Below are 142015 nucleotides of genomic sequence, written 5' to 3' on the forward strand. Positions count from 1 at the left end.
TAACGGTCAGACCGCATAACAACATACGTTGTTCCCTTTGTCATCGGTATGTTACTTGCCCGAGATTCGATCGTCGGTATCTCAATACCTAGTTCAATCTCGTTACCGGCAAGTCTCTTTACTCGTTCCGTAATACATCATCTCGCAACTAACTCATTAGTTACAATGCTTGCAAGGCTTATATGATGTGCATTACCGAGAGGGCCCAGAGATACCTCTTCGACAATCGGAGTGACAAATCCTAATCTCGAAATACGCCAACCCAACATGTACCTTTGGAGACACCTGTAGAGCTCCTTTATAATCACCCAGTTACGTTGTGACGTTTGGTAGCACACAAAGTGTTCCTCCGGCAAACAGGAGTTACATAATCTCATAGTCATAGGAACATGTATAAGTCATGAAGAAAGCAATAGCAACATACTAAACGATCGGGTGCTAAGCTAATGGAATGGGTCATGTCAATCAAATCATTCATCTAATGATGTGATCCCGTTAATCAAATAACAACTCTTTGTCCATGGTTAGGAAACTTAACCATCTTTGATTAACAAGCTAGTCAAGTAGAGGCATACTAGTGACACTCTGTTTGTCTATGTATTCACACATGTATTATGTTTCCGGTTAATACAATTCTAGCATGAATAATAAACATTTATCATGAAATAAGGAAATAAATAATAACTTTATTATTGCCTCTAGGGCATATTTCCTTTAGTCTCCCACTTGCACTACAGTCAATAATCTAGATTACACAGTAATGATTCTAACACCCATGGAGTCTTGGTGCTGATCATGTTTTGCTCGTGGAAGAGGCTTAGTCAACGGGTCTGCTACATTCAGATCCGTATGTATCTTGCAAATTTCTATGTCTCCCACCTGGACTAGATCCCGGATGGAATTAAAGCGTCTCTTGATGTGCTTGGTTCTCTTGTGAAATCTGGATTCCTTTGCCAAGGCAATTGCACCAGTATTGTCACAAAAGATTTTCATTGGACCCGATGCACTAGGTATGACACCTAGATCGGATATGAACTCCTTCATCCAGACTCCTTCGTTTGCTGCTTCCGAAGCAGCTATGTACTCCGCTTCACATGTAGATCCCGCCACAACGCTTTGTTTAGAACTGCACCAACTGACAGCTCCACCGTTTAAAGTAAACACGTATCCGGTTTGCGATTTAGAATCATCCGGATCAATGTCAAAGCTTGCATCAACGTAACCATTTACGATGAGCTCTTTGTCACCTCCATACACGAGAAACATATCCTTAGTCCTTTTCAGGTATTTCAGGATGTTCTTGACCGCTGTCCAGTGATCCACTCCTAGATTACTTTGGTACCTCCCTGCTAGACTTATAGCAAGACACACATCAGGTCTGGTACACAGCATTGCATACATGATAGAGCCTATGGCTGAAGCATAGGGAACATCTTTCATTTTCTCTCTATCTTCTGCAGTGGTCGTGTTGGAAATATGCCCTAGAGGCAATAATAAATTAGTTATTATGTTTCCTTGTTCATGATAATCGTTTATTATCCATGCTAGAATTGTATTGATAGAAAACTCAGATACATGTGTGGATACATAGACAACACCATGTCCCTAGTAAGCCTCTAGTTGACTAGCTCGTTGATCAATAGATGGTTACGGTTTCCTAACCATGGACATTGGATGTCATTGATAATGGGATCACATCATTAGGAGAATGATGTGATGGACAAGACCCAATCCTAAGCCTAGCACAAGATCATGTAGTTCCTATGCTAAAGCTTTTCTAATGTCAAGTATCATTTCCTTAGACCATGAGATTGTGCAACTCCCGGATACCGTAGGAGTGCTTTGGGTGTGCCAAACGTCACAACGTAACTGGGTGGCTATAAAGGTACACTACAGGTATCTCCGAAAGTGTCTGTTGGGTTGGCGCGAATCGAGACTGGGATTTGTCACTCCGTGTAAACGGAGAGGTATATCTGGGCCCACTCGGTAGGACATCATCATAATGTGCACAATGTGATCAAGGAGTTGATCACGGGATGATGTGTTACGAAACGAGTAAAGAGACTTGCCGGTAACAAGATTGAACAAGGTATCGGGATACCGACGATCGAATCTCGGGCAAGTATCGTACCGCTAGACAAAGGGAATTGTATACGGGATTGATTAAGTCCTTGACATCGTGGTTCATTCGATGAGATCATCGTGGAACATGTGGTAGCCAACATGGGTATCCAGATCCCGCTGTTGGTTATTGACCGGAGAGTCATCTCGGTCATGTCTGCATGTCTCCCGAACCCGTAGGGTCTACACACTTAAGGTTCGGTGACGCTAGGGTTATAGAGATATTAGTATGCGGTAACCTGAAAGTTGTTCGGAGGCCCGGATGAGATCCCGGACATCACGAGGTGTTCTGGAATGGTCCGGAGGTAAAGAATTATATATAGGAAGTGCCATTTCGGCCATCGGGACAAGTTTCGGGGTCACTGGTATTGTACCGGGACCACCGGAAGGGTCCCGGGGGTCCACCGGGTGGGGCCACCTGCCCCGGGGGGCACATGGGCTGTAGGGGGTGCGCCTTGGCCTATATGGGCCAAGGGCACCAGCCCCAAGAGGCCCATGCACCAAGAGATAAGGAAAGGAAGAGTCCTAAAGGGGGAAGGCACCTCCTAGGTGCCTTGGGGAGGATGGACTCCTCCCTGGCCGCACCCTTCCTTGGAGGAAGGGCCAAGGCTGCACCCCTCCCTCTCCCTTGGCCCTATATATAGTGGGGGGAAGGGAGGGCAACCATACCTAAGCCCTGGCGCCTCCCTCTCCCTCCCATGACACATCTCCCTCCTCCCGCAGCGCTTGGCGAAGCCCTGTTGGAATCCCGCTACTTCCACCACCACGCTGCCGTGCTGCTGAATCTCCATCAACCTCTCCTCCCCCTTGCTGGATCAAGAAGGAGGAGACGTCGCTGCTCCGTACGTGTGTTGAACGCGGAGGTGCCGTCCGTTCGGCGCTAGGATCATCGGTGATTTGGATCACGACGAGTACGACTCCATCAACCCCGTTCTCTTGAACGCTTCCGCGCGCGATCTACAAGGGTATGTAGATCCACTCCTCCCTCGTTGCTAGATGACTCCATAGATAGATCTTGGTGACACGTAGGAAAATTTTGAATTTATGCTACGTTCCCCAACAGTGGCATCATGAGCTAGGTCTATGCGTAGTTTCTATGCACGAGTAGAACACAAAGTAGTTGTGGGCGTTGATTTTGTTCAATATGCTTACCGTTACTAGTCCAATCTTGATTCAGTGGCATTGTGGGATGAAGCGGCCCGGACCGACCTTACACGTACTCTTACGTGAGACCGGTTCCACCGACAAATATGCACTAGTTGCATAAGGTGGCTGGCGGGTGTCTGTCTCTCCCACTTTAGTCGGATCGGATTCGATGAAAAGGGTCCTTATGAAGGGTAAATAGCAATTGGCATATCACGTTGTGGTTCTTGCGTAGGTAAGAAACGTTCTTGCTAGAAACCCATAGCAGCCACGTAAAACATGCAAACAACAATTAGAGGACGTCTAACTTGTTTTTGCAGGGTATGCTATGTGATGTGATATGGACAAGAAGAATGTGATGAATGATATATGTGATGTATGAGATTGATCATGTTCTTGTAATAGGAATCGCGGCTTGCATGTCGATGAGTATGACAACCGGCAGGAGCCATAGGAGTTGTCTTTATTTATTTATGACCTGCGTGTCAACATAAACGTCATGTAATTACTTTACTTTATTGCTAACCGTTAGCTGTAGTAGTAGAAGTAATAGTTGGCGAGGCAACTTCATGGAGACACGATGATGGAGATCATGATGATGGAGATCATGGTGTCATGCCGGTGACGATGATGATCATGGAGCCCCGAAGATGAAGATCAAAAGGAGCAATATGATATTGGCCATATCATGTCACTATTTGATTGCATGTGATGTTTATCATGTTTATACATCTTATTTGCTTAGAACGACGGTAGTGAATAAGATGATCCCTCACTAAAATTTCAAGAAGGTGTTCCCCCTAACTGTGCACCGTTGCGAAAGTTCGTCGTTTCGAAGCACCACGTGATGATCGGGTGTGATATATTCTTACGTTCACATACAACGGGTGTAAGACAGATTTACACACGCGAAACACTTAGGTTGACTTGACGATCCTAGCATGTACAGACATGGCCTCGGAACACAAGAGACCGAAAGGTCGAGCATGAGTCGTATAGAAGATACGATCAACATGAAGATGTTCACCGATGTTGACTAGTCCGTCTCACGTGATGATCGGACACGGCCTAGTTGACTCGGATCATGTAATCACTTAGATGACTAGAGGGATGTCTATCTGAGTGGGAGTTCATAAGATGAACTTAATTATCCTGAACATAGTCAAAAGGTTTTCGCAAATTACGTCGTATCTCGCGCTTCAGTTCTACTATTTAGATATGTTCCTAGAGAAAATTTAGTTGAAAGTTGATAGTAGTAATTATGCGGACTAGGTCCATAAACTGAGGTTTGTCCTCATTGCTTCATAGAAGGCTTATGTCCTTAATGCACCGCTCAGTGTGCTGAACCTCGAACGTTGTCTATGGATGTTGTGAACATCTGACATACACATTTTGATAACTACGTGATAGTTCAGTTAAACGGCTTAGAGTTGACGCACCGAAGACGTTTTGAAATGTCGCGAAACATATGAGATGTTTCGAGGGCTGAAATTGGGATTTCAGGCTCGTGCCCACGTCAAGAGGTATGAGACCTCCGACGATTTTCTTAGCCTGCAAACTAAGGGAGAAAAGCTCAATTGTTGAACTTGTGCTCAGATTGTCTGAGTACAACAATCGCTTGAATCGAGTGGGAGTTGATCTTCCAGATGAAATAGTGATGGTTCTCCGAAGTCATTACCACCAAGCTGCTTGAGCTTCGTGATGAACTATAATATATCAGGGACATATATGATGATCCTTGAGATATTCGTGATGTTTGACACCACAAAAGTAGAGATAAAGAAGGAGCATCAATTGTTGATGGTTGGTGAAACGACTAGTTTCAAGAAGGGCAAGGGCAAAAAAGGGATGCTTCATGAAACGGCAAATCAGCTGCTGATCTAGTGAAGAAACCCAAGGTTGAACCCAAACCCGAGACTAAGTGCTTCTGTAATAAGGGGAACAGCCACTGGAGCAGAATTACCCTAGATACTTGGTAGATGAGAAGGCTGGCAAGGTCGATAGAAGTATATTGGATATACATTGTGTTGATGTGTACTTTACTAGTACTCCTAGTAGCACCAGGGTATTAGATACCGGTTCGGTTTCTAAGTGTTAGTAACTCGAAATAAAAGCTACGGAATAAACGGAGACTAGCTAAAGGTGAGACGACGATATGTGTTGGAAGTATTTCCAAGGTTGATCAAATATCGTACGCTCCCTCTACCATCGAGATTGGTGTTTGCGTTGAGCATAGACATGATTGGATTATGTCTATCGCAATACGGTTATTCATTTAAAGAGAATAATGGTTACTCTGTTTATTTGAATAATACCTTCAATGGTCTTACACCTGAAATGAATGGTTTATTGAATCTCGATCATAGTGATACACATGTTCATGCCAAAAGATATAAGATAGTAATGATAGTACCACCTACTTGTGGCACTGCCACTTAAGTCATATCGGTATAAAACGCATGAAGAAGCTCCATGTTGATGGATCTTTGGACTCACTCATTTTTTGAAAGGATTGAGACATGCGAACCATGTTTGTTGGTAGATATGCATGAAGAAACTCTATACAGATGGATCGTTTGGACTCACTTGATTTTGAATCACTTGAGACATGCAAATCATACCACATGGGCAAGATGACTGAAAGCCTCGTTTTCAGTAAAATGGAACTAGAAAGCAACTTGTTGGCAGTAATACATTTTGATGTGTGCAGTCCAATGAGTGCTGAGGCGTGTAGTGGATATCGTTATGTTCTTACTTCACAGATGATTTGAGTAGATGTTGAGTACATTTACTTGATGAATCACGAGTCTGAATTATTGAAAGGTTCAAGTAATTTCAGGGTGAAGTTGAAAGATCGTCGTGACAAGAGGATAAAAGATCTATGATATGATCATAGAGATGAATATCTGAATTACGAGTTTGGCATAGAATTAAGACATTGTGGAAGTTGTTTCACAACTAATACAGCCTAGAACACCATAGTGTGATGGTGTGTCCGAACATCATAACTGCACCCTATTGGATATGATGCATACCATGATGTCTCTTATCGAATTACCACGATAGTTTATGGGTTAGGCATTAGAGACAACCACATTCACTTTAAATAGGGCACCACGTAATTCCGATGAGATGACACCATATGAACTATGGTTTAGAGAAACCTAAGCTGTCATTTCTTAAAAGTTTGGGGCTGCGACGCTTATGTGAAAAGGTTTTAGGCTTATAAGCTCGAACCGAAGCGGATAAATGCATCTTCATAGGACACCCAAAATAGTTGGGTATACCTCTTGTCTCAGTATCGAAAGCAATAAGGGGTTGTTTCTAGAATCGGGTCCTTTCTCGAGGAAAAGTTTCTCTCGAAAGAATTGAGTGGGAGGATGGTGGAGACTTGATGAGGTTATTGAACCGTCTCTTCAACTAGTGTGTGGCAGGGCACAGGAAGTTGTTCCTGTGGCACCTACACCAATTGAAGTGGAAGCTTATGATAGTAATCATGAAACTTCAGATCAAGTCACTACCAAACCTCGTAGGATGACAAGGATGCGTACTACTTCAGAGTGGTACGTAATCCTGTCTTGAAAGTCATGTTGCTAGACAACAATGAACCTACGAGCTATGGAGAAGCGATGGTGGGCCCGGATTCTGATAAATGGCTCGAGGCCATAAAATCCGAGAGAGGATCCATGTATGAAAACAAAGTGTAGACTTTGGCAGAACAGCTCGATGGTTGTAATGCTATTGAGTACAGATGGATTTTAAAAGGAAGACGGACAATGATGGTAAATGTCACCATTAAGAAAGCTCGACTTGTCGTTAAGATGTTTTCCAACAAGTTCAAGGAGTTGACTACGATGAGACTTTCTCACTCGTAGCGATGCTAAGAGTCTGTTGGAATTATATTAGCGATTACTGCATTATTTATGAAATCTTGCAGATAGGATGTCAAAACATTGTTTCCTCGACGTTTTTTTGAGGAAAGGTTGTATGTGATACAAACCGGAAGGTTTTGTCAATCCTGAAAGATGCTAATAAGTATGCAAAGCTCCAGCAATCCTTCTAGGGACTGGAGTAAGCATCTCGGAGTAGGAATGTATGCTTTGATGATGATCAAAGATTTTGGGTTTATACAAAGTTTATGAGAAACTTGTATTTCCAAAGAAGTGAGTGGGAGCACTATAGAATTTCTGATAAATGTATGTTGACATATTGTTGATCGGAAATGATGTAGAATTTCTAGAAAGCATGCAGAGTTATTTGAAAAGTGTTTTTTAATGGAAAGCCTGGATTAAGCTACTTGAACGTTGAGCATCAAGATCTATAAGGATAGATCAAAACGCTTAATGGTACTTTCAAATGAGCACATACCTTGATGTGATCTTGAAGGTGTTCAAGATGGATCAGTCAAAGAAGGAGTTCTTGCCTGAGTTGTAAGGTATGAAGTTAAGACATAAAGCTCGACCACGGCAGAATAGAGAGAAAGGATGAAGGTCGTCCCCTATGCTTAAGACATAGGCCCTACAGTATGCTATGTTGTGTACCGCACCTGAAATGTGCCTTGCCATGAGTCAGTCAAGGGGTACAAGAGTGATCTAAGAATGGATCACAGGACAGCGGTCAAAGTTATCCTTAGTAACTAGTGGACTAAGGAATTTTCTCGATTATGGAGGTGGTAAAAGAGTTCGTCGTAAAGGGTTACGCCGATGCAAACTTTGACACTAATCCAGATTATTCTGAGTAGTAAAATGGATTTGTATAGTAGAACAGTTATTTGGAATAGCTCCAAATATAGCGTAGTAATTGCATCTACAAGATGACATAGAAATTTGCGAAGTACATACGGATCTGAAAGATTCGGACCCGTTGACTATAACATCTCTCACAAGCATAACATGATCAAACCCAGAACTCATCGAGTGTTAATCACATGGTAATGTGAACTAGATTATTGACTCTAGTAAACTCTTTGGGTGTTAGTCACATGGGGATGTGACCTTGAGTGTTAATCACATATCGATGTGAACTGGATTATTGACTCTAGTGCAAGTGGGAGACTGTTGGAAATATGCCCTAGAGGCAATAATAAATTAGTTATTATATTTCCTTGTTCATGATAATCGTTTATTATCCATGCTAGAATTGTATTGATAGAAAACTCAGATACATGTGTGGATACATAGACAACACCATGTCCCTAGTAAGCCTCTAGTTGACTAGCTCGTTGATCAATAGATGGTTACGGTTTCCTAACCATGGACATTGGATGTCATTGATAATGGGATCACATCATTAGGAGAATGATGTGATGGACAAGACCCAATCCTAAGCCTAGCACAAGATCATGTAGTTCGTATGCTAAAGCTTTTATAATGTCAAGTATCATTTCCTTAGACCATGAGATTGTGCAACTCCCGGATACCGTAGGAGTGCTTTGGGTGTGCCAAACTTCACAACGTAACTGGGTGGCTATAAAGGTACACTACAGGTATCTCCGAAAGTGTCTGTTGGGTTGGCGCGAATCGAGACTGGGATTTGTCACTCCGTGTAAACGGAGAGGTATCTCTGGGCCCACTCGGTAGGACATCATCATAATGTGCACAATGTGATCAATGAGTTGATCACGGTATGATGTGTTACGAAACGAGTAAAGAGACTTGCCGGTAACGAGATTGAACAAGGTATCGGGATACCGACGATCGAATCTCGGGCAAGTATCGTACCGCTAGACAAAGGGAATTGTATACGGGATTGATTAAGTCCTTGACATCGTGGTTCATCCGATGAGATCATCGTGGAACATGTGGGAGCCAACATGGGTATCCATATCCCGCTGTTGGTTATTGACCGGAGAGTCATCTCGGTCATGTCTGCATGTCTCCCGAACCTGTAGGGTCTACACACTTAAGGTTCGGTGACGCTAGGGTTATAGAGATATTAGTATGAGGTAACCCGAAAGTTGTTCGGAGTCCCGGATGAGATCCCGGACGTCACGAGGAGTTCCGGAATGGTCCGGAGGTAAAGAATTATATATAGGAAGTGCCATTTCGGCCATCGGGACAAGTTTCGGGGTCACCGGTATTGTACTGGGACCACCGGAAGGGTCCCGGGGGTCCACCGGGTGGGGCCACCTGCCCTGGGGGGCCACATGGGCTGTAGGGGGTGCGCCTTGGCCTATATGGGCCAAGGGCACCAGCCCCAAGAGGCCCATGCGCCAAGAGATAAGGAAAGGAAGAGTCCTAAAGGGGGAAGGCACCTCCTAGGTGCCTTGGGGAGGATGGACTCCTCCCTGGCCGCACCCTTCCTTGGAGGAAGGGCCAAGGCTGCGCCCCTCCCTCTCCCTTGGCCCTATATATAGTGGGGGGAAGGGAGGGCAACCATACCTAAGCCCTGGCGCCTCCCTCTCCCTCCCATGACACATCTCCCTCCTCCCGCAGCGCTTGGCGAAGCCCTGTTGGAATCCCGCTACTTCCACCACCACGCCGTCGTGCTGCTGAATCTCCATCAACCTCTCCTCCCCCTTGCTGGATCAAGAAGGAGGAGACGTCGCTGCTCCGTACGTGTGTTGAACGCGGAGGTGCCGTCCATTCGGCGCTAGGATCATCGGTGATTTGGATCACGACGAGTACGACTCCATCAACCCCGTTCTCTTGAACGCTTCCGCGCGCGATCTACAAGGGTATGTAGATCCACTCCTCCCTCGTTGCTAGATGACTCCATAGATAGATCTTGGTGACACGTAGGAAAATTTTGAATTTATGCTACGTTCCCCAACAGGTCGGACATTGAGTCTTACTCAACTTCACACCTTGTAACACAGGCAAGAATCCTTTCTTAGCCTGATCCATTTTGAACTTCTTCAAAACTTTGTCAAGGTAAGTGCTTTGTGAAAGTCCAATTAAGCGTTTTGATCTATCTCTATAGATCTTAATGCCCAATATGTAAGCAGCTTCACCGAGGTCTTTCATTGAAAAACTCTTATTCAAGTATCCCTTTATGCTATCCAGAAATTCTATATCATTTCCGATTAGTAATATGTCATCCACATATAATATCAGAAATGCTACAGAGCTCCCACTCACTTTCTTGTAAATACAGGCTTCTCCAAAAGTCCGTACAAACCCAAATGCTTTGATCACACTATCAAAGCGTTTATTCCAACTCCGAGAGGCTTGCACCAGTCCATAAATGGATCGCTGGAGCTTGCACACTTTGTTAGCTCCCTTTGGATCGACAAAACCTTATGGTTGCATCATATACAACTCTTCTTCCAGAAATCCATTCAGGAATGCAGTTTTGACATCCATCTGCCAAATTTCATAATCATAAAATGCGGCAATTGCTAACATGATTCGGACAGACTTAAGCATCGCTACGGGTGAGAAGGTCTCATCGTAGTCAATCCCTTGAACTTGTCGAAAACCTTTTGCGACAGGTCGAGCTTTGTAGACAGTAACATTACCGTCAGCGTCAGTCTTCTTCTTGAAAATCCATTTATTCTCAATTGCTTGCCGATCATCGGGCAAGTCAACCAAAGTCCACACTTTGTTCTCATACATGGATCCCATCTCAGATTTCATGGCTTCAAGCCATTTTGCGGAATCTGGGCTCACCATCGCTTCTTCGTAGTTTGTAGGTTCATCATGATCTAGTAGCATGACTTCCAGAACAGGATTGCCGTACCACTCTGGTGCGGATCTTACTCTGGTTGATCTACGAGGCTCAGTAGTAACTTGATCTGAAGTTTCATGATCATCATCATCAACTTCCTCACTAATTGGTGTAGGTGTCGCAGAAACCGGTTTCTGTGATGAACTACTTTCCAATAAGGGAGCAGGTACAGTTACCTCATCAAGTTCTACTTTCCTCCCACTCACTTCTTTCGAGAGAAACTCCTTCTCTAGAAAGATTCCGAATTTAGCAACAAAAGTCTTGCCTTCGGATCTGTGATAGAAGGTGTATCCAACAGTCTCCTTTGGATATCCTATGAAGACACATTTCTCCGATTTGGGTTCGAGCTTATCAGGTTGAAGGTTTTTCACATAAGCATCACAGCCCCAAACTTTAAGAAACGACAACTTTAGTTTCTTGCCAAACCATAGTTCATAAGGCGTCGTCTCAGCGGTTTTCGATGGTGTCCTATTTAACGTGAATGCGGACGTCTCCAAAGCATAACCCCAAAACGATAGCGGTAAATCTGTAAGAGACATCATAGATCGCACCATATCAAGTAAAGTACGATTACGACGTTCGGACACACCATTACGTTGTGGTGTTCCGGGTGGCGTGAGTTGCGAAACTATTCCGCATTGTTTCAAATGTACACCAAACTCGTAACTCAAATATTTTCCTCCATCATTAGATCGCAGAAACTTTATTTTCTTGTTACGATGATTTTCAAATTCACTCTGAAATTCTTTGAACTTTTCAAATGTTTCAGACTGATGTTTCATTAAGTAGATATACCCATATCTGCTTAAGTCATCTGTGAAGGTGAGAAAATAACGATATCCGCCACGAGCCTCAACATTCATCGGACCACATACATCTGTATGTATGATTTCCAACAAATCTGTTGCTCTCTCCATAGTACCGGAGAACGGCGTTTTATTCATCTTGCCCATGAGGCACGGTTTGCAAGTACCAAGTGATTCATAATCAAGTGGTTCCAAAAGTCCATCAGTATGGAGTTTCTTCATGCGCTTTACACCGATATGACCTAAACGGCAGTGCCACAAATAAGTTGCACTATCATTATCAACTCTGCATCTTTTGGCTTCAACATTATGAATATGTGTGTCACTACTATCGAGATTCAATAAGAATAGACCACTCTTCAAGGGTGCATGACCATAAAAGATATTACTCATATAAATAGAACAACCATTATTCTCTGATTTAAATGAATAATTGTCTCGCATTAAACAAGATCCAGATATAATGTTCATGCTCAACGCTGGCACCAAATAACAATTATTTAGGTCTAATACTAATCCCGAAGGTAGATGTAGAGGTAGCGTGCCGACCGCGATCACATCAACTTTGGAACCATTTCCCACGCGCATCGTCACCTCGTCCTTAGCCAATCTTCGCTTAATCCGTAGTCCCTGTTTCGAGTTGCAAATATTAGCAACAGAACCAGTATCAAATACCCAGGTGCTACTGCGAGCATTAGTAAGGTACACATCAATAACATGTATATCACATATACCTTTGTTCACCTTGCCATCCTTCTTATCCGCCAAATACTTGGGGCAGTTCCGCTTCCAGTGACCAGTCTGCTTGCAGTAGAAGCACTCAGTTTCAGGCTTAGGTCCAGATTTGGGTTTCTTCTCCTGAGCAGCAACTTGCTTGATGTTCTTCTTGAAGTTCCCTTTCTTCTTCCCTTTGCCCCTTTTCTTGAAACCAGTGGTCTTATTGACCATCAACACTTGATGCTCCTTCTTGATTTCTACCTCCGCAGCTTTTAGCATTGCGAAGAGCTCGGGAATTGTCTTATCCATCCCTTGCATGTTATAGTTCATCACGAAGCTCTTGTAGCTAGGTGGAAGTGATTGGAGAATTCTGTCAATGACGCAATCATCCGGAAGATTAACTCCCAATTGAATCAAGTGATTATTATACCCAGACATTTTGAGTATATGCTCATTGACAGAACTGTTCTCCTCCATCTTGCAGCTATAGAACTTATTGGAGACTTCATATCTCTCAATTCGGGCATTTGCTTGAAATATTAACTCCAACTCCTGGAACATCTCATATGCTCCATGACGTTCAAAACGTCGTTGAAGAACCGATTCTAAGCCGTAAAGCATGGCACATTGAACTATCGAGTAGTCATCAGCTTTGCTCTGCCAGACGTTCTTAACGTCGTCAGTTGCATCAGCAGCAGGCCTGGCACCTAGCGGTGCTTCTAGGACGTAATTCTTCTGTGCAGCAATGAGGATAATCCTCAAGTTACGGACCCAGTCCGTGTAATTGCTACCATCATCTTTCAACTTTGCTTTCTCAAGGAACGCATTAAAATTCAACGGAACAACAGCACGGGCCATCTATCTACAATCAAACATAAACAAGCAAGATACTATCAGGGACTAAGTTCATGATAAATTTAAGTTCAATTAATCATATTACTAAAGAACTCCCACTTAGATAGACATCCCTCTAATCCTCTAAGTGATCACGTGATCCATATCAACTAAACCATGTCCGATCATCACGTGAGATGGAGTAGTTTCAATGGTGAACATCATTATGTTGATCATATCTACTATATGATTCACGCTCGACCTTTCGGTCTCCGTGTTCCGAGGCCATATCTATTATATGCTAGGCTCGTCAAGTTAAACCTGAGTATTCCGCGTGTGCAACTGTTTTGCACCCGTTGTATTTGAACGTAGAGCCTATCACACCCGATCATCACGTGGTGTCTCAGCACGAAGAACTTTCGCAACGGTGCATACTCAGGGAGAACACTTTTACTATGATAATTTAGTGAGGGATCATCTTATAATGCTACTGTCAATCAAAGCAAGATAAGATGCATAAAAGATAAACATCACATGCAATCAATATAAGTGATATGATATGGCCATCATCATCTTGTGCTTGTGATCTCCATCTTCGAAGCACCGTCATGATCACCATCGTCACCGGCGTGACACCTTGATCACCATCGTAGCATCGTTGTCGTCTCGCCAAACTTATGCTTCTACGACTATCGCTACCGCTTAGTGATAAAGTAAAGCATTACAGGGCGATTTCATTGCATACAATAAAGCGACAACCATATGGCTCCTGCCAGTTGCCGATAACTCGGTTACAAAACATGATCATCTCATACAATAAAATTTAGCATCATGTCTTGACCATATCACATCACAACATGCCCTGCAAAAACAAGTTAGACGTCCTCTACTTTGTTGTTGCAAATTTTACGTGGCTGCTACAGGCTTAGCAAGAACCAATCTTACCTACGCATCAAAACCACAATGATAGTTTGTCAAGTTGGTGTTGTTTTAAACTTCGCAAGGACCGGGCGTAGCCACACTTGGTTCAACTAAAGTTGGAGAAACTGACACCCGCCAGCCACCTGTGTGCAAAGCACGGCAGTAGAACCAGTCTTGCGTAAGCGTACGCGTAATGTCGGTCCGGGCCGCTTCATCCAACAATACCGCCGAACCAAAGTATGACATGCTGGTAAGCAGTATGACTTATATCGCCCACAACTCACTTGTGTTCTACTCGTGCATATAACATCAACACATAAAACCTAGGCTCGGATGCCACTGTTGGGGAACGTAGTAATTTCAAAAAAATTCCTACGCACACGCAAGATCATGGTGATTCATAGCAACGAGAGGGCAGAGTGTTGTCCACGTACCCTCGTAGACCGAAAGCGGAAGTGTTATATCAACGCGGTTAATGTAGTCATACGTCTTCACGATCCGACCGATCCAAGCACCGTTACTCGGGCACCTCCGAGTTCTTGGCACACGTTCAGCTCGATGACGATCCCCGGGCTCTGATCCAGCAAAGCGTCGGGGAGGAGTTCCGTCAGCACGACGGCGTGGTGACGATCTTGATGTTCTACTGTCGCAGGGCTTCGCCTAAGCACCGCTACAATATGACCGAGGTGGAATATGGTGGAGGGGGCACCGCACACGGCTAAGGAACGATCACGAAGATCAACTTGTGTGTCTCGAGGTGCCCCCCTGCCCCCGTATATAAAGGAGCAAGGGGGGGTGCGGCCGGCCAGGAGGAGGGCGCGCCAGGAGGAGTCCTACTCCCACCAGGAGTAGGATTCCCCCCCCCCTTTCCTAGTTGGAATAGGATTCGGGAGGGGGAAAGAGGAGAGAGAGAAGGAAGGGGGGCGTCGCCCCCCTCTCCTTGTCCTATTCGGATTAGGGGGGAGGGGCGCGTGGCCCAGCCCTGGCCACCTCTCGTCTCTTCCACTAAAGCCCACTAAGGCCCATATACCTCCCGGGGGGTTCCGGTAACCTCCCGGTACTCCGGTAAAATCCTGATTTCACCCGGAACACTTCCGATATCCAAATATAGACTTCCAATATATCAATCTTTATGTCTCGACCATTTCGAGGCTCCTCGTCATGTCCGTGATCACATCCGGGACTCCGAACAAACTTCGGTACATCAAAATGCATAAACTCATAATGAAACTGTCATCGTAACGTTAAGCGTGCGGACCCTACGGTTCGAGAACAATGTAGACATGACCGAGACACATCTCCGGTCAATAACCAATAGAGGAACCTGGATGCTCATATTGGCTCCTACATATTCTACGAAGATCTTTATCGGTCAGACCGCATAACAACATACGTTGTTCCCTTTGTCATCGGTATGTTACTTGCCCGAGATTCGATCGTCGGTATCTCAATACCTAGTTCAATCTCGTTACCGGCAAGTCTCTTTACTCATTCCGTAATACATCATCTCGCAACTAACTCATTAGTTACAATGCTTGCAAGGCTTATATGATGTGCATTACCGAGAGGGCCCAGAGATACCTCTCCGACAATCGGAGTGACAAATCCTAATCTCGAAATACGCCAACCCAACATGTACCTTTGGAGACACCTGTAGAGCTCCTTTATAATCACCCAGTTACGTTGTGAAATTTGGTAGCACACAAAGTGTTCCTCCGGCAAACGGGAGTTACATAATCTCATAGTCATAGGAACATGTATAAGTCATGAAGAAAGCAATAGCAACATACTAAACGATCGGGTGCTAAGCTAATGGAATGGGTCATGTCAATCAGATCATTCATCTAATGATGTGATCCCGTTAATCAAATAACAACTCTTTGTCCATGGTTAGGAAACTTAACCATCTTTGATTAACGAGCTAGTCAAGTAGAGGCATACTAGTGACACTCTGTTTGTCTATGTATTCACACATGTATTATGTTTCCGGTTAATACAATTCTAGCATGAATAATAAACATTTATCATGAAATAAGGAAATAAATAATAACTTTATTATTGCCTCTAGGGCATATTTCCTTCAGAAACAGCAGCAGTTTGTTGCACAGAAGATCCGGGGTCTGCAGCAGAAGGATCCACAGCAGCATCCCTCGGTGATCCCGAGGCAGATACCCCGTGATCTGACGAGGAGGCAGGATTTTCTGCGGCCTCAGCGTGTGGTGAAGAGGCGCCTACCACCACAGAAGATTCGGCCGCAGCAGGAGACCCGCTCCCACCAGGAGTGTCATCATGGGAATCCATCCGGGATCCAGTGCCGGTCAGGTGGTCCACCTGGACTAGATCCCGGATGGAATTAAAGCGTCTCTTGATGTGCTTGGTTCTCTTGTGAAATCTGGATTCCTTTGCCAAGGCAATTGCACCAGTATTGTCACAAAAGATTTTCATTGGACCCGATGCACTAGGTATGACACCTAGATCGGATATGAACTCCTTCATCCAGACTCCTTCGTTTGCTGCTTCCGAAGCAGCTATGTACTCCGCTTCACATGTAGATCCCGCCACAACGCTTTGTTTAGAACTGCACCAACTGACAGCTCCACCGTTTAAAGTAAACACGTATCCGGTTTGCGATTTAGAATCATCCGGATCAGTGTCAAAGCTTGCATCAACGTAACCATTTACGATGAGCTCTTTGTCACCTCCATACACGAGAAACATATCCTTAGTCCTTTTCAGGTATTTCAGGATGTTCTTGACCGCTGTCCAGTGATCCACTCCTAGATTACTTTGGTACCTCCCTGCTAGACTTATAGCAAGACACACATCAGGTCTGGTACACAGCATTGCATACATGATAGAGCCTATGGCTGAAGCATAGGGAACATCTTTCATTTTCTCTCTATCTTCTGCAGTGGTCGTGTTGGAAATATGCCCTAGAGGCAATAATAAATTAGTTATTATGTTTCCTTGTTCATGATAATCGTTTATTATCCATGCTAGAATTGTATTGATAGAAAACTCAGATACATGTGTGGATACATAGACAACACCATGTCCCTAGTAAGCCTCTAGTTGACTAGCTCGTTGATCAATAGATGGTTACGGTTTCCTAACCATGGACATTGGATGTCATTGATAATGGGATCACATCATTAGGAGAATGATGTGATGGACAAGACCCAATCCTAAGCCTAGCACAAGATCATGTAGTTCCTATGCTAAAGCTTTTCTAATGTCAAGTATCATTTCCTTAGACCATGAGATTGTGCAACTCCCGGATACCGTAGGAGTGCTTTGGGTGTGCCAAACGTCACAACGTAACTGGGTGGCTATAAAGGTACACTACAGGTATCTCCGAAAGTCTCTATTGGGTTGGCGCGAATCGAGACTGGGATTTGTCACTCCGTGTAAACGGAGAGGTATATCTGGGCCCACTCGGTAGGACATCATCATAATGTGCACAATGTGATCAAGGAGTTGATCACGGGATGATGTGTTACGAAACGAGTAAAGAGACTTGCCGGTAACAAGATTGAACAAGGTATCGGGATACCGACGATCGAATCTCGGGCAAGTATCGTACCGCTAGACAAAGGGAATTGTATACGGGATTGATTAAGTCCTTGACATCGTGGTTCATCCGATGAGATCATCGTGGAACATGTGGTAGCCAACATGGGTATCCAGATCCCGCTGTTGGTTATTGACCGGAGAGTCATCTCGGTCATGTCTGCATGTCTCCCGAACCCGTAGGGTCTACACACTTAAGGTTCGGTGACGCTAGGGTTATAGAGATATTAGTATGCGGTAACCTGAAAGTTGTTCGGAGTCCCGGATGAGATCCCGGACGTCACGAGGAGTTCTGGAATGGTCCGGAGGTAAAGAATTATATATAGGAAGTGCCATTTCGGCCATCGGGACAAGTTTCGGGGTCACTGGTATTGTACCGGGACCACCGGAAGGGTCCCGGGGGTCCACCGGGTGGGGCCACCTGCCCCGGGGGGCACATGGGCTGTAGGGGGTGCGCCTTGGCCTATATGGGCCAAGGGCACCAGCCCCAAGAGGCCCATGCACCAAGAGATAAGGAAAGGAAGAGTCCTAAAGGGGGAAGGCACCTCCTAGGTGCCTTGGGGAGGATGGACTCCTCCCTGGCCGCACCCTTCCTTGGAGGAAGGGCCAAGGCTGCACCCCTCCCTCTCCCTTGGCCCTATATATAGTGGGGGGAAGGGAGGGCAACCATACCTAAGCCCTGGCGCCTCCCTCTCCCTCCCATGACACATCTCCCTCCTCCCGCAGCGCTTGGCGAAGCCCTGTTGGAATCCCGCTACTTCCACCACCACGCTGCCGTGCTGCTGAATCTCCATCAACCTCTCCTCCCCCTTGCTGGATCAAGAAGGAGGAGACGTCGCTGCTCCGTACGTGTGTTGAACGCGGAGGTGCCGTCCGTTCGGCGCTAGGATCATCGGTGATTTGGATCACGACGAGTACGACTCCATCAACCCCGTTCTCTTGAACGCTTCCGCGCGCGATCTACAAGGGTATGTAGATCCACTCCTCCCTCGTTGCTAGATGACTCCATAGATAGATCTTGGTGACACGTAGGAAAATTTTGAATTTATGCTACGTTCCCCAACAGTGGCATCATGAGCTAGGTCTATGCGTAGTTTCTATGCACGAGTAGAACACAAAGTAGTTGTGGGCGTTGATTTTGTTCAATATGCTTACCGTTACTAGTCCAATCTTGATTCAGTGGCATTGTGGGATGAAGCGGCCCGGACCGACCTTACACGTACTCTTACGTGAGACCGGTTCCACCGACAAATATGCACTAGTTGCATAAGGTGGCTGGCGGGTGTCTGTCTCTCCCACTTTAGTCGGATCGGATTCGATGAAAAGGGTCCTTATGAAGGGTAAATAGCAATTGGCATATCACGTTGTGGTTCTTGCGTAGGTAAGAAACGTTCTTGCTAGAAACCCATAGCAGCCACGTAAAACATGCAAACAACAATTAGAGGACGTCTAACTTGTTTTTGCAGGGTATGCTATGTGATGTGATATGGACAAGAAGAATGTGATGAATGATATATGTGATGTATGAGATTGATCATGTTCTTGTAATAGGAATCGCGGCTTGCATGTCGATGAGTATGACAACCGGCAGGAGCCATAGGAGTTGTCTTTATTTATTTATGACCTGCGTGTCAACATAAACGTCATGTAATTACTTTACTTTATTGCTAACCGTTAGCTGTAGTAGTAGAAGTAATAGTTGGCGAGGCAACTTCATGGAGACACGATGATGGAGATCATGATGATGGAGATCATGGTGTCATGCCGGTGACGATGATGATCATGGAGCCCCGAAGATGAAGATCAAAAGGAGCAATATGATATTGGCCATATCATGTCACTATTTGATTGCATGTGATGTTTATCATGTTTATACATCTTATTTGCTTAGAACGACGGTAGTGAATAAGATGATCCCTCACTAAAATTTCAAGAAGGTGTTCCCCCTAACTGTGCACCGTTGCGAAAGTTCGTCGTTTCGAAGCACCACGTGATGATCGGGTGTGATATATTCTTACGTTCACATACAACGGGTGTAAGACAGATTTACACACGCGAAACACTTAGGTTGACTTGACGATCCTAGCATGTACAGACATGGCCTCGGAACACAAGAGACCGAAAGGTCGAGCATGAGTCGTATAGAAGATACGATCAACATGAAGATGTTCACCGATGTTGACTAGTCCGTCTCACGTGATGATCGGACATGGCCTAGTTGACTCGGATCATGTAATCACTTAGATGACTAGAGGGATGTCTATCTGAGTGGGAGTTCATAAGATGAACTTAATTATCCTGAACATAGTCAAAAGGTTTTCGCAAATTACGTCGTATCTCGCGCTTCAGTTCTACTATTTAGATATGTTCCTAGAGAAAATTTAGTTGAAAGTTGATAGTAGTAATTATGCGGACTAGGTCCATAAACTGAGGTTTGTCCTCATTGCTTCATAGAAGGCTTATGTCCTTAATGCACCGCTCAGTGTGCTGAACCTCGAACGTTGTCTATGGATGTTGTGAACATCTGACATACACATTTTGATAACTACGTGATAGTTCAGTTAAACGGCTTAGAGTTGACGCACCGAAGACGTTTTGAAATGTCGCGAAACATATGAGATGTTTCGAGGGCTGAAATTGGGATTTCAGGCTCGTGCCCACGTCAAGAGGTATGAGACCTCCGACGATTTTCTTAGCCTGCAAACTAAGGGAGAAAAGCTCAATTGTTGAACTTGTGCTCAGATTGTCTGAGTACAACAATCGCTTGAATCGAGTGGGAGTTGATCTTCCAGATGAAATAGTGATGGTTCTCCGAAGTCATTACCACCAAGCTGCTTGAGCTTCGTGATGAACTATAATATATCAGGGACATATATGATGATCCTTGAGATATTCGTGATGTTTGACACCACAAAAGTAGAGATAAAGAAGGAGCATCAATTGTTGATGGTTGGTGAAACGACTAGTTTCAAGAAGGGCAAGGGCAAAAAAGGGATGCTTCATGAAACGGCAAATCAGCTGCTGATCTAGTGAAGAAACCCAAGGTTGAACCCAAACCCGAGACTAAGTGCTTCTGTAATAAGGGGAACAGCCACTGGAGCAGAATTACCCTAGATACTTGGTAGATGAGAAGGCTGGCAAGGTCGATAGAAGTATATTGGATATACATTGTGTTGATGTGTACTTTACTAGTACTCCTAGTAGCACCAGGGTATTAGATACCGGTTCGGTTTCTAAGTGTTAGTAACTCGAAATAAAAGCTACGGAATAAACGGAGACTAGCTAAAGGTGAGACGACGATATGTGTTGGAAGTATTTCCAAGGTTGATCAAATATCGTACGCTCCCTCTACCATCGAGATTGGTGTTTGCGTTGAGCATAGACATGATTGGATTATGTCTATCGCAATACGGTTATTCATTTAAAGAGAATAATGGTTACTCTGTTTATTTGAATAATACCTTCAATGGTCTTACACCTGAAATGAATGGTTTATTGAATCTCGATCATAGTGATACACATGTTCATGCCAAAAGATATAAGATAGTAATGATAGTACCACCTACTTGTGGCACTGCCACTTAAGTCATATCGGTATAAAACGCATGAAGAAGCTCCATGTTGATGGATCTTTGGACTCACTCATTTTTTGAAAGGATTGAGACATGCGAACCATGTTTGTTGGTAGATATGCATGAAGAAACTCTATACAGATGGATCGTTTGGACTCACTTGATTTTGAATCACTTGAGACATGCAAATCATACCACATGGGCAAGATGACTGAAAGCCTCGTTTTCAGTAAAATGGAACTAGAAAGCAACTTGTTGGCAGTAATACATTTTGATGTGTGCAGTCCAATGAGTGCTGAGGCGTGTAGTGGATATCGTTATGTTCTTACTTCACAGATGATTTGAGTAGATGTTGAGTACATTTACTTGATGAATCACGAGTCTGAATTATTGAAAGGTTCAAGTAATTTCAGGGTGAAGTTGAAAGATCGTCGTGACAAGAGGATAAAAGATCTATGATATGATCATAGAGATGAATATCTGAATTACGAGTTTGGCATAGAATTAAGACATTGTGGAAGTTGTTTCACAACTAATACAGCCTAGAACACCATAGTGTGATGGTGTGTCCGAACATCATAACTGCACCCTATTGGATATGATGCATACCATGATGTCTCTTATCGAATTACCACGATAGTTTATGGGTTAGGCATTAGAGACAACCACATTCACTTTAAATAGGGCACCACGTAATTCCGATGAGATGACACCATATGAACTATGGTTTAGAGAAACCTAAGCTGTCATTTCTTAAAAGTTTGGGGCTGCGACGCTTATGTGAAAAGGTTTTAGGCTTATAAGCTCGAACCGAAGCGGATAAATGCATCTTCATAGGACACCCAAAATAGTTGGGTATACCTCTTGTCTCAGTATCGAAAGCAATAAGGGGTTGTTTCTAGAATCGGGTCCTTTCTCGAGGAAAAGTTTCTCTCGAAAGAATTGAGTGGGAGGATGGTGGAGACTTGATGAGGTTATTGAACCGTCTCTTCAACTAGTGTGTGGCAGGGCACAGGAAGTTGTTCCTGTGGCACCTACACCAATTGAAGTGGAAGCTTATGATAGTAATCATGAAACTTCAGATCAAGTCACTACCAAACCTCGTAGGATGACAAGGATGCGTACTACTTCAGAGTGGTACGTAATCCTGTCTTGAAAGTCATGTTGCTAGACAACAATGAACCTACGAGCTATGGAGAAGCGATGGTGGGCCCGGATTCTGATAAATGGCTCGAGGCCATAAAATCCGAGAGAGGATCCATGTATGAAAACAAAGTGTAGACTTTGGCAGAACAGCTCGATGGTTGTAATGCTATTGAGTACAGATGGATTTTAAAAGGAAGACGGACAATGATGGTAAATGTCACCATTAAGAAAGCTCGACTTGTCGTTAAGATGTTTTCCAACAAGTTCAAGGAGTTGACTACGATGAGACTTTCTCACTCGTAGCGATGCTAAGAGTCTGTTGGAATTATATTAGCGATTACTGCATTATTTATGAAATCTTGCAGATAGGATGTCAAAACATTGTTTCCTCGACGTTTTTTTGAGGAAAGGTTGTATGTGATACAAACCGGAAGGTTTTGTCAATCCTGAAAGATGCTAATAAGTATGCAAAGCTCCAGCAATCCTTCTAGGGACTGGAGTAAGCATCTCGGAGTAGGAATGTATGCTTTGATGATGATCAAAGATTTTGGGTTTATACAAAGTTTATGAGAAACTTGTATTTCCAAAGAAGTGAGTGGGAGCACTATAGAATTTCTGATAAATGTATGTTGACATATTGTTGATCGGAAATGATGTAGAATTTCTAGAAAGCATGCAGAGTTATTTGAAAAGTGTTTTTTAATGGAAAGCCTGGATTAAGCTACTTGAACGTTGAGCATCAAGATCTATAAGGATAGATCAAAACGCTTAATGGTACTTTCAAATGAGCACATACCTTGATGTGATCTTGAAGGTGTTCAAGATGGATCAGTCAAAGAAGGAGTTCTTGCCTGAGTTGTAAGGTATGAAGTTAAGACATAAAGCTCGACCACGGCAGAATAGAGAGAAAGGATGAAGGTCGTCCCCTATGCTTAAGACATAGGCCCTACAGTATGCTATGTTGTGTACCGCACCTGAAATGTGCCTTGCCATGAGTCAGTCAAGGGGTACAAGAGTGATCTAAGAATGGATCACAGGACAGCGGTCAAAGTTATCCTTAGTAACTAGTGGACTAAGGAATTTTCTCGATTATGGAGGTGGTAAAAGAGTTCGTCGTAAAGGGTTACGCCGATGCAAACTTTGACACTAATCCAGATTATTCTGAGTAGTAAAATGGATTTGTATAGTAGAACAGTTATTTGGAATAGCTCCAAATATAGCGTAGTAATTGCATCTACAAGATGACATAGAAATTTGCGAAGTACATACGGATCTGAAAGATTCGGACCCGTTGACTATAACATCTCTCACAAGCATAACATGATCAAACCCAGAACTCATCGAGTGTTAATCACATGGTAATGTGAACTAGATTATTGACTCTAGTAAACTCTTTGGGTGTTAGTCACATGGGGATGTGACCTTGAGTGTTAATCACATATCGATGTGAACTGGATTATTGACTCTAGTGCAAGTGGGAGACTGTTGGAAATATGCCCTAGAGGCAATAATAAATTAGTTATTATATTTCCTTGTTCATGATAATCGTTTATTATCCATGCTAGAATTGTATTGATAGAAAACTCAAATACATGTGTGGATACATAGACAACACCATGTCCCTAGTAAGCCTCTAGTTGACTAGCTCGTTGATCAATAGATGGTTACGGTTTCCTAACCATGGACATTGGATGTCATTGATAATGGGATCACATCATTAGGAGAATGATGTGATGGACAAGACCCAATCCTAAGCCTAGCACAAGATCATGTAGTTCGTATGCTAAAGCTTTTATAATGTCAAGTATCATTTCCTTAGACCATGAGATTGTGCAACTCCCGGATACCGTAGGAGTGCTTTGGGTGTGCCAAACTTCACAACGTAACTGGGTGGCTATAAAGGTACACTACAGGTATCTCCGAAAGTGTCTGTTGGGTTGGCGCGAATCGAGACTGGGATTTGTCACTCCGTGTAAACGGAGAGGTATCTTTGGGCCCACTCGGTAGGACATCATCATAATGTGCACAATGTGATCAATGAGTTGATCACGGTATGATGTGTTACGAAACGAGTAAAGAGACTTGCCGGTAACGAGATTGAACAAGGTATCGGGATACCGACGATCGAATCTCGGGCAAGTATCGTACCGCTAGACAAAGGGAATTGTATACGGGATTGATTAAGTCCTTGACATCGTGGTTCATCCGATGAGATCATCGTGGAACATGTGGGAGCCAACATGGGTATCCATATCCCGCTGTTGGTTATTGACCGGAGAGTCATCTCGGTCATGTCTGCATGTCTCCCGAACCTGTAGGGTCTACACACTTAAGGTTCGGTGACGCTAGGGTTATAGAGATATTAGTATGAGGTAACCCGAAAGTTGTTCGGAGTCCCGGATGAGATCCCGGACGTCACGAGGAGTTCCGGAATGGTCCGGAGGTAAAGAATTATATATAGGAAGTGCCATTTCGGCCATCGGGACAAGTTTCGGGGTCACCGGTATTGTACTGGGACCACCGGAAGGGTCCCGGGGGTCCACCGGGTGGGGCCACCTGCCCTGGGGGGCCACATGGGCTGTAGGGGGTGCGCCTTGGCCTATATGGGCCAAGGGCACCAGCCCCAAGAGGCCCATGCGCCAAGAGATAAGGAAAGGAAGAGTCCTAAAGGGGGAAGGCACCTCCTAGGTGCCTTGGGGAGGATGGACTCCTCCCTGGCCGCACCCTTCCTTGGAGGAAGGGCCAAGGCTGCGCCCCTCCCTCTCCCTTGGCCCTATATATAGTGGGGGGAAGGGAGGGCAACCATACCTAAGCCCTGGCGCCTCCCTCTCCCTCCCATGACACATCTCCCTCCTCCCGCAGCGCTTGGCGAAGCCCTGTTGGAATCCCGCTACTTCCACCACCACGCCGTCGTGCTGCTGAATCTCCATCAACCTCTCCTCCCCCTTGCTGGATCAAGAAGGAGGAGACGTCGCTGCTCCGTACGTGTGTTGAACGCGGAGGTGCCGTCCATTCGGCGCTAGGATCATCGGTGATTTGGATCACGACGAGTACGACTCCATCAACCCCGTTCTCTTGAACGCTTCCGCGCGCGATCTACAAGGGTATGTAGATCCACTCCTCCCTCGTTGCTAGATGACTCCATAGATAGATCTTGGTGACACGTAGGAAAATTTTGAATTTATGCTACGTTCCCCAACAGGTCGGACATTGAGTCTTACTCAACTTCACACCTTGTAACACAGGCAAGAATCCTTTCTTAGCCTGATCCATTTTGAACTTCTTCAAAACTTTGTCAAGGTAAGTGCTTTGTGAAAGTCCAATTAAGCGTTTTGATCTATCTCTATAGATCTTAATGCCCAATATGTAAGCAGCTTCACCGAGGTCTTTCATTGAAAAACTCTTATTCAAGTATCCCTTTATGCTATCCAGAAATTCTATATCATTTCCGATTAGTAATATGTCATCCACATATAATATCAGAAATGCTACAGAGCTCCCACTCACTTTCTTGTAAATACAGGCTTCTCCAAAAGTCCGTACAAACCCAAATGCTTTGATCACACTATCAAAGCGTTTATTCCAACTCCGAGAGGCTTGCACCAGTCCATAAATGGATCGCTGGAGCTTGCACACTTTGTTAGCTCCCTTTGGATCGACAAAACCTTATGGTTGCATCATATACAACTCTTCTTCCAGAAATCCATTCAGGAATGCAGTTTTGACATCCATCTGCCAAATTTCATAATCATAAAATGCGGCAATTGCTAACATGATTCGGACAGACTTAAGCATCGCTACGGGTGAGAAGGTCTCATCGTAGTCAATCCCTTGAACTTGTCGAAAACCTTTTGCGACAGGTCGAGCTTTGTAGACAGTAACATTACCGTCAGCGTCAGTCTTCTTCTTGAAAATCCATTTATTCTCAATTGCTTGCCGATCATCGGGCAAGTCAACCAAAGTCCACACTTTGTTCTCATACATGGATCCCATCTCAGATTTCATGGCTTCAAGCCATTTTGCGGAATCTGGGCTCACCATCGCTTCTTCGTAGTTTGTAGGTTCATCATGATCTAGTAGCATGACTTCCAGAACAGGATTGCCGTACCACTCTGGTGCGGATCTTACTCTGGTTGATCTACGAGGCTCAGTAGTAACTTGATCTGAAGTTTCATGATCATCATCATCAACTTCCTCACTAATTGGTGTAGGTGTCGCAGAAACCGGTTTCTGTGATGAACTACTTTCCAATAAGGGAGCAGGTACAGTTACCTCATCAAGTTCTACTTTCCTCCCACTCACTTCTTTCGAGAGAAACTCCTTCTCTAGAAAGATTCCGAATTTAGCAACAAAAGTCTTGCCTTCGGATCTGTGATAGAAGGTGTATCCAACAGTCTCCTTTGGATATCCTATGAAGACACATTTCTCCGATTTGGGTTCGAGCTTATCAGGTTGAAGGTTTTTCACATAAGCATCACAGCCCCAAACTTTAAGAAACGACAACTTTAGTTTCTTGCCAAACCATAGTTCATAAGGCGTCGTCTCAACGGTTTTCGATGGTGTCCTATTTAACGTGAATGCGGACGTCTCCAAAGCATAACCCCAAAACGATAGCGGTAAATCTGTAAGAGACATCATAGATCGCACCATATCAAGTAAAGTACGATTACGACGTTCGGACACACCATTACGTTGTGGTGTTCCGGGTGGCGTGAGTTGCGAAACTATTCCGCATTGTTTCAAATGTACACCAAACTCGTAACTCAAATATTTTCCTCCATCATTAGATCGCAGAAACTTTATTTTCTTGTTACGATGATTTTCAAATTCACTCTGAAATTCTTTGAACTTTTCAAATGTTTCAGACTGATGTTTCATTAAGTAGATATACCCATATCTGCTTAAGTCATCTGTGAAGGTGAGAAAATAACGATATCCGCCACGAGCCTCAACATTCATCGGACCACATACATCTGTATGTATGATTTCCAACAAATCTGTTGCTCTCTCCATAGTACCGGAGAACGGCGTTTTATTCATCTTGCCCATGAGGCACGGTTTGCAAGTACCAAGTGATTCATAATCAAGTGGTTCCAAAAGTCCATCAGTATGGAGTTTCTTCATGCGCTTTACACCGATATGACCTAAACGGCAGTGCCACAAATAAGTTGCACTATCATTATCAACTCTGCATCTTTTGGCTTCAACATTATGAATATGTGTGTCACTACTATCGAGATTCAATAAGAATAGACCACTCTTCAAGGGTGCATGACCATAAAAGATATTACTCATATAAATAGAACAACCATTATTCTCTGATTTAAATGAATAATTGTCTCGCATTAAACAAGATCCAGATATAATGTTCATGCTCAACGCTGGCACCAAATAACAATTATTTAGGTCTAATACTAATCCCGAAGGTAGATGTAGAGGTAGCGTGCCGACCGCGATCACATCAACTTTGGAACCATTTCCCACGCGCATCGTCACCTCGTCCTTAGCCAATCTTCGCTTAATCCGTAGTCCCTGTTTCGAGTTGCAAATATTAGCAACAGAACCAGTATCAAATACCCAGGTGCTACTGCGAGCATTAGTAAGGTACACATCAATAACATGTATATCACATATACCTTTGTTCACCTTGCCATCCTTCTTATCCGCCAAATACTTGGGGCAGTTCCGCTTCCAGTGACCAGTCTGCTTGCAGTAGAAGCACTCAGTTTCAGGCTTAGGTCCAGATTTGGGTTTCTTCTCCTGAGCAGCAACTTGCTTGATGTTCTTCTTGAAGTTCCCTTTCTTCTTCCCTTTGCCCCTTTTCTTGAAACCAGTGGTCTTATTGACCATCAACACTTGATGCTCCTTCTTGATTTCTACCTCCGCAGCTTTTAGCATTGCGAAGAGCTCGGGAATTGTCTTATCCATCCCTTGCATGTTATAGTTCATCACGAAGCTCTTGTAGCTAGGTGGAAGTGATTGGAGAATTCTGTCAATGACGCAATCATCCGGAAGATTAACTCCCAATTGAATCAAGTGATTATTATACCCAGACATTTTGAGTATATGCTCATTGACAGAACTGTTCTCCTCCATCTTGCAGCTATAGAACTTATTGGAGACTTCATATCTCTCAATTCGGGCATTTGCTTGAAATATTAACTCCAACTCCTGGAACATCTCATATGCTCCATGACGTTCAAAACGTCGTTGAAGAACCGATTCTAAGCCGTAAAGCATGGCACATTGAACTATCGAGTAGTCATCAGCTTTGCTCTGCCAGACGTTCTTAACGTCGTCAGTTGCATCAGCAGCAGGCCTGGCACCTAGCGGTGCTTCTAGGACGTAATTCTTCTGTGCAGCAATGAGGATAATCCTCAAGTTACGGACCCAGTCCGTGTAATTGCTACCATCATCTTTCAACTTTGCTTTCTCAAGGAACGCATTAAAATTCAACGGAACAACAGCACGGGCCATCTATCTACAATCAAACATAAACAAGCAAGATACTATCAGGGACTAAGTTCATGATAAATTTAAGTTCAATTAATCATATTACTAAAGAACTCCCACTTAGATAGACATCCCTCTAATCCTCTAAGTGATCACGTGATCCATATCAACTAAACCATGTCCGATCATCACGTGAGATGGAGTAGTTTCAATGGTGAACATCATTATGTTGATCATATCTACTATATGATTCACGCTCGACCTTTCGGTCTCCGTGTTCCGAGGCCATATCTATTATATGCTAGGCTCGTCAAGTTAAACCTGAGTATTCCGCGTGTGCAACTGTTTTGCACCCGTTGTATTTGAACGTAGAGCCTATCACACCCGATCATCACGTGGTGTCTCAGCACGAAGAACTTTCGCAACGGTGCATACTCAGGGAGAACACTTTTACTATGATAATTTAGTGAGGGATCATCTTATAATGCTACTGTCAATCAAAGCAAGATAAGATGCATAAAAGATAAACATCACATGCAATCAATATAAGTGATATGATATGGCCATCATCATCTTGTGCTTGTGATCTCCATCTTCGAAGCACCGTCATGATCACCATCGTCACCGGCGTGACACCTTGATCACCATCGTAGCATCGTTGTCGTCTCGCCAAACTTATGCTTCTACGACTATCGCTACCGCTTAGTGATAAAGTAAAGCATTACAGGGCGATTTCATTGCATACAATAAAGCGACAACCATATGGCTCCTGCCAGTTGCCGATAACTCGGTTACAAAACATGATCATCTCATACAATAAAATTTAGCATCATGTCTTGACCATATCACATCACAACATGCCCTGCAAAAACAAGTTAGACGTCCTCTACTTTGTTGTTGCAAATTTTACGTGGCTGCTACAGGCTTAGCAAGAACCAATCTTACCTACGCATCAAAACCACAATGATAGTTTGTCAAGTTGGTGTTGTTTTAAACTTCGCAAGGACCGGGCGTAGCCACACTTGGTTCAACTAAAGTTGGAGAAACTGACACCCGCCAGCCACCTGTGTGCAAAGCACGGCAGTAGAACCAGTCTTGCGTAAGCGTACGCGTAATGTCGGTCCGGGCCGCTTCATCCAACAATACCGCCGAACCAAAGTATGACATGCTGGTAAGCAGTATGACTTATATCGCCCACAACTCACTTGTGTTCTACTCGTGCATATAACATCAACACATAAAACCTAGGCTCGGATGCCACTGTTGGGGAACGTAGTAATTTCAAAAAAATTCCTACGCACACGCAAGATCATGGTGATTCATAGCAACGAGAGGGCAGAGTGTTGTCCACGTACCCTCGTAGACCGAAAGCGGAAGTGTTATATCAACGCGGTTAATGTAGTCATACGTCTTCACGATCCGACCGATCCAAGCACCGTTACTCGGGCACCTCCGAGTTCTTGGCACACGTTCAGCTCGATGACGATCCCCGGGCTCTGATCCAGCAAAGCGTCGGGGAGGAGTTCCGTCAGCACGACGGCGTGGTGACGATCTTGATGTTCTACTGTCGCAGGGCTTCGCCTAAGCACCGCTACAATATGACCGAGGTGGAATATGGTGGAGGGGGCACCGCACACGGCTAAGGAACGATCACGAAGATCAACTTGTGTGTCTCGAGGTGCCCCCCTGCCCCCGTATATAAAGGAGCAAGGGGGGGTGCGGCCGGCCAGGAGGAGGGCGCGCCAGGAGGAGTCCTACTCCCACCAGGAGTAGGATTCCCCCCCCCCTTTCCTAGTTGGAATAGGATTCGGGAGGGGGAAAGAGGAGAGAGAGAAGGAAGGGGGGCGTCGCCCCCCTCTCCTTGTCCTATTCGGATTAGGGGGGAGGGGCGCGCGGCCCAGCCCTGGCCACCTCTCGTCTCTTCCACTAAAGCCCACTAAGGCCCATATACCTCCCGGGGGGTTCCGGTAACCTCCCGGTACTCCGGTAAAATCCTGATTTCACCCGGAACACTTCCGATATCCAAATATAGACTTCCAATATATCAATCTTTATGTCTCGACCATTTCGAGGCTCCTCGTCATGTCCGTGATCACATCCGGGACTCCGAACAAACTTCGGTACATCAAAATGCATAAACTCATAATGAAACTGTCATCGTAACGTTAAGCGTGCGGACCCTACGGTTCGAGAACAATGTAGACATGACCGAGACACATCTCCGGTCAATAACCAATAGAGGAACCTGGATGCTCATATTGGCTCCTACATATTCTACGAAGATCTTTATCGGTCAGACCGCATAACAACATACGTTGTTCCCTTTGTCATCGGTATGTTACTTGCCCGAGATTCGATCGTCGGTATCTCAATACCTAGTTCAATCTCGTTACCGGCAAGTCTCTTTACTCATTCCGTAATACATCATCTCGCAACTAACTCATTAGTTACAATGCTTGCAAGGCTTATATGATGTGCATTACCGAGAGGGCCCAGAGATACCTCTCCGACAATCGGAGTGACAAATCCTAATCTCGAAATACGCCAACCCAACATGTACCTTTGGAGACACCTGTAGAGCTCCTTTATAATCACCCAGTTACGTTGTGAAATTTGGTAGCACACAAAGTGTTCCTCCGGCAAACGGGAGTTACATAATCTCATAGTCATAGGAACATGTATAAGTCATGAAGAAAGCAATAGCAACATACTAAACGATCGGGTGCTAAGCTAATGGAATGGGTCATGTCAATCAGATCATTCATCTAATGATGTGATCCCGTTAATCAAATAACAACTCTTTGTCCATGGTTAGGAAACTTAACCATCTTTGATTAACGAGCTAGTCAAGTAGAGGCATACTAGTGACACTCTGTTTGTCTATGTATTCACACATGTATTATGTTTCCGGTTAATACAATTCTAGCATGAATAATAAACATTTATCATGAAATAAGGAAATAAATAATAACTTTATTATTGCCTCTAGGGCATATTTCCTTCAGAAACAGCAGCAGTTTGTTGCACAGAAGATCCGGGGTCTGCAGCAGAAGGATCCACAGCAGCATCCCCCGGTGATCCCGAGGCAGATACCCCGTGATCTGACGAGGAGGCAGGATTTTCTGCGGCCTCAGCGTGTGGTGAAGAGGCGCCTACCACCACAGAAGATTCGGCCGCAGCAGGAGACCCGCTCCCACCAGGAGTGTCATCATGGGAATCCATCCGGGATCCAGTGCCGGTCAGGTGGTCCACCTGGACTAGATCCCGGATGGAATTAAAGCGTCTCTTGATGTGCTTGGTTCTCTTGTGAAATCTGGATTCCTTTGCCAAGGCAATTGCACCAGTATTGTCACAAAAGATTTTCATTGGACCCGATGCACTAGGTATGACACCTAGATCGGATATGAACTCCTTCATCCAGACTCCTTCGTTTGCTGCTTCCGAAGCAGCTATGTACTCCGCTTCACATGTAGATCCCGCCACAACGCTTTGTTTAGAACTGCACCAACTGACAGCTCCACCGTTTAAAGTAAACACGTATCCGGTTTGCGATTTAGAATCATCCGGATCAGTGTCAAAGCTTGCATCAACGTAACCATTTACGATGAGCTCTTTGTCACCTCCATACACGAGAAACATATCCTTAGTCCTTTTCAGGTATTTCAGGATGTTCTTGACCGCTGTCCAGTGATCCACTCCTAGATTACTTTGGTACCTCCCTGCTAGACTTATAGCAAGACACACATCAGGTCTGGTACACAGCATTGCATACATGATAGAGCCTATGGCTGAAGCATAGGGAACATCTTTCATTTTCTCTCTATCTTCTGCAGTGGTCGTGTTGGAAATATGCCCTAGAGGCAATAATAAATTAGTTATTATGTTTCCTTGTTCATGATAATCGTTTATTATCCATGCTAGAATTGTATTGATAGAAAACTCAGATACATGTGTGGATACATAGACAACACCATGTCCCTAGTAAGCCTCTAGTTGACTAGCTCGTTGATCAATAGATGGTTACGGTTTCCTAACCATGGACATTGGATGTCATTGATAATGGGATCACATCATTAGGAGAATGATGTGATGGACAAGACCCAATCCTAAGCCTAGCACAAGATCATGTAGTTCCTATGCTAAAGCTTTTCTAATGTCAAGTATCATTTCCTTAGACCATGAGATTGTGCAACTCCCGGATACCGTAGGAGTGCTTTGGGTGTGCCAAACGTCACAACGTAACTGGGTGGCTATAAAGGTACACTACAGGTATCTCCGAAAGTCTCTATTGGGTTGGCGCGAATCGAGACTGGGATTTGTCACTCCGTGTAAACGGAGAGGTATATCTGGGCCCACTCGGTAGGACATCATCATAATGTGCACAATGTGATCAAGGAGTTGATCACGGGATGATGTGTTACGAAACGAGTAAAGAGACTTGCCGGTAACAAGATTGAACAAGGTATCGGGATACCGACGATCGAATCTCGGGCAAGTATCGTACCGCTAGACAAAGGGAATTGTATACGGGATTGATTAAGTCCTTGACATCGTGGTTCATCCGATGAGATCATCGTGGAACATGTGGTAGCCAACATGGGTATCCAGATCCCGCTGTTGGTTATTGACCGGAGAGTCATCTCGGTCATGTCTGCATGTCTCCCGAACCCGTAGGGTCTACACACTTAAGGTTCGGTGACGCTAGGGTTATAGAGATATTATTATGCGGTAACCTGAAAGTTGTTCGGAGTCCCGGATGAGATCCCGGACGTCACGAGGAGTTCTGGAATGGTCCGGAGGTAAAGAATTATATATAGGAAGTGCCATTTCGGCCATCGGGACAAGTTTCGGGGTCACTGGTATTGTACCGGGACCACCGGAAGGGTCCCGGGGGTCCACCGGGTGGGGCCACCTGCCCCGGGGGGCACATGGGCTGTAGGGGGTGCGCCTTGGCCTATATGGGCCAAGGGCACCAGCCCCAAGAGGCCCATGCACCAAGAGATAAGGAAAGGAAGAGTCCTAAAGGGGGAAGGCACCTCCTAGGTGCCTTGGGGAGGATGGACTCCTCCCTGGCCGCACCCTTCCTTGGAGGAAGGGCCAAGGCTGCACCCCTCCCTCTCCCTTGGCCCTATATATAGTGGGGGGAAGGGAGGGCAACCATACCTAAGCCCTGGCGCCTCCCTCTCCCTCCCATGACACATCTCCCTCCTCCCGCAGCGCTTGGCGAAGCCCTGTTGGAATCCCGCTACTTCCACCACCACGCTGCCGTGCTGCTGAATCTCCATCAACCTCTCCTCCCCCTTGCTGGATCAAGAAGGAGGAGACGTCGCTGCTCCGTACGTGTGTTGAACGCGGAGGTGCCGTCCGTTCGGCGCTAGGATCATCGGTGATTTGGATCACGACGAGTACGACTCCATCAACCCCGTTCTCTTGAACGCTTCCGCGCGCGATCTACAAGGGTATGTAGATCCACTCCTCCCTCGTTGCTAGATGACTCCATAGATAGATCTTGGTGACACGTAGGAAAATTTTGAATTTATGCTACGTTCCCCAACAGTGGCATCATGAGCTAGGTCTATGCGTAGTTTCTATGCACGAGTAGAACACAAAGTAGTTGTGGGCGTTGATTTTGTTCAATATGCTTACCGTTACTAGTCCAATCTTGATTCAGTGGCATTGTGGGATGAAGCGGCCCGGACCGACCTTACACGTACTCTTACGTGAGACCGGTTCCACCGACAAATATGCACTAGTTGCATAAGGTGGCTGGCGGGTGTCTGTCTCTCCCACTTTAGTCGGATCGGATTCGATGAAAAGGGTCCTTATGAAGGGTAAATAGCAATTGGCATATCACGTTGTGGTTCTTGCGTAGGTAAGAAACGTTCTTGCTAGAAACCCATAGCAGCCACGTAAAACATGCAAACAACAATTAGAGGACGTCTAACTTGTTTTTGCGGGGTATGCTATGTGATGTGATATGGACAAGAAGAATGTGATGAATGATATATGTGATGTATGAGATTGATCATGTTCTTGTAATAGGAATCGCGGCTTGCATGTCGATGAGTATGACAACCGGCAGGAGCCATAGGAGTTGTCTTTATTTATTTATGACCTGCGTGTCAACATAAACGTCATGTAATTACTTTACTTTATTGCTAACCGTTAGCTGTAGTAGTAGAAGTAATAGTTGGCGAGGCAACTTCATGGAGACACGATGATGGAGATCATGATGATGGAGATCATGGTGTCATGCCGGTGACGATGATGATCATGGAGCCCCGAAGATGAAGATCAAAAGGAGCAATATGATATTGGCCATATCATGTCACTATTTGATTGCATGTGATGTTTATCATGTTTATACATATTATTTGCTTAGAACGACGGTAGTGAATAAGATGATCCCTCACTAAAATTTCAAGAAGGTGTTCCCCCTAACTGTGCACCGTTGCGAAAGTTCGTCGTTTCGAAGCACCACGTGATGATCGGGTGTGATATATTCTTACGTTCACATACAACGGGTGTAAGACAGATTTACACACGCGAAACACTTAGGTTGACTTGACGAGCCTAGCATGTACAGACATGGCCTCGGAACACAAGAGACCGAAAGGTCGAGCATGAGTCGTATAGAAGATACGATCAACATGAAGATGTTCACCGATGTTGACTAGTCCGTCTCACGTGATGATCGGACACGGCCTAGTTGACTCGGATCATGTAATCACTTAGATGACTAGAGGGATGTCTATCTGAGTGGGAGTTCATAAGATGAACTTAATTATCCTGAACATAGTCAAAAGGTTTTCGCAAATTATGTCGTAGCTCGCGCTTCAGTTCTACTATTTAGATATGTTCCTAGAGAAAATTTAGTTGAAAGTTGATAGTAGTAATTATGCGGACTAGGTCCATAAACTGAGGTTTGTCCTCATTGCTTCATAGAAGGCTTATGTCCTTAATGCACCGCTCAGTGTGCTGAACCTCGAACGTTGTCTATGGATGTTGTGAACATCTGACATACACATTTTGATAACTACGTGATAGTTCAGTTAAACGGCTTAGAGTTGACGCACCGAAGACGTTTTGAAATGTCGCGAAACATATGAGATGTTTCGAGGGCTGAAATTGGGATTTCAGGCTCGTGCCCACGTCAAGAGGTATGAGACCTCCGACGATTTTCTTAGCCTGCAAACTAAGGGAGAAAAGCTCAATTGTTGAACTTGTGCTCAGATTGTCTGAGTACAACAATCCCTTGAATCGAGTGGGAGTTGATCTTCCAGATGAAATAGTGATGGTTCTCCGAAGTCATTACCACCAAGCTGCTTGAGCTTCGTGATGAACTATAATATATCAGGGACATATATGATGATCCTTGAGATATTCGTGATGTTTGACACCACAAAAGTAGAGATAAAGAAGGAGCATCAATTGTTGATGGTTGGTGAAACGACTAGTTTCAAGAAGGGCAAGGGCAAAAAAGGGATGCTTCATGAAACGGCAAATCAGCTGCTGATCTAGTGAAGAAACCCAAGGTTGAACCCAAACCCGAGACTAAGTGCTTCTGTAATAAGGGGAACAGCCACTGGAGCAGAATTACCCTAGATACTTGGTAGATGAGAAGGCTGGCAAGGTCGATAGAAGTATATTGGATATACATTGTGTTGATGTGTACTTTACTAGTACTCCTAGTAGCACCAGGGTATTAGATACCGGTTCGGTTTCTAAGTGTTAGTAACTCGAAATAAAAGCTACGGAATAAACGGAGACTAGCTAAAGGTGAGACGACGATATGTGTTGGAAGTATTTCCAAGGTTGATCAAATATCGTACGCTCCCTCTACCATCGAGATTGGTGTTTGCGTTGAGCATAGACATGATTGGATTATGTCTATCGCAATACGGTTATTCATTTAAAGAGAATAATGGTTACTCTGTTTATTTGAATAATACCTTCAATGGTCTTACACCTGAAATGAATGGTTTATTGAATCTCGATCATAGTGATACACATGTTCATGCCAAAAGATATAAGATAGTAATGATAGTACCACCTACTTGTGGCACTGCCACTTAAGTCATATCGGTATAAAACGCATGAAGAAGCTCCATGTTGATGGATCTTTGGACTCACTCATTTTTTGAAAGGATTGAGACATGTGAACCATGTTTGTTGGTAGATATGCATGAAGAAACTCTATACAGATGGATCGTTTGGACTCACTTGATTTTGAATCACTTGAGACATGCAAATCATACCACATGGGCAAGATGACTGAAAGCCTCGTTTTCAGTAAAATGGAACTAGAAAGCAACTTGTTGGCAGTAATACATTTTGATGTGTGCAGTCCAATGAGTGCTGAGGCGTGTAGTGGATATCGTTATGTTCTTACTTCACAGATGATTTGAGTAGATGTTGAGTACATTTACTTGATGAATCACGAGTCTGAATTATTGAAAGGTTCAAGTAATTTCAGGGTGAAGTTGAAAGATCGTCGTGACAAGAGGATAAAAGATCTATGATATGATCATAGAGATGAATATCTGAATTACGAGTTTGGCATAGAATTAAGACATTGTGGAAGTTGTTTCACAACTAATACAGCCTAGAACACCATAGTGTGATGGTGTGTCCGAACATCATAACTGCACCCTATTGGATATGATGCATACCATGATGTCTCTTATCGAATTACCACGATAGTTTATGGGTTAGGCATTAGAGACAACCACATTCACTTTAAATAGGGCACCACGTAATTCCGATGAGATGACACCATATGAACTATGGTTTAGAGAAACCTAAGCTGTCATTTCTTAAAAGTTTGGGGCTGCGACGCTTATGTGAAAAGGTTTTAGGCTGATAAGCTCGAACCCGAAGCGGATAAATGCATCTTCATAGAACACCCAAAATAGTTGGGTATACCTCTTGTCTCAGTATTGAAAGCAATAAGGGGTTGTTTCTAGAATCGGGTCCTTTCTCGAGGAAAAGTTTCTCTCGAAAGAATTGAGTGGGAGGATGGTGGAGACTTGATGAGGTTATTGAACCGTCTCTTCAACTAGTGTGTGGCAGGGCACAGGAAGTTGTTCCTGTGGCACCTACACCAATTGAAGTGGAAGCTTATGATAGTAATCATGAAACTTCAGATCAAGTCACTACCAAACCTCGTAGGATGACAAGGATGCGTACTACTTCAGAGTGGTACGTAATCCTGTCTTGAAAGTCATGTTGCTAGACAACAATGAACCTACGAGCTATGGAGAAGCGATGGTGGGCCCGGATTCTGATAAATGGCTCGAGGCCATAAAATCCGAGAGAGGATCCATGTATGAAAACAAAGTGTAGACTTTGGCAGAATAGCTCGATGGTTGTAATGCTATTGAGTACAGATGGATTTTAAAAGGAAGACGGACAATGATGGTAAATGTCACCATTAAGAAAGCTCGACTTGTCGTTAAGATGTTTTCCAACAAGTTCAAGGAGTTGACTACGATGAGACTTTCTCACTCGTAGCGATGCTAAGAGTCTGTTGGAATTATATTAGCGATTACTGCATTATTTATGAAATCTTGCAGATAGGATGTCAAAACATTGTTTCCTCGACGTTTTTTTGAGGAAAGGTTGTATGTGATACAAACCGGAAGGTTTTGTCAATCCTGAAAGATGCTAATAAGTATGCAAAGCTCCAGCAATCCTTCTAGGGACTGGAGTAAGCATCTCGGAGTAGGAATGTATGCTTTGATGATGATCAAAGATTTTGGGTTTATACAAAGTTTATGAGAAACTTGTATTTCCAAAGAAGTGAGTGGGAGCACTATAGAATTTCTAATAAATGTATGTTGACATATTGATGATCGGAAATGATGTAGAATTTCTAGAAAGCATGCAGAGTTATTTGAAAAGTGTTTTTTTAATGGAAAGCCTGGATTAAGCTACTTGAACGTTGAGCATCAAGATCTATAAGGATAGATCAAAACGCTTAATGGTACTTTCAAATGAGCACATACCTTGATGTGATCTTGAAGGTGTTCAAGATGGATCAGTCAAAGAAGGAGTTCTTGCCTGAGTTGTAAGGTATGAAGTTAAGACATAAAGCTCGACCACGGCAGAATAGAGAGAAAGGATGAAGGTCGTCCCCTATGCTTAAGACATAGGCCCTACAGTATGCTATGTTGTGTACCGCACCTGAAATGTGCCTTGCCATGAGTCAGTCAAGGGGTACAAGAGTGATCTAAGAATGGATCACAGGACAGCGGTCAAAGTTATCCTTAGTAACTAGTGGACTAAGGAATTTTCTCGATTATGGAGGTGGTAAAAGAGTTCGTCGTAAAGGGTTACGCCGATGCAAACTTTGACACTAATCCAGATTATTCTGAGTAGTAAAATGGATTTGTATAGTAGAACAGTTATTTGGAATAGCTCCAAATATAGCGTAGTAATTGCATCTACAAGATGACATAGAAATTTGCGAAGTACATACGGATCTGAAAGATTCGGACCCGTTGACTATAACATCTCTCACAAGCATAACATGATCAAACCCAGAACTCATCGAGTGTTAATCACATGGTAATGTGAACTAGATTATTGACTCTAGTAAACTCTTTGGGTGTTAGTCACATGGGGATGTGACCTTGAGTGTTAATCACATATCGATGTGAACTGGATTATTGACTCTAGTGCAAGTGGGAGACTGTTGGAAATATGCCCTAGAGGCAATAATAAATTAGTTATTATATTTCCTTGTTCATGATAATCGTTTATTATCCATGCTAGAATTGTATTGATAGAAAACTCAGATACATGTGTGGATACATAGACAACACCATGTCCCTAGTAAGCCTCTAGTTGACTAGCTCGTTGATCAATAGATGGTTACGGTTTCCTAACCATGGACATTGGATGTCATTGATAATGGGATCACATCATTAGGAGAATGATGTGATGGACAAGACCCAATCCTAAGCCTAGCACAAGATCATGTAGTTCGTATGCTAAAGCTTTTATAATGTCAAGTATCATTTCCTTAGACCATGAGATTGTGCAACTCCCGGATACCGTAGGAGTGCTTTGGGTGTGCCAAACGTCACAACGTAACTGGGTGGCTATAAAGGTACACTACAGGTATCTCCGAAAGTGTCTGTTGGGTTGGCGCGAATCGAGACTGGGATTTGTCACTCCGTGTAAACGGAGAGGTATCTCTGGGCCCACTCGGTAGGACATCATCATAATGTGCACAATGTGATCAATGAGTTGATCACGGGATGATGTGTTACGAAACGAGTAAAGAGACTTGCCGGTAACGAGATTGAACAAGGTATCGGGATACCGACGATCGAATCTCGGGCAAGTATCGTACCGCTAGACAAAGGGAATTGTATACGGGATTGATTAAGTCCTTGACATCGTGGTTCATCCGATGAGATCATCGTGGAACATGTGGGAGCCAACATGGGTATCCATATCCCGCTGTTGGTTATTGACCGGAGAGTCATCTCGGTCATGTCTGCATGTCTCCCGAACCTGTAGGGTCTACACACTTAAGGTTCGGTGACGCTAGGGTTATAGAGATATTAGTATGAGGTAACCCGAAAGTTGTTCGGAGTCCCGGATGAGATCCCGGACGTCACGAGGAGTTCCGGAATGGTCCGGAGGTAAAGAATTATATATAGGAAGTGCCATTTCGGCCATCGGGACAAGTTTCGGGGTCACCGGTATTGTACTGGGACCACCGGAAGGGTCCCGGGGGTCCACCGGGTGGGGCCACCTGCCCTGGGGGGCCACATGGGCTGTAGGGGGTGCGCCTTGGCCTATATGGGCCAAGGGCACCAGCCCCAAGAGGCCCATGCGCCAAGAGATAAGGAAAGGAAGAGTCCTAAAGGGGGAAGGCACCTCCTAGGTGCCTTGGGGAGGATGGACTCCTCCCTGGCCGCACCCTTCCTTGGAGGAAGGGCCAAGGCTGCGCCCCTCCCTCTCCCTTGGCCCTATATATAGTGGGGGGAAGGGAGGGCAACCATACCTAAGCCCTGGCGCCTCCCTCTCCCTCCCATGACACATCTCCCTCCTCCCGCAGCGCTTGGCGAAGCCCTGTTGGAATCCCGCTACTTCCACCACCACGCTACTCATTAGTTACAATGCTTGCAAGGCTTATATGATGTGCATTACCGAGAGGGCCCAGAGATACCTCTCCAACAATCGGTTGCTAAGCTAATGGCAACATACTAAATGATCGGGTGCTAAGCTAATTGAATGGGTCATGTCAATCAGATCATTCATCTAATGATATGATCCCGTTAATCAAATAACAACTCTTTGTCCATGGTTAGGAAACTTAACCATCTTTGATTAACGAGCTAGTCAAGTAGAGGCATACTAGTGACACTCTGTTTGTCTATGTATTCACACATGTATTATGTTTCCGGTTAATACAATTCTAGCATGAATAATAAACATTTATCATGAAATAAGGAAATAAATAATAACTTTATTATTGCCTCTAGGGCATATTTCCTTCAGAAACAGCAGCAGTTTGTTGCACAGAAGATCCGGGGTCTGCAGCAGAAGGATCCACAGCAGCATCCCCCGGTGATCCCGAGGCAGATACCCCGTGATCTGACGAGGAGGCAGGATTTTCTGCGGCCTCAGCGTGTGGTGAAGAGGCGCCTACCACCACAGAAGATTCGGCCGCAGCAGGAGACCCGCTCCCACCAGGAGTGTCATCATGGGAATCCATCCGGGATCCAGTGCCGGTCAGGTGGTCCACCGCACGGGACCCCGAGCCAGTTGGCTGACGCGGGCGCCGTGTGTACCAGGTGGGCGGATCGGGGAAGCGGCTTGTCAGCTGCCGCATGGAGCGCAGAGATTGGCGCGGGCCATCAGCACCCCCTGATTGGTCGGAGGCACGCCTCGCTGCTGAGTCGCGACGGTCGACACAAGCGCTGTCGGGCAGGTCGTTGTCAGGCACAGGTGCAGAGGGCGTTAATCCCGAGGAGGATATGTTCCCCGAGGGCCTGCACATGAAATATGGCTCGTTTGGAGCCGTTTCTTCACCGTTTTCATCACCGTGACCATCATGTGCTTCGCTGCTTTGTCCTACATCATCACATAACTCAAGCAAGCCGTTATGAGGATTAGTTGGCATGTGATCATTACAGTTATTTTCCCCAAGGGCACCTACTAGATGTGATGGCAAAAGGGGAATTTCTTGGCGAAGGAGGGCACCGGCGTTTGGATGTAGATCAGCAAAGGGAAATTTTGTTTCGTCAAAAACGACATCTCTAGAGATATAGACTCGTCCAGTGGAAACATCAAGGCACTTAACTCCTTTATGTTGGGGACTATAGACCAAGAAAACACACTGTTTCGAGCGAAACATAAGTTTACGATTGTTGTAGGGTCTAAGATTTGGCCAACACGCGCAGCCAAAAACACGAAGTGATGTATAATCGGGTTTGGTGTGAAGAAGTCTTTCTACCGGTGTTTCATGATTGATGACACGACTAGGAAGCATGTTGATGATATGAACAGCGGTAAGAAAAGCCTCGTCCCAAAATTTGAGAGGCATGGATGCGCCGGCCAAGAGAGCTAGGCCAACCTCAACAATGTGCCTATGTTTCTTTTCAGCAGATCCATTCTGTTGATGTGCATGAGGACAAGATACTTGGTGAGAGATGACAAGAGTTTGGAAAAACGAGTTCAATTTTTCGTACTCCCCTCCCCAATCAGATTGAACATCAACAATCTTGCTATTAAACTTTCGTTCAACGAGAGCTTGGAAGTTGTGAAAAACTTGAAAAACCTCGGATCTTTTGTTAAGTAAGTAGATCCAAGAATACTTGCTATAGTCATCAATGAAGCTAACATAGTAAGTATGCCTACCAACAGAACTTGGAGCAGGACCCCAAACATTAGAAAAGATAACTTGCAATGGTTTGGTAGAAATACTCGTGGAAATTGGATAAGGTAATTGATGGCTTTTAGCCTTTTGATAAGAATCACAAATTGTTTCGACATCACGCTCTCCAACATATGGGAGCTTATTCTTCCTAAGAAATCGTTCAACTAAACAAAAAGATGCATGCCCTAGTCTATCGTGCCACCGTGTCGAGGAGATTTTGGTGACACCATAAGCTTGCTTATTTGCTCTTCTAAACTCCGGAATCAATGGGTAAAGCCCGCGAAGACATCTACCTCGGTAGAGCACCTTCCTCGTTGCCTGATCCTTGATCAAAAAGAAAAAAGCGTGAAACTCGAGAAAGACGTGATTGTCAATGGCAATACGATGAACGGAGAGAAGATTTTTAGATGCACTAGGGACATGAAGATTTTTTCTTAGATGAATCTTTCGGTGAGGGGTTTGAAAAACTGAATGACCAACATGTTTAATCCTCATACCTGATCCACCTGCTGTGTGTATCTGATCTTGGCCGCGGTACTTCTCCCGCATAGTCACCTTTTCAAGTTCACCGGTGATGTGATTTGTAGCGCCACTATCAACATGCCAGTTTGTATCAACCCCGTATGAGGCTTCTGCAGCGCCAGCAACCTTCTCATCTTGCGAGGATTCTCCTTCATCCTCCTCAAACCGGTACCAGCAATCCTTTGCTGAGTGACCGATCTTGCTGCAGATTTGACACTTGACAGCGTCGGGGCGGTTCCTGGAGTTGCTGTGACGGCCCTTGTTGTTGGTGTAGAAGGGCCGCCCACGAGAGGCGTTGTTGCTGGGAGTTGTCGCTGCCGCCGCTGCTTTTGCTCTTTCCCTTGTTGCGTGGAGGGCCACGATAGCCGCGCGAGCCACCACGACCACCACGAACAGCGGCGTTGGCGGAGCTCTTGAACCCGGCGTTGTTGCCGGCACCATGGAACAGCGCAATGCGATGATCAAAGTTGCTTACTTGAGCGAACAGATCATCGATCGTGACCGGTTCCTTGCGGGCGACGAGTGCCGACACCAGCAGCTGGTACTCCATATCCAGCCCCGCCAGGATGTAGGAGATGACCTCATCGTCATCCAGTGGCTTGCCGGCGGCCGCCAACTCGTCGGCGAGGGAGCGGATGTGAGCGAAGTAGGTGCCCACCGCTTGCGTGCCCTTCTGCGCGTTGGAGAGGGCGATTCTGATGTTGTTGATGCGAGATCGGGACTGGGACGAGAACATGCTCGCCACAGCAGTCCAGAGCTCATGCGCCTTGCGGATCGAGGTCACCTGGACAAGACGAAAGATTGATCAACAGATGGCCAAGTACCTGCTGTTCTTCCCTCACCCAGACTTGATGTAGAGGGTTCGGGACAGCTTCCTCCTTGCCATCTTTGTCCTTGGTGACGAGGAACTTCTCTGGTTCCTTGATGGATCTGTCGACGTAGCCAAAGAAGCCAGCACCGATGAGCTGGGGCGTGATCTGGGCGCGCCATAGGACGTAGTTCGTCCTGGTGAGCTTCTCTGTTACCTCGCCATGGATGGTGGGTACAGGAGCAACGGCGGAAGACGACATGGCTAGAGCTAGGGTTGGATGGATGCTAGATGTTGTGGAAGAGGGAGGCTCTGATTACCATGTGAAGATTGCGGTAAACGTCTTGCCTCGGTGCGAGGGGACGTGGTTCGTGTTTAAAGGCAGGGGCGCAGATCCCTGTAGCGCATACATAGTAGATAGAATACATCTTGGAGAGGAAGAAAGAGAGAGATAGAGATAGCCACGGTTAAAGATAACTATCTAGGCTAAACAAACTACCAGAATATCTCCAAGTAATCTATCACGTTACAATGGTGCAATATGCGCCAAACTATGTGTTTAACAATCAGTACACTGCAGAATCTCTGACCAGCAACTCAATCGAAATGAAAAGGATGCTTTCATGGTGTAAAGTTCCTGAACGATTATTAACAAAATGTACAAATCCTCTCAGTAAAAGAAGTCACTAACAAGAATGACACCAAATCCAAACTTGGAAGTTAACTATTGATTACATCTGTAAATGGAACGACATGAGTTTATCATTCTCCCTTGGCATAAAAAGATTACATCTTCTACCATATGGTGTAAATGTATAATCAAGACAACTATTGCGAGTATACCTATTTACACAAGGCCACACATAACTATAAGTGAAATCCAAGTTGTCGCTACAAATGTTATCTCGCTGGAAATACAGATGAGCATTTCCAAAAGAAAATCCGTGGAGTTCTACAGCTCATGCCAGTAATATCATCTATACATCAGATGAACTCCTTAGAAAGCTAAGTCCAAGTCCAGGTAGCTTCCACCTCATGCTTCCATCGCTGGAGGGCAACACCTTGTGGTTCTCCTGGAATGCAAAGAGAGCCAATCAAAAATCATCATCCAAGGCAGCAAAACAAACTTGATTTGTATAAACAGAGCGCATCGATATAAGGGGGTCATTGTTTGCAATGTTCGGAAACTGAAACCAAACCTGGCTTTCGTCCTCGCTAGGCTCAGCTACTGATGCGACCGTTTGAAGAGATACAAGAGGAGACTGCGGCAACTGCAGGAAAGTAACATGCAGCAAGAAATGCATAAATTAGATTCCCGGTGGCAAGAGCTGGAAAGGCAGAGCCTTTTTTTCACCTTAAAAACTTTTAATACGAAAACAAAGGTTAGTCTTATTTACAATTTTGATCTTTTGCTCTGATGAGGATCCTAGAGCTGGAAGGAACGATGAAACCTGAAAATTGAAAACGTCTCTTCAGACTAAGAATCTAGAAGTATGGCAGTTGATGCAGAACCAGTAGCGAATCATGTAAGCAACATGCCACTAAGGAATTGCATAAGCTAGGCCGACGACTTGCCTGACGAATATTGGGATTCTGGCCACTATGTTCTAATTGTTGGCTGAACCCAACCAAGGCTTCAGTTGCACGCACAGTACGATCCTGATACAGGTTTGAAACTAGATAATATCAGGAACATGTAAAGGAAAAACAGAAGGGGAAGGGCGAATAATGGACATGTACTTACCTGGGTGTCCTCGATACCAGACAGCCTTGACCCCTGCAAGATAAATAAGTGCACCCGTGAGTGATATGTAGCTCCAGAGTAAGCAAGTTTTACATGTTTCAGTACAAGGCACGTACCCATATTTCAACCGTACGGCTGACTTCTTGGAGCTCCTTCTGAAAGGCGCTCAGATCCACATGGATCACTGCAACCTACAAGACAGTAAATAAATTTAGTGCAAAACCAAAATGAAATAAATAAAGAATATAGCCAAAAAAAATTAAGTCGAAGATAGACGAGCCCAGATTCCTAATGAATAAATGGAAACTCGAAAACGATCCTTATGATTCTAAAAGAATGAGGGGCAAGGGGATTGATACCAAGAAAGATTTCTTCTTATTATAAGACATGATTTGATCTGCATTTTCTTGGTAAAAGAACAATCTTCTTAATCATATGATAAATGGAAAGTTTTCAATTATGATTAAATGGAAAGTGTTCAATTAGAACACGAAAACGTGACTTAGTTGGCCTTAGGGTTCCTTCAAAGGAATTGACCGAGGAGCCGTATGAGGTGAAAATGTCATGTATGGTTCTGTAGAGGTATCGTTGTTTCGTTTCGCCATCCAAAAGTACCAGAAAAGGAAATATTTATGCAGCAGGAATGTTCCAACCTCATCCCTTGTCCCTTCGATAATTTCTTGTGTTTCGTCTAGATTAGCATCGACCCGGTCGATCCTCCCGGAAAGATGTTTCTTAGTAACCTGAAATGGACGTATATGTTCTTCTTCATGTAAGATAAAAAGGTCAAGATGGATGTATAGCATGGTTCGGCACAACAGTCGATGTGCAATATCAGTAAAAAAAAGGACCTTGCCTGTACTGTATTTGAAACACCATCTAACTGTTTTCCAACGACATCACAGGCATCAGCTAGACCGCGCTTCGTCACCCACATCATGTCAGAAATCTTCCAACCCTGTAAATTATCGCGCGAATTTTAGATATATGCTAGCATGGTGATAATTAGCAATTCTGGATGACTTCAAAAGCAGAATGACCTGCAACTAGAAGGAAATAATCTAGGATAGTATTACAGCCTCAGTGTTGTGTAGTCTTGGATCGCCTAAAACAATGAGAGTTTACCTTCCACCTGATGTATGTGTAGCCGATAAGCCCAGCAACGACAATTGCTGTTATGGTATAGGAACCAGACCCTACAAAAGAAGAAGGTAACTAAGATATAATAATAATTCACATATTAAATACTTACCAGCTATAGGAATTCACATATTCAGATAAGAATTGTACAAACTAGCTAGAGGGCCAAAATCATATAACCATGTACGACGTCTAAAGGGCATGATGAAAAAACGATAGATCAAATCCAACATAAGACACATTTGCATAATCAATTTGGTTGAGAACCGAGACAAGAAAACAGGCGAGCACTGACCTGATGTGTCGGAGATAACCGTAACATTCTCGTCTCTGCGGCGTACGACTCGCTGTACCTCCTCCTTGATACTGTTGAGCTGAAAATGTTTAGCAGAGTCAAGCAACGCCATTTTAGATCTAAAGTCTGTCAAACCAATCTGGCCGACACGTAAAACAAACATCCACAACAAACAAACCTGTGACGCCAACTGATCGTTGCTGTCATGCTTGCCGGTGTTCTTCACAAACTAGAGGAGGAGACAAACAAAGTTACAAAATTGTCACGCGGCGTGTGTACAATCGAATCAACCCGACTGATCGAGAATAAAGGCACCGAGGCAAGGTAGGTGATGAAAGTAGGTAATTACATGGGCAAGCGTGTCCCCGATGATGGGGACTTTCTTGGCGTCGCCTCCTGTAAGAATAGTGCTGAGATATCCTGCCAAGAGACCGAGAAGAAAGAAAGAAATAAAGGCTAATTGCAGATTGTTAAAGAACAGAGGCTGCAATTCTCAATCAAGGGGGGGAGGCTGCAAAAGCTTTGCTTGAAGCAAGTAAGAAGACAGAATTATAGATACAGGGATGGGTTGTGAGAGAGCAGTTGGATTGGATTGGATTATTTGTAGCCATCAAAGTAAACTAGAGTAGGAACCAAAGTGATCCGTTGATCCGTATGTACCCACCCAGCGGGTAGGTAAGCTAAACCCTAGGCAGGAAGCTAGATGTAAGCTAAACCCCAGCATCAGCAGCACATCAGATAGATTCAGAAGGACGCGGCAGTCGCCGGCGGCGACGAGAGAACCGTAGATGCATGGCAGATAGATGTGGACCGAAGCTGAGGGGTGATGAGCACGGGAACTCACCGGAGCCGAGCACGACGGCGATGTTGCCGAGCGCCATGGCGCCGAAAATCCAAGCCGGGCAGCACGGCCGAACGAGCGAGCACCGGAGCTAGCACGTGGCCCTCGACGGCGACGGCGAGATCGGGCGCGCACGTACGGCCGGCGGTGGGCGATTCCGCTCCCTGCTGGTTTATTATTATTCTCTCGCCGTACGTAGTACGTGTCTGTATCGTCTGGCGGCGGTTAAAACCGACGAACGAATAAACGGAAGCAGAATCTCGTTGGATTTAGTTTCTTTCATTCAATCACACGAGACTCCTTCCTTCCTTTTTCCGGAAACACGCTCGATCGGGAGGGCCATCCGCCCTGGATTTTCCCTGGCCGTTGGGTTTTAGATGGACGGACGCGCGTGATCCGACGGGCAAAGCGGTAAATTATTATGCCCTTAACTCTTTTCTTTTTTGACAACTATTCGTGTGCCCTAAACTTTTTTTTTGGACAACTATTCAGGTGGGTGGCCGTTTGGCAAATCGGCTTTGGATTACTTTCAAAAAAAAATCGGCTTTGGATTGAATTAACCAAATTCCGTTGATAACCGGACCTTCTTGGGGAACAAGGCAAGGATTCCCAACAAATACAAATGAACAGCCCGCGTCCAGTGTACCGACACACGCACGCCCCTTATTCTTGGGAGATCAAGAAAGGAACGGATGCAGTGTGTTACAGTGAGTTCATTCATGTTCCGACCGATTCAACCATCATCTATCCAAAAGACCGAACTGATAGAGAAAGGGGGGCGGGCAACATATTTCAACACAGCGACACAAACCAGAGGACCCTGCCTACAAAAGGTACTACTCTCTCCGTTGCAAAACTAATAAAGGTCAAACATCGAAAAGCCTGATTTATTTCTGAGGGGCAGAAACATTACGCCTTATATTTCGAAGCGGAGCCTGTATCATCATATCATAAACCGCGGCTACCATTCACAAACAAAAAGCATCATCAACTCCAAACGCCATCCATGCCATGAATGAAAATGCTGCATCTAACTAAAAGCACCCATTATTATCAATACAAACCAAACCCATGGTCCTGGGCAGGTTCAGAGGCAGTAGTAGCTAGTTTCAAAGTTAAGGGCGCGCCTGTTTAGGAGGATCCCGGGGTGGAGGCGCTTGCGGCGGTGGAGGCGGCCGCCTCCTTCTTCAGGTCCTCAAACTTGTCGATGGTGACCTGCAGCTCGTCGGTGCTGCCCACTGCCCACATGGTGTAGTAGTACACCCCAAAGACGAACCCAGTCAGCCCGCCCGCCACCACCACGTTCTTCGTCTTGGGCGCCAGGCTGCCAAACCCTGCCATGGACGACGACGAAGACGACTAGGTTGCTGCTGCTGCAGGACAAAAATGTGGAAAATGTTACATGTAGTTACCAATCCAAGGTGCGAAACACAAAAAATGGTCCTCTCACAACTGAGAGAAAAGTTACGACGCAGCGACAACAGACCAGAGGACCCTGCCTACAAAAGGCACTGCTCTCTCCATTGCAAAACTAATAAAGGTCAAACATCGAAAAGCCTGATTTATTTCTGAGGGGCAGAAACATTACGCCTTATATTTTGAAGCGGAGCCTGTATCATCATATCATAAACCGCGGCTACCATTCACAAACAAAAAGCATCATCAACTCCAAACGCCATCCATGCCATGAATGAAAATGCTGCATCTAACTAAAAGCACAGAGGGGAACTTTTGGTCTATGGGGACATATGCACCCTATATGGGAAAAAATTAGTAATTCAACAAAAAGTCAAAAATTCCTGAAAATATTTTTGAAATAAACTTGACCTTCTATTGTACTCGTGAAAAATAAAATCCACAAAAAAAATATCCTTTTGACTTCTTTTCAAAAAAGACAAATTTCTGGTCAAAATAGCGTGAATAGTGACCTATAATAGCAAATAAATTTTCTGTGAAGTCAACATCTTTTTCTTTTTTGTGAAAATTATGTATACTAGTGCGTAAGTAAGTCAACTTTATTCTAAAAATAGTTTCTTAACTATTTTGACTTTTTGTTTAACTATTAAAAATAAATCCCCATATAGGGTACATATGTACCCAGGAACCATTGGGTATTTCCTCTAAAAGCACCCATTATTATTATCAATACAAACCAAACCCATGGTCCTGGGCAGGTTCAGAGGCAGCAGCTAGTTTCAAAGTTAAGGGCGCATTTGTTTATGAGGATCCCGGGGTTGAGGCGCTTGCGGCAGCGGCGGAGGCGGCTGCCTCCTTCTTCTTCAGGTCCTCAAACTTGTCGATGGTGACCTGCAGCTCGTCGGTGCTGCCTACCGCCCACATGGTGTAGTAGTACACCCCGAAGACGAACCCCGTCAGCCCGCCCGCCACCACCACGTTCTTCGTCTTGGGCGCCAGGCTGCCAAACCCTGCCATCGACGACAACGACGACTAAGTTGCTGCTGCTGCTGCTGAAGGACAAAAATGTGGAAAATGTTACCATGTAGTTACCAATCCAAGGTGCGGAACATGAAAAATGGTCCTCTGGCAACTCGAGAGACAAGTGACTGGTTCCATGCCGGTATCAAATTCAACGCGGGGCACGGATGTGAAAGTATGTTACTACATGTAGGCACCACTTCAAAATACAGTCTGTACACTTTCAAACTAGGCATTGCGGGGGCAGTTTGAAGATGTAGAGATTTGTGTCATACTACAATCTGACTCCCCTCTGGTGCTTATACAGCCTGGCATTCAGCAGCTTTGCGACAACTGACAATTACTGTCACACCAACAAGAAACATAGGGGTTAATGGCAAGTAGCCTCCCTATCTGAACCAAATACTGTCTGTACATCACAGCACGACCTACTGACGCTTCGTTCAGCCATACAAAGCACTCTAGGAAGCACTAGAACATCGGGCCTGAGCAATCGTCTATGTCTCACAAGGCCTGTCTACCTGGTGCTGGAACTTGTCGGAGACAATGGTGCACTGATCCCAGAAACAGAGACAGAGGGAGGTCCATTCAAACTAAAACCATTGGAAACATGAAGACGCTGTTGGAAAACTATTATCTACAGACATGTGTGAGATATCTTGTGTAATTCTTTTAGGAAACAAACGCAAGGCCCTGCTTAACTCCAAAAAAAAAAATTTGGGCCTATATAAATCGCTCTGCACAAGTGTTTCAAAGACACACAGCGCAATTTATTTATCTTGGCAGTGCTTACTGGAATTCTGATACAGCCGACGTACTGAAATTAAGGTGTACAAGATTTGGTGTATATGTGTAGTCATAATAGTACTACATGGATTTCTTCCATGGCTGTTTAGCGTCTGTACTCTGTGTCGTCTCAACGGTGTATATGTGTCGTCTCAACGGTTTTCGATGGTGTCCTATTTAACGTGAATGCGGACGTCTCCAAAGCATAACCCCAAAACGATAGCGGTAAATCTGTAAGAGACATCATAGATCGCACCATATCAAGTAAAGTACGATTACGACGTTCGGACACACCATTACGTTGTGGTGTTCCGGGTGGCGTGAGTTGCGAAACTATTCCGCATTGTTTCAAATGTACACCAAACTCGTAACTCAAATATTTTCCTCCATCATTAGATCGCAGAAACTTTATTTTCTTGTTACGATGATTTTCAACTTCACTCTGAAATTCTTTGAACTTTTCAAATGTTTCAGACTTATGTTTCATTAAGTAGATATACCCATATCTGCTTAAGTCATCTGTGAAGGTGAGAAAATAACGATATCCGCCACGAGCCTCAACATTCATCGGACCACATACATCTGTATGTATGATTTCCAACAAATCTGTTGCTCTCTCCATAGTACCGGAGAACGGCGTTTTAGTCATCTTGCCCATGAGGCACGGTTTGCAAGTACCAAGTGATTCATAATCAAGTGGTTCCAAAAGTCCATCAGTATGGAGTTTCTTCATGCGCTTTACACCGATATGACCTAAACGGCAGTGCCACAAATAAGTTGCACTATCATTATCAACTCTGCATCTTTTGGCTTCAACATTATGAATATGTGTGTCACTACTATCGAGATTCAATAAGAATAGACCACTCTTCAAGGGTGCATGACCATAAAAGATATTACTCATATAAATAGAACAACCATTATTCTCTGATTTAAATGAATAATTGTCTCGCATTAAACAAGATCCAGATATAATGTTCATGCTCAACGCTGGCACCAAATAACAATTATTTAGGTCTAATACTAATCCCGAAGGTAGATGTAGAGGTAGCGTGCCGACCGCGATCACATCAACTTTGGAACCATTTCCCACGCGCATCGTCACCTCGTCCTTAGCCAATCTTCGCTTAATCCGTAGTCCCTGTTTCGAGTTGCAAATATTAGCAACAGAACCAGTATCAAATACCCAGGTGCTACTGCGAGCATTAGTAAGGTACACATCAATAACATGTATATCACATATACCTTTGTTCACCTTGCCATCCTTCTTATCCGCCAAATACTTGGGGCAGTTCCGCTTCCAGTGACCAGTCTGCTTGCAGTAGAAGCACTCAGTTTCAGGCTTAGGTCCAGATTTGGGTTTCTTCTCCTGAGCAGCAACTTGCTTGATGTTCTTCTTGAAGTTCCCTTTCTTCTTCCCTTTGCCCCTTTTCTTGAAACCAGTGGTCTTATTGACCATCAACACTTGATGCTCCTTCTTGATTTCTACCTCCGCAGCTTTTAGCATTGCGAAGAGCTCGGGAATTGTCTTATCCATCCCTTGCATGTTATAGTTCATCACGAAGCTCTTGTAGCTAGGTGGAAGTGATTGGAGAATTCTGTCAATGACGCAATCATCCGGAAGATTAACTCCCAATTGAATCAAGTGATTATTATACCCAGACATTTTGAGTATATGCTCATTGACAGAACTGTTCTCCTCCATCTTGCAGCTATAGAACTTATTGGAGACTTCATATCTCTCAATTCGGGCATTTGCTTGAAATATTAACTCCAACTCCTGGAACATCTCATATGCTCCATGACGTTCAAAACGTCGTTGAAGAACCGATTCTAAGCCGTAAAGCATGGCACATTGAACTATCGAGTAGTCATCAGCTTTGCTCTGCCAGACGTTCTTAACGTCGTCAGTTGCATCAGTAGCAGGCCTGGCACCTAGCGGTGCTTCTAGGACGTAATTCTTCTGTGCAGCAATGAGGATAATCCTCAAGTTACGGACCCAGTCCGTGTAATTGCTACCATCATCTTTCAACTTTGCTTTCTCAAGGAACGCATTAAAATTCAACGGAACAACAGCACGGGCCATCTATCTACAATCAAACATAAACAAGCAAGATACTATCAGGGACTAAGTTCATGATAAATTTAAGTTCAATTAATCATATTACTAAAGAACTCCCACTTAGATAGACATCCCTCTAATCCTCTAAGTGATCACGTGATCCATATCAACTAAACCATGTCCGATCATCACGTGAGATGGAGTAGTTTCAATGGTGAACATCATTATGTTGATCATATCTACTATATGATTCACGCTCGACCTTTCGGTCTCCGTGTTCCGAGGCCATATCTATTATATGCTAGGCTCGTCAAGTTAAACCTGAGTATTCCGCGTGTGCAACTGTTTTGCACCCGTTGTATTTGAACGTAGAGCCTATCACACCCGATCATCACGTGGTGTCTCAGCACGAAGAACTTTCGCAACGGTGCATACTCAGGGAGAACACTTTTACTATGATAATTTAGTGAGGGATCATCTTATAATGCTACCGTCAATCAAAGCAAGATAAGATGCATAAAAGATAAACATCACATGCAATCAATATAAGTGATATGATATGGCCATCATCATCTTGTGCTTGTGATCTCCATCTTCGAAGCACCGTCATGATCACCATCGTCACCGGCGCGACACCTTGATCACCATCGTAGCATCGTTGTCGTCTCGCCAAACTTATGCTTCTACGACTATCGCTACCGCTTAGTGATAAAGTAAAGCATTACAGGGCGATTTCATTGCATACAATAAAGCGACAACCATATGGCTCCTGCCAGTTGCCGATAACTCGGTTACAAAACATGATCATCTCATACAATAAAATTTAGCATCATGTCTTGACCATATCACATCACAACATGCCCTGCAAAAACAAGTTAGACGTCCTCTACTTTGTTGTTGCAAATTTTACGTGGCTGCTACAGGCTTAGCAAGAACCAATCTTACCTACGCATCAAAACCACAATGACAGTTTGTCAAGTTGGTGTTGTTTTAAACTTCGCAAGGACCGGGCGTAGCCACACTTGGTTCAACTAAAGTTGGAGAAACTGACACCCGCCAGCCACCTGTGTGCAAAGCACGGCAGTAGAACCAGTCTTGCGTAAGCGTACGCGTAATGTCGGTCCGGGCCGCTTCATCCAACAATACCGCCGAACCAAAGTATGACATGCTGGTAAGCAGTATGACTTATATCGCCCACAACTCACTTGTGTTCTACTCGTGCATATAACATCAACACATAAAACCTAGGCTCGGATGCCACTGTTGGGGAACGTAGTAATTTCAAAAAAATTCCTACGCACACGCAAGATCATGGTGATTCATAGCAACGAGAGGGCAGAGTGTTGTCCACGTACCCTCGTAGACCGAAAGCAGAAGTGTTATATCAACGCGGTTAATGTAGTCGTACGTCTTCACGATCCGACCGATCCAAGCACCGTTACTCGGGCACCTCCGAGTTCTTGGCACACGTTCAGCTCGATGACGATCCCCGGGCTCTGATCCAGCAAAGCGTCGGGGAGGAGTTCCGTCAGCACGACGGCGTGGTGACGATCTTGATGTTCTACTGTCGCAGGGCTTCGCCTAAGCACCGCTACAATATGACCGAGGTGGAATATGGTGGAGGGGGCTACGCACACGGCTAAGGAACGATCACGAAGATCAACTTGTGTGTCTCGAGGTGCCCCCCTGCCCCCGTATATAAAGGAGCAAGGGGGGTGCGGCCGGCCAGGAGGAGGGCGCGCCAGGAGGAGTCCTACTCCCACCAGGAGTAGGATTCCCCCCCCCCTTTCCTAGTTGGAATAGGATTCGGGAGGGGGAAAGAGGAGAGAGAGAAGGAAGGGGGGCGTCGCCCCCCTCTCCTTGTCCTATTCGGATTAGGGGGGAGGGGCGCGCGGCCCAGCCCTGGCCACCTCTCGTCTCTTCCACTAAAGCCCACTAAGGCCCATATACCTCCCGGGGGGTTCCGGTAACCTCCCGGTACTCCGGTAAAATCCTGATTTCACCCGGAACACTTCCGATATCCAAATATAGACTTCCAATATATCAATCTTTATGTCTTGACCATTTCGAGGCTCCTCGTCATGTCCGTGATCACATCCGGGACTCCGAACAAACTTCGGTACATCAAAATGCATAAACTCATAATGAAACTGTCATCGTAACGTTAAGCGTGCGGACCCTACGGTTCGAGAACAATGTAGACATGACCGAGACACATCTCCGGTCAATAACCAATAGAGGAACCTGGATGCTCATATTGGCTCCTACATATTCTACGAAGATCTTTATCGGTCAGACCGCATAACAACATACGTTGTTCCCTTTGTCATCGGTATGTTACTTGCCCGAGATTCGATCGTCGGTATCTCAATACCTAGTTCAATCTCGTTACCGGCAAGTCTCTTTACTCGTTCCGTAATACATCATCTCGCAACTAACTCATTAGTTACAATGCTTGCAAGGCTTATATGATGTGCATTACCGAGAGGGCCCAGAGATACCTCTCCGACAATCGGAGTGACAAATCCTAATCTCGAAATACGCCAACCCAACATGTACCTTTGGAGACACCTGTAGAGCTCCTTTATAATCACCCAGTTACGTTGTGAAATTTGGTAGCACACAAAGTGTTCCTCCGGCAAACGGGAGTTACATAATCTCATAGTCATAGGAACATGTATAAGTCATGAAGAAAGCAATAGCAACATACTAAACGATCGGGTGCTAAGCTAATGGAATGGGTCATGTCAATCAGATCATTCATCTAATGATGTGATCCCGTTAATCAAATAACAACTCTTTGTCCATGGTTAGGAAACTTAACCATCTTTGATTAACGAGCTAGTCAAGTAGAGGCATACTAGTGACACTCTGTTTGTCTATGTATTCACACATGTATTATGTTTCCGGTTAATACAATTCTAGCATGAATAATAAACATTTATCATGAAATAAGGAAATAAATAATAACTTTATTATTGCCTCTAGGGCATATTTCCTTCAGTCTCCCACTTGCACTAGAGTCAATAATCTAGATTACACAGTAATGATTCTAACACCCATGGAGTCTTGGTGCTGATCATGTTTTGCTCGTGGAAGAGGCTTAGTCAACGGGTCTGCTACATTCAGATCCGTATGTATCTTGCAAATTTCTATGTCTCCCACCTGGACTAGATCCCGGATGGAATTAAAGCGTCTCTTGATGTGCTTGGTTCTCTTGTGAAATCTGGATTCCTTTGCCAAGGCAATTGCACCAGTATTGTCACAAAAGATTTTCATTGGACCCGATGCACTAGGTATGACACCTAGATCGGATATGAACTCCTTCATCCAGACTCCTTCGTTTGCTGCTTCCGAAGCAGCTATGTACTCCGCTTCACATGTAGATCCCGCCACAACGCTTTGTTTAGAACTGCACCAACTGACAGCTCCACCGTTTAAAGTAAACACGTATCCGGTTTGCGATTTAGAATCATCCGGATCAGTGTCAAAGCTTGCATCAACGTAACCATTTACGATGAGCTCTTTGTCACCTCCATACACGAGAAACATATCCTTAGTCCTTTTCAGGTATTTCAGGATGTTCTTGACCGCTGTCCAGTGATCCACTCCTAGATTACTTTGGTACCTCCCTGCTAGACTTATAGCAAGACACACATCAGGTCTGGTACACAGCATTGCATACATGATAGAGCCTATGGCTGAAGCATAGGGAACATCTTTCATTTTCTCTCTATCTTCTGCAGTGGTCGGACATTGAGTCTTACTCAACTTCACACCTTGTAACACAGGCAAGAATCCTTTCTTAGCCTGATCCATTTTGAACTTCTTCAAAACTTTGTCAAGGTAAGTGCTTTGTGAAAGTCCAATTAAGCGTTTTGATCTATCTCTATAGATCTTAATGCCCAATATGTAAGCAGCTTCACCGAGGTCTTTCATTGAAAAACTCTTATTCAAGTATCCCTTTATGCTATCCAGAAATTCTATATCATTTCCGATTAGTAATATGTCATCCACATATAATATCAGAAATGCTACAGAGCTCCCACTCACTTTCTTGTAAATACAGGCTTCTCCAAAAGTCTGTACAAACCCAAATGCTTTGATCACACTATCAAAGCGTTTATTCCAACTCCGAGAGGCTTGCACCAGTCCATAAATGGATCGCTGGAGCTTGCACACTTTGTTAGCTCCCTTTGGATCGACAAAACCTTATGGTTGCATCATATACAACTCTTCTTCCAGAAATCCATTCAGGAATGCAGTTTTGACATCCATCTGCCAAATTTCATAATCATAAAATGCGGCAATTGCTAACATGATTCGGACAGACTTGAGCATCGCTACGGGTGAGAAGGTCTCATCGTAGTCAATCCCTTGAACTTGTCGAAAACCTTTTGCGACAGGTCGAGCTTTGTAGACAGTAACATTACCGTCAGCGTCAGTCTTCTTCTTGAAAATCCATTTATTCTCAATTGCTTGCCGATCATCGGGCAAGTCAACCAAAGTCCACACTTTGTTCTCATACATGGATCCCATCTCAGATTTCATGGCTTCAAGCCATTTTGCGGAATCTGGGCTCACCATCGCTTCTTCATAGTTCGTAGGTTCATCATGATCTAGTAGCATGACTTCCAGAACAGGATCGCCGTACCACTCTGGTGCGGATCTTACTCTGGTTGATCTACGAGGCTCAGTAGTAACTTGATCTGAAGTTTCATGATCATCATCATCAACTTCCTCACTAATTGGTGTAGGTGTCGCAGAAACCGGTTTCTGTGATGAACTACTTTCCAATAAGGGAGCAGGTACAGTTACCTCATCAAGTTCTACTTTCCTCCCACTCACTTCTTTCGAGAGAAACTCCTTCTCTAGAAAGATTCCGAATTTAGCAACAAAAGTCTTGCCTTCGGATCTATGATAGAAGGTGTATCCAACAGTCTCCTTTGGATATCCTATGAAGACACATTTCTCCGATTTGGGTTCGAGCTTATCAGGTTGAAGGTTTTTCACATAAGCATCGCAGCCCCAAACTTTAAGAAACGACAACTTTGGTTTCTTGCCAAACCATAGTTCATAAGGCGTCGTCTCAACGGTTTTTGATGGTGTCCTATTTAACGTGAATGCGGCCGTCTCCAAAGCATAACCCCAAAACGATAGCGGTAAATCTGTAAGAGACGTCATAGATCGCACCATATCAAGTAAAGTACGATTACGACGTTCGGACACACCATTACGTTGTGGTGTTCCGGGTGGCGTGAGTTGCGAAACTATTCCGCATTGTTTCAAATGTACACCAAACTCGTAACTCAAATATTTTCCTCCACGATCAGATCGCAGAAACTTTAATTTCTTGTTACAATGATTTTCAACTTCACTCTGAAATTCTTTGAACTTTTCAAATGTTTCAGACTTATGTTTCATTAAGTAGATATACCCATATCTGCTTAAGTCATCTGTGAAGGTGAGAAAATAACGATATCCGCCACGAGCCTCAACATTCATCAGACCACATACATCTATATGTATGATTTCCAACAAATCTGTTGCTCTCTCCATAGTACCGGAGAACGGCGTTTTAGTCATCTTGCCCATGAGGCACGGTTTGCAAGTACCAAGTGATTCATAATCAAGTGGTTCCAAAAGTCCATCAGTATGGAGTTTCTTCATGCGCTTTATACCGATATGACCTAAACGGCAGTGCCACAAATAAGTTGCACTATCATTATCAACTCTGCATCTTTTGGCTTCAACATTATGAATATGTGTGTCACTACTATCGAGATTCAATAAGAATAGACCACTCTTCAAGGGTGCATGACCATAAAAGATATTACTCATATAAATAGAACAATCATTATTCTCTGATTTAAATGAATAACCGTCTCGCATTAAACAATATCCAGATATAATGTTCATGCTCAACGCTGGCACCAAATAACAATTATTTAGGTCTAATACTAATCCCGAAGGTAGATGTAGAGGTAGCGTGCCGACCGCGATCACATCAACTTTGGAACCATTTCCCACGCGCATCGTCACCTCGTCCTTAGCCAATCTTCGCTTAATCCGTAGTCCATGTTTCGAGTTGCAAATATTAGCAACAGAACCAGTATCAAATACCCAGGTGCTACTGTGAGCATTAGTAAGGTACACATCAATAACATGTATATCACATATACCTTTGTTCACCTTGCCATCCTTCTTATCCGCCAAATACTTGGGGCAGTTCCGCTTCCAGTGACCAGTCTGCTTGCAGTAGAAGCACTCAGTTTCAGGCTTAGGTCCAGATTTGGGTTTCTTCTCCTGAGCAGCAACTTGCTTGCTGTTCTTCTTGAAGTTCCCTTTTTTCTTCCCTTTGCCCCTTTTCTTGAAACCAGTGGTCTTATTGACCATCAACACTTGATGCTCCTTCTTGATTTCTACCTCCGCAGCTTTTAGCATTGCGAAGAGCTCGGGAATTGTCTTATCCCTTGCATGTTATAGTTCATCACGAAGCTCTTGTAGCTAGGTGGAAGTGATTGGAGAATTCTGTCAATGACGCAATCATCCGGAAGATTAACTCCCAATTAAATCAAGTGATTATTATACCCAGACATTTTGAGTATATGCTCATTGACAGAACTGTTCTCCTCCATCTTGCAGCTATAGAACTTATTGGAGACTTCATATCTCTCAATTCGGGCATTTGCTTGAAATATTAACTCCAACTCCTGGAACATCTCATATGCTCCATGACGTTCAAAACGTCGTTGAAGAACCGATTCTAAGCCGTAAAGCATGGCACATTGAACTATCGAGTAGTCATCAGCTTTGCTCTGCCAGACGTTCTTAACGTCGTCAGTTGCATCAGCAGCAGGCCTGGCACCTAGCGGTGCTTCTAGGACGTAATTCTTCTGTGCAGCAATGAGGATAATCCTCAAGTTACGGACCCAGTCCGTGTAATTGCTACCATCATCTTTCAACTTTGCTTTCTCAAGGAACGCATTAAAATTCAACGGAACAACAGCACGGGCCATCTATCTACAATCAAACATAAACAAGCAAGATACTATCAGGGACTAAGTTCATGATAAATTTAAGTTCAATTACTCATATTACTAAAGAACTCTCACTTAGATAGACATCCCTCTAATCCTCTAAGTGATCACGTGATCCATATCAACTAAACCATGTCCGATCATCACGTGAGATGGAGTAGTTTCAATGGTGAACATCATTATGTTGATCATATCTACTATATGATTCACGCCCGACCTTTCGGTCTCCGTGTTCCGAGGCCATATCTGTTATATGCTAGGCTCGTCAAGTTAAACCTGAGTATTCCGCGTGTGCAACTGTTTTGCACCCGTTGTATTTGAACGTAGAGCCTATCACACCCGATCATCACGTGGTGTCTCAGCACGAAGAACTTTCGCAACGGTGCATACTCAGGGAGAACACTTTTACTATGATAATTTAGTGAGGGATCATCTTATAATGCTACCGTCAATCAAAGCAAGATAAGATGCATAAAAGATAAACATCACATGCAATCAATATAAGTGATATGATATGGCCATCATCATCTTGTGCTTGTGATCTCCATCTTCGAAGCACCGTCATGATCACCATCGTCACCGGCGCGACACCTTGATCACCATCGTATCATCGTTGTCGTCTCGCCAAACTTATGCTTCTACGACTATCGCTACCGCTTAGTGATAAAGTAAAGCATTACAGGGCGATTTCATTGCATACAATAAAGCGACAACCATATGGCTCCTGCCAGTTGCCGATAACTCGGTTACAAAACATGATCATCTCATACAATAAAATTTAGCATCATGTCTTGACCATATCACATCACAACATGCCCTGCAAAAACAAGTTAGACATCCTCTACTTTGTTGTTGCAAATTTTACGTGGCTGCTACAGGCTTAGCAAGAACCAATCTTACCTACGCATCAAAACCACAACGATAGTTTGTCAAGTTGGTGTTGTTTTAACCTTCGCAAGGACCGGGCGTAGCCACACTTGGTTCAACTAAAGTTGGAGAAACTGACACCCGCCAGCCACCTGTGTGCAAAGCACGGCAGTAGAACCAGTCTTCGTAAGCGTACGCGTAATGTTGGTCCGGGCCGCTTCATCCAACAATACCGCCGAACCAAAGTATGACATGCTGGTAAGCAGTATGACTTATATCGCCCACAACTCACTTGTGTTCTACTCATGCATATAACATCAACACATAAAACCTAGGCTCGGATGCCACTGTTGGGGAACGTAGTAATTTCAAAAAAATTCCTACGCACACGCAAGATCATGGTGATTCATAGCAACGAGAGGGGAGAGTGTTGTCCACATACCCTCGTAGACCGAAAGCGGAAGTGTTATATCAACGCGGTTGATGTAGTCGTACGTCTTCACGATCCGACCGATCCAAACACCGTTACTTCGGCACCTCCGAGTTCTTGGCACACGTTCAGCTCGATGACGATCCCCGGGCTCCGATCCAGCAAAGCGTCGGGGAGGAGTTCCGTCAGCACGATGGCGTGGTGACGATCTTGATGTTCTACTGTCGCAGGGCTTCGCCTAAGCACCGCTACAATATGACCGAGGTAGAATATGGTGGAGGGGGCACCGCACACGGCTAAGGAACGATCACGAAGATCAACTTGTGTGTCTCGAGGTGCCCCCCTGCCCCCGTATATAAAGGAGCAAGGGGGGGTGCGGCCGGCCAGGAGGAGGGCGCGCCAGGAGGAGTCCTACTCCCACCGGGAGTAGGATTCCCCCCCCCCCCTTTCCTAGTTGGAATAGGATTCGGGAGGGGGAAAGAGGAGAGAGAGAAGGAAGGGAGGGGCGCCGCCCCCCTCTCCTTGTCCTATTCGGACTAGGGGGGGAGGGGCGCGCGGCCCAGCCCTGGCCACCTCTCCTCTCTTCCACTAAAGCCCACTAAGGCCCATATACCTCCCGGGGGGTTCCGGTAACCTCCCGGTACTCCGGTAAAATCCCGATTTCACCCGGAACACTTCCGATATCCAAATATAGGCTTCCAATATATCAATCTTTATGTCTCGACCATTTCGAGACTCCTCGTCATGTCCGTGATCACATCCGGGACTCCGAACAAACTTCGGTACATCAAAATGCATAAACTCATAATGAAACTGTCATCGTAACGTTAAGCGTGCGGACCCTACGGTTCGAGAACAATGTAGACATGACCGAGACACATCTCCGGTCAATAACCAATAGCGGAACCTGGATGCTCATATTGGCTCCTACATATTCTACGAAGATCTTTATCGGTCAGACCGCATAACAACATACGTTGTTCCCTTTGTCATCGGTATGTTACTTGCCCGAGATTCGATCGTCGGTATCTCAATACCTAGTTCAATCTCGTTACCGGCAAGTCTCTTTACTCGTTCCGTAATACATCATCTCGCAACTAACTCATTAGTTACAATGCTTGCAAGGCTTATATGATGTGCATTACCGAGAGGGCCCAGAGATACCTCTCCAACAATCGGTTGCTAAGCTAATGGCAACATACTAAATGATCGGGTGCTAAGCTAATTGAATGGGTCATGTCAATCAGATCATTCATCTAATGATATGATCCCGTTAATCAAATAACAACTCTTTGTCCATGGTTAGGAAACTTAACCATCTTTGATTAACGAGCTAGTCAAGTAGAGGCATACTAGTGACACTCTGTTTGTCTATGTATTCACACATGTATTATGTTTCCGGTTAATACAATTCTAGCATGAATAATAAACATTTATCATGAAATAAGGAAATAAATAATAACTTTATTATTGCCTCTAGGGCATATTTCCTTCAGAAACAGCAGCAGTTTGTTGCACAGAAGATCCGGGGTCTGCAGCAGAAGGATCCACAGCAGCATCCCCCGGTGATCCCGAGGCAGATACCCCGTGATCTGACGAGGAGGCAGGATTTTCTGCGGCCTCAGCGTGTGGTGAAGAGGCGCCTACCACCACAGAAGATTCGGCCGCAGCAGGAGACCCGCTCCCACCAGGAGTGTCATCATGGGAATCCATCCGGGATCCAGTGCCGGTCAGGTGGTCCACCGCACGGGACCCCGAGCCAGTTGGCTGACGCGGGCGCCGTGTGTACCAGGTGGGCGGATCGGGGAAGCGGCTTGTCAGCTGCCGCATGGAGCGCAGAGATTGGCGCGGGCCATCAGCACCCCCTGATTGGTCGGAGGCACGCCTCGCTGCTGAGTCGCGACGGTCGACACAAGCGCTGTCGGGCAGGTCGTTGTCAGGCACAGGTGCAGAGGGCGTTAATCCCGAGGAGGATATGTTCCCCGAGGGCCTGCACATGAAATATGGCTCGTTTGGAGCCGTTTCTTCACCGTTTTCATCACCGTGACCATCATGTGCTTCGCTGCTTTGTCCTACATCATCACATAACTCAAGCAAGCCGTTATGAGGATTAGTTGGCATGTGATCATTACAGTTATTTTCCCCAAGGGCACCTACTAGATGTGATGGCAAAAGGGGAATTTCTTGGCGAAGGAGGGCACCGGCGTTTGGATGTAGATCAGCAAAGGGAAATTTTGTTTCGTCAAAAACGACATCTCTAGAGATATAGACTCGTCCAGTGGAAACATCAAGGCACTTAACTCCTTTATGTTGGGGACTATAGACCAAGAAAACACACTGTTTCGAGCGAAACATAAGTTTACGATTGTTGTAGGGTCTAAGATTTGGCCAACACGCGCAGCCAAAAACACGAAGTGATGTATAATCGGGTTTGGTGTGAAGAAGTCTTTCTACCGGTGTTTCATGATTGATGACACGACTAGGAAGCATGTTGATGATATGAACAGCGGTAAGAAAAGCCTCGTCCCAAAATTTGAGAGGCATGGATGCGCCGGCCAAGAGAGCTAGGCCAACCTCAACAATGTGCCTATGTTTCTTTTCAGCAGATCCATTCTGTTGATGTGCATGAGGACAAGATACTTGGTGAGAGATGACAAGAGTTTGGAAAAACGAGTTCAATTTTTCGTACTCCCCTCCCCAATCAGATTGAACATCAACAATCTTGCTATTAAACTTTCGTTCAACGAGAGCTTGGAAGTTGTGAAAAACTTGAAAAACCTCGGATCTTTTGTTAAGTAAGTAGATCCAAGAATACTTGCTATAGTCATCAATGAAGCTAACATAGTAAGTATGCCTACCAACAGAACTTGGAGCAGGACCCCAAACATTAGAAAAGATAACTTGCAATGGTTTGGTAGAAATACTCGTGGAAATTGGATAAGGTAATTGATGGCTTTTAGCCTTTTGATAAGAATCACAAATTGTTTCGACATCACGCTCTCCAACATATGGGAGCTTATTCTTCCTAAGAAATCGTTCAACTAAACAAAAAGATGCATGCCCTAGTCTATCGTGCCACCGTGTCGAGGAGATTTTGGTGACACCATAAGCTTGCTTATTTGCTCTTCTAAACTCCGGAATCAATGGGTAAAGCCCGCGAAGACATCTACCTCGGTAGAGCACCTTCCTCGTTGCCTGATCCTTGATCAAAAAGAAAAAAGCGTGAAACTCGAGAAAGACGTGATTGTCAATGGCAATACGATGAACGGAGAGAAGATTTTTAGATGCACTAGGGACATGAAGATTTTTTCTTAGATGAATCTTTCGGTGAGGGGTTTGAAAAACTGAATGACCAACATGTTTAATCCTCATACCTGATCCACCTGCTGTGTGTATCTGATCTTGGCCGCGGTACTTCTCCCGCATAGTCACCTTTTCAAGTTCACCGGTGATGTGATTTGTAGCGCCACTATCAACATGCCAGTTTGTATCAACCCCGTATGAGGCTTCTGCAGCGCCAGCAACCTTCTCATCTTGCGAGGATTCTCCTTCATCCTCCTCAAACCGGTACCAGCAATCCTTTGCTGAGTGACCGATCTTGCTGCAGATTTGACACTTGACAGCGTCGGGGCGGTTCCTGGAGTTGCTGTGACGGCCCTTGTTGTTGGTGTAGAAGGGCCGCCCACGAGAGGCGTTGTTGCTGGGAGTTGTCGCTGCCGCCGCTGCTTTTGCTCTTTCCCTTGTTGCGTGGAGGGCCACGATAGCCGCGCGAGCCACCACGACCACCACGAACAGCGGCGTTGGCGGAGCTCTTGAACCCGGCGTTGTTGCCGGCACCATGGAACAGCGCAATGCGATGATCAAAGTTGCTTACTTGAGCGAACAGATCATCGATCGTGACCGGTTCCTTGCGGGCGACGAGTGCCGACACCAGCAGCTGGTACTCCATATCCAGCCCCGCCAGGATGTAGGAGATGACCTCATCGTCATCCAGTGGCTTGCCGGCGGCCGCCAACTCGTCGGCGAGGGAGCGGATGTGAGCGAAGTAGGTGCCCACCGCTTGCGTGCCCTTCTGCGCGTTGGAGAGGGCGATTCTGATGTTGTTGATGCGAGATCGGGACTGGGACGAGAACATGCTCGCCACAGCAGTCCAGAGCTCATGCGCCTTGCGGATCGAGGTCACCTGGACAAGACGAAAGATTGATCAACAGATGGCCAAGTACCTGCTGTTCTTCCCTCACCCAGACTTGATGTAGAGGGTTCGGGACAGCTTCCTCCTTGCCATCTTTGTCCTTGGTGACGAGGAACTTCTCTGGTTCCTTGATGGATCTGTCGACGTAGCCAAAGAAGCCAGCACCGATGAGCTGGGGCGTGATCTGGGCGCGCCATAGGACGTAGTTCGTCCTGGTGAGCTTCTCTGTTACCTCGCCATGGATGGTGGGTACAGGAGCAACGGCGGAAGACGACATGGCTAGAGCTAGGGTTGGATGGATGCTAGATGTTGTGGAAGAGGGAGGCTCTGATTACCATGTGAAGATTGCGGTAAACGTCTTGCCTCGGTGCGAGGGGACGTGGTTCGTGTTTAAAGGCAGGGGCGCAGATCCCTGTAGCGCATACATAGTAGATAGAATACATCTTGGAGAGGAAGAAAGAGAGAGATAGAGATAGCCACGGTTAAAGATAACTATCTAGGCTAAACAAACTACCAGAATATCTCCAAGTAATCTATCACGTTACAATGGTGCAATATGCGCCAAACTATGTGTTTAACAATCAGTACACTGCAGAATCTCTGACCAGCAACTCAATCGAAATGAAAAGGATGCTTTCATGGTGTAAAGTTCCTGAACGATTATTAACAAAATGTACAAATCCTCTCAGTAAAAGAAGTCACTAACAAGAATGACACCAAATCCAAACTTGGAAGTTAACTATTGATTACATCTGTAAATGGAACGACATGAGTTTATCATTCTCCCTTGGCATAAAAAGATTACATCTTCTACCATATGGTGTAAATGTATAATCAAGACAACTATTGCGAGTATACCTATTTACACAAGGCCACACATAACTATAAGTGAAATCCAAGTTGTCGCTACAAATGTTATCTCGCTGGAAATACAGATGAGCATTTCCAAAAGAAAATCCGTGGAGTTCTACAGCTCATGCCAGTAATATCATCTATACATCAGATGAACTCCTTAGAAAGCTAAGTCCAAGTCCAGGTAGCTTCCACCTCATGCTTCCATCGCTGGAGGGCAACACCTTGTGGTTCTCCTGGAATGCAAAGAGAGCCAATCAAAAATCATCATCCAAGGCAGCAAAACAAACTTGATTTGTATAAACAGAGCGCATCGATATAAGGGGGTCATTGTTTGCAATGTTCGGAAACTGAAACCAAACCTGGCTTTCGTCCTCGCTAGGCTCAGCTACTGATGCGACCGTTTGAAGAGATACAAGAGGAGACTGCGGCAACTGCAGGAAAGTAACATGCAGCAAGAAATGCATAAATTAGATTCCCGGTGGCAAGAGCTGGAAAGGCAGAGCCTTTTTTTCACCTTAAAAACTTTTAATACGAAAACAAAGGTTAGTCTTATTTACAATTTTGATCTTTTGCTCTGATGAGGATCCTAGAGCTGGAAGGAACGATGAAACCTGAAAATTGAAAACGTCTCTTCAGACTAAGAATCTAGAAGTATGGCAGTTGATGCAGAACCAGTAGCGAATCATGTAAGCAACATGCCACTAAGGAATTGCATAAGCTAGGCCGACGACTTGCCTGACGAATATTGGGATTCTGGCCACTATGTTCTAATTGTTGGCTGAACCCAACCAAGGCTTCAGTTGCACGCACAGTACGATCCTGATACAGGTTTGAAACTAGATAATATCAGGAACATGTAAAGGAAAAACAGAAGGGGAAGGGCGAATAATGGACATGTACTTACCTGGGTGTCCTCGATACCAGACAGCCTTGACCCCTGCAAGATAAATAAGTGCACCCGTGAGTGATATGTAGCTCCAGAGTAAGCAAGTTTTACATGTTTCAGTACAAGGCACGTACCCATATTTCAACCGTACGGCTGACTTCTTGGAGCTCCTTCTGAAAGGCGCTCAGATCCACATGGATCACTGCAACCTACAAGACAGTAAATAAATTTAGTGCAAAACCAAAATGAAATAAATAAAGAATATAGCCAAAAAAAATTAAGTCGAAGATAGACGAGCCCAGATTCCTAATGAATAAATGGAAACTCGAAAACGATCCTTATGATTCTAAAAGAATGAGGGGCAAGGGGATTGATACCAAGAAAGATTTCTTCTTATTATAAGACATGATTTGATCTGCATTTTCTTGGTAAAAGAACAATCTTCTTAATCATATGATAAATGGAAAGTTTTCAATTATGATTAAATGGAAAGTGTTCAATTAGAACACGAAAACGTGACTTAGTTGGCCTTAGGGTTCCTTCAAAGGAATTGACCGAGGAGCCGTATGAGGTGAAAATGTCATGTATGGTTCTGTAGAGGTATCGTTGTTTCGTTTCGCCATCCAAAAGTACCAGAAAAGGAAATATTTATGCAGCAGGAATGTTCCAACCTCATCCCTTGTCCCTTCGATAATTTCTTGTGTTTCGTCTAGATTAGCATCGACCCGGTCGATCCTCCCGGAAAGATGTTTCTTAGTAACCTGAAATGGACGTATATGTTCTTCTTCATGTAAGATAAAAAGGTCAAGATGGATGTATAGCATGGTTCGGCACAACAGTCGATGTGCAATATCAGTAAAAAAAAGGACCTTGCCTGTACTGTATTTGAAACACCATCTAACTGTTTTCCAACGACATCACAGGCATCAGCTAGACCGCGCTTCGTCACCCACATCATGTCAGAAATCTTCCAACCCTGTAAATTATCGCGCGAATTTTAGATATATGCTAGCATGGTGATAATTAGCAATTCTGGATGACTTCAAAAGCAGAATGACCTGCAACTAGAAGGAAATAATCTAGGATAGTATTACAGCCTCAGTGTTGTGTAGTCTTGGATCGCCTAAAACAATGAGAGTTTACCTTCCACCTGATGTATGTGTAGCCGATAAGCCCAGCAACGACAATTGCTGTTATGGTATAGGAACCAGACCCTACAAAAGAAGAAGGTAACTAAGATATAATAATAATTCACATATTAAATACTTACCAGCTATAGGAATTCACATATTCAGATAAGAATTGTACAAACTAGCTAGAGGGCCAAAATCATATAACCATGTACGACGTCTAAAGGGCATGATGAAAAAACGATAGATCAAATCCAACATAAGACACATTTGCATAATCAATTTGGTTGAGAACCGAGACAAGAAAACAGGCGAGCACTGACCTGATGTGTCGGAGATAACCGTAACATTCTCGTCTCTGCGGCGTACGACTCGCTGTACCTCCTCCTTGATACTGTTGAGCTGAAAATGTTTAGCAGAGTCAAGCAACGCCATTTTAGATCTAAAGTCTGTCAAACCAATCTGGCCGACACGTAAAACAAACATCCACAACAAACAAACCTGTGACGCCAACTGATCGTTGCTGTCATGCTTGCCGGTGTTCTTCACAAACTAGAGGAGGAGACAAACAAAGTTACAAAATTGTCACGCGGCGTGTGTACAATCGAATCAACCCGACTGATCGAGAATAAAGGCACCGAGGCAAGGTAGGTGATGAAAGTAGGTAATTACATGGGCAAGCGTGTCCCCGATGATGGGGACTTTCTTGGCGTCGCCTCCTGTAAGAATAGTGCTGAGATATCCTGCCAAGAGACCGAGAAGAAAGAAAGAAATAAAGGCTAATTGCAGATTGTTAAAGAACAGAGGCTGCAATTCTCAATCAAGGGGGGGAGGCTGCAAAAGCTTTGCTTGAAGCAAGTAAGAAGACAGAATTATAGATACAGGGATGGGTTGTGAGAGAGCAGTTGGATTGGATTGGATTATTTGTAGCCATCAAAGTAAACTAGAGTAGGAACCAAAGTGATCCGTTGATCCGTATGTACCCACCCAGCGGGTAGGTAAGCTAAACCCTAGGCAGGAAGCTAGATGTAAGCTAAACCCCAGCATCAGCAGCACATCAGATAGATTCAGAAGGACGCGGCAGTCGCCGGCGGCGACGAGAGAACCGTAGATGCATGGCAGATAGATGTGGACCGAAGCTGAGGGGTGATGAGCACGGGAACTCACCGGAGCCGAGCACGACGGCGATGTTGCCGAGCGCCATGGCGCCGAAAATCCAAGCCGGGCAGCACGGCCGAACGAGCGAGCACCGGAGCTAGCACGTGGCCCTCGACGGCGACGGCGAGATCGGGCGCGCACGTACGGCCGGCGGTGGGCGATTCCGCTCCCTGCTGGTTTATTATTATTCTCTCGCCGTACGTAGTACGTGTCTGTATCGTCTGGCGGCGGTTAAAACCGACGAACGAATAAACGGAAGCAGAATCTCGTTGGATTTAGTTTCTTTCATTCAATCACACGAGACTCCTTCCTTCCTTTTTCCGGAAACACGCTCGATCGGGAGGGCCATCCGCCCTGGATTTTCCCTGGCCGTTGGGTTTTAGATGGACGGACGCGCGTGATCCGACGGGCAAAGCGGTAAATTATTATGCCCTTAACTCTTTTCTTTTTTGACAACTATTCGTGTGCCCTAAACTTTTTTTTTGGACAACTATTCAGGTGGGTGGCCGTTTGGCAAATCGGCTTTGGATTACTTTCAAAAAAAAATCGGCTTTGGATTGAATTAACCAAATTCCGTTGATAACCGGACCTTCTTGGGGAACAAGGCAAGGATTCCCAACAAATACAAATGAACAGCCCGCGTCCAGTGTACCGACACACGCACGCCCCTTATTCTTGGGAGATCAAGAAAGGAACGGATGCAGTGTGTTACAGTGAGTTCATTCATGTTCCGACCGATTCAACCATCATCTATCCAAAAGACCGAACTGATAGAGAAAGGGGGGCGGGCAACATATTTCAACACAGCGACACAAACCAGAGGACCCTGCCTACAAAAGGTACTACTCTCTCCATTGCAAAACTAATAAAGGTCAAACATCGAAAAGCCTGATTTATTTCTGAGGGGCAGAAACATTACGCCTTATATTTCGAAGCGGAGCCTGTATCATCATATCATAAACCGCGGCTACCATTCACAAACAAAAAGCATCATCAACTCCAAACGCCATCCATGCCATGAATGAAAATGCTGCATCTAACTAAAAGCACCCATTATTATCAATACAAACCAAACCCATGGTCCTGGGCAGGTTCAGAGGCAGTAGTAGCTAGTTTCAAAGTTAAGGGCGCGCCTGTTTAGGAGGATCCCGGGGTGGAGGCGCTTGCGGCGGTGGAGGCGGCCGCCTCCTTCTTCAGGTCCTCAAACTTGTCGATGGTGACCTGCAGCTCGTCGGTGCTGCCCACTGCCCACATGGTGTAGTAGTACACCCCAAAGACGAACCCAGTCAGCCCGCCCGCCACCACCACGTTCTTCGTCTTGGGCGCCAGGCTGCCAAACCCTGCCATGGACGACGACGAAGACGACTAGGTTGCTGCTGCTGCAGGACAAAAATGTGGAAAATGTTACATGTAGTTACCAATCCAAGGTGCGAAACACAAAAAATGGTCCTCTCACAACTGAGAGAAAAGTTACGACGCAGCGACAACAGACCAGAGGACCCTGCCTACAAAAGGCACTGCTCTCTCCATTGCAAAACTAATAAAGGTCAAACATCGAAAAGCCTGATTTATTTCTGAGGGGCAGAAACATTACGCCTTATATTTTGAAGCGGAGCCTGTATCATCATATCATAAACCGCGGCTACCATTCACAAACAAAAAGCATCATCAACTCCAAACGCCATCCATGCCATGAATGAAAATGCTGCATCTAACTAAAAGCACAGAGGGGAACTTTTGGTCTATGGGGACATATGCACCCTATATGGGAAAAAATTAGTAATTCAACAAAAAGTCAAAAATTCCTGAAAATATTTTTGAAATAAACTTGACCTTCTATTGTACTCGTGAAAAATAAAATCCACAAAAAAAATATCCTTTTGACTTCTTTTCAAAAAAGACAAATTTCTGGTCAAAATAGCGTGAATAGTGACCTATAATAGCAAATAAATTTTCTGTGAAGTCAACATCTTTTTCTTTTTTGTGAAAATTATGTATACTAGTGCGTAAGTAAGTCAACTTTATTCTAAAAATAGTTTCTTAACTATTTTGACTTTTTGTTTAACTATTAAAAATAAATCCCCATATAGGGTACATATGTACCCAGGAACCATTGGGTATTTCCTCTAAAAGCACCCATTATTATTATCAATACAAACCAAACCCATGGTCCTGGGCAGGTTCAGAGGCAGCAGCTAGTTTCAAAGTTAAGGGCGCATTTGTTTATGAGGATCCCGGGGTTGAGGCGCTTGCGGCAGCGGCGGAGGCGGCTGCCTCCTTCTTCTTCAGGTCCTCAAACTTGTCGATGGTGACCTGCAGCTCGTCGGTGCTGCCTACCGCCCACATGGTGTAGTAGTACACCCCGAAGACGAACCCCGTCAGCCCGCCCGCCACCACCACGTTCTTCGTCTTGGGCGCCAGGCTGCCAAACCCTGCCATCGACGACAACGACGACTAAGTTGCTGCTGCTGCTGCTGAAGGACAAAAATGTGGAAAATGTTACCATGTAGTTACCAATCCAAGGTGCGGAACATGAAAAATGGTCCTCTGGCAACTCGAGAGACAAGTGACTGGTTCCATGCCGGTATCAAATTCAACGCGGGGCACGGATGTGAAAGTATGTTACTACATGTAGGCACCACTTCAAAATACAGTCTGTACACTTTCAAACTAGGCATTGCGGGGGCAGTTTGAAGATGTAGAGATTTGTGTCATACTACAATCTGACTCCCCTCTGGTGCTTATACAGCCTGGCATTCAGCAGCTTTGCGACAACTGACAATTACTGTCACACCAACAAGAAACATAGGGGTTAATGGCAAGTAGCCTCCCTATCTGAACCAAATACTGTCTGTACATCACAGCACGACCTACTGACGCTTCGTTCAGCCATACAAAGCACTCTAGGAAGCACTAGAACATCGGGCCTGAGCAATCGTCTATGTCTCACAAGGCCTGTCTACCTGGTGCTGGAACTTGTCGGAGACAATGGTGCACTGATCCCAGAAACAGAGACAGAGGGAGGTCCATTCAAACTAAAACCATTGGAAACATGAAGACGCTGTTGGAAAACTATTATCTACAGACATGTGTGAGATATCTTGTGTAATTCTTTTAGGAAACAAACGCAAGGCCCTGCTTAACTCCAAAAAAAAAAATTTGGGCCTATATAAATCGCTCTGCACAAGTGTTTCAAAGACACACAGCGCAATTTATTTATCTTGGCAGTGCTTACTGGAATTCTGATACAGCCGACGTACTGAAATTAAGGTGTACAAGATTTGGTGTATATGTGTAGTCATAATAGTACTACATGGATTTCTTCCATGGCTGTTTAGCGTCTGTACTCTGTGTCGTCTCAACGGTGTATATGTGTCGTCTCAACGGTTTTCGATGGTGTCCTATTTAACGTGAATGCGGACGTCTCCAAAGCATAACCCCAAAACGATAGCGGTAAATCTGTAAGAGACATCATAGATCGCACCATATCAAGTAAAGTACGATTACGACGTTCGGACACACCATTACGTTGTGGTGTTCCGGGTGGCGTGAGTTGCGAAACTATTCCGCATTGTTTCAAATGTACACCAAACTCGTAACTCAAATATTTTCCTCCATCATTAGATCGCAGAAACTTTATTTTCTTGTTACGATGATTTTCAACTTCACTCTGAAATTCTTTGAACTTTTCAAATGTTTCAGACTTATGTTTCATTAAGTAGATATACCCATATCTGCTTAAGTCATCTGTGAAGGTGAGAAAATAACGATATCCGCCACGAGCCTCAACATTCATCGGACCACATACATCTGTATGTATGATTTCCAACAAATCTGTTGCTCTCTCCATAGTACCGGAGAACGGCGTTTTAGTCATCTTGCCCATGAGGCACGGTTTGCAAGTACCAAGTGATTCATAATCAAGTGGTTCCAAAAGTCCATCAGTATGGAGTTTCTTCATGCGCTTTACACCGATATGACCTAAACGGCAGTGCCACAAATAAGTTGCACTATCATTATCAACTCTGCATCTTTTGGCTTCAACATTATGAATATGTGTGTCACTACTATCGAGATTCAATAAGAATAGACCACTCTTCAAGGGTGCATGACCATAAAAGATATTACTCATATAAATAGAACAACCATTATTCTCTGATTTAAATGAATAATTGTCTCGCATTAAACAAGATCCAGATATAATGTTCATGCTCAACGCTGGCACCAAATAACAATTATTTAGGTCTAATACTAATCCCGAAGGTAGATGTAGAGGTAGCGTGCCGACCGCGATCACATCAACTTTGGAACCATTTCCCACGCGCATCGTCACCTCGTCCTTAGCCAATCTTCGCTTAATCCGTAGTCCCTGTTTCGAGTTGCAAATATTAGCAACAGAACCAGTATCAAATACCCAGGTGCTACTGCGAGCATTAGTAAGGTACACATCAATAACATGTATATCACATATACCTTTGTTCACCTTGCCATCCTTCTTATCCGCCAAATACTTGGGGCAGTTCCGCTTCCAGTGACCAGTCTGCTTGCAGTAGAAGCACTCAGTTTCAGGCTTAGGTCCAGATTTGGGTTTCTTCTCCTGAGCAGCAACTTGCTTGATGTTCTTCTTGAAGTTCCCTTTCTTCTTCCCTTTGCCCCTTTTCTTGAAACCAGTGGTCTTATTGACCATCAACACTTGATGCTCCTTCTTGATTTCTACCTCCGCAGCTTTTAGCATTGCGAAGAGCTCGGGAATTGTCTTATCCATCCCTTGCATGTTATAGTTCATCACGAAGCTCTTGTAGCTAGGTGGAAGTGATTGGAGAATTCTGTCAATGACGCAATCATCCGGAAGATTAACTCCCAATTGAATCAAGTGATTATTATACCCAGACATTTTGAGTATATGCTCATTGACAGAACTGTTCTCCTCCATCTTGCAGCTATAGAACTTATTGGAGACTTCATATCTCTCAATTCGGGCATTTGCTTGAAATATTAACTCCAACTCCTGGAACATCTCATATGCTCCATGACGTTCAAAACGTCGTTGAAGAACCGATTCTAAGCCGTAAAGCATGGCACATTGAACTATCGAGTAGTCATCAGCTTTGCTCTGCCAGACGTTCTTAACGTCGTCAGTTGCATCAGTAGCAGGCCTGGCACCTAGCGGTGCTTCTAGGACGTAATTCTTCTGTGCAGCAATGAGGATAATCCTCAAGTTACGGACCCAGTCCGTGTAATTGCTACCATCATCTTTCAACTTTGCTTTCTCAAGGAACGCATTAAAATTCAACGGAACAACAGCACGGGCCATCTATCTACAATCAAACATAAACAAGCAAGATACTATCAGGGACTAAGTTCATGATAAATTTAAGTTCAATTAATCATATTACTAAAGAACTCCCACTTAGATAGACATCCCTCTAATCCTCTAAGTGATCACGTGATCCATATCAACTAAACCATGTCCGATCATCACGTGAGATGGAGTAGTTTCAATGGTGAACATCATTATGTTGATCATATCTACTATATGATTCACGCGCGACCTTTCGGTCTCCGTGTTCCGAGGCCATATCTATTATATGCTAGGCTCGTCAAGTTAAACCTGAGTATTCCGCGTGTGCAACTGTTTTGCACCCGTTGTATTTGAACGTAGAGCCTATCACACCCGATCATCACGTGGTGTCTCAGCACGAAGAACTTTCGCAACGGTGCATACTCAGGGAGAACACTTTTACTATGATAATTTAGTGAGGGATCATCTTATAATGCTACCGTCAATCAAAGCAAGATAAGATGCATAAAAGATAAACATCACATGCAATCAATATAAGTGATATGATATGGCCATCATCATCTTGTGCTTGTGATCTCCATCTTCGAAGCACCGTCATGATCACCATCGTCACCGGCGCGACACCTTGATCACCATCGTAGCATCGTTGTCGTCTCGCCAAACTTATGCTTCTACGACTATCGCTACCGCTTAGTGATAAAGTAAAGCATTACAGGGCGATTTCATTGCATACAATAAAGCGACAACCATATGGCTCCTGCCAGTTGCCGATAACTCGGTTACAAAACATGATCATCTCATACAATAAAATTTAGCATCATGTCTTGACCATATCACATCACAACATGCCCTGCAAAAACAAGTTAGACGTCCTCTACTTTGTTGTTGCAAATTTTACGTGGCTGCTACAGGCTTAGCAAGAACCAATCTTACCTACGCATCAAAACCACAATGATAGTTTGTCAAGTTGGTGTTGTTTTAAACTTCGCAAGGACCGGGCGTAGCCACACTTGGTTCAACTAAAGTTGGAGAAACTGACACCCGCCAGCCACCTGTGTGCAAAGCACGGCAGTAGAACCAGTCTTGCGTAAGCGTACGCGTAATGTCGGTCCGGGCCGCTTCATCCAACAATACCGCCGAACCAAAGTATGACATGCTGGTAAGCAGTATGACTTATATCGCCCACAACTCACTTGTGTTCTACTCGTGCATATAACATCAACACATAAAACCTAGGCTCGGATGCCACTGTTGGGGAACGTAGTAATTTCAAAAAAATTCCTACGCACACGCAAGATCATGGTGATTCATAGCAACGAGAGGGCAGAGTGTTGTCCACGTACCCTCGTAGACCGAAAGCAGAAGTGTTATATCAACGCGGTTAATGTAGTCGTACGTCTTCACGATCCGACCGATCCAAGCACCGTTACTCGGGCACCTCCGAGTTCTTGGCACACGTTCAGCTCGATGACGATCCCCGGGCTCTGATCCAGCAAAGCGTCGGGGAGGAGTTCCGTCAGCACGACGGCGTGGTGACGATCTTGATGTTCTACTGTCGCAGGGCTTCGCCTAAGCACCGCTACAATATGACCGAGGTGGAATATGGTGGAGGGGGCACCGCACACGGCTAAGGAACGATCACGAAGATCAACTTGTGTGTCTCGAGGTGCCCCCCTGCCCCCGTATATAAAGGAGCAAGGGGGGGTGCGGCCGGCCAGGAGGAGGGCGCGCCAGGAGGAGTCCTACTCCCACCAGGAGTAGGATTCCCCCCCCCCCTTTCCTAGTTGGAATAGGATTCGGGAGGGGGAAAGAGGAGAGAGAGAAGGAAGGGGGGCGTCGCCCCCCTCTCCTTGTCCTATTCGGATTAGGGGGGAGGGGCGCGCGGCCCAGCCCTGGCCACCTCTCGTCTCTTCCACTAAAGCCCACTAAGGCCCATATACCTCCCGGGGGGTTCCGGTAACCTCCCGGTACTCCGGTAAAATCCTGATTTCACCCGGAACACTTCCGATATCCAAATATAGACTTCCAATATATCAATCTTTATGTCTTGACCATTTCGAGGCTCCTCGTCATGTCCGTGATCACATCCGGGACTCCGAACAAACTTCGGTACATCAAAATGCATAAACTCATAATGAAACTGTCATCGTAACGTTAAGCGTGCGGACCCTACGGTTCGAGAACAATGTAGACATGACCGAGACACATCTCCGGTCAATAACCAATAGAGGAACCTGGATGCTCATATTGGCTCCTACATATTCTACGAAGATCTTTATCGGTCAGACCGCATAACAACATACGTTGTTCCCTTTGTCATCGGTATGTTACTTGCCCGAGATTCGATCGTCGGTATCTCAATACCTAGTTCAATCTCGTTACCGGCAAGTCTCTTTACTCGTTCCGTAATACATCATCTCGCAACTAACTCATTAGTTACAATGCTTGCAAGGCTTATATGATGTGCATTACCGAGAGGGCCCAGAGATACCTCTCCGACAATCGGAGTGACAAATCCTAATCTCGAAATACGCCAACCCAACATGTACCTTTGGAGACACCTGTAGAGCTCCTTTATAATCACCCAGTTACGTTGTGAAATTTGGTAGCACACAAAGTGTTCCTCCGGCAAACGGGAGTTACATAATCTCATAGTCATAGGAACATGTATAAGTCATGAAGAAAGCAATAGCAACATACTAAACGATCGGGTGCTAAGCTAATGGAATGGGTCATGTCAATCAGATCATTCATCTAATGATGTGATCCCGTTAATCAAATAACAACTCTTTGTCCATGGTTAGGAAACTTAACCATCTTTGATTAACGAGCTAGTCAAGTAGAGGCATACTAGTGACACTCTGTTTGTCTATGTATTCACACATGTATTATGTTTCCGATTAATACAATTCTAGCATGAATAATAAACATTTATCATGAAATAAGGAAATAAATAATAACTTTATTATTGCCTCTAGGGCATATTTCCTTCAGTCTCCCACTTGCACTAGAGTCAATAATCTAGATTACACAGTAATGATTCTAACACCCATGGAGTCTTGGTGCTGATCATGTTTTGCTCGTGGAAGAGGCTTAGTCAACGGGTCTGCTACATTCAGATCCGTATGTATCTTGCAAATTTCTATGTCTCCCACCTGGACTAGATCCCGGATGGAATTAAAGCGTCTCTTGATGTGCTTGGTTCTCTTGTGAAATCTGGATTCCTTTGCCAAGGCAATTGCACCAGTATTGTCACAAAAGATTTTCATTGGACCCGATGCACTAGGTATGACACCTAGATCGGATATGAACTCCTTCATCCAGACTCCTTCGTTTGCTGCTTCCGAAGCAGCTATGTACTCCGCTTCACATGTAGATCCCGCCACAACGCTTTGTTTAGAACTGCACCAACTGACAGCTCCACCGTTTAAAGTAAACACGTATCCGGTTTGCGATTTAGAATCATCCGGATCAGTGTCAAAGCTTGCATCAACGTAACCATTTACGATGAGCTCTTTGTCACCTCCATACACGAGAAACATATCCTTAGTCCTTTTCAGGTATTTCAGGATGTTCTTGACCGCTGTCCAGTGATCCACTCCTAGATTACTTTGGTACCTCCCTGCTAGACTTATAGCAAGACACACATCAGGTCTGGTACACAGCATTGCATACATGATAGAGCCTATGGCTGAAGCATAGGGAACATCTTTCATTTTCTCTCTATCTTCTGCAGTGGTCGGACATTGAGTCTTACTCAACTTCACACCTTGTAACACAGGCAAGAATCCTTTCTTAGCCTGATCCATTTTGAACTTCTTCAAAACTTTGTCAAGGTAAGTGCTTTGTGAAAGTCCAATTAAGCGTTTTGATCTATCTCTATAGATCTTAATGCCCAATATGTAAGCAGCTTCACCGAGGTCTTTCATTGAAAAACTCTTATTCAAGTATCCCTTTATGCTATCCAGAAATTCTATATCATTTCCGATTAGTAATATGTCATCCACACATAATATCAGAAATGCTACAGAGCTCCCACTCACTTTCTTGTAAATACAGGCTTCTCCAAAAGTCTGTACAAACCCAAATGCTTTGATCACACTATCAAAGCGTTTATTCCAACTCCGAGAGGCTTGCACCAGTCCATAAATGGATCGCTGGAGCTTGCACACTTTGTTAGCTCCCTTTGGATCGACAAAACCTTATGGTTGCATCATATACAACTCTTCTTCCAGAAATCCATTCAGGAATGCAGTTTTGACATCCATCTGCCAAATTTCATAATCATAAAATGCGGCAATTGCTAACATGATTCGGACAGACTTGAGCATCGCTACGGGTGAGAAGGTCTCATCGTAGTCAATCCCTTGAACTTGTCGAAAACCTTTTGCGACAGGTCGAGCTTTGTAGACAGTAACATTACCGTCAGCGTCAGTCTTCTTCTTGAAAATCCATTTATTCTCAATTGCTTGCCGATCATCGGGCAAGTCAACCAAAGTCCACACTTTGTTCTCATACATGGATCCCATCTCAGATTTCATGGCTTCAAGCCATTTTGCGGAATCTGGGCTCACCATCGCTTCTTCATAGTTCGTAGGTTCATCATGATCTAGTAGCATGACTTCCAGAACAGGATTGCCGTACCACTCTGGTGCGGATCTTACTCTGGTTGATCTACGAGGCTCAGTAGTAACTTGATCTGAAGTTTCATGATCATCATCATCAACTTCCTCACTAATTGGTGTAGGTGTCGCAGAAACCGGTTTCTGTGATGAACTACTTTCCAATAAGGGAGCAGGTACAGTTACCTCATCAAGTTCTACTTTCCTCCCACTCACTTCTTTCGAGAGAAACTCCTTCTCTAGAAAGATTCCGAATTTAGCAACAAAAGTCTTGCCTTCGGATCTATGATAGAAGGTGTATCCAACAGTCTCCTTTGGATATCCTATGAAGACACATTTCTTCGATTTGGGTTCGAGCTTATCAGGTTGAAGGTTTTTCACATAAGCATCGCAGCCCCAAACTTTAAGAAACGACAACTTTGGTTTCTTGCCAAACCATAGTTCATAAGGCGTCGTCTCAACGGTTTTTGATGGTGTCCTATTTAACGTGAATGCGGCCGTCTCCAAAGCATAACCCCAAAACGATAGCGGTAAATCTGTAAGAGACGTCATAGATCGCACCATATCAAGTAAAGTACGATTACGACGTTCGGACACACCATTACGTTGTGGTGTTCCGGGTGGCGTGAGTTGCGAAACTATTCCGCATTGTTTCAAATGTACACCAAACTCGTAACTCAAATATTTTCCTCCACGATCAGATCGCAGAAACTTTAATTTCTTGTTACAATGATTTTCAACTTCACTCTGAAATTCTTTGAACTTTTCAAATGTTTCAGACTTATGTTTCATTAAGTAGATATACCCATATCTGCTTAAGTCATCTGTGAAGGTGAGAAAATAACGATATCCGCCACGAGCCTCAACATTCATCAGACCACATACATCTATATGTATGATTTCCAACAAATCTGTTGCTCTCTCCATAGTACCGGAGAACGGCGTTTTAGTCATCTTGCCCATGAGGCACGGTTTGCAAGTACCAAGTGATTCATAATCAAGTGGTTCCAAAAGTCCATCAGTATGGAGTTTCTTCATGCGCTTTATACCGATATGACCTAAACGGCAGTGCCACAAATAAGTTGCACTATCATTATCAACTCTGCATCTTTTGGCTTCAACATTATGAATATGTGTGTCACTACTATCGAGATTCAATAAGAATAGACCACTCTTCAAGGGTGCATGACCATAAAAGATATTACTCATATAAATAGAACAATCATTATTCTCTGATTTAAATGAATAACCGTCTCGCATTAAACAATATCCAGATATAATGTTCATGCTCAACGCTGGCACCAAATAACAATTATTTAGGTCTAATACTAATCCCGAAGGTAGATGTAGAGGTAGCGTGCCGACCGCGATCACATCAACTTTGGAACCATTTCCCACGCGCATCGTCACCTCGTCCTTAGCCAATCTTCGCTTAATCCGTAGTCCATGTTTCGAGTTGCAAATATTAGCAACAGAACCAGTATCAAATACCCAGGTGCTACTGTGAGCATTAGTAAGGTACACATCAATAACATGTATATCACATATACCTTTGTTCACCTTGCCATCCTTCTTATCCGCCAAATACTTGGGGCAGTTCCGCTTCCAGTGACCAGTCTGCTTGCAGTAGAAGCACTCAGTTTCAGGCTTAGGTCCAGATTTGGGTTTCTTCTCCTGAGCAGCAACTTGCTTGCTGTTCTTCTTGAAGTTCCCTTTTTTCTTCCCTTTGCCCCTTTTCTTGAAACCAGTGGTCTTATTGACCATCAACACTTGATGCTCCTTCTTGATTTCTACCTCCGCAGCTTTTAGCATTGCGAAGAGCTCGGGAATTGTCTTATCCATCCCTTGCATGTTATAGTTCATCACGAAGCTCTTGTAGCTAGGTGGAAGTGATTGGAGAATTCTGTCAATGACGCAATCATCCGGAAGATTAACTCCCAATTAAATCAAGTGATTATTATACCCAGACATTTTGAGTATATGCTCATTGACAGAACTGTTCTCCTCCATCTTGCAGCTATAGAACTTATTGGAGACTTCATATCTCTCAATTCGGGCATTTGCTTGAAATATTAACTCCAACTCCTGGAACATCTCATATGCTCCATGACGTTCAAAACGTCGTTGAAGAACCGATTCTAAGCCGTAAAGCATGGCACATTGAACTATCGAGTAGTCATCAGCTTTGCTCTGCCAGACGTTCTTAACGTCGTCAGTTGCATCAGCAGCAGGCCTGGCACCTAGCGGTGCTTCTAGGACGTAATTCTTCTGTGCAGCAATGAGGATAATCCTCAAGTTACGGACCCAGTCCGTGTAATTGCTACCATCATCTTTCAACTTTGCTTTCTCAAGGAACGCATTAAAATTCAACGGAACAACAGCACGGGCCATCTATCTACAATCAAACATAAACAAGCAAGATACTATCAGGGACTAAGTTCATGATAAATTTAAGTTCAATTACTCATATTACTAAAGAACTCTCACTTAGATAGACATCCCTCTAATCCTCTAAGTGATCACGTGATCCATATCAACTAAACCATGTCCGATCATCACGTGAGATGGAGTAGTTTCAATGGTGAACATCATTATGTTGATCATATCTACTATATGATTCACGCCCGACCTTTCGGTCTCCGTGTTCCGAGGCCATATCTGTTATATGCTAGGCTCGTCAAGTTAAACCTGAGTATTCCGCGTGTGCAACTGTTTTGCACCCGTTGTATTTGAACGTAGAGCCTATCACACCCGATCATCACGTGGTGTCTCAGCACGAAGAACTTTCGCAACGGTGCATACTCAGGGAGAACACTTTTACTATGATAATTTAGTGAGGGATCATCTTATAATGCTACCGTCAATCAAAGCAAGATAAGATGCATAAAAGATAAACATCACATGCAATCAATATAAGTGATATGATATGGCCATCATCATCTTGTGCTTGTGATCTCCATCTTCGAAGCACCGTCATGATCACCATCGTCACCGGCGCGACACCTTGATCACCATCGTATCATCGTTGTCGTCTCGCCAAACTTATGCTTCTACGACTATCGCTACCGCTTAGTGATAAAGTAAAGCATTACAGGGCGATTTCATTGCATACAATAAAGCGACAACCATATGGCTCCTGCCAGTTGCCGATAACTCGGTTACAAAACATGATCATCTCATACAATAAAATTTAGCATCATGTCTTGACCATATCACATCACAACATGCCCTGCAAAAACAAGTTAGACATCCTCTACTTTGTTGTTGCAAATTTTACGTGGCTGCTACAGGCTTAGCAAGAACCAATCTTACCTACGCATCAAAACCACAACGATAGTTTGTCAAGTTGGTGCTGTTTTAACCTTCGCAAGGACCGGGCGTAGCCACACTTGGTTCAACTAAAGTTGGAGAAACTGACACCCGCCAGCCACCTGTGTGCAAAGCACGGCAGTAGAACCAGTCTTCGTAAGCGTACGCGTAATGTTGGTCCGGGCCGCTTCATCCAACAATACCGCCGAACCAAAGTATGACATGCTGGTAAGCAGTATGACTTATATCGCCCACAACTCACTTGTGTTCTACTCATGCATATAACATCAACACATAAAACCTAGGCTCGGATGCCACTGTTGGGGAACGTAGTAATTTCAAAAAAATTCCTACGCACACGCAAGATCATGGTGATTCATAGCAACGAGAGGGGAGAGTGTTGTCCACATACCCTCGTAGACCGAAAGCGGAAGTGTTATATCAACGCGGTTGATGTAGTCGTACGTCTTCACGATCCGACCGATCCAAACACCGTTACTTCGGCACCTCCGAGTTCTTGGCACACGTTCAGCTCGATGACGATCCCCGGGCTCCGATCCAGCAAAGCGTCGGGGAGGAGTTCCGTCAGCACGACGGCGTGGTGACGATCTTGATGTTCTACTGTCGCAGGGCTTCGCCTAAGCACCGCTACAATATGACCGAGGTAGAATATGGTGGAGGGGGCACCGCACACGGCTAAGGAACGATCACGAAGATCAACTTGTGTGTCTCGAGGTGCCCCCCTGCCCCCGTATATAAAGGAGCAAGGGGGGGTGCGGCCGGCCAGGAGGAGGGCGCGCCAGGAGGAGTCCTACTCCCACCGGGAGTAGGATTCCCCCCCCCCTTTCCTAGTTGGAATAGGATTCGGGAGGGGGAAAGAGGAGAGAGAGAAGGAAGGGAGGGGCGCCGCCCCCCTCTCCTTGTCCTATTCGGACTAGGGGGGGAGGGGCGCGCGGCCCAGCCCTGGCCACCTCTCCTCTCTTCCACTAAAGCCCACTAAGGCCCATATACCTCCCGGGGGGTTCCGGTAACCTCCCGGTACTCCGGTAAAATCCCGATTTCACCCGGAACACTTCCGATATCCAAATATAGGCTTCCAATATATCAATCTTTATGTCTCGACCATTTCGAGACTCCTCGTCATGTCCGTGATCACATCCGGGACTCCGAACAAACTTCGGTACATCAAAATGCATAAACTCATAATGAAACTGTCATCGTAACGTTAAGCGTGCGGACCCTACGGTTCGAGAACAATGTAGACATGACCGAGACACATCTCCGGTCAATAACCAATAGCGGAACCTGGATGCTCATATTGGCTCCTACATATTCTACGAAGATCTTTATCGGTCAGACCGCATAACAACATACGTTGTTCCCTTTGTCATCGGTATGTTACTTGCCCGAGATTCGATCGTCGGTATCTCAATACCTAGTTCAATCTCGTTACCGGCAAGTCTCTTTACTCATTCCGTAATACATCATCTCGCAACTAACTCATTAGTTACAATGCTTGCAAGGCTTATATGATGTGCATTACCGAGAGGGCCCAGAGATACCTCTCCAACAATCGGTTGCTAAGCTAATGGCAACATACTAAATGATCGGGTGCTAAGCTAATTGAATGGGTCATGTCAATCAGATCATTCATCTAATGATATGATCCCGTTAATCAAATAACAACTCTTTGTCCATGGTTAGGAAACTTAACCATCTTTGATTAACGAGCTAGTCAAGTAGAGGCATACTAGTGACACTCTGTTTGTCTATGTATTCACACATGTATTATGTTTCCGGTTAATACAATTCTAGCATGAATAATAAACATTTATCATGAAATAAGGAAATAAATAATAACTTTATTATTGCCTCTAGGGCATATTTCCTTCAGAAACAGCAGCAGTTTGTTGCACAGAAGATCCGGGGTCTGCAGCAGAAGGATCCACAGCAGCATCCCCCGGTGATCCCGAGGCAGATACCCCGTGATCTGACGAGGAGGCAGGATTTTCTGCGGCCTCAGCGTGTGGTGAAGAGGCGCCTACCACCACAGAAGATTCGGCCGCAGCAGGAGACCCGCTCCCACCAGGAGTGTCATCATGGGAATCCATCCGGGATCCAGTGCCGGTCAGGTGGTCCACCGCACGGGACCCCGAGCCAGTTGGCTGACGCGGGCGCCGTGTGTACCAGGTGGGCGGATCGGGGAAGCGGCTTGTCAGCTGCCGCATGGAGCGCAGAGATTGGCGCGGGCCATCAGCACCCCCTGATTGGTCGGAGGCACGCCTCGCTGCTGAGTCGCGACGGTCGACACAAGCGCTGTCGGGCAGGCCGTTGTCAGGCACAGGTGCAGAGGGCGTTAATCCCGAGGAGGATATGTTCCCCGAGGGCCTGCACATGAAATATGGCTCGTTTGGAGCCGTTTCTTCACCGTTTTCATCACCGTGACCATCATGTGCTTCGCTGCTTTGTCCTACATCATCACATAACTCAAGCAAGCCGTTATGAGGATTAGTTGGCATGTGATCATTACAGTTATTTTCCCCAAGGGCACCTACTAGATGTGATGGCAAAAGGGGAATTTCTTGGCGAAGGAGGGCACCGGCGTTTGGATGTAGATCAGCAAAGGGAAATTTTGTTTCGTCAAAAACGACATCTCTAGAGATATAGACTCGTCCAGTGGAAACATCAAGGCACTTAACTCCTTTATGTTGGGGACTATAGACCAAGAAAACACACTGTTTCGAGCGAAACATAAGTTTACGATTGTTGTAGGGTCTAAGATTTGGCCAACACGCGCAGCCAAAAACACGAAGTGATGTATAATCGGGTTTGGTGTGAAGAAGTCTTTCTACCGGTGTTTCATGATTGATGACACGACTAGGAAGCATGTTGATGATATGAACAGCGGTAAGAAAAGCCTCGTCCCAAAATTTGAGAGGCATGGATGCGCCGGCCAAGAGAGCTAGGCCAACCTCAACAATGTGCCTATGTTTCTTTTCAGCAGATCCATTCTGTTGATGTGCATGAGGACAAGATACTTGGTGAGAGATGACAAGAGTTTGGAAAAACGAGTTCAATTTTTCGTACTCCCCTCCCCAATCAGATTGAACATCAACAATCTTGCTATTAAACTTTCGTTCAACGAGAGCTTGGAAGTTGTGAAAAACTTGAAAAACCTCGGATCTTTTGTTAAGTAAGTAGATCCAAGAATACTTGCTATAGTCATCAATGAAGCTAACATAGTAAGTATGCCTACCAACAGAACTTGGAGCAGGACCCCAAACATTAGAAAAGATAACTTGCAATGGTTTGGTAGAAATACTCGTGGAAATTGGATAAGGTAATTGATGGCTTTTAGCCTTTTGATAAGAATCACAAATTGTTTCGACATCACGCTCTCCAACATATGGGAGCTTATTCTTCCTAAGAAATCGTTCAACTAAACAAAAAGATGCATGCCCTAGTCTATCGTGCCACCGTGTCGAGGAGATTTTGGTGACACCATAAGCTTGCTTATTTGCTCTTCTAAACTCCGGAATCAATGGGTAAAGCCCGCGAAGACATCTACCTCGGTAGAGCACCTTCCTCGTTGCCTGATCCTTGATCAAAAAGAAAAAAGCGTGAAACTCGAGAAAGACGTGATTGTCAATGGCAATACGATGAACGGAGAGAAGATTTTTAGATGCACTAGGGACATGAAGATTTTTTCTTAGATGAATCTTTCGGTGAGGGGTTTGAAAAACTGAATGACCAACATGTTTAATCCTCATACCTGATCCACCTGCTGTGTGTATCTGATCTTGGCCGCGGTACTTCTCCCGCATAGTCACCTTTTCAAGTTCACCGGTGATGTGATTTGTAGCGCCACTATCAACATGCCAGTTTGTATCAACCCCGTATGAGGCTTCTGCAGCGCCAGCAACCTTCTCATCTTGCGAGGATTCTCCTTCATCCTCCTCAAACCGGTACCAGCAATCCTTTGCTGAGTGACCGATCTTGCTGCAGATTTGACACTTGACAGCGTCGGGGCGGTTCCTGGAGTTGCTGTGACGGCCCTTGTTGTTGGTGTAGAAGGGCCGCCCACGAGAGGCGTTGTTGCTGGGAGTTGTCGCTGCCGCCGCTGCTTTTGCTCTTTCCCTTGTTGCGTGGAGGGCCACGATAGCCGCGCGAGCCACCACGACCACCACGAACAGCGGCGTTGGCGGAGCTCTTGAACCCGGCGTTGTTGCCGGCACCATGGAACAGCGCAATGCGATGATCAAAGTTGCTTACTTGAGCGAACAGATCATCGATCGTGACCGGTTCCTTGCGGGCGACGAGTGCCGACACCAGCAGCTGGTACTCCATATCCAGCCCCGCCAGGATGTAGGAGATGACCTCATCGTCATCCAGTGGCTTGCCGGCGGCCGCCAACTCGTCGGCGAGGGAGCGGATGTGAGCGAAGTAGGTGCCCACCGCTTGCGTGCCCTTCTGCGCGTTGGAGAGGGCGATTCTGATGTTGTTGATGCGAGATCGGGACTGGGACGAGAACATGCTCGCCACAGCAGTCCAGAGCTCATGCGCCTTGCGGATCGAGGTCACCTGGACAAGACGAAAGATTGATCAACAGATGGCCAAGTACCTGCTGTTCTTCCCTCACCCAGACTTGATGTAGAGGGTTCGGGACAGCTTCCTCCTTGCCATCTTTGTCCTTGGTGACGAGGAACTTCTCTGGTTCCTTGATGGATCTGTCGACGTAGCCAAAGAAGCCAGCACCGATGAGCTGGGGCGTGATCTGGGCGCGCCATAGGACGTAGTTCGTCCTGGTGAGCTTCTCTGTTACCTCGCCATGGATGGTGGGTACAGGAGCAACGGCGGAAGACGACATGGCTAGAGCTAGGGTTGGATGGATGCTAGATGTTGTGGAAGAGGGAGGCTCTGATTACCATGTGAAGATTGCGGTAAACGTCTTGCCTCGGTGCGAGGGGACGTGGTTCGTGTTTAAAGGCAGGGGCGCAGATCCCTGTAGCGCATACATAGTAGATAGAATACATCTTGGAGAGGAAGAAAGAGAGAGATAGAGATAGCCACGGTTAAAGATAACTATCTAGGCTAAACAAACTACCAGAATATCTCCAAGTAATCTATCACGTTACAATGGTGCAATATGCGCCAAACTATGTGTTTAACAATCAGTACACTGCAGAATCTCTGACCAGCAACTCAATCGAAATGAAAAGGATGCTTTCATGGTGTAAAGTTCCTGAACGATTATTAACAAAATGTACAAATCCTCTCAGTAAAAGAAGTCACTAACAAGAATGACACCAAATCCAAACTTGGAAGTTAACTATTGATTACATCTGTAAATGGAACGACATGAGTTTATCATTCTCCCTTGGCATAAAAAGATTACATCTTCTACCATATGGTGTAAATGTATAATCAAGACAACTATTGCGAGTATACCTATTTACACAAGGCCACACATAACTATAAGTGAAATCCAAGTTGTCGCTACAAATGCTATCTCGCTGGAAATACAGATGAGCATTTCCAAAAGAAAATCCGTGGAGTTCTACAGCTCATGCCAGTAATATCATCTATACATCAGATGAACTCCTTAGAAAGCTAAGTCCAAGTCCAGGTAGCTTCCACCTCATGCTTCCATCGCTGGAGGGCAACACCTTGTGGTTCTCCTGGAATGCAAAGAGAGCCAATCAAAAATCATCATCCAAGGCAGCAAAACAAACTTGATTTGTATAAACAGAGCGCATCGATATAAGGGGGTCATTGTTTGCAATGTTCGGAAACTGAAACCAAACCTGGCTTTCGTCCTCGCTAGGCTCAGCTACTGATGCGACCGTTTGAAGAGATACAAGAGGAGACTGCGGCAACTGCAGGAAAGTAACATGCAGCAAGAAATGCATAAATTAGATTCCCGGTGGCAAGAGCTGGAAAGGCAGAGCCTTTTTTTCACCTTAAAAACTTTTAATACGAAAACAAAGGTTAGTCTTATTTACAATTTTGATCTTTTGCTCTGATGAGGATCCTAGAGCTGGAAGGAACGATGAAACCTGAAAATTGAAAACGTCTCTTCAGACTAAGAATCTAGAAGTATGGCAGTTGATGCAGAACCAGTAGCGAATCATGTAAGCAACATGCCACTAAGGAATTGCATAAGCTAGGCCGACGACTTGCCTGACGAATATTGGGATTCTGGCCACTATGTTCTAATTGTTGGCTGAACCCAACCAAGGCTTCAGTTGCACGCACAGTACGATCCTGATACAGGTTTGAAACTAGATAATATCAGGAACATGTAAAGGAAAAACAGAAGGGGAAGGGCGAATAATGGACATGTACTTACCTGGGTGTCCTCGATACCAGACAGCCTTGACCCCTGCAAGATAAATAAGTGCACCCGTGAGTGATATGTAGCTCCAGAGTAAGCAAGTTTTACATGTTTCAGTACAAGGCACGTACCCATATTTCAACCGTACGGCTGACTTCTTGGAGCTCCTTCTGAAAGGCGCTCAGATCCACATGGATCACTGCAACCTACAAGACAGTAAATAAATTTAGTGCAAAACCAAAATGAAATAAATAAAGAATATAGCCAAAAAAAATTAAGTCGAAGATAGACGAGCCCAGATTCCTAATGAATAAATGGAAACTCGAAAACGATCCTTATGATTCTAAAAGAATGAGGGGCAAGGGGATTGATACCAAGAAAGATTTCTTCTTATTATAAGACATGATTTGATCTGCATTTTCTTGGTAAAAGAACAATCTTCTTAATCATATGATAAATGGAAAGTTTTCAATTATGATTAAATGGAAAGTGTTCAATTAGAACACGAAAACGTGACTTAGTTGGCCTTAGGGTTCCTTCAAAGGAATTGACCGAGGAGCCGTATGAGGTGAAAATGTCATGTATGGTTCTGTAGAGGTATCGTTGTTTCGTTTCGCCATCCAAAAGTACCAGAAAAGGAAATATTTATGCAGCAGGAATGTTCCAACCTCATCCCTTGTCCCTTCGATAATTTCTTGTGTTTCGTCTAGATTAGCATCGACCCGGTCGATCCTCCCGGAAAGATGTTTCTTAGTAACCTGAAATGGACGTATATGTTCTTCTTCATGTAAGATAAAAAGGTCAAGATGGATGTATAGCATGGTTCGGCACAACAGTCGATGTGCAATATCAGTAAAAAAAAGGACCTTGCCTGTACTGTATTTGAAACACCATCTAACTGTTTTCCAACGACATCACAGGCATCAGCTAGACCGCGCTTCGTCACCCACATCATGTCAGAAATCTTCCAACCCTGTAAATTATCGCGCGAATTTTAGATATATGCTAGCATGGTGATAATTAGCAATTCTGGATGACTTCAAAAGCAGAATGACCTGCAACTAGAAGGAAATAATCTAGGATAGTATTACAGCCTCAGTGTTGTGTAGTCTTGGATCGCCTAAAACAATGAGAGTTTACCTTCCACCTGATGTATGTGTAGCCGATAAGCCCAGCAACGACAATTGCTGTTATGGTATAGGAACCAGACCCTACAAAAGAAGAAGGTAACTAAGATATAATAATAATTCACATATTAAATACTTACCAGCTATAGGAATTCACATATTCAGATAAGAATTGTACAAACTAGCTAGAGGGCCAAAATCATATAACCATGTACGACGTCTAAAGGGCATGATGAAAAAACGATAGATCAAATCCAACATAAGACACATTTGCATAATCAATTTGGTTGAGAACCGAGACAAGAAAACAGGCGAGCACTGACCTGATGTGTCGGAGATAACCGTAACATTCTCGTCTCTGCGGCGTACGACTCGCTGTACCTCCTCCTTGATACTGTTGAGCTGAAAATGTTTAGCAGAGTCAAGCAACGCCATTTTAGATCTAAAGTCTGTCAAACCAATCTGGCCGACACGTAAAACAAACATCCACAACAAACAAACCTGTGACGCCAACTGATCGTTGCTGTCATGCTTGCCGGTGTTCTTCACAAACTAGAGGAGGAGACAAACAAAGTTACAAAATTGTCACGCGGCGTGTGTACAATCGAATCAACCCGACTGATCGAGAATAAAGGCACCGAGGCAAGGTAGGTGATGAAAGTAGGTAATTACATGGGCAAGCGTGTCCCCGATGATGGGGACTTTCTTGGCGTCGCCTCCTGTAAGAATAGTGCTGAGATATCCTGCCAAGAGACCGAGAAGAAAGAAAGAAATAAAGGCTAATTGCAGATTGTTAAAGAATAGAGGCTGCAATTCTCAATCAAGGGGGGGAGGCTGCAAAAGCTTTGCTTGAAGCAAGTAAGAAGACAGAATTATAGATACAGGGATGGGTTGTGAGAGAGCAGTTGGATTGGATTGGATTATTTGTAGCCATCAAAGTAAACTAGAGTAGGAACCAAAGTGATCCGTTGATCCGTATGTACCCACCCAGCGGGTAGGTAAGCTAAACCCTAGGCAGGAAGCTAGATGTAAGCTAAACCCCAGCATCAGCAGCACATCAGATAGATTCAGAAGGACGCGGCAGTCGCCGGCGGCGACGAGAGAACCGTAGATGCATGGCAGATAGATGTGGACCGAAGCTGAGGGGTGATGAGCACGGGAACTCACCGGAGCCGAGCACGACGGCGATGTTGCCGAGCGCCATGGCGCCGAAAATCCAAGCCGGGCAGCACGGCCGAACGAGCGAGCACCGGAGCTAGCACGTGGCCCTCGACGGCGACGGCGAGATCGGGCGCGCACGTACGGCCGGCGGTGGGCGATTCCGCTCCCTGCTGGTTTATTATTATTCTCTCGCCGTACGTAGTACGTGTCTGTATCGTCTGGCGGCGGTTAAAACCGACGAACGAATAAACGGAAGCAGAATCTCGTTGGATTTAGTTTCTTTCATTCAATCACACGAGACTCCTTCCTTCCTTTTTCCGGAAACACGCTCGATCGGGAGGGCCATCCGCCCTGGATTTTCCCTGGCCGTTGGGTTTTAGATGGACGGACGCGCGTGATCCGACGGGCAAAGCGGTAAATTATTATGCCCTTAACTCTTTTCTTTTTTGACAACTATTCGTGTGCCCTAAACTTTTTTTTTGGACAACTATTCAGGTGGGTGGCCGTTTGGCAAATCGGCTTTGGATTACTTTCAAAAAAAAATCGGCTTTGGATTGAATTAACCAAATTCCGTTGATAACCGGACCTTCTTGGGGAACAAGGCAAGGATTCCCAACAAATACAAATGAACAGCCCGCGTCCAGTGTACCGACACACGCACGCCCCTTATTCTTGGGAGATCAAGAAAGGAACGGATGCAGTGTGTTACAGTGAGTTCATTCATGTTCCGACCGATTCAACCATCATCTATCCAAAAGACCGAACTGATAGAGAAAGGGGGGCGGGCAACATATTTCAACACAGCGACACAAACCAGAGGACCCTGCCTACAAAAGGTACTACTCTCTCCATTGCAAAACTAATAAAGGTCAAACATCGAAAAGCCTGATTTATTTCTGAGGGGCAGAAACATTACGCCTTATATTTCGAAGCGGAGCCTGTATCATCATATCATAAACCGCGGCTACCATTCACAAACAAAAAGCATCATCAACTCCAAACGCCATCCATGCCATGAATGAAAATGCTGCATCTAACTAAAAGCACCCATTATTATCAATACAAACCAAACCCATGGTCCTGGGCAGGTTCAGAGGCAGTAGTAGCTAGTTTCAAAGTTAAGGGCGCGCCTGTTTAGGAGGATCCCGGGGTGGAGGCGCTTGCGGCGGTGGAGGCGGCCGCCTCCTTCTTCAGGTCCTCAAACTTGTCGATGGTGACCTGCAGCTCGTCGGTGCTGCCCACTGCCCACATGGTGTAGTAGTACACCCCAAAGACGAACCCAGTCAGCCCGCCCGCCACCACCACGTTCTTCGTCTTGGGCGCCAGGCTGCCAAACCCTGCCATGGACGACGACGAAGACGACTAGGTTGCTGCTGCTGCAGGACAAAAATGTGGAAAATGTTACATGTAGTTACCAATCCAAGGTGCGAAACACAAAAAATGGTCCTCTCACAACTGAGAGAAAAGTTACGACGCAGCGACAACAGACCAGAGGACCCTGCCTACAAAAGGCACTGCTCTCTCCATTGCAAAACTAATAAAGGTCAAACATCGAAAAGCCTGATTTATTTCTGAGGGGCAGAAACATTACGCCTTATATTTTGAAGCGGAGCCTGTATCATCATATCATAAACCGCGGCTACCATTCACAAACAAAAAGCATCATCAACTCCAAACGCCATCCATGCCATGAATGAAAATGCTGCATCTAACTAAAAGCACAGAGGGGAACTTTTGGTCTATGGGGACATATGCACCCTATATGGGAAAAAATTAGTAATTCAACAAAAAGTCAAAAATTCCTGAAAATATTTTTGAAATAAACTTGACCTTCTATTGTACTCGTGAAAAATAAAATCCACAAAAAAAATATCCTTTTGACTTCTTTTCAAAAAAGACAAATTTCTGGTCAAAATAGCGTGAATAGTGACCTATAATAGCAAATAAATTTTCTGTGAAGTCAACATCTTTTTCTTTTTTGTGAAAATTATGTATACTAGTGCGTAAGTAAGTCAACTTTATTCTAAAAATAGTTTCTTAACTATTTTGACTTTTTGTTTAACTATTAAAAATAAATCCCCATATAGGGTACATATGTACCCAGGAACCATTGGGTATTTCCTCTAAAAGCACCCATTATTATTATCAATACAAACCAAACCCATGGTCCTGGGCAGGTTCAGAGGCAGCAGCTAGTTTCAAAGTTAAGGGCGCATTTGTTTATGAGGATCCCGGGGTTGAGGCGCTTGCGGCAGCGGCGGAGGCGGCTGCCTCCTTCTTCTTCAGGTCCTCAAACTTGTCGATGGTGACCTGCAGCTCGTCGGTGCTGCCTACCGCCCACATGGTGTAGTAGTACACCCCGAAGACGAACCCCGTCAGCCCGCCCGCCACCACCACGTTCTTCGTCTTGGGCGCCAGGCTGCCAAACCCTGCCATCGACGACAACGACGACTAAGTTGCTGCTGCTGCTGCTGAAGGACAAAAATGTGGAAAATGTTACCATGTAGTTACCAATCCAAGGTGCGGAACATGAAAAATGGTCCTCTGGCAACTCGAGAGACAAGTGACTGGTTCCATGCCGGTATCAAATTCAACGCGGGGCACGGATGTGAAAGTATGTTACTACATGTAGGCACCACTTCAAAATACAGTCTGTACACTTTCAAACTAGGCATTGCGGGGGCAGTTTGAAGATGTAGAGATTTGTGTCATACTACAATCTGACTCCCCTCTGGTGCTTATACAGCCTGGCATTCAGCAGCTTTGCGACAACTGACAATTACTGTCACACCAACAAGAAACATAGGGGTTAATGGCAAGTAGCCTCCCTATCTGAACCAAATACTGTCTGTACATCACAGCACGACCTACTGACGCTTCGTTCAGCCATACAAAGCACTCTAGGAAGCACTAGAACATCGGGCCTGAGCAATCGTCTATGTCTCACAAGGCCTGTCTACCTGGTGCTGGAACTTGTCGGAGACAATGGTGCACTGATCCCAGAAACAGAGACAGAGGGAGGTCCATTCAAACTAAAACCATTGGAAACATGAAGACGCTGTTGGAAAACTATTATCTACAGACATGTGTGAGATATCTTGTGTAATTCTTTTAGGAAACAAACGCAAGGCCCTGCTTAACTCCAAAAAAAAAAATTTGGGCCTATATAAATCGCTCTGCACAAGTGTTTCAAAGACACACAGCGCAATTTATTTATCTTGGCAGTGCTTACTGGAATTCTGATACAGCCGACGTACTGAAATTAAGGTGTACAAGATTTGGTGTATATGTGTAGTCATAATAGTACTACATGGATTTCTTCCATGGCTGTTTAGCGTCTGTACTCTGTGCAGAACAGGATCAGATCCTTGGGCTGAAATCTCATGGATATACTCAGTCCCCCCACCCCACCCTACCCTGCGAAACTGAAACCTGGTAGATGCGTGATTTCAGGTGGTGGGCTCAGCTCAATTTACTTCCCCCTTCCCTGCTGCTATGGAAGGAAAATAGGGGTTACTGGCGAGTAGCCTCCCGATCTGAACCAAATACTGTCTGTGCATCACAACACGGCCTATTTAAGTGGCAGTGTTTACTCGAATTTTGAAAGTGAACATACTGAATTTTGAAAGTGAACATACTGAAATTAAGTAGTACTCTACTATCCAGAGGTTAGAAGATTTCGTGTGTATATATAGTCATAATAGTACTACAGGGAAATCTTCCATGGCTGCTAGTCTGCACTCTGTGCAGAACAGGACCAGATTCTTGGGCTAAAATCTCATGGATTCATTATTCACATCTGCCGAGCTTTGGCCTTGAGCAGTCCCCCGACCCCACCGTCAACGCTACAAAATCGAAACCTGATAGATACGCGATTTCAGGCGGTGGGCTCAGTTCAACAATTCACTTCCCCCTTCCCTGCTGCGGAGTGCAAGCTACACGAATTAACCATCTACTGCTATGGTTGCGGTTGGATCATAAGACCAGGAATAAATCATGTATCGGCTGAAATTTTCCCTCCCCCTTGGAACATCTCCCAGCGGCCGACCGTGGAGCTCGGCGACGGCAGACGGGCAGAGGGCTTTCTATGGGTGACCCAAAACCTGGCGTCCGGAGAGCCTTCGCCGTACACGGGGTCGGGATCGGGACTGGGGGTGCTGAAGAATCCACTCCAGGGGCAAGCGCCCTGGTTCTGCGTTGGGCTAATCGTCGTACTGATGGAAGAAGGGGTGAATCGGGGTGGAGAGGAGAGGGCGTACCTGACTGGTGGGCAGACGAATCGGAGCGTGAAGGCGGCGGCGGGGGGCGACGGCTGACGGCGACGGCGACGGCGGCAGGGCAGGGCAGGAGGAGAAGGAAAGGAATGGAGGAGCAGGGAAGGGGAAAATCGGTCGGTCTTGGTTGGTTTGCTGGGCTGGGCCTCGACTGCTGTGGTGGGCTTCGGTGGCACCCCGCCGACTTCTTCCTCCTCTTGTTTTGGCCCACTGCTAAAATTAAAGGAAAATTTCTTCAAAGCACTTTGAGGGTGCCTTCTCTCACTCAAAAAAAAAAGGGATGCTTACCCCCAAACGCTTCTCGTGATAATAAATGGAATGAGCCATGTGCGCCACTTGTCTCCATCATAGGGGATTCAATTTTTGGAAATGAAATGTCTCGAACCATGCATCCAAATTGCGAACCATATTCATCGTTGTGTTCTTCCCCGTCAAGATGTTAGGAAATAGATCCATGTTGATAGGTTTAGATGGAATTTTTTGCCTTAATTTTGGAAGCAGACAGGCCGCGTCCATTGGACCCTCTTGCACCCCTCTCCCTCTCTTTCCTCCTCCCACAATACCCTCTCTCCATGATGATACATTGTCTGCTTCCCCACAGAACCTCCACCCCACCCCGACCGGCCACCTCCCTCCGCCTCGTCGAGTCCGCCTACACACTGGACATGCAACAAATTACCATACAACAAGTTTAACGTTTGAATACAGGATTTTTTTTTCTATCGAGTGAACGTAAAGATGATTGTGTACATCCTATGATGCAGAGGCCTGGTTTTTTTTATTTGAAGAGGACAGGTGTTTAACCTCCTTTTTGAATATATAAAATAATAAAGCCAAGTTGTATGGGTTCACCATGAGAGAAAAAAAGCCATATGGCTAGTGGGAAGGCGGATCCGGTAGTGCAAAGGGAGGTGACCCTCGGGAGGGGTGATCGGTAGGTCAGCCTACGGGTGGACACGGGCCGTCCATGGTGCCCACTTAAAAGCCCACTTAATTTGCTTTCGTGAACACCCATAGATGAACACCCAAAGATGTGGACTACGTGGGCTAATCCCATGGTGCCCACTTATCCAGCTCAGAGAGTCGAAACCAATTTCAATAAAAAAACACAAGACATATTATCCAAACTAAAACTTAAATTTAATGGCTCAGAGTTGACCGATGGCGATGCATGGGCCCAGAGCACAAAGCCTACATATCACTCACTTGACGTTATGTTTCCTGTCGCACTGTGGCACCTATTTATCTAACCTTTTCTTTTTCCTTCTTTTCTTCTTCCATTTAATTTTTCGTTTTCTTTTGATGTTTTCCTTTTTTATTTATTAACAGAATTAAAATATGTTCATGTAATTTTAAAATTTGTGAATTTGTAAAAAAATTGAGACTATTAAAAATATATGTGCACCTACACGAAAAGGTTCACTAATTTTAAATAATGTGTTTAGATTTAAAAATGCATACATACTTCACGAAAATATCTGTGGTTTAAAATTGGTGGATGAATTTTCAAAAAAGTTCCAAAACCTTGAAAATATTTTGAAATTTTAAAAATGATCTATAGTTTTTGAAAAAATTGTGAATTTAAAGAAAAAAATCTTTAAGAATTTGGAGAAATGTTCATAAATTTCGGAAGATGTTCTGGAATTTAAAAAATGTTTACAATTTTTTTAGAAAATTATGAATTTAAACAAACAGTTCATTTATCTTTAAGATGTTTTCGAAATTTTAAAATAACTCGTGAATATTGAAAATCAGAAAAAAAAATTGAAATTAAAGAAGGTTTACGAATTTTAAATGCCATTTTTTGGAAAATAACTTATGAATTAATAAATAAAGAAAAGGAAAGAAGGAAAATGGGGAAATAAATATAGAAGGGAAAACGTGTAAAAGAAACAAAGTAAAAAAGAACAGAAAGAAAGACCAGACCGGAACCCTCCTAACACATCATCTCGTCAGTTAGCACTGGAAAGCTGGACTGGACACGCACTGCTGCAAAGGTAGTGCTGGCTACAAACTTCATTCGAGCTTATACACCAAATCAGCCTACCCGTAGGGTAGATCATACATGGAAGAAGCCATCCGAAGGGACGATAAAAGTGAATGTTGACGCCTCCTTTCACTCTGAAAATCTAACAGGAGCGAACGGTGCAGTGGCGCGCGATTTTCATGGAGATTTCGTAGCTGCAGCAACCTGGGTACTTCCTCATGTGTCAAGTGTTCTTTCAACTGAGTTGAAGGCCATCCAGCATGGACTTGTTCTGGCAGCAAACATTGGATGCACAAAAGTTGTCATCGAGTCTGATAGCATGGCTGCGGTGGAAGCACTAAACAATCCTGAAACATATCTTGGTCCTGATGTATCAATCATATCTGGGTGCACTCAGTTGGCGATGGATTTTACTAGCGTCAGTTATGTTCATTGTAGCAGAGAGGCCAACCACGTAGCTGATTGTTTAGCTAGACATTCTTTTAGTTTGAACTCTTCTGAGTTCTGGGATTCTGATACGCCCGACTTTATTCTTCCAAAAATTGTAAACGACATGGCTATTATTTGAGGAATAAAGTTGGTTTTGATAAAAAAAAAAAGCTGGACTGGACACGCACTGCTGCAAAGGTGTATATACTAACTAAATACCACCAGGATTCATTCCAGAGTCAATGTATCTACTAGGACATATAAGTGGCAAACTAATCATGCCAACTTTCAACATGATGGATTCACACTAACAAAGGCACACAAGATCCGAATCAGCTCAACACATGCATGTTTCTGAAGACGGACCAGCAGCTACAGAAACTAGAAAGCAAATAGCAGCAGCAGCAGCAGCCATACAAATCATGTAAATTTTGCGCCCTCCAGGCAAAAAAAAGCAAGCAGCCAAGTTAAACTCTGCCATAATTCTGCAAAACTGGACTGGACACGCGTTGCTGCAAGGTAATATACTGACTGACTGAATACCACCAGGATTCATTCAGTCCAGAGGCACTGTAGTATCCAGTATGAATGGCAAATCAATCAATCATGCTAACTTTCAACATAATGATGGATTTACACAAACAGAAGTTACACTGATCTGAATCAGCTAATTCAGATAAACTGAATAAACTATATATATGCAGCTCGTCACATGCATGCTTTTTGATGATGGAATAGCAGCCATAGAAACTGGAACTAAATATATGCACATCATCATTTTGTTCCCTCCCAGTTTGCTTAACCAGACAGAGCAAATTATCAATCACAAGAAACACACCTAAATAGACAAATCAATGGGGAAATGCCAGGAAGGAATGCAGTAAACTGGGCGAAGGCAGGTCCAAACATCACCTGTTATTATTAATAATACATCATAATAAAGTCAAAGTGCTGCAGCGGGAACTGTTCGCGAGCAAAAAATAAATTGAGTCACAGTCCATTGTGATCGATCCATAGCCACATCAAGATCCGGTACCTTTCCCTTGGAGCAACAAGCCGCGTCCATGAAGATCATCAATCAATCCCGGGACAGCTGAGCCTTTGGCTTCTTTGGCACGGTCCGATACCCAGCCTTGGTGGGCTTCCCCCAGGGCGACACCGACGGCCTGCCGCCCTTGGTGCGCCCCTCGCCTCCTCCATGGGGATGGTCCACCGGGTTCATGGCGACACCACGGACGACCGGGCGCCTGCCCAGCCACCGGCTATGCCCTGCCTTCCTCAGCTTCCGGGCGCCATGGGTGGGGTTGGAGACGATGCCGATGGTGGCCCGGCACCGGGAGTCGATCAGCTTCTCGACGCCCGCCCGACGGCAGCCGCACAAGGCACTGCATGGCCGACTCCTTGACCACCTTGGCGTAGGCTCCGGCGGCCCGGACGAGCTTCGCCCCCTGGCCATGACGCAGCTCAATGCTGTGCACCCATGTTCCCATGCGGATGTCGGACAACGGCATGCAGTTTCCCACCTTGGAGTTGAGGTCCAGTAGATCGGCAGGCATGAGCGGTGCCGCTGTAGGAACCGCCGCATCCTTTGCTTGATCATCACTGCCCTCTTCGCCTTCTTGGCTGGCTTTGCGGAACAGCTCTTGGAACCGAAGGAAGGAATCAGCGTTGTGGGCAGGGCGCATCAAGGAGCCAGTCATGGAAGGTTTGGAGGAGTCGCTGTTCACCACCATGCTGCCCGGTTCCATTTGATGGCTGGCTATGATGTATATGACAGGCGCGCGCTCGGCCTTGTATGCTGCGTCCTTCTGAGGCACCCCTTCGATCCATCGGAGAAGAGCGATCCGAGAAGAACGGTTAGGGTCATATTCAATCCTTTCCACAATGCCAACAGAACAAGTGTTCCTTTTAAGGTCAATGTCCCTAAGCGATCGCTTGGATCCACCCCCTCGGTGAAAAGAAGTGATCCGCCCGGAAGATTCCTCCCGGCGGTGACTCTTAAGGCATGTATTAGCAGCAAGTAGAAAAGCTTCCATAAATCAAGGCCCTAAAGGATGAACGAACTAAGCAGCAAGTAGATAAGCGTCCATACATCAAGTCCTAAATGATGAACGAACAAACCAACGACAAAGAATCAACAGAAAGTAGCGACATACATTTCTATCGATCTTAAGACCACAGGTGACGAACACCTAGCTTTACCGATTAAAAAGAAACATCATGGTCATGTTATTCCATCTGATACGGAGCAAAAGATCAAGCAGCTTAGGTTTGAATCCAAACCAGAACACAAGCTAGTACTGAATTTGATTATTGCCCAGACCACTCAGATTTGCAGCGAAATTCATAAGAGAAATTCCAAACTCTTATCATCACCATCAGAAAGCCAGAGCATTCCTTGCACGGCTGATTGCTTGCACGCTGTGAAGAGCACGGCTGAATCCTTTGGTCGCCCCGCCCCACGGCGGAGGCTATGAAATCCAAACCCTGTTACGCAATCACGAGCGGCGATCTACTCCCCACATTCCCTCTTGCGCGGTGCTAGCCAGTGCATGGTGGCACGCAATGAGAGTTTACCTTCCACCTGATGTATGTGTAGCCGATAAGCCCAGCAACGACAATTGCTGTTATGGTATAGGAACCAGACCCTACAAAAGAAGAAGGTAACTAAGATATAATAATAATTCACATATTAAATACTTACCAGCTATAGGAATTCACATATTCAGATAAGAATTGTACAAACTAGCTAGAGGGCCAAAATCATATAACCATGTACGACGTCTAAAGGGCATGATGAAAAAACGATAGATCAAATCCAACATAAGACACATTTGCATAATCAATTTGGTTGAGAACCGAGACAAGAAAACAGGCGAGCACTGACCTGATGTGTCGGAGATAACCGTAACATTCTCGTCTCTGCGGCGTACAACTCGCTGTACCTCCTCCTTGATACTGTTGAGCTGAAAATGTTTAGCAGAGTCAAGCAACGCCATTTTAGATCTAAAGTCTGTCAAACCAATCTGGCCGACACGTAAAACAAACATCCACAACAAACAAACCTGTGACGCCAACTGATCGTTGCTGTCATGCTTGCCGGTGTTCTTCACAAACTAGAGGAGGAGACAAACAAAGTTACAAAATTGTCACGCGGCGTGTGTACAATCGAATCAACCCGACTGATCGAGAATAAAGGCACCGAGGCAAGGTAGGTGATGAAAGTAGGTAATTACATGGGCAAGCGTGTCCCCGATGATGGGGACTTTCTTGGCGTCGCCTCCTGTAAGAATAGTGCTGAGATATCCTGCCAAGAGACCGAGAAGAAAGAAAGAAATAAAGGCTAATTGCAGATTGTTAAAGAACAGAGGCTGCAATTCTCAATCAAGGGGGGGAGGCTGCAAAAGCTTTGCTTGAAGCAAGTAAGAAGACAGAATTATAGATACAGGGATGGGTTGTGAGAGAGCAGTTGGATTGGATTGGATTATTTGTAGCCATCAAAGTAAACTAGAGTAGGAACCAAAGTGATCCGTTGATCCGTATGTACCCACCCAGCGGGTAGGTAAGCTAAACCCTAGGCAGGAAGCTAGATGTAAGCTAAACCCCAGCATCAGCAGCACATCAGATAGATTCAGAAGGACGCGGCAGTCGCCGGCGGCGACGAGAGAACCGTAGATGCATGGCAGATAGATGTGGACCGAAGCTGAGGGGTGATGAGCACGGGAACTCACCGGAGCCGAGCACGACGGCGATGTTGCCGAGCGCCATGGCGCCGAAAATCCAAGCCGGGCAGCACGGCCGAACGAGCGAGCACCGGAGCTAGCACGTGGCCCTCGACGGCGACGGCGAGATCGGGCGCGCACGTACGGCCGGCGGTGGGCGATTCCGCTCCCTGCTGGTTTATTATTATTCTCTCGCCGTACGTAGTACGTGTCTGTATCGTCTGGCGGCGGTTAAAACCGACGAACGAATAAACGGAAGCAGAATCTCGTTGGATTTAGTTTCTTTCATTCAATCACACGAGACTCCTTCCTTCCTTTTTCCGGAAACACGCTCGATCGGGAGGGCCATCCGCCCTGGATTTTCCCTGGCCGTTGGGTTTTAGATGGACGGACGCGCGTGATCCGACGGGCAAAGCGGTAAATTATTATGCCCTTAACTCTTTTCTTTTTTGACAACTATTCGTGTGCCCTAAACTTTTTTTTTGGACAACTATTCAGGTGGGTGGCCGTTTGGCAAATCGGCTTTGGATTACTTTCAAAAAAAAATCGGCTTTGGATTGAATTAACCAAATTCCGTTGATAACCGGACCTTCTTGGGGAACAAGGCAAGGATTCCCAACAAATACAAATGAACAGCCCGCGTCCAGTGTACCGACACACGCACGCCCCTTATTCTTGGGAGATCAAGAAAGGAACGGATGCAGTGTGTTACAGTGAGTTCATTCATGTTCCGACCGATTCAACCATCATCTATCCAAAAGACCGAACTGATAGAGAAAGGGGGGCGGGCAACATATTTCAACACAGCGACACAAACCAGAGGACCCTGCCTACAAAAGGTACTACTCTCTCCATTGCAAAACTAATAAAGGTCAAACATCGAAAAGCCTGATTTATTTCTGAGGGGCAGAAACATTACGCCTTATATTTCGAAGCGGAGCCTGTATCATCATATCATAAACCGCGGCTACCATTCACAAACAAAAAGCATCATCAACTCCAAACGCCATCCATGCCATGAATGAAAATGCTGCATCTAACTAAAAGCACCCATTATTATCAATACAAACCAAACCCATGGTCCTGGGCAGGTTCAGAGGCAGTAGTAGCTAGTTTCAAAGTTAAGGGCGCGCCTGTTTAGGAGGATCCCGGGGTGGAGGCGCTTGCGGCGGTGGAGGCGGCCGCCTCCTTCTTCAGGTCCTCAAACTTGTCGATGGTGACCTGCAGCTCGTCGGTGCTGCCCACTGCCCACATGGTGTAGTAGTACACCCCAAAGACGAACCCAGTCAGCCCGCCCGCCGCCACCACGTTCTTCGTCTTGGGCGCCAGGCTGCCAAACCCTGCCATGGACGACGACGAAGACGACTAGGTTGCTGCTGCTGCAGGACAAAAATGTGGAAAATGTTACATGTAGTTACCAATCCAAGGTGCGAAACACAAAAAATGGTCCTCTCACAACTGAGAGAAAAGTTACGACGCAGCGACAACAGACCAGAGGACCCTGCCTACAAAAGGCACTGCTCTCTCCATTGCAAAACTAATAAAGGTCAAACATCGAAAAGCCTGATTTATTTCTGAGGGGCAGAAACATTACGCCTTATATTTTGAAGCGGAGCCTGTATCATCATATCATAAACCGCGGCTACCATTCACAAACAAAAAGCATCATCAACTCCAAACGCCATCCATGCCATGAATGAAAATGCTGCATCTAACTAAAAGCACAGAGGGGAACTTTTGGTCTATGGGGACATATGCACCCTATATGGGAAAAAATTAGTAATTCAACAAAAAGTCAAAAATTCCTGAAAATATTTTTGAAATAAACTTGACCTTCTATTGTACTCGTGAAAAATAAAATCCACAAAAAAAATATCCTTTTGACTTCTTTTCAAAAAAGACAAATTTCTGGTCAAAATAGCGTGAATAGTGACCTATAATAGCAAATAAATTTTCTGTGAAGTCAACATCTTTTTCTTTTTTGTGAAAATTATGTATACTAGTGCGTAAGTAAGTCAACTTTATTCTAAAAATAGTTTCTTAACTATTTTGACTTTTTGTTTAACTATTAAAAATAAATCCCCATATAGGGTACATATGTACCCAGGAACCATTGGGTATTTCCTCTAAAAGCACCCATTATTATTATCAATACAAACCAAACCCATGGTCCTGGGCAGGTTCAGAGGCAGCAGCTAGTTTCAAAGTTAAGGGCGCATTTGTTTATGAGGATCCCGGGGTTGAGGCGCTTGCGGCAGCGGCGGAGGCGGCTGCCTCCTTCTTCTTCAGGTCCTCAAACTTGTCGATGGTGACCTGCAGCTCGTCGGTGCTGCCTACCGCCCACATGGTGTAGTAGTACACCCCGAAGACGAACCCCGTCAGCCCGCCCGCCACCACCACGTTCTTCGTCTTGGGCGCCAGGCTGCCAAACCCTGCCATCGACGACAACGACGACTAAGTTGCTGCTGCTGCTGCTGAAGGACAAAAATGTGGAAAATGTTACCATGTAGTTACCAATCCAAGGTGCGGAACATGAAAAATGGTCCTCTGGCAACTCGAGAGACAAGTGACTGGTTCCATGCCGGTATCAAATTCAACGCGGGGCACGGATGTGAAAGTATGTTACTACATGTAGGCACCACTTCAAAATACAGTCTGTACACTTTCAAACTAGGCATTGCGGGGGCAGTTTGAAGATGTAGAGATTTGTGTCATACTACAATCTGACTCCCCTCTGGTGCTTATACAGCCTGGCATTCAGCAGCTTTGCGACAACTGACAATTACTGTCACACCAACAAGAAACATAGGGGTTAATGGCAAGTAGCCTCCCTATCTGAACCAAATACTGTCTGTACATCACAGCACGACCTACTGACGCTTCGTTCAGCCATACAAAGCACTCTAGGAAGCACTAGAACATCGGGCCTGAGCAATCGTCTATGTCTCACAAGGCCTGTCTACCTGGTGCTGGAACTTGTCGGAGACAATGGTGCACTGATCCCAGAAACAGAGACAGAGGGAGGTCCATTCAAACTAAAACCATTGGAAACATGAAGACGCTGTTGGAAAACTATTATCTACAGACATGTGTGAGATATCTTGTGTAATTCTTTTAGGAAACAAACGCAAGGCCCTGCTTAACTCCAAAAAAAAAAAATTTGGGCCTATATAAATCGCTCTGCACAAGTGTTTCAAAGACACACAGCGCAATTTATTTATCTTGGCAGTGCTTACTGGAATTCTGATACAGCCGACGTACTGAAATTAAGGTGTACAAGATTTGGTGTATATGTGTAGTCATAATAGTACTACATGGATTTCTTCCATGGCTGTTTAGCGTCTGTACTCTGTGTCGTCTCAACGGTGTATATGTGTCGTCTCAACGGTTTTCGATGGTGTCCTATTTAACGTGAATGCGGACGTCTCCAAAGCATAACCCCAAAACGATAGCGGTAAATCTGTAAGAGACATCATAGATCGCACCATATCAAGTAAAGTACGATTACGACGTTCGGACACACCATTACGTTGTGGTGTTCCGGGTGGCGTGAGTTGCGAAACTATTCCGCATTGTTTCAAATGTACACCAAACTCGTAACTCAAATATTTTCCTCCATCATTAGATCGCAGAAACTTTATTTTCTTGTTACGATGATTTTCAACTTCACTCTGAAATTCTTTGAACTTTTCAAATGTTTCAGACTTATGTTTCATTAAGTAGATATACCCATATCTGCTTAAGTCATCTGTGAAGGTGAGAAAATAACGATATCCGCCACGAGCCTCAACATTCATCGGACCACATACATCTGTATGTATGATTTCCAACAAATCTGTTGCTCTCTCCATAGTACCGGAGAACGGCGTTTTAGTCATCTTGCCCATGAGGCACGGTTTGCAAGTACCAAGTGATTCATAATCAAGTGGTTCCAAAAGTCCATCAGTATGGAGTTTCTTCATGCGCTTTACACCGATATGACCTAAACGGCAGTGCCACAAATAAGTTGCACTATCATTATCAACTCTGCATCTTTTGGCTTCAACATTATGAATATGTGTGTCACTACTATCGAGATTCAATAAGAATAGACCACTCTTCAAGGGTGCATGACCATAAAAGATATTACTCATATAAATAGAACAACCATTATTCTCTGATTTAAATGAATAATTGTCTCGCATTAAACAAGATCCAGATATAATGTTCATGCTCAACGCTGGCACCAAATAACAATTATTTAGGTCTAATACTAATCCCGAAGGTAGATGTAGAGGTAGCGTGCCGACCGCGATCACATCAACTTTGGAACCATTTCCCACGCGCATCGTCACCTCGTCCTTAGCCAATCTTCGCTTAATCCGTAGTCCCTGTTTCGAGTTGCAAATATTAGCAACAGAACCAGTATCAAATACCCAGGTGCTACTGCGAGCATTAGTAAGGTACACATCAATAACATGTATATCACATATACCTTTGTTCACCTTGCCATCCTTCTTATCCGCCAAATACTTGGGGCAGTTCCGCTTCCAGTGACCAGTCTGCTTGCAGTAGAAGCACTCAGTTTCAGGCTTAGGTCCAGATTTGGGTTTCTTCTCCTGAGCAGCAACTTGCTTGATGTTCTTCTTGAAGTTCCCTTTCTTCTTCCCTTTGCCCCTTTTCTTGAAACCAGTGGTCTTATTGACCATCAACACTTGATGCTCCTTCTTGATTTCTACCTCCGCAGCTTTTAGCATTGCGAAGAGCTCGGGAATTGTCTTATCCATCCCTTGCATGTTATAGTTCATCACGAAGCTCTTGTAGCTAGGTGGAAGTGATTGGAGAATTCTGTCAATGACGCAATCATCCGGAAGATTAACTCCCAATTGAATCAAGTGATTATTATACCCAGACATTTTGAGTATATGCTCATTGACAGAACTGTTCTCCTCCATCTTGCAGCTATAGAACTTATTGGAGACTTCATATCTCTCAATTCGGGCATTTGCTTGAAATATTAACTCCAACTCCTGGAACATCTCATATGCTCCATGACGTTCAAAACGTCGTTGAAGAACCGATTCTAAGCCGTAAAGCATGGCACATTGAACTATCGAGTAGTCATCAGCTTTGCTCTGCCAGACGTTCTTAACGTCGTCAGTTGCATCAGTAGCAGGCCTGGCACCTAGCGGTGCTTCTAGGACGTAATTCTTCTGTGCAGCAATGAGGATAATCCTCAAGTTACGGACCCAGTCCGTGTAATTGCTACCATCATCTTTCAACTTTGCTTTCTCAAGGAACGCATTAAAATTCAACGGAACAACAGCACGGGCCATCTATCTACAATCAAACATAAACAAGCAAGATACTATCAGGGACTAAGTTCATGATAAATTTAAGTTCAATTAATCATATTACTAAAGAACTCCCACTTAGATAGACATCCCTCTAATCCTCTAAGTGATCACGTGATCCATATCAACTAAACCATGTCCGATCATCACGTGAGATGGAGTAGTTTCAATGGTGAACATCATTATGTTGATCATATCTACTATATGATTCACGCGCGACCTTTCGGTCTCCGTGTTCCGAGGCCATATCTATTATATGCTAGGCTCGTCAAGTTAAACCTGAGTATTCCGCGTGTGCAACTGTTTTGCACCCGTTGTATTTGAACGTAGAGCCTATCACACCCGATCATCACGTGGTGTCTCAGCACGAAGAACTTTCGCAACGGTGCATACTCAGGGAGAACACTTTTACTATGATAATTTAGTGAGGGATCATCTTATAATGCTACCGTCAATCAAAGCAAGATAAGATGCATAAAAGATAAACATCACATGCAATCAATATAAGTGATATGATATGGCCATCATCATCTTGTGCTTGTGATCTCCATCTTCGAAGCACCGTCATGATCACCATCGTCACCGGCGCGACACCTTGATCACCATCGTAGCATCGTTGTCGTCTCGCCAAACTTATGCTTCTACGACTATCGCTACCGCTTAGTGATAAAGTAAAGCATTACAGGGCGATTTCATTGCATACAATAAAGCGACAACCATATGGCTCCTGCCAGTTGCCGATAACTCGGTTACAAAACATGATCATCTCATACAATAAAATTTAGCATCATGTCTTGACCATATCACATCACAACATGCCCTGCAAAAACAAGTTAGACGTCCTCTACTTTGTTGTTGCAAATTTTACGTGGCTGCTACAGGCTTAGCAAGAACCAATCTTACCTACGCATCAAAACCACAATGATAGTTTGTCAAGTTGGTGTTGTTTTAAACTTCGCAAGGACCGGGCGTAGCCACACTTGGTTCAACTAAAGTTGGAGAAACTGACACCCGCCAGCCACCTGTGTGCAAAGCACGGCAGTAGAACCAGTCTTGCGTAAGCGTACGCGTAATGTCGGTCCGGGCCGCTTCATCCAACAATACCGCCGAACCAAAGTATGACATGCTGGTAAGCAGTATGACTTATATCGCCCACAACTCACTTGTGTTCTACTCGTGCATATAACATCAACACATAAAACCTAGGCTCGGATGCCACTGTTGGGGAACGTAGTAATTTCAAAAAAATTCCTACGCACACGCAAGATCATGGTGATTCATAGCAACGAGAGGGCAGAGTGTTGTCCACGTACCCTCGTAGACCGAAAGCAGAAGTGTTATATCAACGCGGTTAATGTAGTCGTACGTCTTCACGATCCGACCGATCCAAGCACCGTTACTCGGGCACCTCCGAGTTCTTGGCACACGTTCAGCTCGATGACGATCCCCGGGCTCTGATCCAGCAAAGCGTCGGGGAGGAGTTCCGTCAGCACGACGGCGTGGTGACGATCTTGATGTTCTACTGTCGCAGGGCTTCGCCTAAGCACCGCTACAATATGACCGAGGTGGAATATGGTGGAGGGGGCACCGCACACGGCTAAGGAACGATCACGAAGATCAACTTGTGTGTCTCGAGGTGCCCCCCTGCCCCCGTATATAAAGGAGCAAGGGGGGGTGCGGCCGGCCAGGAGGAGGGCGCGCCAGGAGGAGTCCTACTCCCACCAGGAGTAGGATTCCCCCCCCCCTTTCCTAGTTGGAATAGGATTCGGGAGGGGGAAAGAGGAGAGAGAGAAGGAAGGGGGGCGTCGCCCCCCTCTCCTTGTCCTATTCGGATTAGGGGGGAGGGGCGCGCGGCCCAGCCCTGGCCACCTCTCGTCTCTTCCACTAAAGCCCACTAAGGCCCATATACCTCCCGGGGGGTTCCGGTAACCTCCCGGTACTCCGGTAAAATCCTGATTTCACCCGGAACACTTCCGATATCCAAATATAGACTTCCAATATATCAATCTTTATGTCTTGACCATTTCGAGGCTCCTCGTCATGTCCGTGATCACATCCGGGACTCCGAACAAACTTCGGTACATCAAAATGCATAAACTCATAATGAAACTGTCATCGTAACGTTAAGCGTGCGGACCCTACGGTTCGAGAACAATGTAGACATGACCGAGACACATCTCCGGTCAATAACCAATAGAGGAACCTGGATGCTCATATTGGCTCCTACATATTCTACGAAGATCTTTATCGGTCAGACCGCATAACAACATACGTTGTTCCCTTTGTCATCGGTATGTTACTTGCCCGAGATTCGATCGTCGGTATCTCAATACCTAGTTCAATCTCGTTACCGGCAAGTCTCTTTACTCGTTCCGTAATACATCATCTCGCAACTAACTCATTAGTTACAATGCTTGCAAGGCTTATATGATGTGCATTACCGAGAGGGCCCAGAGATACCTCTCCGACAATCGGAGTGACAAATCCTAATCTCGAAATACGCCAACCCAACATGTACCTTTGGAGACACCTGTAGAGCTCCTTTATAATCACCCAGTTACGTTGTGAAATTTGGTAGCACACAAAGTGTTCCTCCGGCAAACGGGAGTTACATAATCTCATAGTCATAGGAACATGTATAAGTCATGAAGAAAGCAATAGCAACATACTAAACGATCGGGTGCTAAGCTAATGGAATGGGTCATGTCAATCAGATCATTCATCTAATGATGTGATCCCGTTAATCAAATAACAACTCTTTGTCCATGGTTAGGAAACTTAACCATCTTTGATTAACGAGCTAGTCAAGTAGAGGCATACTAGTGACACTCTGTTTGTCTATGTATTCACACATGTATTATGTTTCCGGTTAATACAATTCTAGCATGAATAATAAACATTTATCATGAAATAAGGAAATAAATAATAACTTTATTATTGCCTCTAGGGCATATTTCCTTCAGTCTCCCACTTGCACTAGAGTCAATAATCTAGATTACACAGTAATGATTCTAACACCCATGGAGTCTTGGTGCTGATCATGTTTTGCTCGTGGAAGAGGCTTAGTCAACGGGTCTGCTACATTCAGATCCGTATGTATCTTGCAAATTTCTATGTCTCCCACCTGGACTAGATCCCGGATGGAATTAAAGCGTCTCTTGATGTGCTTGGTTCTCTTGTGAAATCTGGATTCCTTTGCCAAGGCAATTGCACCAGTATTGTCACAAAAGATTTTCATTGGACCCGATGCACTAGGTATGACACCTAGATCGGATATGAACTCCTTCATCCAGACTCCTTCGTTTGCTGCTTCCGAAGCAGCTATGTACTCCGCTTCACATGTAGATCCCGCCACAACGCTTTGTTTAGAACTGCACCAACTGACAGCTCCACCGTTTAAAGTAAACACGTATCCGGTTTGCGATTTAGAATCATCCGGATCAGTGTCAAAGCTTGCATCAACGTAACCATTTACGATGAGCTCTTTGTCACCTCCATACACGAGAAACATATCCTTAGTCCTTTTCAGGTATTTCAGGATGTTCTTGACCGCTGTCCAGTGATCCACTCCTAGATTACTTTGGTACCTCCCTGCTAGACTTATAGCAAGACACACATCAGGTCTGGTACACAGCATTGCATACATGATAGAGCCTATGGCTGAAGCATAGGGAACATCTTTCATTTTCTCTCTATCTTCTGCAGTGGTCGGACATTGAGTCTTACTCAACTTCACACCTTGTAACACAGGCAAGAATCCTTTCTTAGCCTGATCCATTTTGAACTTCTTCAAAACTTTGTCAAGGTAAGTGCTTTGTGAAAGTCCAATTAAGCGTTTTGATCTATCTCTATAGATCTTAATGCCCAATATGTAAGCAGCTTCACCGAGGTCTTTCATTGAAAAACTCTTATTCAAGTATCCCTTTATGCTATCCAGAAATTCTATATCATTTCCGATTAGTAATATGTCATCCACACATAATATCAGAAATGCTACAGAGCTCCCACTCACTTTCTTGTAAATACAGGCTTCTCCAAAAGTCTGTACAAACCCAAATGCTTTGATCACACTATCAAAGCGTTTATTCCAACTCCGAGAGGCTTGCACCAGTCCATAAATGGATCGCTGGAGCTTGCACACTTTGTTAGCTCCCTTTGGATCGACAAAACCTTATGGTTGCATCATATACAACTCTTCTTCCAGAAATCCATTCAGGAATGCAGTTTTGACATCCATCTGCCAAATTTCATAATCATAAAATGCGGCAATTGCTAACATGATTCGGACAGACTTGAGCATCGCTACGGGTGAGAAGGTCTCATCGTAGTCAATCCCTTGAACTTGTCGAAAACCTTTTGCGACAGGTCGAGCTTTGTAGACAGTAACATTACCGTCAGCGTCAGTCTTCTTCTTGAAAATCCATTTATTCTCAATTGCTTGCCGATCATCGGGCAAGTCAACCAAAGTCCACACTTTGTTCTCATACATGGATCCCATCTCAGATTTCATGGCTTCAAGCCATTTTGCGGAATCTGGGCTCACCATCGCTTCTTCATAGTTCGTAGGTTCATCATGATCTAGTAGCATGACTTCCAGAACAGGATTGCCGTACCACTCTGGTGCGGATCTTACTCTGGTTGATCTACGAGGCTCAGTAGTAACTTGATCTGAAGTTTCATGATCATCATCATCAACTTCCTCACTAATTGGTGTAGGTGTCGCAGAAACCGGTTTCTGTGATGAACTACTTTCCAATAAGGGAGCAGGTACAGTTACCTCATCAAGTTCTACTTTCCTCCCACTCACTTCTTTCGAGAGAAACTCCTTCTCTAGAAAGATTCCGAATTTAGCAACAAAAGTCTTGCCTTCGGATCTATGATAGAAGGTGTATCCAACAGTCTCCTTTGGATATCCTATGAAGACACATTTCTTCGATTTGGGTTCGAGCTTATCAGGTTGAAGGTTTTTCACATAAGCATCGCAGCCCCAAACTTTAAGAAACGACAACTTTGGTTTCTTGCCAAACCATAGTTCATAAGGCGTCGTCTCAACGGTTTTTGATGGTGTCCTATTTAACGTGAATGCGGCCGTCTCCAAAGCATAACCCCAAAACGATAGCGGTAAATCTGTAAGAGACGTCATAGATCGCACCATATCAAGTAAAGTACGATTACGACGTTCGGACACACCATTACGTTGTGGTGTTCCGGGTGGCGTGAGTTGCGAAACTATTCCGCATTGTTTCAAATGTACACCAAACTCGTAACTCAAATATTTTCCTCCACGATCAGATCGCAGAAACTTTAATTTCTTGTTACAATGATTTTCAACTTCACTCTGAAATTCTTTGAACTTTTCAAATGTTTCAGACTTATGTTTCATTAAGTAGATATACCCATATCTGCTTAAGTCATCTGTGAAGGTGAGAAAATAACGATATCCGCCACGAGCCTCAACATTCATCAGACCACATACATCTATATGTATGATTTCCAACAAATCTGTTGCTCTCTCCATAGTACCGGAGAACGGCGTTTTAGTCATCTTGCCCATGAGGCACGGTTTGCAAGTACCAAGTGATTCATAATCAAGTGGTTCCAAAAGTCCATCAGTATGGAGTTTCTTCATGCGCTTTATACCGATATGACCTAAACGGCAGTGCCACAAATAAGTTGCACTATCATTATCAACTCTGCATCTTTTGGCTTCAACATTATGAATATGTGTGTCACTACTATCGAGATTCAATAAGAATAGACCACTCTTCAAGGGTGCATGACCATAAAAGATATTACTCATATAAATAGAACAATCATTATTCTCTGATTTAAATGAATAACCGTCTCGCATTAAACAATATCCAGATATAATGTTCATGCTCAACGCTGGCACCAAATAACAATTATTTAGGTCTAATACTAATCCCGAAGGTAGATGTAGAGGTAGCGTGCCGACCGCGATCACATCAACTTTGGAACCATTTCCCACGCGCATCGTCACCTCGTCCTTAGCCAATCTTCGCTTAATCCGTAGTCCATGTTTCGAGTTGCAAATATTAGCAACAGAACCAGTATCAAATACCCAGGTGCTACTGTGAGCATTAGTAAGGTACACATCAATAACATGTATATCACATATACCTTTGTTCACCTTGCCATCCTTCTTATCCGCCAAATACTTGGGGCAGTTCCGCTTCCAGTGACCAGTCTGCTTGCAGTAGAAGCACTCAGTTTCAGGCTTAGGTCCAGATTTGGGTTTCTTCTCCTGAGCAGCAACTTGCTTGCTGTTCTTCTTGAAGTTCCCTTTTTTCTTCCCTTTGCCCCTTTTCTTGAAACCAGTGGTCTTATTGACCATCAACACTTGATGCTCCTTCTTGATTTCTACCTCCGCAGCTTTTAGCATTGCGAAGAGCTCGGGAATTGTCTTATCCATCCCTTGCATGTTATAGTTCATCACGAAGCTCTTGTAGCTAGGTGGAAGTGATTGGAGAATTCTGTCAATGACGCAATCATCCGGAAGATTAACTCCCAATTAAATCAAGTGATTATTATACCCAGACATTTTGAGTATATGCTCATTGACAGAACTGTTCTCCTCCATCTTGCAGCTATAGAACTTATTGGAGACTTCATATCTCTCAATTCGGGCATTTGCTTGAAATATTAACTCCAACTCCTGGAACATCTCATATGCTCCATGACGTTCAAAACGTCGTTGAAGAACCGATTCTAAGCCGTAAAGCATGGCACATTGAACTATCGAGTAGTCATCAGCTTTGCTCTGCCAGACGTTCTTAACGTCGTCAGTTGCATCAGCAGCAGGCCTGGCACCTAGCGGTGCTTCTAGGACGTAATTCTTCTGTGCAGCAATGAGGATAATCCTCAAGTTACGGACCCAGTCCGTGTAATTGCTACCATCATCTTTCAACTTTGCTTTCTCAAGGAACGCATTAAAATTCAACGGAACAACAGCACGGGCCATCTATCTACAATCAAACATAAACAAGCAAGATACTATCAGGGACTAAGTTCATGATAAATTTAAGTTCAATTACTCATATTACTAAAGAACTCTCACTTAGATAGACATCCCTCTAATCCTCTAAGTGATCACGTGATCCATATCAACTAAACCATGTCCGATCATCACGTGAGATGGAGTAGTTTCAATGGTGAACATCATTATGTTGATCATATCTACTATATGATTCACGCCCGACCTTTCGGTCTCCGTGTTCCGAGGCCATATCTGTTATATGCTAGGCTCGTCAAGTTAAACCTGAGTATTCCGCGTGTGCAACTGTTTTGCACCCGTTGTATTTGAACGTAGAGCCTATCACACCCGATCATCACGTGGTGTCTCAGCACGAAGAACTTTCGCAACGGTGCATACTCAGGGAGAACACTTTTACTATGATAATTTAGTGAGGGATCATCTTATAATGCTACCGTCAATCAAAGCAAGATAAGATGCATAAAAGATAAACATCACATGCAATCAATATAAGTGATATGATATGGCCATCATCATCTTGTGCTTGTGATCTCCATCTTCGAAGCACCGTCATGATCACCATCGTCACCGGCGCGACACCTTGATCACCATCGTATCATCGTTGTCGTCTCGCCAAACTTATGCTTCTACGACTATCGCTACCGCTTAGTGATAAAGTAAAGCATTACAGGGCGATTTCATTGCATACAATAAAGCGACAACCATATGGCTCCTGCCAGTTGCCGATAACTCGGTTACAAAACATGATCATCTCATACAATAAAATTTAGCATCATGTCTTGACCATATCACATCACAACATGCCCTGCAAAAACAAGTTAGACATCCTCTACTTTGTTGTTGCAAATTTTACGTGGCTGCTACAGGCTTAGCAAGAACCAATCTTACCTACGCATCAAAACCACAACGATAGTTTGTCAAGTTGGTGCTGTTTTAACCTTCGCAAGGACCGGGCGTAGCCACACTTGGTTCAACTAAAGTTGGAGAAACTGACACCCGCCAGCCACCTGTGTGCAAAGCACGGCAGTAGAACCAGTCTTCGTAAGCGTACGCGTAATGTTGGTCCGGGCCGCTTCATCCAACAATACCGCCGAACCAAAGTATGACATGCTGGTAAGCAGTATGACTTATATCGCCCACAACTCACTTGTGTTCTACTCATGCATATAACATCAACACATAAAACCTAGGCTCGGATGCCACTGTTGGGGAACGTAGTAATTTCAAAAAAATTCCTACGCACACGCAAGATCATGGTGATTCATAGCAACGAGAGGGGAGAGTGTTGTCCACATACCCTCGTAGACCGAAAGCGGAAGTGTTATATCAACGCGGTTGATGTAGTCGTACGTCTTCACGATCCGACCGATCCAAACACCGTTACTTCGGCACCTCCGAGTTCTTGGCACACGTTCAGCTCGATGACGATCCCCGGGCTCCGATCCAGCAAAGCGTCGGGGAGGAGTTCCGTCAGCACGACGGCGTGGTGACGATCTTGATGTTCTACTGTCGCAGGGCTTCGCCTAAGCACCGCTACAATATGACCGAGGTAGAATATGGTGGAGGGGGCACCGCACACGGCTAAGGAACGATCACGAAGATCAACTTGTGTGTCTCGAGGTGCCCCCCTGCCCCCGTATATAAAGGAGCAAGGGGGGGTGCGGCCGGCCAGGAGGAGGGCGCGCCAGGAGGAGTCCTACTCCCACCGGGAGTAGGATTCCCCCCCCCCTTTCCTAGTTGGAATAGGATTCGGGAGGGGGAAAGAGGAGAGAGAGAAGGAAGGGAGGGGCGCCGCCCCCCTCTCCTTGTCCTATTCGGACTAGGGGGGGAGGGGCGCGCGGCCCAGCCCTGGCCACCTCTCCTCTCTTCCACTAAAGCCCACTAAGGCCCATATACCTCCCGGGGGGTTCCGGTAACCTCCCGGTACTCCGGTAAAATCCCGATTTCACCCGGAACACTTCCGATATCCAAATATAGGCTTCCAATATATCAATCTTTATGTCTCGACCATTTCGAGACTCCTCGTCATGTCCGTGATCACATCCGGGACTCCGAACAAACTTCGGTACATCAAAATGCATAAACTCATAATGAAACTGTCATCGTAACGTTAAGCGTGCGGACCCTACGGTTCGAGAACAATGTAGACATGACCGAGACACATCTCCGGTCAATAACCAATAGCGGAACCTGGATGCTCATATTGGCTCCTACATATTCTACGAAGATCTTTATCGGTCAGACCGCATAACAACATACGTTGTTCCCTTTGTCATCGGTATGTTACTTGCCCGAGATTCGATCGTCGGTATCTCAATACCTAGTTCAATCTCGTTACCGGCAAGTCTCTTTACTCGTTCCGTAATACATCATATCGCAACTAACTCATTAGTTACAATGCTTGCAAGGCTTATATGATGTGCATTACCGAGAGGGCCCAGAGATACCTCTCCAACAATCGGTTGCTAAGCTAATGGCAACATACTAAATGATCGGGTGCTAAGCTAATTGAATGGGTCATGTCAATCAGATCATTCATCTAATGATATGATCCCGTTAATCAAATAACAACTCTTTGTCCATGGTTAGGAAACTTAACCATCTTTGATTAACGAGCTAGTCAAGTAGAGGCATACTAGTGACACTCTGTTTGTCTATGTATTCACACATGTATTATGTTTCCGGTTAATACAATTCTAGCATGAATAATAAACATTTATCATGAAATAAGGAAATAAATAATAACTTTATTATTGCCTCTAGGGCATATTTCCTTCAGAAACAGCAGCAGTTTGTTGCACAGAAGATCCGGGGTCTGCAGCAGAAGGATCCACAGCAGCATCCCCCGGTGATCCCGAGGCAGATACCCCGTGATCTGACGAGGAGGCAGGATTTTCTGCGGCCTCAGCGTGTGGTGAAGAGGCGCCTACCACCACAGAAGATTCGGCCGCAGCAGGAGACCCGCTCCCACCAGGAGTGTCATCATGGGAATCCATCCGGGATCCAGTGCCGGTCAGGTGGTCCACCGCACGGGACCCCGAGCCAGTTGGCTGACGCGGGCGCCGTGTGTACCAGGTGGGCGGATCGGGGAAGCGGCTTGTCAGCTGCCGCATGGAGCGCAGAGATTGGCGCGGGCCATCAGCACCCCCTGATTGGTCGGAGGCACGCCTCGCTGCTGAGTCGCGACGGTCGACACAAGCGCTGTCGGGCAGGTCGTTGTCAGGCACAGGTGCAGAGGGCGTTAATCCCGAGGAGGATATGTTCCCCGAGGGCCTGCACATGAAATATGGCTCGTTTGGAGCCGTTTCTTCACCGTTTTCATCACCGTGACCATCATGTGCTTCGCTGCTTTGTCCTACATCATCACATAACTCAAGCAAGCCGTTATGAGGATTAGTTGGCATGTGATCATTACAGTTATTTTCCCCAAGGGCACCTACTAGATGTGATGGCAAAAGGGGAATTTCTTGGCGAAGGAGGGCACCGGCGTTTGGATGTAGATCAGCAAAGGGAAATTTTGTTTCGTCAAAAACGACATCTCTAGAGATATAGACTCGTCCAGTGGAAACATCAAGGCACTTAACTCCTTTATGTTGGGGACTATAGACCAAGAAAACACACTGTTTCGAGCGAAACATAAGTTTACGATTGTTGTAGGGTCTAAGATTTGGCCAACACGCGCAGCCAAAAACACGAAGTGATGTATAATCGGGTTTGGTGTGAAGAAGTCTTTCTACCGGTGTTTCATGATTGATGACACGACTAGGAAGCATGTTGATGATATGAACAGCGGTAAGAAAAGCCTCGTCCCAAAATTTGAGAGGCATGGATGCGCCGGCCAAGAGAGCTAGGCCAACCTCAACAATGTGCCTATGTTTCTTTTCAGCAGATCCATTCTGTTGATGTGCATGAGGACAAGATACTTGGTGAGAGATGACAAGAGTTTGGAAAAACGAGTTCAATTTTTCGTACTCCCCTCCCCAATCAGATTGAACATCAACAATCTTGCTATTAAACTTTCGTTCAACGAGAGCTTGGAAGTTGTGAAAAACTTGAAAAACCTCGGATCTTTTGTTAAGTAAGTAGATCCAAGAATACTTGCTATAGTCATCAATGAAGCTAACATAGTAAGTATGCCTACCAACAGAACTTGGAGCAGGACCCCAAACATTAGAAAAGATAACTTGCAATGGTTTGGTAGAAATACTCGTGGAAATTGGATAAGGTAATTGATGGCTTTTAGCCTTTTGATAAGAATCACAAATTGTTTCGACATCACGCTCTCCAACATATGGGAGCTTATTCTTCCTAAGAAATCGTTCAACTAAACAAAAAGATGCATGCCCTAGTCTATCGTGCCACCGTGTCGAGGAGATTTTGGTGACACCATAAGCTTGCTTATTTGCTCTTCTAAACTCCGGAATCAATGGGTAAAGCCCGCGAAGACATCTACCTCGGTAGAGCACCTTCCTCGTTGCCTGATCCTTGATCAAAAAGAAAAAAGCGTGAAACTCGAGAAAGACGTGATTGTCAATGGCAATACGATGAACGGAGAGAAGATTTTTAGATGCACTAGGGACATGAAGATTTTTTCTTAGATGAATCTTTCGGTGAGGGGTTTGAAAAACTGAATGACCAACATGTTTAATCCTCATACCTGATCCACCTGCTGTGTGTATCTGATCTTGGCCGCGGTACTTCTCCCGCATAGTCACCTTTTCAAGTTCACCGGTGATGTGATTTGTAGCGCCACTATCAACATGCCAGTTTGTATCAACCCCGTATGAGGCTTCTGCAGCGCCAGCAACCTTCTCATCTTGCGAGGATTCTCCTTCATCCTCCTCAAACCGGTACCAGCAATCCTTTGCTGAGTGACCGATCTTGCTGCAGATTTGACACTTGACAGCGTCGGGGCGGTTCCTGGAGTTGCTGTGACGGCCCTTGTTGTTGGTGTAGAAGGGCCGCCCACGAGAGGCGTTGTTGCTGGGAGTTGTCGCTGCCGCCGCTGCTTTTGCTCTTTCCCTTGTTGCGTGGAGGGCCACGATAGCCGCGCGAGCCACCACGACCACCACGAACAGCGGCGTTGGCGGAGCTCTTGAACCCGGCGTTGTTGCCGGCACCATGGAACAGCGCAATGCGATGATCAAAGTTGCTTACTTGAGCGAACAGATCATCGATCGTGACCGGTTCCTTGCGGGCGACGAGTGCCGACACCAGCAGCTGGTACTCCATATCCAGCCCCGCCAGGATGTAGGAGATGACCTCATCGTCATCCAGTGGCTTGCCGGCGGCCGCCAACTCGTCGGCGAGGGAGCGGATGTGAGCGAAGTAGGTGCCCACCGCTTGCGTGCCCTTCTGCGCGTTGGAGAGGGCGATTCTGATGTTGTTGATGCGAGATCGGGACTGGGACGAGAACATGCTCGCCACAGCAGTCCAGAGCTCATGCGCCTTGCGGATCGAGGTCACCTGGACAAGACGAAAGATTGATCAACAGATGGCCAAGTACCTGCTGTTCTTCCCTCACCCAGACTTGATGTAGAGGGTTCGGGACAGCTTCCTCCTTGCCATCTTTGTCCTTGGTGACGAGGAACTTCTCTGGTTCCTTGATGGATCTGTCGACGTAGCCAAAGAAGCCAGCACCGATGAGCTGGGGCGTGATCTGGGCGCGCCATAGGACGTAGTTCGTCCTGGTGAGCTTCTCTGTTACCTCGCCATGGATGGTGGGTACAGGAGCAACGGCGGAAGACGACATGGCTAGAGCTAGGGTTGGATGGATGCTAGATGTTGTGGAAGAGGGAGGCTCTGATTACCATGTGAAGATTGCGGTAAACGTCTTGCCTCGGTGCGAGGGGACGTGGTTCGTGTTTAAAGGCAGGGGCGCAGATCCCTGTAGCGCATACATAGTAGATAGAATACATCTTGGAGAGGAAGAAAGAGAGAGATAGAGATAGCCACGGTTAAAGATAACTATCTAGGCTAAACAAACTACCAGAATATCTCCAAGTAATCTATCACGTTACAATGGTGCAATATGCGCCAAACTATGTGTTTAACAATCAGTACACTGCAGAATCTCTGACCAGCAACTCAATCGAAATGAAAAGGATGCTTTCATGGTGTAAAGTTCCTGAACGATTATTAACAAAATGTACAAATCCTCTCAGTAAAAGAAGTCACTAACAAGAATGACACCAAATCCAAACTTGGAAGTTAACTATTGATTACATCTGTAAATGGAACGACATGAGTTTATCATTCTCCCTTGGCATAAAAAGATTACATCTTCTACCATATGGTGTAAATGTATAATCAAGACAACTATTGCGAGTATACCTATTTACACAAGGCCACACATAACTATAAGTGAAATCCAAGTTGTCGCTACAAATGTTATCTCGCTGGAAATACAGATGAGCATTTCCAAAAGAAAATCCGTGGAGTTCTACAGCTCATGCCAGTAATATCATCTATACATCAGATGAACTCCTTAGAAAGCTAAGTCCAAGTCCAGGTAGCTTCCACCTCATGCTTCCATCGCTGGAGGGCAACACCTTGTGGTTCTCCTGGAATGCAAAGAGAGCCAATCAAAAATCATCATCCAAGGCAGCAAAACAAACTTGATTTGTATAAACAGAGCGCATCGATATAAGGGGGTCATTGTTTGCAATGTTCGGAAACTGAAACCAAACCTGGCTTTCGTCCTCGCTAGGCTCAGCTACTGATGCGACCGTTTGAAGAGATACAAGAGGAGACTGCGGCAACTGCAGGAAAGTAACATGCAGCAAGAAATGCATAAATTAGATTCCCGGTGGCAAGAGCTGGAAAGGCAGAGCCTTTTTTTCACCTTAAAAACTTTTAATACGAAAACAAAGGTTAGTCTTATTTACAATTTTGATCTTTTGCTCTGATGAGGATCCTAGAGCTGGAAGGAACGATGAAACCTGAAAATTGAAAACGTCTCTTCAGACTAAGAATCTAGAAGTATGGCAGTTGATGCAGAACCAGTAGCGAATCATGTAAGCAACATGCCACTAAGGAATTGCATAAGCTAGGCCGACGACTTGCCTGACGAATATTGGGATTCTGGCCACTATGTTCTAATTGTTGGCTGAACCCAACCAAGGCTTCAGTTGCACGCACAGTACGATCCTGATACAGGTTTGAAACTAGATAATATCAGGAACATGTAAAGGAAAAACAGAAGGGGAAGGGCGAATAATGGACATGTACTTACCTGGGTGTCCTCGATACCAGACAGCCTTGACCCCTGCAAGATAAATAAGTGCACCCGTGAGTGATATGTAGCTCCAGAGTAAGCAAGTTTTACATGTTTCAGTACAAGGCACGTACCCATATTTCAACCGTACGGCTGACTTCTTGGAGCTCCTTCTGAAAGGCGCTCAGATCCACATGGATCACTGCAACCTACAAGACAGTAAATAAATTTAGTGCAAAACCAAAATGAAATAAATAAAGAATATAGCCAAAAAAAATTAAGTCGAAGATAGACGAGCCCAGATTCCTAATGAATAAATGGAAACTCGAAAACGATCCTTATGATTCTAAAAGAATGAGGGGCAAGGGGATTGATACCAAGAAAGATTTCTTCTTATTATAAGACATGATTTGATCTGCATTTTCTTGGTAAAAGAACAATCTTCTTAATCATATGATAAATGGAAAGTTTTCAATTATGATTAAATGGAAAGTGTTCAATTAGAACACGAAAACGTGACTTAGTTGGCCTTAGGGTTCCTTCAAAGGAATTGACCGAGGAGCCGTATGAGGTGAAAATGTCATGTATGGTTCTGTAGAGGTATCGTTGTTTCGTTTCGCCATCCAAAAGTACCAGAAAAGGAAATATTTATGCAGCAGGAATGTTCCAACCTCATCCCTTGTCCCTTCGATAATTTCTTGTGTTTCGTCTAGATTAGCATCGACCCGGTCGATCCTCCCGGAAAGATGTTTCTTAGTAACCTGAAATGGACGTATATGTTCTTCTTCATGTAAGATAAAAAGGTCAAGATGGATGTATAGCATGGTTCGGCACAACAGTCGATGTGCAATATCAGTAAAAAAAAGGACCTTGCCTGTACTGTATTTGAAACACCATCTAACTGTTTTCCAACGACATCACAGGCATCAGCTAGACCGCGCTTCGTCACCCACATCATGTCAGAAATCTTCCAACCCTGTAAATTATCGCGCGAATTTTAGATATATGCTAGCATGGTGATAATTAGCAATTCTGGATGACTTCAAAAGCAGAATGACCTGCAACTAGAAGGAAATAATCTAGGATAGTATTACAGCCTCAGTGTTGTGTAGTCTTGGATCGCCTAAAACAATGAGAGTTTACCTTCCACCTGATGTATGTGTAGCCGATAAGCCCAGCAACGACAATTGCTGTTATGGTATAGGAACCAGACCCTACAAAAGAAGAAGGTAACTAAGATATAATAATAATTCACATATTAAATACTTACCAGCTATAGGAATTCACATATTCAGATAAGAATTGTACAAACTAGCTAGAGGGCCAAAATCATATAACCATGTACGACGTCTAAAGGGCATGATGAAAAAACGATAGATCAAATCCAACATAAGACACATTTGCATAATCAATTTGGTTGAGAACCGAGACAAGAAAACAGGCGAGCACTGACCTGATGTGTCGGAGATAACCGTAACATTCTCGTCTCTGCGGCGTACGACTCGCTGTACCTCCTCCTTGATACTGTTGAGCTGAAAATGTTTAGCAGAGTCAAGCAACGCCATTTTAGATCTAAAGTCTGTCAAACCAATCTGGCCGACACGTAAAACAAACATCCACAACAAACAAACCTGTGACGCCAACTGATCGTTGCTGTCATGCTTGCCGGTGTTCTTCACAAACTAGAGGAGGAGACAAACAAAGTTACAAAATTGTCACGCGGCGTGTGTACAATCGAATCAACCCGACTGATCGAGAATAAAGGCACCGAGGCAAGGTAGGTGATGAAAGTAGGTAATTACATGGGCAAGCGTGTCCCCGATGATGGGGACTTTCTTGGCGTCGCCTCCTGTAAGAATAGTGCTGAGATATCCTGCCAAGAGACCGAGAAGAAAGAAAGAAATAAAGGCTAATTGCAGATTGTTAAAGAACAGAGGCTGCAATTCTCAATCAAGGGGGGGAGGCTGCAAAAGCTTTGCTTGAAGCAAGTAAGAAGACAGAATTATAGATACAGGGATGGGTTGTGAGAGAGCAGTTGGATTGGATTGGATTATTTGTAGCCATCAAAGTAAACTAGAGTAGGAACCAAAGTGATCCGTTGATCCGTATGTACCCACCCAGCGGGTAGGTAAGCTAAACCCTAGGCAGGAAGCTAGATGTAAGCTAAACCCCAGCATCAGCAGCACATCAGATAGATTCAGAAGGACGCGGCAGTCGCCGGCGGCGACGAGAGAACCGTAGATGCATGGCAGATAGATGTGGACCGAAGCTGAGGGGTGATGAGCACGGGAACTCACCGGAGCCGAGCACGACGGCGATGTTGCCGAGCGCCATGGCGCCGAAAATCCAAGCCGGGCAGCACGGCCGAACGAGCGAGCACCGGAGCTAGCACGTGGCCCTCGACGGCGACGGCGAGATCGGGCGCGCACGTACGGCCGGCGGTGGGCGATTCCGCTCCCTGCTGGTTTATTATTATTCTCTCGCCGTACGTAGTACGTGTCTGTATCGTCTGGCGGCGGTTAAAACCGACGAACGAATAAACGGAAGCAGAATCTCGTTGGATTTAGTTTCTTTCATTCAATCACACGAGACTCCTTCCTTCCTTTTTCCGGAAACACGCTCGATCGGGAGGGCCATCCGCCCTGGATTTTCCCTGGCCGTTGGGTTTTAGATGGACGGACGCGCGTGATCCGACGGGCAAAGCGGTAAATTATTATGCCCTTAACTCTTTTCTTTTTTGACAACTATTCGTGTGCCCTAAACTTTTTTTTTGGACAACTATTCAGGTGGGTGGCCGTTTGGCAAATCGGCTTTGGATTACTTTCAAAAAAAAATCGGCTTTGGATTGAATTAACCAAATTCCGTTGATAACCGGACCTTCTTGGGGAACAAGGCAAGGATTCCCAACAAATACAAATGAACAGCCCGCGTCCAGTGTACCGACACACGCACGCCCCTTATTCTTGGGAGATCAAGAAAGGAACGGATGCAGTGTGTTACAGTGAGTTCATTCATGTTCCGACCGATTCAACCATCATCTATCCAAAAGACCGAACTGATAGAGAAAGGGGGGCGGGCAACATATTTCAACACAGCGACACAAACCAGAGGACCCTGCCTACAAAAGGTACTACTCTCTCCATTGCAAAACTAATAAAGGTCAAACATCGAAAAGCCTGATTTATTTCTGAGGGGCAGAAACATTACGCCTTATATTTCGAAGCGGAGCCTGTATCATCATATCATAAACCGCGGCTACCATTCACAAACAAAAAGCATCATCAACTCCAAACGCCATCCATGCCATGAATGAAAATGCTGCATCTAACTAAAAGCACCCATTATTATCAATACAAACCAAACCCATGGTCCTGGGCAGGTTCAGAGGCAGTAGTAGCTAGTTTCAAAGTTAAGGGCGCGCCTGTTTAGGAGGATCCCGGGGTGGAGGCGCTTGCGGCGGTGGAGGCGGCCGCCTCCTTCTTCAGGTCCTCAAACTTGTCGATGGTGACCTGCAGCTCGTCGGTGCTGCCCACTGCCCACATGGTGTAGTAGTACACCCCAAAGACGAACCCAGTCAGCCCGCCCGCCGCCACCACGTTCTTCGTCTTGGGCGCCAGGCTGCCAAACCCTGCCATGGACGACGACGAAGACGACTAGGTTGCTGCTGCTGCAGGACAAAAATGTGGAAAATGTTACATGTAGTTACCAATCCAAGGTGCGAAACACAAAAAATGGTCCTCTCACAACTGAGAGAAAAGTTACGACGCAGCGACAACAGACCAGAGGACCCTGCCTACAAAAGGCACTGCTCTCTCCATTGCAAAACTAATAAAGGTCAAACATCGAAAAGCCTGATTTATTTCTGAGGGGCAGAAACATTACGCCTTATATTTTGAAGCGGAGCCTGTATCATCATATCATAAACCGCGGCTACCATTCACAAACAAAAAGCATCATCAACTCCAAACGCCATCCATGCCATGAATGAAAATGCTGCATCTAACTAAAAGCACAGAGGGGAACTTTTGGTCTATGGGGACATATGCACCCTATATGGGAAAAAATTAGTAATTCAACAAAAAGTCAAAAATTCCTGAAAATATTTTTGAAATAAACTTGACCTTCTATTGTACTCGTGAAAAATAAAATCCACAAAAAAAATATCCTTTTGACTTCTTTTCAAAAAAGACAAATTTCTGGTCAAAATAGCGTGAATAGTGACCTATAATAGCAAATAAATTTTCTGTGAAGTCAACATCTTTTTCTTTTTTGTGAAAATTATGTATACTAGTGCGTAAGTAAGTCAACTTTATTCTAAAAATAGTTTCTTAACTATTTTGACTTTTTGTTTAACTATTAAAAATAAATCCCCATATAGGGTACATATGTACCCAGGAACCATTGGGTATTTCCTCTAAAAGCACCCATTATTATTATCAATACAAACCAAACCCATGGTCCTGGGCAGGTTCAGAGGCAGCAGCTAGTTTCAAAGTTAAGGGCGCATTTGTTTATGAGGATCCCGGGGTTGAGGCGCTTGCGGCAGCGGCGGAGGCGGCTGCCTCCTTCTTCTTCAGGTCCTCAAACTTGTCGATGGTGACCTGCAGCTCGTCGGTGCTGCCTACCGCCCACATGGTGTAGTAGTACACCCCGAAGACGAACCCCGTCAGCCCGCCCGCCACCACCACGTTCTTCGTCTTGGGCGCCAGGCTGCCAAACCCTGCCATCGACGACAACGACGACTAAGTTGCTGCTGCTGCTGCTGAAGGACAAAAATGTGGAAAATGTTACCATGTAGTTACCAATCCAAGGTGCGGAACATGAAAAATGGTCCTCTGGCAACTCGAGAGACAAGTGACTGGTTCCATGCCGGTATCAAATTCAACGCGGGGCACGGATGTGAAAGTATGTTACTACATGTAGGCACCACTTCAAAATACAGTCTGTACACTTTCAAACTAGGCATTGCGGGGGCAGTTTGAAGATGTAGAGATTTGTGTCATACTACAATCTGACTCCCCTCTGGTGCTTATACAGCCTGGCATTCAGCAGCTTTGCGACAACTGACAATTACTGTCACACCAACAAGAAACATAGGGGTTAATGGCAAGTAGCCTCCCTATCTGAACCAAATACTGTCTGTACATCACAGCACGACCTACTGACGCTTCGTTCAGCCATACAAAGCACTCTAGGAAGCACTAGAACATCGGGCCTGAGCAATCGTCTATGTCTCACAAGGCCTGTCTACCTGGTGCTGGAACTTGTCGGAGACAATGGTGCACTGATCCCAGAAACAGAGACAGAGGGAGGTCCATTCAAACTAAAACCATTGGAAACATGAAGACGCTGTTGGAAAACTATTATCTACAGACATGTGTGAGATATCTTGTGTAATTCTTTTAGGAAACAAACGCAAGGCCCTGCTTAACTCCAAAAAAAAAAATTTGGGCCTATATAAATCGCTCTGCACAAGTGTTTCAAAGACACACAGCGCAATTTATTTATCTTGGCAGTGCTTACTGGAATTCTGATACAGCCGACGTACTGAAATTAAGGTGTACAAGATTTGGTGTATATGTGTAGTCATAATAGTACTACATGGATTTCTTCCATGGCTGTTTAGCGTCTGTACTCTGTGCAGAACAGGAGCAGATCCTTGGGCTGAAATCTCATGGATATACTCAGTCCCCCCACCCCACCCTACCCTGCGAAACTGAAACCTGGTAGATGCGTGATTTCAGGTGGTGGGCTCAGCTCAATTTACTTCCCCCTTCCCTGCTGCTATGGAAGGAAAATAGGGGTTACTGGCGAGTAGCCTCCCGATCTGAACCAAATACTGTCTGTGCATCACAACACGGCCTATTTAAGTGGCAGTGTTTACTCGAATTTTGAAAGTGAACATACTGAATTTTGAAAGTGAACATACTGAAATTAAGTAGTACTCTACTATCCAGAGGTTAGAAGATTTCGTGTGTATATATAGTCATAATAGTACTACAGGGAAATCTTCCATGGCTGCTAGTCTGCACTCTGTGCAGAACAGGACCAGATTCTTGGGCTAAAATCTCATGGATTCATTATTCACATCTGCCGAGCTTTGGCCTTGAGCAGTCCCCCGACCCCACCGTCAACGCTACAAAATCGAAACCTGATAGATACGCGATTTCAGGCGGTGGGCTCAGTTCAACAATTCACTTCCCCCTTCCCTGCTGCGGAGTGCAAGCTACACGAATTAACCATCTACTGCTATGGTTGCGGTTGGATCATAAGACCAGGAATAAATCATGTATCGGCTGAAATTTTCCCTCCCCCTTGGAACATCTCCCAGCGGCCGACCGTGGAGCTCGGCGACGGCAGACGGGCAGAGGGCTTTCTATGGGTGACCCAAAACCTGGCGTCCGGAGAGCCTTCGCCGTACACGGGGTCGGGATCGGGACTGGGGGTGCTGAAGAATCCACTCCAGGGGCAAGCGCCCTGGTTCTGCGTTGGGCTAATCGTCGTACTGATGGAAGAAGGGGTGAATCGGGGTGGAGAGGAGAGGGCGTACCTGACTGGTGGGCAGACGAATCGGAGCGTGAAGGCGGCGGCGGGGGGCGACGGCTGACGGCGACGGCGACGGCGGCAGGGCAGGGCAGGAGGAGAAGGAAAGGAATGGAGGAGCAGGGAAGGGGAAAATCGGTCGGTCTTGGTTGGTTTGCTGGGCTGGGCCTCGACTGCTGTGGTGGGCTTCGGTGGCACCCCGCCGACTTCTTCCTCCTCTTGTTTTGGCCCACTGCTAAAATTAAAGGAAAATTTCTTCAAAGCACTTTGAGGGTGCCTTCTCTCACTCAAAAAAAAAAGGGATGCTTACCCCCAAACGCTTCTCGTGATAATAAATGGAATGAGCCATGTGCGCCACTTGTCTCCATCATAGGGGATTCAATTTTTGGAAATGAAATGTCTCGAACCATGCATCCAAATTGCGAACCATATTCATCGTTGTGTTCTTCCCCGTCAAGATGTTAGGAAATAGATCCATGTTGATAGGTTTAGATGGAATTTTTTGCCTTAATTTTGGAAGCAGACAGGCCGCGTCCATTGGACCCTCTTGCACCCCTCTCCCTCTCTTTCCTCCTCCCACAATACCCTCTCTCCATGATGATACATTGTCTGCTTCCCCACAGAACCTCCACCCCACCCCGACCGGCCACCTCCCTCCGCCTCGTCGAGTCCGCCTACACACTGGACATGCAACAAATTACCATACAACAAGTTTAACGTTTGAATACAGGATTTTTTTTTCTATCGAGTGAACGTAAAGATGATTGTGTACATCCTATGATGCAGAGGCCTGGTTTTTTTTATTTGAAGAGGACAGGTGTTTAACCTCCTTTTTGAATATATAAAATAATAAAGCCAAGTTGTATGGGTTCACCATGAGAGAAAAAAAGCCATATGGCTAGTGGGAAGGCGGATCCGGTAGTGCAAAGGGAGGTGACCCTCGGGAGGGGTGATCGGTAGGTCAGCCTACGGGTGGACACGGGCCGTCCATGGTGCCCACTTAAAAGCCCACTTAATTTGCTTTCGTGAACACCCATAGATGAACACCCAAAGATGTGGACTACGTGGGCTAATCCCATGGTGCCCACTTATCCAGCTCAGAGAGTCGAAACCAATTTCAATAAAAAAACACAAGACATATTATCCAAACTAAAACTTAAATTTAATGGCTCAGAGTTGACCGATGGCGATGCATGGGCCCAGAGCACAAAGCCTACATATCACTCACTTGACGTTATGTTTCCTGTCGCACTGTGGCACCTATTTATCTAACCTTTTCTTTTTCCTTCTTTTCTTCTTCCATTTAATTTTTCGTTTTCTTTTGATGTTTTCCTTTTTTATTTATTAACAGAATTAAAATATGTTCATGTAATTTTAAAATTTGTGAATTTGTAAAAAAATTGAGACTATTAAAAATATATGTGCACCTACACGAAAAGGTTCACTAATTTTAAATAATGTGTTTAGATTTAAAAATGCATACATACTTCACGAAAATATCTGTGGTTTAAAATTGGTGGATGAATTTTCAAAAAAGTTCCAAAACCTTGAAAATATTTTGAAATTTTAAAAATGATCTATAGTTTTTGAAAAAATTGTGAATTTAAAGAAAAAAATCTTTAAGAATTTGGAGAAATGTTCATAAATTTCGGAAGATGTTCTGGAATTTAAAAAATGTTTACAATTTTTTTAGAAAATTATGAATTTAAACAAACAGTTCATTTATCTTTAAGATGTTTTCGAAATTTTAAAATAACTCGTGAATATTGAAAATCAGAAAAAAAAATTGAAATTAAAGAAGGTTTACGAATTTTAAATGCCATTTTTTGGAAAATAACTTATGAATTAATAAATAAAGAAAAGGAAAGAAGGAAAATGGGGAAATAAATATAGAAGGGAAAACGTGTAAAAGAAACAAAGTAAAAAAGAACAGAAAGAAAGACCAGACCGGAACCCTCCTAACACATCATCTCGTCAGTTAGCACTGGAAAGCTGGACTGGACACGCACTGCTGCAAAGGTAGTGCTGGCTACAAACTTCATTCGAGCTTATACACCAAATCAGCCTACCCGTAGGGTAGATCATACATGGAAGAAGCCATCCGAAGGGACGATAAAAGTGAATGTTGACGCCTCCTTTCACTCTGAAAATCTAACAGGAGCGAACGGTGCAGTGGCGCGCGATTTTCATGGAGATTTCGTAGCTGCAGCAACCTGGGTACTTCCTCATGTGTCAAGTGTTCTTTCAACTGAGTTGAAGGCCATCCAGCATGGACTTGTTCTGGCAGCAAACATTGGATGCACAAAAGTTGTCATCGAGTCTGATAGCATGGCTGCGGTGGAAGCACTAAACAATCCTGAAACATATCTTGGTCCTGATGTATCAATCATATCTGGGTGCACTCAGTTGGCGATGGATTTTACTAGCGTCAGTTATGTTCATTGTAGCAGAGAGGCCAACCACGTAGCTGATTGTTTAGCTAGACATTCTTTTAGTTTGAACTCTTCTGAGTTCTGGGATTCTGATACGCCCGACTTTATTCTTCCAAAAATTGTAAACGACATGGCTATTATTTGAGGAATAAAGTTGGTTTTGATAAAAAAAAAAAGCTGGACTGGACACGCACTGCTGCAAAGGTGTATATACTAACTAAATACCACCAGGATTCATTCCAGAGTCAATGTATCTACTAGGACATATAAGTGGCAAACTAATCATGCCAACTTTCAACATGATGGATTCACACTAACAAAGGCACACAAGATCCGAATCAGCTCAACACATGCATGTTTCTGAAGACGGACCAGCAGCTACAGAAACTAGAAAGCAAATAGCAGCAGCAGCAGCAGCCATACAAATCATGTAAATTTTGCGCCCTCCAGGCAAAAAAAAGCAAGCAGCCAAGTTAAACTCTGCCATAATTCTGCAAAACTGGACTGGACACGCGTTGCTGCAAGGTAATATACTGACTGACTGAATACCACCAGGATTCATTCAGTCCAGAGGCACTGTAGTATCCAGTATGAATGGCAAATCAATCAATCATGCTAACTTTCAACATAATGATGGATTTACACAAACAGAAGTTACACTGATCTGAATCAGCTAATTCAGATAAACTGAATAAACTATATATATGCAGCTCGTCACATGCATGCTTTTTGATGATGGAATAGCAGCCATAGAAACTGGAACTAAATATATGCACATCATCATTTTGTTCCCTCCCAGTTTGCTTAACCAGACAGAGCAAATTATCAATCACAAGAAACACACCTAAATAGACAAATCAATGGGGAAATGCCAGGAAGGAATGCAGTAAACTGGGCGAAGGCAGGTCCAAACATCACCTGTTATTATTAATAATACATCATAATAAAGTCAAAGTGCTGCAGCGGGAACTGTTCGCGAGCAAAAAATAAATTGAGTCACAGTCCATTGTGATCGATCCATAGCCACATCAAGATCCGGTACCTTTCCCTTGGAGCAACAAGCCGCGTCCATGAAGATCATCAATCAATCCCGGGACAGCTGAGCCTTTGGCTTCTTTGGCACGGTCCGATACCCAGCCTTGGTGGGCTTCCCCCAGGGCGACACCGACGGCCTGCCGCCCTTGGTGCGCCCCTCGCCTCCTCCATGGGGATGGTCCACCGGGTTCATGGCGACACCACGGACGACCGGGCGCCTGCCCAGCCACCGGCTATGCCCTGCCTTCCTCAGCTTCCGGGCGCCATGGGTGGGGTTGGAGACGATGCCGATGGTGGCCCGGCACCGGGAGTCGATCAGCTTCTCGACGCCCGCCCGACGGCAGCCGCACAAGGCACTGCATGGCCGACTCCTTGACCACCTTGGCGTAGGCTCCGGCGGCCCGGACGAGCTTCGCCCCCTGGCCATGACGCAGCTCAATGCTGTGCACCCATGTTCCCATGCGGATGTCGGACAACGGCATGCAGTTTCCCACCTTGGAGTTGAGGTCCAGTAGATCGGCAGGCATGAGCGGTGCCGCTGTAGGAACCGCCGCATCCTTTGCTTGATCATCACTGCCCTCTTCGCCTTCTTGGCTGGCTTTGCGGAACAGCTCTTGGAACCGAAGGAAGGAATCAGCGTTGTGGGCAGGGCGCATCAAGGAGCCAGTCATGGAAGGTTTGGAGGAGTCGCTGTTCACCACCATGCTGCCCGGTTCCATTTGATGGCTGGCTATGATGTATATGACAGGCGCGCGCTCGGCCTTGTATGCTGCGTCCTTCTGAGGCACCCCTTCGATCCATCGGAGAAGAGCGATCCGAGAAGAACGGTTAGGGTCATATTCAATCCTTTCCACAATGCCAACAGAACAAGTGTTCCTTTTAAGGTCAATGTCCCTAAGCGATCGCTTGGATCCACCCCCTCGGTGAAAAGAAGTGATCCGCCCGGAAGATTCCTCCCGGCGGTGACTCTTAAGGCATGTATTAGCAGCAAGTAGAAAAGCTTCCATAAATCAAGGCCCTAAAGGATGAACGAACTAAGCAGCAAGTAGATAAGCGTCCATACATCAAGTCCTAAATGATGAACGAACAAACCAACGACAAAGAATCAACAGAAAGTAGCGACATACATTTCTATCGATCTTAAGACCACAGGTGACGAACACCTAGCTTTACCGATTAAAAAGAAACATCATGGTCATGTTATTCCATCTGATACGGAGCAAAAGATCAAGCAGCTTAGGTTTGAATCCAAACCAGAACACAAGCTAGTACTGAATTTGATTATTGCCCAGACCACTCAGATTTGCAGCGAAATTCATAAGAGAAATTCCAAACTCTTATCATCACCATCAGAAAGCCAGAGCATTCCTTGCACGGCTGATTGCTTGCACGCTGTGAAGAGCACGGCTGAATCCTTTGGTCGCCCCGCCCCACGGCGGAGGCTATGAAATCCAAACCCTGTTACGCAATCACGAGCGGCGATCTACTCCCCACATTCCCTCTTGCGCGGTGCTAGCCAGTGCATGGTGGCACGCAATGAGAATCACGAATCAGCATCAGCTATGTAGTGCAATATCAAGCAACTGTATCGATCATCACGAGGGCTAGATGAAGGGCGGAGCACGCATCTGGCACGCGACCGGCAGCGCGCCCGCGGGAGGAGGGGGGCGAGGAGACGAGCGGGGCGGGGCGGAGCAGAGGGGAGACGTACCTGGATGGCTGGCGGATGGACCGGAGCGGCGGCGGCGGCGCGGGGAGGAGGAGGAGAGGAAGCTGGCGCAAGGGGAAACCCACCCCGTGGTGCGACTGTGTGTGCGTGTTGGGCTGGGCCTCCTCGTCCTGTGATGGTGGGCTGGCCTCCTCTTTCTTCCTCTCTCTCTCTCTCTCTCTCGTTCTCAAAAAATGGTCCGTCGTCAACGGCGGAAACAAAATTTCACTTCGGATCTAAAAATAATCTGAATAAACGTTTTGAGGCACGTTGGCTATTAGAGGATGATTGTGAAAGAATTGTGATGGATGCTTGGCAAAAGGCTGGTGACCGAGGAGAGAGCACAGTTGCACAACTTATTAAGGCTGTGTCGCAGGAGCTTGATGCCTGGAGCAGAGAGGTCCTTGAGGATCTGCATGCAACAACGTATCAATAAACTGCGTGCTGACTTGGAAAAATGCCCGTGTGGGAACTTGACAGAAGCAGGTCTGAGGCGTGAGCAGGTGATCGGGTATAAACTTGATCGGCTGGAAGAACAACTAGATATTTTTTGGCGGCAACGAGCTCATGCAACATGGCTGGTAAAGGGAGACCGTAATACTGAATTTTTCCACAATTTTGCGTCGGCTAGAAAGAAAAAAAACAGAACAGAAAAGCTCATTGGGGAAGATGGTGTGGAGGTGAAAGGGGAGGCTGGTCTGAAGGAATTTATTTCTAACCACTCCTTTAACTTGTTTACCCCTGTGGCAGGCCCAAATTTTAACCAGGCTTTACAAGCAGTACAACCGAAGGTGACACCCCAGATGAATGATCTATTAAGAAAGGAGTACACTGTTGAGGAAGTGAAGCGAGCCCTTGATGATATGGGTGATCTTAAGGCACCTGGTGCGGATGGTATGCCGGCTATTTTCTATAAGAGATTTTGGAGTACGGTGGGCGAAGCTGTGACACGGGAGGTATTACATGTGTTGCGAGGCGGCAGTATACCAGAGGGATGGAATGAAACAATTGTTGTGCTTATCCGAAAGGTTCGAAACCCTGATCGTATCAAAGATCTACGCCCTATTAGCCTTTGCAATGTGGTGTATAAGCTTGTGTCTAAAGTGTTGGCAAACCGTCTCAAACAAATCTTGGATGAGATTATTTCAGCCAACCAAAGCGCCTTTGCGCCAGGCCGTTTAATTTCTGATAACACTATTTTAGCCTATGAAATGACCCACTTCATGAGAAGAAAGAGGATAGGTAAAGATGTATACATGGCACTCAAGCTCGACATGAGTAAAGCTTATGACCGGGTAGAGTGGCCGTTTCTTGAAGGAATTATTAAGAAGTTGGGCTTCATTGATGAGTTTGTACAGTTAATTATGAAGTGTGTCAAGACTATTTCGTACAGGTTTAGAGTGAATGGAGATATCTCAGATGTGGTTATACCGGGTAGAGGATTGCGGCAGGGGGATTCTATCTCCCCCTATCTCTTTCTCATGTGCGCGGAGGGACTTTGAGCAATGCTAAATAAAGCAAATCACGATGGCCAAATCAAAGGTATAAAGCTTGCTCCGGCGGCCCCAAGAGTTAATCACCTTTTATTTGCAGATGATTCACTCCTTGTCATGCAGGCGACTGTACATGGTGTCCAGACAATTAATGATATTCTGCAAATGTATGAGGAGTGTTCGGGTCAAGTGATTAACCAAGAAAAGTCTTCAGTAATATTTAGTGTGAATGCAAGTCAGAGTTTCAAAAATTTAATTATACAAGAGTTGCAAATTGGAAGTGAAGCCAGCGAAGGAAAATACCTTGGACTGCCCAGATATTTGAAAAGTCAAAGAAGAAATGTTTTGCCTACATTAAAGATAATATTATCAGTCGGTTACAAGTGGGCTGGGACAGATGTCTCTCTATGGCGGGTAAGGAGATATATGTGAAGGATGTGGCTCAAGCAATACCTACGTATGCGATAGCGTGCTTTGATCTAACAAAGTCCTTGTGTGATGAGATAAGCCAGCTGATATGTCACTATTGGTGGAACAGGCAGAATGAAGAAAATAAGATGCATTGGGTAGGTTGGAATAAAATGAAGCTGTCAAAAGATGAAGGAGGTCTTGGTTTTCGTGATCTTCACTCTTTTAATTTGGCGATGCTAGCCAAACAAGGGTGGCGGTTGATACAAGCACCTGAATCCCTTTGTGCACAAGTTTTGAGAGCAAAGTATTTCCCTCATGGTAATGCCCTTGCTGCAGAACCGATTAATGGTATGACCTATGTTTGGCGTAGTATTTTGAAAGACATTGAGCTTCTCAAAGAAGGGCTAATCTGGAGAATCGGGGATGGCACGAATGTTCGGATTTGGGAGGATCCATGGATTCCTAGGGGATTGACTCGGCGACCTTCTACGCCACGTGGACATAGCCTCCTCACTAGAGTTTGCGAGTTAATTGATCCGGATACGGGCTACTGGGACCGAGCTCTCGTCGAAGGATGTTTCCATCAAGATGATGTGCCATACATTATGAGCATCCCAGTCCATGATCAAGCGCATGATTTCTTAGGCCGGCATCTTGATAGTAAGGGCGTTTTCTCGGTCAAATCGGCATATAAAGCACATGTGGCCATGTTAAAAAGGGAGGCTAACAAACTGCAAGGTGCCAGCTTGTCATATGAAGAACGAGATTCTGAAATGTTCAAAGCTATTTGGAAACAAAAGTGTCCACCTAAGGTGCATCATTTCTTGTAGAGATTTGCGCACAATAGTCACCCAATGTATATGAATATTAGTAGAAGGGGTTTAGAGCTTGATACACGGTGTGCTGTTTGCGACCGGTTGTTCGAAGATGGAGGGCATCTTTTTCTTAAATGCAAATGGGTGAAACACAGATGGCGAGCGTTGATGCAGGAAGAGGTGAGAGTGAAATTTTCACAGCAAATTTCCGCAAAGGGAGTAGTATATGCTATTTTGCAACTTTGAGAGGAACGAAGGATGCTTACCATTGCTCTTCTTTGGTCTTGGTGGCACGAGAGAAACCGTGGAAATCATGAAGAACGCAGAGCCACGGTAGAAGAATTTCAATATGCTATTCGTTTTCATGTGAATGAGTGGAATGAGTTCCTGAATAAGAAGCCAGTTTCTCAAGCGAGCATCCATAGTTCTTGGAAGCCACCACCATCAGATTTTATTAAAATTAATATTGATGGAGCCTTTTCAGAACACAATGAATACAGTGGATGGGGATTAATATGCAGAGGTGCCTCCCATGAAGTCCTTTTTACTGCAGCGGGCTCATCCCAATCAATTTCCAATGCTTTACACGCTGAGACAGTGGCTCTTTGCACTGCTGTTAAGTGGGCTGTTCAAATGGGGGTGGGCAGAATATAGTTTGAGACTGATTGTCTAGTGCTACAACAAGCTGTGTCATCGGATATGTACGACTTGTCTTCCCTTGGCCAAATGTTCAAAGAGCTTAAGGTGAATCTTGCCACACAATTTATCCAGGCTATGGTTGTACACACGCCACGTGTTTGTAACAAGCCAGCGCATGTGCTGGCTGCTATTGGTGCGGGTTTAGTTACTGGAGAGTCTAACCAGTGGTTCTCTAACTATCTTGATGATGTACCCCGTGCTGTAACCGGCGATTTAGCCGTGTCTTAATGGAATACGAATGTTCTATCTAAAAAAACGAAGCAAAATTTCCATTTGAAGAAAAAAATGAGAGCTTTTTTTTGCGGGTAGAAGGGGAAAAAATGAGATATCTAGTCTTTTTTGCACTCATGGAGTCATGTGTTGTTGAGCTGGAATTCTTGCATGTCAGGCCACCTGCGGGATTTATCGGCATCAAGGACCGCATGCGACGTATGCGCAAACTTATATCAGCATAAAGGATCGCCCGTGAAAAGCGTTGCCAAAACAACACTCGCGGATGGAGACACGTGGCGGATGCCGCCATGGCGGCAGGCCCTGCCTCAGTTGCATGGGGTGACTAGTTGGGTTGCACATGATTTCTTCGGCTGAGACTCACCGGAACGAAACGGTTGACTTGCCACCATCTGCAACGGCGGCAGGTCGTGTGTTGTTGCTAACATGAGAGCGCCTGGGCTAAACAAACCAAACTTTTTCTTCGAAAAGAAGCGAGAAGCAAAACGAAACCCTTGACCTTTCCGTCTTCCTTTTTCTTGCGTGAGTTGTAGGGTTTGCACTCATGACTTCTGAGGGTTTTTTTTTTTGAGGGGGTGGCGTCATGGGTTGAGTTTGAGAGAACCTTGAAACAACACTAGTAAGTTGGCCGCCTTGTACAAGTAGCTCACGCCAAAGCGTCATGCTTAAAGCGCGCCAGAGGTCCGCGCGCGAGCGATGACACCTCTGGTCAACGAGGCGGAGCATGCCCAACTCTTTGAGAGGCTAGAGGCAAAGGGCGACGAGGCGCCAGAGCGGCACGACGACAATGTCACCGAGGCATCCATCGTCCACTCTGCCTTGTTCACATTGGACGCCATAGACGACGAGGACAAACCGTTCATCGTGGGATTCCTTGACCACCTTCATCGGTGAGTAGATTAGGATTATTATTTTAGCTTTTTAGGGTTCTTTTTTCATGTAAAGGTTAATCCAAAAATCAATGAAAATGTGGTGTTCGCTTATACTTGATGACTCCAATTGGATGGCATCCACCCCATTGAGTATTTGAGTGTCCATGTACACATCCCGACGTCCAGACGTGTCTGTAGACACTTGATGATATCCAGTTGGATCCGATCCGCTCCCTAAGATATCAGAGTTTGTGTGGCAGTTCACGCCCAAAATCACTATTTTGATCTTTTGGTCAAAATTTAGCGCGTTATGACCTCGCATCGAAACTTCTTTGGTGACGCCATCCACCCACCACCGTTCGTTGGTTCGTCCTCACGAGAATATGGAACATGGATGGATATGTTGATGTTTGTGTTGTGTGATGTTGGGGATGTTTAGATTTTTACTATGTTTGCCTTACGTTGCCGCATTACTCTTTGCCACATTTGTCACACTTGCCTAACTTAAATTGTTCAAATTGTTAGCCACACTTTGGTTTGTCTAAGGGAATCTTGCCACACTTTTTCTGTCTATTACATGTGAAGTTCACTGCTCATAAAAAAAATGTTTGCCTCAGGTATTCTAATACCAAACACCCATCTAACTTGATCAAATTTACCTAAAATAAGGTGTGACAAAGCGTGGCAATTTGTGGCTGAAAACCAGACAGCCCCGTTGACCACAAATGCCGGTGGCTTTGGCACAGTGGCTATTCGGTGACTGGTAGTTTGGTACCAAGCCCGTACGGGACTGGTTTTAAACCATCGTGGTTAATTCCAGCAATGGGAGTGATGAGGAACCCTGATGGGGATATGGGTCCAGAAACAAACATGATATTTGTGGTCTTTCGAGGCAATTTTTTTTAATCAAGCCCTCCATGTACCTTTGCTAAATCTTAAAAATATGGTTGATCAAATTTGTCTTCTTCTTCATCAATACCACCAATTTACTTACTAAACTAAGGGGGTGTTTGTTTCCAGAGACTTTTTTGTGTAGGGACTAGAAAAAGTCCCTCATAAAGACTTTTTTACCAAACGGGAGGGACTTTTTAGGGACTAAACTAGGCATTTGGGACTAAATGAAGAAGACTCTCAAGGAGAGTCTTTTTGAGACTTTTTGGGACTTTTCCATCAATGCCCCTGCATGCACCCATTGGCCCGCCCCCCTATGGTGTTGTTTGATTGTTATTTTTCTATATACTAGTGGCAACATGGTCATTTAATAGCCTCTACGAAGAGACGACTAGGGACTTTTTAGTCTCTAGAAACAAACAGGGAGGGACTTTTTAGGGATTAGGGACTTTTTAGTTGGGACTAGAAAAAGTACTAGGACTGGAGAACCAAACACCACCTAACCCCATACACGAATTCACATCAGCAAAAACAGCATTCACTAACATCTAGCTATATAAACTTATCACCTTCTAATTAATTAATTAATTACATGTGGCATCTTGCCGTATAGTATAAATTAAACTAATGGAGATGGGAAGAAAACAGAGAGCAAGCCAAGAAGAGTTGAAGAACGCCATGTCCGCGGACAGACACCGTGCGCTCGATCGCCTCACGCCGGCCTTACCTCGCCAGCGCCAGCGGCGTCACCTCGGCGAGAGGCGTGGGCACGGGGCTGGGCAGAGGCGAGGTCCGGCACACCGGGCACGTGGGCCGCTGCCGGAGCCAGGGGTCGACGCACCCGCGGTGGAACAGGTGACCGCAGTCCGGCAGCACCCGGACCATGTCGCTGTCCGCGTACCTCTCCAGGCACACGGCGCAGCACGCCTCCTGCTGCTCCACTGACGCCGGCTTCCTCGCCTCCCTGTAGACCACCGCCGGGTACGCCTCCAGCGTCGCCGCGTCGATGCCGCCGAGCTCGACGTCGTGGCGGGGCGGCGCCGGCGCCGGAACCCCGCGGGCGTCAGCCACCGGCATGGACGAGGCGCGGGCGCAGCAGAGGTAGACAGCGAAGGCGACGGTGGAGACGACGAGCAGGATGCCGACGGAGACGGCGAGGCCGTAGCCGAACCCGCCGACGCCGCTCGACCCGAACAGGCCGTGCGAGGCGCCGGGCGGCGCCGGGCTACCCATCGCTCTTCTTTTTTGAGCTCGAGGACCGGCGCGGGGCAGGTAGAAGGCGTGGAGACGCAAAGGGCGACGTGGCGTGTTTAGTCAATGTAACTCTAACATGTTTGGTTTGTTTGATGCGCGCGCGTTCTATTGATCGACGTTGATGCGGATTTGTTTGCTTCTGGAAGTGCATCTTCGTGTGCTCAGGCTCTTCCTTGGTCAAATCTGATTTCATATAAGATTATCATTATAAGATTTATGTAGAGTCAAAATTTGACAAGTTTGACCAACTTTATTAAAAAATGGGAAAAGAATATTTTTCGTTCCTCAATACTTTTGAAAGTAGATAAATGACTCCTTAACTTTAAAACCAGCAAAACATAGTTCCTTTATTTTTAAAACCGGATAAGCTTAGTCCCTCGTGTTGTTTTTGTGGGTTTTCTGCAGACAACTAGCTTACATATGCACGTTAATTGATCTAAGCTGATTCCTCTCAGGCCAAAAACACCGGCCAGTGTTAGCTCTCAACTCACACGCTCAGGAGCACTCTGATGTGAACATCAGCACTTGAGTAGTTTGTGCAGCAAACAACTTGACGTGTTGCTAGACACTTGCAGCGACATGGAACGACATGGATGCAGACTCGACTCACACGGCCTCGACAGAAAATAGTGAGCTCGTGCCCTGCTAACCAAATGAGAAGAAAACGGGAAAAAAAATCAACAGCCTAAGCCAGAAGCGCATCAGAGAGAGCTTGCTTTATACACGAGTGAGCTAGTACGAGGCTACCTTTGTAGAGGAGAATGACCGTGTGTTGGGCGCTCCTTCGGCCGGAAGGGGTGGCGTTAAACCCGGGCAAACGTCGGGCCGGGTCGGGTTTGGGCCGGGCTTAACAAAGCCCGAAGATAAAATCCCAAGCCCGAGCCCGAAGTACATGAACAGTGACATATTTTAATTAAATTAATTATTTTTGGTATATTATATTAGTTTATTATACCTATATTTTGAATACAATATGTTTTTATACATATTTCGGGCTTTATTCGGGCTTTTGGGCCGGGCTTCGGGTCATAAAATGAAGCCCGAGCCCGGCCTGAATGTCGGGCTTCGGGTTTGGGCCGGGTTGTCCATGACCGGGTCTAGGTGGCGTCATGGCCGATAGCCACCGCGCAGAGTCAAAACCACTTCACGTCAGCGGAAAACCATCCAAAGGGATTAAACTTGTCCGGTTTTGAATATTGAGGGACTAAGATTTACTGGTTTTACAGTTGAGGCCCATTTCTATACTATCGAAAACGTTGAGGGACAAAAAATATACTTATTCCTAAAAAAAATCAGCATTCACAATGTTATCATCATATGCTTCATGAATTTATTTTCATGTTTTTAAATTTCAGTATTGTGCATGTTATCTTTTTTCATATATAAAACTTGACTTCAGACAATTTTTATGTGCGAATTAAAAAAGACAGGAGGGAGTACTGGTATTGCCCGTATTGCCTTGCTAGTATGTCTACATTTTCCTTGACGTTTGATTGGTTTGATGTAACTATGTTTTCTACTGGTGAATAAAGCTTTAGAGCAACTTCAATGGAGCAACCCATTTCGTCCGCTCGCATTCGTTTGGATCGGCGCGGATAAAAATGACGGCTCAATACGTCGACTCAAACTCAAATCGTACTTGCCCAGCGTCCGCGCCGACCCATTTCCGGCCCAAAATTACGCCTGGAATGTGTCGGCACGGACGCGCCGCGCGTCTCCTCACCGTCCGCCGCGTCCTCACCTGACGGTCACCCAACCGC

At 45.1% G+C, this 142015-nt stretch overlaps 16 protein-coding genes and 1 pseudogene across 19 annotated transcripts; all 17 read right to left on the bottom strand.

The window, feature by feature from the left end:
- Window positions 1-44951: 44951 nt before the first annotated feature.
- LOC147988335 (uncharacterized) lies at window positions 44952-49032 on the bottom strand. The gene is made up of 13 exons (XM_087543857.1): window positions 48202-49032; window positions 47707-47777; window positions 47536-47586; window positions 47358-47436; window positions 47048-47118; window positions 46779-46880; window positions 46576-46665; window positions 46039-46113; window positions 45923-45955; window positions 45754-45837; window positions 45576-45629; window positions 45378-45449; window positions 44952-45251 (listed from the first exon to the last, which is right to left on the bottom strand). Exons 1-13 carry the CDS (start codon window positions 48236-48238, stop codon window positions 45156-45158), a joined length of 915 nt encoding a protein of 304 aa, XP_087399983.1. The 5' UTR covers window positions 48239-49032; the 3' UTR covers window positions 44952-45155.
- Window positions 49033-49058: 26 nt separating this feature from the next.
- LOC147988336 (uncharacterized) lies at window positions 49059-50043 on the bottom strand. The gene has a single exon (XM_087543864.1). The coding sequence runs from the start codon at window positions 49537-49539 to the stop codon at window positions 49330-49332; it is 210 nt and encodes a 69-aa protein (XP_087399990.1). The 5' UTR covers window positions 49540-50043; the 3' UTR covers window positions 49059-49329.
- Window positions 50044-50199: 156 nt separating this feature from the next.
- On the bottom strand, window positions 50200-50690 carry LOC147988337 (uncharacterized). Its single transcript, XM_087543862.1, has one exon. It carries the CDS (start codon window positions 50629-50631, stop codon window positions 50416-50418), a length of 216 nt encoding a protein of 71 aa, XP_087399988.1. The 5' UTR covers window positions 50632-50690; the 3' UTR covers window positions 50200-50415.
- Window positions 50691-66799: 16109 nt separating this feature from the next.
- On the bottom strand, window positions 66800-70767 carry LOC147988338 (uncharacterized). The gene is made up of 13 exons (XM_087543875.1): window positions 70050-70767; window positions 69555-69625; window positions 69384-69434; window positions 69206-69284; window positions 68896-68966; window positions 68627-68728; window positions 68424-68513; window positions 67887-67961; window positions 67771-67803; window positions 67602-67685; window positions 67424-67477; window positions 67226-67297; window positions 66800-67099 (listed from the first exon to the last, which is right to left on the bottom strand). The coding sequence occupies exons 1-13, from the start codon at window positions 70084-70086 to the stop codon at window positions 67004-67006; spliced, it is 915 nt and encodes a 304-aa protein (XP_087400001.1). The 5' UTR covers window positions 70087-70767; the 3' UTR covers window positions 66800-67003.
- A 139-nt stretch (window positions 70768-70906) lies between these two features.
- On the bottom strand, window positions 70907-71891 carry LOC147988339 (uncharacterized). Its single transcript, XM_087543872.1, has one exon. The coding sequence runs from the start codon at window positions 71385-71387 to the stop codon at window positions 71178-71180; it is 210 nt and encodes a 69-aa protein (XP_087399998.1). The 5' UTR covers window positions 71388-71891; the 3' UTR covers window positions 70907-71177.
- Window positions 71892-72047: 156 nt separating this feature from the next.
- LOC147988340 (uncharacterized) lies at window positions 72048-72538 on the bottom strand. The gene has a single exon (XM_087543865.1). It carries the CDS (start codon window positions 72477-72479, stop codon window positions 72264-72266), a length of 216 nt encoding a protein of 71 aa, XP_087399991.1. The 5' UTR covers window positions 72480-72538; the 3' UTR covers window positions 72048-72263.
- A 16263-nt stretch (window positions 72539-88801) lies between these two features.
- LOC147988341 (uncharacterized) lies at window positions 88802-92619 on the bottom strand. The gene is made up of 13 exons (XM_087543899.1): window positions 91902-92619; window positions 91407-91477; window positions 91236-91286; window positions 91058-91136; window positions 90748-90818; window positions 90479-90580; window positions 90276-90365; window positions 89739-89813; window positions 89623-89655; window positions 89454-89537; window positions 89276-89329; window positions 89078-89149; window positions 88802-88951 (listed from the first exon to the last, which is right to left on the bottom strand). The coding sequence occupies exons 1-13, from the start codon at window positions 91936-91938 to the stop codon at window positions 88856-88858; spliced, it is 915 nt and encodes a 304-aa protein (XP_087400025.1). The 5' UTR covers window positions 91939-92619; the 3' UTR covers window positions 88802-88855.
- Window positions 92620-92758: 139 nt separating this feature from the next.
- Window positions 92759-96289, bottom strand: LOC147988342 (uncharacterized). Its single transcript, XM_087543888.1, has 2 exons — window positions 96155-96289; window positions 92759-93271 (listed from the first exon to the last, which is right to left on the bottom strand). The coding sequence occupies exon 2, from the start codon at window positions 93237-93239 to the stop codon at window positions 93030-93032; it is 210 nt and encodes a 69-aa protein (XP_087400014.1). The 5' UTR covers window positions 93240-93271; window positions 96155-96289; the 3' UTR covers window positions 92759-93029.
- Window positions 93900-96288, bottom strand: LOC125528590 (uncharacterized). 2 transcript variants are annotated; one of them, XM_087543881.1, is made up of 2 exons: window positions 96155-96288; window positions 93900-94363 (listed from the first exon to the last, which is right to left on the bottom strand). In XM_087543881.1, the coding sequence occupies exon 2, from the start codon at window positions 94329-94331 to the stop codon at window positions 94116-94118; it is 216 nt and encodes a 71-aa protein (XP_087400007.1). In that variant the 5' UTR covers window positions 94332-94363; window positions 96155-96288; the 3' UTR covers window positions 93900-94115. The 2 variants fall into 2 exon arrangements, with proteins under 2 accessions (XP_087400007.1, XP_087400008.1); XM_087543882.1 differs by having other exon boundaries at window positions 93900-94360; window positions 96155-96255.
- Window positions 96290-100963: 4674 nt separating the features above from the next.
- Window positions 100964-103034, bottom strand: LOC147988343 (uncharacterized). The gene is made up of 6 exons (XM_087534584.1): window positions 102317-103034; window positions 101822-101892; window positions 101473-101701; window positions 101290-101292; window positions 101163-101233; window positions 100964-101056 (listed from the first exon to the last, which is right to left on the bottom strand). The coding sequence occupies exons 1-6, from the start codon at window positions 102351-102353 to the stop codon at window positions 100964-100966; spliced, it is 504 nt and encodes a 167-aa protein (XP_087390710.1). The 5' UTR covers window positions 102354-103034.
- Window positions 103035-103173: 139 nt separating this feature from the next.
- Window positions 103174-104230, bottom strand: LOC147988344 (uncharacterized). The gene has a single exon (XM_087543902.1). The coding sequence runs from the start codon at window positions 103652-103654 to the stop codon at window positions 103445-103447; it is 210 nt and encodes a 69-aa protein (XP_087400028.1). The 5' UTR covers window positions 103655-104230; the 3' UTR covers window positions 103174-103444.
- An 84-nt stretch (window positions 104231-104314) lies between these two features.
- LOC147988345 (uncharacterized) lies at window positions 104315-104806 on the bottom strand. The gene has a single exon (XM_087543901.1). The coding sequence runs from the start codon at window positions 104744-104746 to the stop codon at window positions 104531-104533; it is 216 nt and encodes a 71-aa protein (XP_087400027.1). The 5' UTR covers window positions 104747-104806; the 3' UTR covers window positions 104315-104530.
- Window positions 104807-120918: 16112 nt separating this feature from the next.
- LOC147988346 (uncharacterized) lies at window positions 120919-124886 on the bottom strand. Its single transcript, XM_087543915.1, has 13 exons — window positions 124169-124886; window positions 123674-123744; window positions 123503-123553; window positions 123325-123403; window positions 123015-123085; window positions 122746-122847; window positions 122543-122632; window positions 122006-122080; window positions 121890-121922; window positions 121721-121804; window positions 121543-121596; window positions 121345-121416; window positions 120919-121218 (listed from the first exon to the last, which is right to left on the bottom strand). Exons 1-13 carry the CDS (start codon window positions 124203-124205, stop codon window positions 121123-121125), a joined length of 915 nt encoding a protein of 304 aa, XP_087400041.1. The 5' UTR covers window positions 124206-124886; the 3' UTR covers window positions 120919-121122.
- Window positions 124887-125025: 139 nt separating this feature from the next.
- LOC147988347 (uncharacterized) lies at window positions 125026-128556 on the bottom strand. Its single transcript, XM_087543912.1, has 2 exons — window positions 128422-128556; window positions 125026-125538 (listed from the first exon to the last, which is right to left on the bottom strand). The coding sequence occupies exon 2, from the start codon at window positions 125504-125506 to the stop codon at window positions 125297-125299; it is 210 nt and encodes a 69-aa protein (XP_087400038.1). The 5' UTR covers window positions 125507-125538; window positions 128422-128556; the 3' UTR covers window positions 125026-125296.
- Window positions 126167-128555, bottom strand: LOC147988348 (uncharacterized). Of its 2 annotated transcripts, none has more exons than XM_087543907.1 (2): window positions 128422-128555; window positions 126167-126630 (listed from the first exon to the last, which is right to left on the bottom strand). In XM_087543907.1, exon 2 carries the CDS (start codon window positions 126596-126598, stop codon window positions 126383-126385), a length of 216 nt encoding a protein of 71 aa, XP_087400033.1. In that variant the 5' UTR covers window positions 126599-126630; window positions 128422-128555; the 3' UTR covers window positions 126167-126382. The 2 variants fall into 2 exon arrangements, with proteins under 2 accessions (XP_087400033.1, XP_087400035.1); XM_087543909.1 differs by having other exon boundaries at window positions 126167-126627; window positions 128422-128522.
- A 3194-nt stretch (window positions 128557-131750) lies between the features above and the next one.
- On the bottom strand, window positions 131751-133721 carry LOC125542873 (large ribosomal subunit protein uL2m-like; annotated as a pseudogene). Its single transcript, XR_015616476.1, has 2 exons — window positions 133593-133721; window positions 131751-132671 (listed from the first exon to the last, which is right to left on the bottom strand). The product of XR_015616476.1 is annotated as a large ribosomal subunit protein uL2m-like (transcript).
- A 5833-nt stretch (window positions 133722-139554) lies between these two features.
- On the bottom strand, window positions 139555-140431 carry LOC125538114 (RING-H2 finger protein ATL70-like). The gene has a single exon (XM_048701441.2). It carries the CDS (start codon window positions 140232-140234, stop codon window positions 139725-139727), a length of 510 nt encoding a protein of 169 aa, XP_048557398.2. The 5' UTR covers window positions 140235-140431; the 3' UTR covers window positions 139555-139724.
- Window positions 140432-142015: the final 1584 nt, after the last annotated feature.

Source organism: Triticum urartu, chromosome 1A (genome assembly GCF_056163025.1).
Source record: "Triticum urartu cultivar PI428250 chromosome 1A, HENAU_Tu73, whole genome shotgun sequence".
NCBI lineage: Eukaryota > Viridiplantae > Streptophyta > Magnoliopsida > Poales > Poaceae > Triticum > Triticum urartu.

Coding starts and splice junctions, on each gene's coding strand:
- LOC147988342 (XM_087543888.1), bottom strand. CDS start 93,239: ATGGCAGGGTTTGGCAGCCTGGCGCCCAAGACGAAGAACGTGGTGGTG.
- LOC147988348 (XM_087543907.1), bottom strand. CDS start 126,598: ATGGCAGGGTTTGGCAGCCTGGCGCCCAAGACGAAGAACGTGGTGGTG.
- LOC147988345 (XM_087543901.1), bottom strand. CDS start 104,746: ATGGCAGGGTTTGGCAGCCTGGCGCCCAAGACGAAGAACGTGGTGGTG.
- LOC147988336 (XM_087543864.1), bottom strand. CDS start 49,539: ATGGCAGGGTTTGGCAGCCTGGCGCCCAAGACGAAGAACGTGGTGGTG.
- LOC147988343 (XM_087534584.1), bottom strand. CDS start 102,353: ATGGCGCTCGGCAACATCGCCGTCGTGCTCGGCTCCG. Junction 101,702..101,821: donor TCGGGGACACGCTTGCCCAT/GTAATTACCTAC, acceptor CTCCTCCTCTAG/TTTGTGAAGAACACCGGCAA. Junction 101,057..101,162: donor ACACATACATCAGGTGGAAG/GTAAACTCTCAT, acceptor TGGATTTCATAG/CCTCCGCCGTGGGGCGGGGC.
- LOC125528590 (XM_087543881.1), bottom strand. CDS start 94,331: ATGGCAGGGTTTGGCAGCCTGGCGCCCAAGACGAAGAACGTGGTGGTG.
- LOC147988344 (XM_087543902.1), bottom strand. CDS start 103,654: ATGGCAGGGTTTGGCAGCCTGGCGCCCAAGACGAAGAACGTGGTGGCG.
- LOC147988341 (XM_087543899.1), bottom strand. CDS start 91,938: ATGGCGCTCGGCAACATCGCCGTCGTGCTCGGCTCCG. Junction 90,581..90,747: donor ACACATACATCAGGTGGAAG/GTAAACTCTCAT, acceptor GATAATTTACAG/GGTTGGAAGATTTCTGACAT. Junction 89,656..89,738: donor GCCGTACGGTTGAAATATGG/GTACGTGCCTTG, acceptor TTTATCTTGCAG/GGGTCAAGGCTGTCTGGTAT.
- LOC147988340 (XM_087543865.1), bottom strand. CDS start 72,479: ATGGCAGGGTTTGGCAGCCTGGCGCCCAAGACGAAGAACGTGGTGGTG.
- LOC147988338 (XM_087543875.1), bottom strand. CDS start 70,086: ATGGCGCTCGGCAACATCGCCGTCGTGCTCGGCTCCG. Junction 67,686..67,770: donor CTGGTATCGAGGACACCCAG/GTAAGTACATGT, acceptor AACCTGTATCAG/GATCGTACTGTGCGTGCAAC. Junction 67,298..67,423: donor CAGAGCAAAAGATCAAAATT/GTAAATAAGACT, acceptor ACTTTCCTGCAG/TTGCCGCAGTCTCCTCTTGT.
- LOC147988347 (XM_087543912.1), bottom strand. CDS start 125,506: ATGGCAGGGTTTGGCAGCCTGGCGCCCAAGACGAAGAACGTGGTGGCG.
- LOC125538114 (XM_048701441.2), bottom strand. CDS start 140,234: ATGGGTAGCCCGGCGCCGCCCGGCGCCTCGCACGGCCTGTTCGGGTCG.
- LOC147988337 (XM_087543862.1), bottom strand. CDS start 50,631: ATGGCAGGGTTTGGCAGCCTGGCGCCCAAGACGAAGAACGTGGTGGTG.
- LOC147988339 (XM_087543872.1), bottom strand. CDS start 71,387: ATGGCAGGGTTTGGCAGCCTGGCGCCCAAGACGAAGAACGTGGTGGTG.
- LOC147988335 (XM_087543857.1), bottom strand. CDS start 48,238: ATGGCGCTCGGCAACATCGCCGTCGTGCTCGGCTCCG. Junction 47,587..47,706: donor TCGGGGACACGCTTGCCCAT/GTAATTACCTAC, acceptor CTCCTCCTCTAG/TTTGTGAAGAACACCGGCAA. Junction 46,666..46,778: donor GTGTTTCAAATACAGTACAG/GCAAGGTCCTTT, acceptor CGTCCATTTCAG/GTTACTAAGAAACATCTTTC.
- LOC147988346 (XM_087543915.1), bottom strand. CDS start 124,205: ATGGCGCTCGGCAACATCGCCGTCGTGCTCGGCTCCG. Junction 123,404..123,502: donor ACGATCAGTTGGCGTCACAG/GTTTGTTTGTTG, acceptor AAACATTTTCAG/CTCAACAGTATCAAGGAGGA. Junction 122,081..122,542: donor TCGAAGGGACAAGGGATGAG/GTTGGAACATTC, acceptor ACTGTCTTGTAG/GTTGCAGTGATCCATGTGGA.